The sequence below is a fragment of the Urocampus carinirostris genome, chromosome 5 (assembly GCF_059441175.1).
Source record: "Urocampus carinirostris isolate Australia breed hairy pipefish chromosome 5, RoL_Ucar_1.0, whole genome shotgun sequence".
In the NCBI taxonomy this organism is placed as follows: domain Eukaryota; kingdom Metazoa; phylum Chordata; class Actinopteri; order Syngnathiformes; family Syngnathidae; genus Urocampus; species Urocampus carinirostris.
In genome coordinates this window covers 4789153-4933331 of record NC_142353.1, presented here as the reverse complement: position 1 = coordinate 4933331, position 144179 = coordinate 4789153, and the positions used below count along the sequence as shown (strand labels likewise).

Here is a 144179-nt window from a genome sequence, read left to right as displayed (position 1 = left end):
TACAATAAAAGTCCTCTCTCCGATGTAAATTCAGCCATACCGAGAATGCCAGAGGTTTTGCAGTGCGCATCTTACATTCTAAGAACAGGAATGCCCACCTGAGCTCAGCAAGCAGTTTTTTTTATTGTCCCAAGCCTTCGGTTATTTGGAAGAACTTCCAACGGGCCTCGGAGATAAAACAGGTCAATGTTGAGATGAAGCCCGACACGTGCAAGTCACAAGTAGGTCACGAGTCGTAACTTACGAACTAGAAGTCGTTTTTCGTTAGAAGTCAAGTCACAGGTTATCGCAAGTAAACGCAAGCTCTCTGATAAATCAACACTTAAGTCAAACAACATCACTATTTTCTTGGCTAAAATCATAAAAAAAATGAAAAAAATCAGGTCAGTATGGTTTTTTTCTGCAAGTTCTACAGGAATCGTCCACATATGAATATCTGCACTGATACCAACCTGGGTTTAGGGCATCGTTATTCATAGCGGTTGTTGGAATCAGCTACCAAAATAGTACTGTTTAACATAATTGTAAACAGTTCTAGAATTCCAGCATAGTTTTTCGTTATTGTGGTCATGGACATATTACAAATAAAAAGTAATATTGGTGAATAATCAAAGATGAAATACAGTAGGCTACCGAGATATGACGTTAATCCGTGCTGAGGTGGGGATTACAAAGTAAGATTGTCCGGGGATTAAAACCTATGGTAATTAGCTAATGTGTTCAAAACCCTCAGGACTCCAGGTAAAAAGGTTAAAATTGTATATACATATTAAATATTGTAACAAAATATAATGTGTGTATGATTAAACATTATAAATAACTGTACATGTAAAGTAATCGCTTGTTTCTTGCGGGGATTAAGTTCCAAAAATTACCTGTGATAGGCGAAATCCGTGAAGTACAAAACTGATTTTTAATTTAAATGATTCTACAATTAAAAAATCTGGTATGGACTGAAACCAAAGAACAAATCCTTTTTATATGCTCAAACATATTTTTTAACAGATAAAAGAACCAATTTTATTTTTCTCCTAGAAAATACTGCACAAACACGGGCTCAAACATATGTTGAACAAGGAAAATGACTGTATAATTATTATATATTTTATTACTAATGGCCACTGTACCTTCAAAAGTGGAGATACTTTATATCCAATCAGAATGATGAACACAATGCATGATGCAAATTTGTTCATTAGCAAAACTGTAAAAAGTAAACCAGTTATAGCAAGGCATTACTGTGATGATAAAATGCAACTGTATTTACTTTTAGTGTGACATGACTTGAGCTGGTAGAGAGGAGTTAGTGGGTTGATGGAGAGGAGGGGGCAAGAAGCAGATTAAAACTGCCTCCTTATTCTGAATTTTTCCTCCACATTAAACAGATCGTACTGGTTTCAAATGTTACACCTCCGTTTATGGTAGCCGTTGTTGTCGGTGTAAAGCGCCCTCCCGCGTGTGTCAATAAGAGCAATCGGATTTTTTTTCGTTAATGGAATTTTAAAATGCCACACTGTTTATGTACGTACAAAATAGACTAACAGAATAGACAATGTTTTGCGTCCCATTGTTTGACATTACTTTGTCAAAAAGCACCATGTAGGTTTTTCTCCTCTGAGCTTTACCTAAGTTCTCGATGGAGAGTGGCTACACCAGGCCCTCCCTGCCTGCCCCCAGTTAGATAGAAAAACACCAAAAAAAAAACAGAGAAGAGGCCCATATTAAAACAACAAACATTCTAACTTGATACCATACTCAGCAGGGTCTGCTGTACATCTCCAAGCATCACTTTATTCTCCTGGGACATTGCAGCAACAGTGGAGGAACATCCTCAAAAATTCTCCAGCACTAAAAATAAATAAGATTTTTTGCATGATAGAAAGATGTTAGTAAAAAATGGGAAACATGAGAAGATACTGTTGTCCTGTGGAACCGAGTGGTAGTTTGGTCTCGGACCAGTTCCCCTCCTAGGCTCGCATTCTCAGGGTGAAGCCGTGTCCCGGGGCCAGTTGGGTAGCACCGTCTCATGTCTCAAGTCCTCACAGTTCACTGGGCCCTTTAAAGTGAGCGCACCCACTGGGCGCCCTTTGGACTACAAATACTACAAACACTGTGGTTCTGTTTGAGGCACACACTTGTGCATGGTCGCACGCACACCAACTGTTAAAGGCCCATTTATCTTCGCCACAATGGAAAGACAATAGCCAGAACAAAGACATCTTTTGCATCGCTTGTTCTAAAGCAGTGTCTAATTTTGCAATTACATTGAGTTCTACTGTAAATCTTCTTTTCAATGTCATATTTTTTTTTCAGAAGAAAAATGGATACGTCGTCAAATGGTTTGGGGATGGATCTGTCACAAGGCGGATCCGTTTTCAGACATGGCACACTCTGGTGAACACACTCACAAGATCAAAGCGGCCTCTTTGCCTACCGCGTTGCATCCCTAACAGATCTGACAAAGTGTCCCCATTGTGTGACCCTGAACAATTACTGATAATGGATTGCCTCCAGAACACCCGGCCCCACCTGCTCCCCGACCACTTCTGCACCCAGTGCGTCGACACGTTGATAAACATTTCAAGTAAAAATAAAATCACATCAAATTTCGATCTAAAACTGGATAAAGCAGACTTTTTCCATTATTTAAAGGCACGCTGTGTAACATTTCACCACTTTACGTTACTGTATTGTGTACTAAAACCGAATACAACACTACAGTATGTCACAAAAGCGAGTACACGCCTCACATTTCTACATAGATTTCCTTATAATGTTAAATAGAACATCACTGAAAAAACATTGCTTTGACTCAATGAAAAGAAGTATGTAAACCAAGGCCATGGGTTACTGGAAAGATATCCATTGGTCTAATGAGACAAACCATTCATTTATTTGGCTCCGATTGTATAAAGCATGTGTGAGGGCAACCAGGTGAGGAGTACACACATGTTTGTGACGTGCCTAAAGTCAAGCATGGTGTTGGAAATGTCATGGTTTGGGGCTGCATAAGTGTAACTGGAATTGGGGAGTTGCAATTAATTATGGGGAAAAAAACTCAAGCATGTCCTGTGCTGTGGAATACTGGAGCAAAGAATCATCCCGTCCCTCCAGAAACTGGGTCATGGGGCAATGTTCCAACTTGACAATGACTCCAAATGTAATTCTAAGAGGACCAAGGCTTTTGCCTAGGGGCTTAAGGGTAAAGGGGGCAAACTGGCTAAGCATGTATCCAGATCTATGACTATACTTTGAGTTGTTTGAGGGGTAAAAAAATGTACACTGCTATATAAGCTTTACACGGACTACTTTTTATTTTGTCAAAGTGATGTTTTTTTAGTGTTGTTCAAGAAACATTTTGATAAAATCTCTGCAGAAATACGAAGAGTGTACTCATTTTTGGGACACACTGTACAAAGCACAGGAAGGATTACAAAATGCCAAAACTCAAAGTGACCAAGCCACACTATTTTCTTCTCTTTTATTTTGCTAATACTAATTCGTGCATAATGATACATAATACATGATAGTATATAAGAAAAGTAACAACAACAAAATCTGAAGAGCTGTTTGGTAGCCGAAAGAGCTTAACATGCTGAGTAACCCCAATGATCTATTGGTTGATGGATTCTTGAATACATTTTAGTTTTGGTCCTTTTGACCCAACCTATTGTCCAATACGAGAGTGATTCACATTCTCACCAACACTTCTGTTTAATGTGTTGGTCTAACACCTTTTTTCCCTTAAAAATACCTACTGATTTGTTAAAAACAAATCTTAAAAAAAAAAAAAAACTAACAAAACATAATGTTGACTTGAGACTAGTATTTTAGTCTAATGGCTGATTTAGCTTGAAGCAATACTAAGTGTTTTTGGTGGAAGAAACGCTTATAGGATTGCATTACATTTTTATTTTGGTAAAGGCTTGCCACTAGATAATTACATGTTGTTTATTTTTTTATATAACTGGAGACATATTGTGTTTTGTGCATACAAACAGAGTGTGCAATAATATTTTAAGGTTTGGCTTGAACCTCAGCCTGTTTCTTTTATGCTAAATGCTCACTATACTGGAAAAAAGAACCTGGAGACTATATTCTCGTTTAACTATTCCCTGGATACCAGAAAGGTTGAAATACACAGTTTTTTCCCTTTTTTCAGCATGATGCAAAAGTCTATCTTATCTTAACAAGTGCCTAGTCTTATACTGTTTTAGCCACCCACCCACAAAGGGAGGGGGCGACTCAGTCTCACCACTGTGCCAATGTGACACCCAATGGTCTCAACTGGTTAAAACTGGATAACGTGTACAGGAGTGTTTTTAGATGATAAGACATCATGCAAGGACGGGTCACAGCAACGTATCAGGTCAGGAAGTCTTTTAATATTGAAGAGGCCTAATATAACTACATCTACTGCTTTTTATTGTCAAAAGATTAGCATGTATTGATGTAGTGTCATTGATATGGCGCTGAACTAAATTACCAATGAGGGACCTTGGCCACGGGCGATGTGTTAGTGAAGCTTTAATTCCCTTCTCTGGATGAAGAAAACTGCAACAGTACAATACAGAGCATTTAGACCATGTGCCAATACGTTTTCGAAAGTAAAACGCATTAACTTTTACATCCGTCTTAACTTTTACAAAATATAGTTGTTTATGAATTAAAGAAACACATGTAGAAAGTTAAAGAATCACCTAGTTAATCCTTCAACATGGATGGAGATGGATTGGACATACAACCGGCCTGTCAGCCATTGCGTGTGACCACTGTTCACAACCAAATCGCGGAACCAGAAGTGACGCGGAAAACTTAAAAGTATTATTTTGTAATGCCTTTCAATTGAAAGCCCAAATAAACACTAAATATGTATGTAGAACACTTGTTCATAAACTTGCATCCATTTTACGCTTTGTATTATATTTCAAACACAGTGGATTCTTATTTGAAGTAAAAACATTCACTTAAAGGGCAACACTAAGGCTTTAGTCAAAAATGACCTCAAGTTACGTAGGTTATATATAAGAAATGCAGTTGTGTAACCCCAAATCCGATTTAATTGGCGCCAATTAAATTAATAACCTTAGAATTGTACCCAGGTGCTTTCTAAAGTGGCCTGACATGTCTAATAGTTTACTTTTGAGATTTATGGGACTTTGATTCCTAGCTTAAAAAATAAGTGGCATCATATCATCCCAATTTGTCATTGGCGATCCCTCTCATTTTTATATACTATTAGTTGCTACAGTAGGTAAATGATTCATCAATTATCACCATAGAACAAGTGTTGTGTAACAGGTTCATTATAGGATAATCCCTAACATTACTTAACCATTCATTATATCTCAATCAGAGATAGTTTGTTGTTGCATTTAGGTGGGGCCTTTCTTTAAAGTCACACTACACTGACATAAGTGGCTTTAGGCATGTTCTCAGTTCCTCCCTTCTCATAATTACTTTAGTGATCAAGGTTAGCGCAGTTGTAAAGCGTTGTAACCTTTAACCTTATGTGAATTCCCACATTAGTGCACCTTGGAAGCCTATTCTCAATGTCGAGTGTTGTCGCCCGAGACAGGGCATCCAGTTAGTATCGGCACGAAAGTTGGAGACAGGCCCCTAGGGGCCGCCGATGCCTCGCCGTGACTCAGACGCCGCGTCGGAGACACAGCCATCCTGAGGGGGTCAAAAATGCAGCATTAGCTAGCGTTCTCGTCTTGACGGACCCCCGGCCGGGCTTACAGAAACACTACAGACTCCCGCAGCGCGTCCTGTCATCCCGCCAGCCCCGAGGGCTCCTACAGACAGCTCAGGAATTCGGGAGAGGGATCGGACCGGGGTCTACAGCTGGGAGGAGGATTTCTCCCATACTCCATTTCACGCTATCATTGTCTATCCCTCTGGTTCTCCACTGGTCTGATTTCAGGACCCACCATTTATTCTATTCTGATGGCAAGCTGCAAACCAAACAAGAAATCAATTCCACTTCTCAAATCTATCCAATGAAACGATTTTGGAGTTTAAAGCAGAAATAGTAAAAAATTTTCACCTTTTTAAAAAAACAAAAAACAAAAAGACCGGCATGACCAAAATGACTTCATGTACCGTATATGCTGGTTACAAGCCTACATCACATATACAGTTAGTGTCCTCCTTCAACTGCTTTAAAATAGCCACATACTTAAAGAATAATTAATTACGCGTGTACCTAAAAATTCTAACTATTCATGTGGTAAATTAAGTTTAATATACTGGTAAAAAGCTAATAATATAAAGCAAATAATAATACTTATTGTACCTTCAAGCACCGCTATAAAGGCAGACACTCAAACACTCTTTTTGTACTTTGCATCGTTTTCTTGCTCGACTCGATTGTTGTTCTCACTCTCTTCCACTTTTCCCTTCCCTGTTCACTAACTTTCTTGAAACCCATTCTATTTGGCAGAAAAGGAGAATAAAACAGACTAAATCCCAATAAAATAAGATGTGGTCCCTCTTAAACACGCCCATTGAGTGAACAGGAAGAAGAGATCGAGCAGGGCATTTTCGCCATCTACTCTCAAGGAGTGTAATCAACACTCTGTTTTTCTTCTTCTTTATTTTGCCAAGGTAAAGGCCCGCGACACACCATTTGATAAACACTGGTCCTGGCAACAGGTGTCAAACTCATGGTTCGTTTGCCACATCCGGCCTGTCAGGCTTTTTCATCTGGCCTGCAAACAACAGGGTAACAATATCATAAAAATACATATAATAGTATATAAAGTAATACTAATCTTGTTTTGGGTGCCAGCTTTGTCCCCATGGTCCCTTTGTGTATGTAGTACAAATGCTACTACAGAGATACTACAAATTTAGTAATACAGTGGTCGACAACCTTTACTGTACTACCGACAGGTTTACATTTTCTCTCATCATCACACTATCTGTATTTACGGTACCACATTGTAGCACCGCAGTAGTCTCGTGTTTAAGATTTGTCGTTCTCTTCGCCAAGATCCATGTTAAAATCCCGTTGTACACAAATCTGATAAAATTAAGTTAGCGATATTTGTCGACAGATCAAGCATGACTCAATATCAGTGATATATTACCATAAAACCTCGGGATGTTACGTGCCAAAATCTTGAATTTATTGGAAAAAATATAGTGCAAGCAAAATTTGAGGCCCGGTATTAGACGACCCTGTCACAATCACCCGGATCGGGAACACCTGTGTTCAGGATTTGGCGCCAACAGCCAGGATAGCTGCTTGGCGCACCCTGTATATTTAAATCCCCAGCTTCCGGTAACACTTTGTTGGATTGTACTCACGCTACCTGTTGCCTTCAGCTCAGTAAGCCCGTACCTCTGACTCTTTGCCTGCTCCCTGTTCTCTTCTGATTGATCTCCGTTGCCGACCCGTTTCTGTAAATCTGCCCTGCCCGTCTGACTCCTGAACTCTTTTCCGAACACTACGATTACGCCTGTCCGCGACCATTCCTGCCAAGCCTTCACCTGCCCGTCAAGTTCCGTCAATCCGCCAACCAACGGATCGAAGAATCCCACCTTGTCATTTCCTTCCTTTCAATTAAACCAAGAAACGAGCGCAAGTGATCTCAGTCTTCCTTTCGTCCTGTCTGACAGACCCATGGCCTGGTAACAGTCCGCAGCCTGTTGGTTGCCAACCACTGTTCCAATATATAAATATAAATTCTACTTTATTCCGACAAAAATAAAATCCTACACAGAACTAAAAAAAAATAATACAAAATACTACAGAAATACAACTACAGTAATATTACTACTACAGAAATACGAAAAACTACAACAACTACTAAAAACACTACTAAATAGATTAAACAAATCCTACAGAAATGCTATGACAGAAATATAAGCAAATACAACTGTAGTAATACTATTACAGAAATACCACAACAAATATTACTACAGTAATACTGTAATACTAAAATACTACTTCAGAAATAACATTACAGAAATACTACAGAAAAAAAATGAAATAATAAAAGTCCAAATATATTACTACAGCAACACTACTACAGAAATCTAATAAATCTCCCGCAGGAAACACTATATAAAAAAAAAACTACAGTATACTGCTGAAAATACTATCGAAGTATTACAAAAACACGACTATGGATTCAACCTGTCATTCGCTTGACCACGTCCTCCCTTTTTCCTTTCAGGTGATGTGTTCATTTTTTGATGTGATGTATGTTGCAAAAATCAAGAAAATAAAGTAATACTACACGAATAATACTCAATAAAACTCAAAATCAAACGTTATGTACTAAACCCTTGCAAAGAACTCCTTATTGTCTCTGTCAATTATTCACCCGTCATTGTTCTTCTTTCCGCACTAGATTCTTAAGAATACTTCTGCTGCTATTTATGGGTCAATTTTCCAACCGTCAAAATGACGGATTGCCTTAAAATTGTCCTGTCAACTCAAAAAAGGGATAGAAAATTGTTGATTAATGTAACCCCTGCCGACACCGAAATATATAGGATGTAAATGTTTATTCAAGGATCCCTTAACCATTTGGAACATTGGAGCACCACTTCCTGTGGTGTGTTGGGGAAGTGCAGGCTGGCGGCGCTCATCCAGTTAATACAGTCTTGTTTAAAGAGACAGTGTTTAATGTTTTGTGCCTCTTAGTGGTACAAAATACCTTTATTCAGTAAAAAACAACAACATTGATTTGAATACTTGTCAAAAATATGTGAACCGTCATACCAATTTTATTTTTATTAAAAAAAAAATCATAGATTGAGAAATCTGTATCTGTTTTCCATAAGTGGAATCCCTAATTAAATTGCCGCCATGTGTGTTTGCCATGTTGTTGCATGCTTTGGCACAGGATTTCACTCGCTTTAGAAAACAGTGCCGTCTAGTGGTCAAATATTTCACATTAGGGCACGTGATTCAGACAGGCGGCCCGCGGGCCGGATCAGGCCCGCTAAGGGATTGAATTTGGCCCGCAAGACAACGCTGAGGGAAGTGCAAGAGAAAAAATGAAATATGTCCACTTGATGTTGCCAAAGCCAGGTGCCTCTCACAAAGACGCTGTAGTTGTAGTTATTTCTCTCTCTCTCCCTCTTTTCCTCCCTTTTTTCTCTTTCTTTGTCCCTATTTCTCTCTTTCTCTCTCTATGTCTTTTCACCTTCTTTTGCTCTCTCTTCCTATTTTCCTTTTCTCTCTCTTTTCTCTCTTTCTCTCCCTCTTGCTTCCCCCTTCTCTCTCTCTCCCCTTCTCTCTTTCTCTTCTTCTGTTTTCCCTCCTTCTCTCTCTCTCTTTCTTTCTCTTTCTATTTCTCTTTGGATTTCTTTCTTTCCCTCTCTCACTATTTCTATTTTATCTCTCACATTCTCTCTCTCTCTCCCTTCCTGTCCTTTTCTCTCTTTTCTCTCTCTCTCTTCCCCCTTTCTCTCTTTATCCCACCTTCTCTCTTTCTCTCTCCCTCTCTTTCTGTCATTTTTTTCTCTCTCTTTTTCTTTCTCTCTAATCTACTAGTTAGGCCCCCAAGGGAATGTTTTTTTCTATCGTGTGGCCCCCGAGTTAAAATGAGTGTGACATCCATGCACTAGGGCTTCAACTTGGACTTCGTCACAAAAGACAGGCTTTTTATGGTCATAAATCACCCTTCCTCCCACCAAGTCCTTACAATAAAATATGACATTTTGGGTTTGCTTTAGGCTCAGTCCTGCAAATCAAGTCAACTGCTCAAGCTCGAGCTGAGTCGGGCTTTGATACCGGCGGGCCTGGGTCGGGTCAGGCTGAATTATTTAGGCCCCATCTTAACCTTACTTCACTGTCTGGCTCCCCTCGTCTTCCCGGCTCAATATTTTGATATTGTTTTCGCTGAAGGCCAAAGGTTACATGGGTTGTGACATATGAGTTGGACGGGAAATGAATTGCAAACAGCGATCGTAATAGAGGTGAGAATTTGGCTCAGGAGTGACTCGGGCAGATAAATATTGAGCTAAATATTGCCTTCCGTTATGAGCAAAATTGCTAATCATATTGCTTTGCCCCCACAGTGATGAGCAATAATCATTATATTGAATAAGTAGCTGATTAGTTCTCTGGCTGTAAATGATAGCGGGCAAATGCACCAAAGAGTTTTTTAAACATTTTTTCATGTTACTACTAGCCAGTGCGAGTCCTCAATGGAGAAATTGGTCTGCTAAATGATTGGTCCTGGGGACTGTTGCTTTTTACACGCTGATGCTGTTTGTGGAGTGCAGTTCTGCAGTTATTTTCTGGGGGGCAGTGTTGAATTGGGGGAAACATTCAGGCCTAATTGAGAAGCCTTTTGCCAGAACGGATCACTAACGGATGAGTATAAAAATCATTTCAAATACATTTTACAACACAGGTATTACTAATCAATATTAGTGGTTTGTTGGCAGATATTTTCATTGCTTTTATAATCATATTCCCATTTTACTGGAAAACCAGCATAAAAGTAACAAAATTAGAAAAAGATTACCTCAAATTTCTAAGATATAAACAGCAAGGTTCATACACCTTTTTAATGCCGAATTCAAGCACTGTAAGGACTTTTAAAGCTAATTTTCTTATTTTTGGAGTACCATTAAAATAGAAAATCCGGTCTGAATCATGTACTTTGCAGAGCCACAAATATATTTCTGATTTATATTTGTGTTTTTTTAATCTTGGATATGCATTTTTATATTTTGAGTAAATCAAGAAAATATTTATTTTGGAGACAAACCTCTCTTCATATAGGTTTTGGTTTAAAAAAACAATACGTAGCTTACATTTTCAATTGCAGGAAGTGTTTCCCATTACAAAATACCTCTGGGAAACACATTTCACCTGTCCTCTTGGCAGAACTGCGACATACAAACTAATCAATGCCATCTCCTGTATATTATCAGGGAACAAGAAATGCATTGACAAAGAGAAGCCACTTGAGAGCAGTATCGTTTTCAAGCAGACTTGTTGAGAAACATCGCAACAATTTCAAGCATTTGCAAGCACTTGACCCAAAATTCAAGAACTTTTCAATACTTGAAAACAGCATTATAATGCAGGTATTTTCAAGGATTTCAAGAACCCGTACAAACCCTGAAAAAGGAGCAGTTACCTGATCTTCATTTATTATATTTCTAAGCATTTTACAGTCAAATTAAACATACTGTACATGAATGACAAAAATGGCAAGTATGTTTCCCCATTTTTAAACATTCCCTTTTTTAATCGAATATAGACCGAAAAAATATTTATAAAGGACAGACATTTACATATTTTTTTTCATTATATATCTTGAATACGAAACATTAATATTCCATCATAAATATATAATTAGATACAGTGTATTATCTGTCATTTTGAGACCGGGTGGTTTGTTGGCCTGGAGAGGGATGGGAATCTTGAGAATGTACTTGCCCAAGACACACCACAGGAAATGGTGCCCCTATGACCCAGTGGTTAAGGGAGACCAATCTCTCATAATAATGTGGTTTACTTTTCACAGTTTTGCTGCTTCCATGTTTTGCGTCATGTTTTGTGTTCTGCATTCTGATTGGCTAAATAGTCGTCAGGCTTATTATTGTTTGAAGGTAATGTCTCATCTCATCTCATCAGCCGTACCGCTTATCCTCATTAGGGTCGCGGGGTGAAGGTAATGTAGTTATTTGAAAAAAAAAAAAAAATCAAAATAATGAAATTAGAAAATAACACCTCAACATGAAAAAAGAGAAAATGAGCAATTCAACTAAGCTTATTTAGTAATATTTTAAGTATTTTATATTCAAATTAAATCAAATTTAAATGACCATAATTATGTGGTATTGCAGATAGCAAGTAGCTTTGCTCTTTTAAAAATTTGTTTTGGTCTTGATTTTTCAAAATGGAAACAAAAATAATAAAAATACTTTTTTTCAGTACATTTTGCTTTTTTAACCATTACAAAATCTTAAAAAATAATACTTATACTATAAGATACGGGGTTTTATCTTTCCTTTTTGCTGTTTCGATACGGAATTTGCAATGTGCATTGTGTTCTTCAAACAGTCTCATTCAATGATACACTAGTTATTAGCAAAAAATAAAATTTATATACACTACTTTTATTTGTTAAAGAAATGCTTGAACCTGCAAATTTTTTTGTTTGTTGTTTTCAGTGTGTTTAGTTGGATAAAAATTGTAAAAAAATAAAATAAAGGTTTCGTCTTTACGGGTTATTTTTGGAATGTAAACCCGCCATGCTTTTTTAATGTAAAATATAATAAACATTGCAAATCATAAAATAATTAAGATTATTTTTGAAATGAACAAATTATTTCACAGTTTGTCCTATTTTACAAAGTAAAGCCCTGAAAATGAATTGTAAAACTAAAATAAACAATTGAAATGAACAAAACTATTGTCCTGCTTAGTATTTTCTTTCACTAAGAAACGCATTACTTATTTTGCTTTAGTTTACGAAAATTTTCTAACTGGACTTTTTGCAATGGTCTGCTTTTTATTGAAACATGTTTTGTTTGTGCAATTCAAGCTCAGTGATCATATTACATGGCATGTTTACATAAGCAGCACAATAGATGAAATAAAGACAACAAAAGTCTTTGTAGGTTAATGTATGGTCGTCTCCTTTGAAAAATAGATTAAATCTAATAATCATTAATATAAAACATTCCCCTTTTTCTAAGAGTCTGGATTTTAACACTACCACACAAAAAGGAAAAATATATGCTGTATTTCCCGTACAACAAAGTGCGCCCGTTATAAAGCTCATCCCCAAAATGTAGTGATATTTTTTCTTATGTAAGGCACACCGGACTACAGGGGACATAGATTCAAAACTCCAGCAAGGGCTACGGTTGCACTAAAAATAAATAAGTACTATATTTGTGCACTGATCAGTCAAAATAGATGACAGACTACTCGACCCACAGATGACACCTGAAAAGGAATTATGTTATGTGTCATCATCACACTATATTTGGTCACAGTATCACGTTGTTGATGTTATAACATTTTGATGTTTATAATTGGGCCAGGCCAACATTAAACAGACATTAAACCGGTCCATGGCACAGAAAAGGTTGGGAATCACTGAAACATGAAATTGTATCTTTGTGAAGCAACGAGATTCAGAGCTGAATGAAGGGAAAGCAAATGCGGGAAATATTTTGTCATCCTGAAAAATCTAAATAAACGCATGGCTCCACATATTCAACAAAGTTTGCCACTTTAGAACACTTCGTTTGGGCTAAGAAAAAAGGGAAACAAAATTTTATAACATTTGCATTTGGTAATGAGATAATGAAATAAGCCATATTGCCTTTTCATACATCAATTATGGCCCAGTAGCTTGGTGATTAGGATTCAGCATGTTTACCATTACCATACAGGTCCAATTCCATTGTGATGCAATTGTGGTTAGCGATGAAAATTGTCTGATTAGTAATTGCATGATTATCAGGGCAGCGCGGTGGTTGCGTGCGCAGTGGTTGGGTGTGCGTTGGTTGGGTGCTTACAGATCAGCCCCAAGGTTTTGATGTCCAGGGTTCAATTTGGGCTACCGCTGCTTTCCCATGCGGAGTTTGCATGTTCTCCCTGTGCCTGCGTGGGTTTCCTTTCGAGCACTCTGGTTTCCTCCCACATTCCCAAAACATGCACGTCAGGATAATGGGCCAGTCCAACTGTCCAAATTGTCCCTAGTTGCGAATAAGCGAGTGAGTGGTGTCTTGGTGTGCCTTGCGACTGGCAAGCAACCAGTTGGATTGGGCTCCAGTAGTCCCAAAACCCTAGCGAGGAATAGTGGTAAAGAAAATGATGAAATGGATAATACACAATTATCTATTTCAAATTTTTTTCCATGTAATATCGTTTTTTCCATAAAGTGCAATAGATTATTAAGCAAAATTCAAAATAGTGGCAATTTTATGGGTTTTGGGTGCGACATTTTGTCCAGAATACAAGTTATATAATAAAAACTCTTCCCAAATTTTATTTTGCTATAAAATAGTTGCTCAACTGGTGGTTTGGGACCCTAAAGTCGGTTTTCAAAGGGACGTGGCCCTTTTTCTTCACCCAAGTAATTCTAAGAAGAAAAAAACAAAAGGGTCGATTGCAATTTTTCACAGTAGATGGCGATAATGCCCTGCTCGATCTTTTCTATTTGTTCAGTTAATCGACGCAGTTGAAAGTGACCACATATTGTGATTTTGTTGTACTCATTTATTTTGCCCATAATAATGTGTCCTAAGAATATTAGTGATAAGGGGAAGGAAAGTGGTAAACAGTGACAACAACGATGAAGTTGAAGAAGGAAACTAGTGTATTGCGAAATAAGAAAAGTTTCTGCCATTGAAGCACTCCTGAAAGGTACAGTGAATGGTTTAAAACGTAATATATATATATATATATATATATATATATATATATATATATATATATATATATATATATATATATATATATATATATATATATATATATATATATATATATATATATATATATATATATATATATATATATATAAATATATATATATACATATATATATATATATATATATATATATATATATATATATATATATATATATATATATATATATTACGTTTATATATATATATATATATATATATATATATATATATATATATATATATATATATATATATATATATATATATATATATATATATATATATATATATATATATATATATATATATATATTTTTTTTTTTTTTTTTAATCAGTATATTGATCCTTATTAACTACATAATTAACCAATTATTGATGTTTAGGTACAAGCTTCATTAAAATTATGAATTTATTTTAGGATGTGGCTATTTGATAGCAGTTTTAGGGGGTGGCCTATACATCATGTAGGCTATATATATGCGGGTATATACGGTATTTGAAGTTGTTTTGGTAAGCCCTTTGAGACTCTTCGTGATTTAGGGCTATACAAATAAAAATGACTTGACTTGACTTGACTTTTGCTAGTCTTTTTTAAATTGTTTTTAATAAAGGTGAATATGTTTGATTATCTCTACTTAAGTGCCCAATCATTTTTTGAAAACATTTGAGAAGTGTTATTTTTTCTTGTTTGCCTCACAGCTTGTCATTAAGGTGGAATGGCAATTCCTAAAGTCAGACCAGTTGAGAACCAATGTTTTCAAATATACAGGGTTCAAAAGAAAACAAAAACAAATATTGAATACATGTAAATCTCATCACCTAATCAGAGAAATCAGCCTGGCAACAGCCCAGACAAAGTGGTAGCAGTGTTCACAGCTGTTACTATTTTGGGCCGAAGTGATGGGCAGATGAGATGGACGGATATTAGCAGTGGGACTAAAATGCGACTGGGATGCAGATGAGTGTTGTCAGGGCCAGAAAAAGAGAAGCAGAGTTGGGGGTGTCATGTTGGGAGTGAGATGGGGGTGACTGGGGTGTTCATAACCGGGGAAACTGGGCGAGCAGCAGTATGCAGGTGGTGGCTGGCTGGTGTTCCTCAGCTGGGCCTGCCGCCAGCTTGGCCCCTGGGTGCCCTGCATTCATTCAGCCTTTTGTGCTGCACCCCTCAGGGAGCTCAGACAAATTCACGTCTCATCATACACTCAGATTGCAACGATACAAGCTAATGACTCAGCTGCAATTTAGTCTCTGCAGCTACACAACTTATATCCTGTCGCCAGATCAGAAAATATACACAAATGTAGATATTGCCATAAACATTATTAGATTAGTTACACATATATTGACTGTGATCGTTTTTTGTGATTAGATTTAATTTCTTAGGAAATTAAATTAATCTCACTGCGAGTCCAGATGGGAAGGTCACCCTGATTTAGTTCTTTATGAACGCTATTGCTAATGTTCTCATGAGGGAATTGCTTGCTCTCGTAAAGAGCTGCTCAATATGTGAAGTGCCATAAAATGACTTTTGTTTTAGCTCTGTACAAATAACATGTATGTATTTAAATAACATCAACATTTTAATTGGACACCCATCCTTTCACTCCATGTTTAATTATTTACTAGAACATATTGGTCATAATATGGTGGATTTGTGTAATGTGTCTTTGTTTCTTGACATGACATAGGACAACTGTAAAATGTAGGCCTTAATTAATTTTATGTTCCTTTTATAATGGCAAGAAATGAACAAACACTACTGCTCCTTATACTTGCCAGTTGCTTTGAAAAAATAATACTGCTTTGAAAAAATTGTTCTCATATTTTATCGACTTTTAGGGGGACTTTCAAGCTGTGAAATGTTCTTACACTACTTTTCATTTCATTACTGTTTACAATACAATATTTTTTTATTAGACTGTTATTACAACTTATGCCAGTCTCCAAGTATTACCTTTTTTGCACGTTTTTCCTGATATTCTTTTATCTTATTTTTCACTTTTAAGTCTTTACTACATGTTTATCCTGAGGTGCCATGTCTAATTTCCTTAAGAACAATGTTCACTACATTGTTGTCAATGACAATGAAGACAATTGCATTCAACATTACTACTGCTACTACTACTACTAGTACTACTACTAGTAATAGTACTACTACTACTACTACTGAATGTAAATAGTCTGCATTTATACAGCGCTTTTAAAGTCAATGAAGACCTCCCGAAGCGCTTTACAATGTGCTTCACACGAGTTTAGATGATACCTTAACGTAAAAATCCCAATCCAAGACTTTTGAAGCTGTTCTTGAACCGTTTGGAAAATATGGACAATTTTGATCTTTTTTGAAAGGTAACACAGTGACGTTTATTCACGAACTAATAAAACACAAATATACAAAATAATCATTAAAGTGGCCCTTGCATTCATTACTTTTCTTCTTTTATAGCCATCAGAAGAAAAAAAAAGTTTGTGCCATTCATGCACCCAAAATTGTTAACTATAATTGGTGTACTTTTCTCTATATGGACGAATACAAATGTCTTTACAACTGTCTTTACAACACTTAGTTTGGGCTAAGAAAAAAGGGTCTTTACAACAACTGTTTTGGTTTCCGAACATAAAACATGTAAACATCTCTGTCTGTTATGGTGTTAGAAAACCAAAACCAAAACAGCCCAATTGGTTCATTATTTTGTTTAAAATAAAACTATATTCAATGAAATTATGTGAATTGAATAGAATATACCTCGCCTACAGAAATGTCACAATATCATTACAAAGTGGAAATTAGTTTAGCATTTCTATAAATAACCATTACAGTAACCCCTCGCTATAACACGGTTTACCTTTGGAGGTCTGTGTCATGATTACTCATTACTCTCACCTGTGCCTGCTCGTTTGGTGCCAGCTGCCGCAGCTTACCTGTTTGGTTCCCCCTCCGATTTAAGCACAGTCCTTTCACTCGCCTGTTGTCAGTCCGTCTGCAAACCTCTGTTTTCACAAGGCAAGCATTTTTGACTCTGACTCCCGTCTGCCCCGTTTTGTCACCCGTTTTCCACTCGTCTGCTCCTGATTTCTCCGTTTGTCTAATGCTGCGACCCGTTTTTTGACCCGGACCAAGTTTTGATCTCCCGTCTCGGCTTACAACCTGTTTTTTGACTCCAACCACGTTCTGATCTCCCGTCCCGGTAACGACCTGTTTTTCAGTCTAACTATGCGTGGATCTCCTGCTCCAGAAGATCCACTTCCGCATTCAGAACATGCTCCGATCCCGTGAGCAGCAAGCACCGGATTGCTGGCGCTGACTTTCCTCTTTATTTCAATAAACTTGTGAGTAACGTTACGCATCTGGGTCCTCCTTCTGTTCTGGTCTTGACAGTCTGGCTGCTTTGTGTTGTGCATTTTGCTTGGCTAAACTATGTCTAAAGGAGTAGGTATTGGTAAAAAAAAAAAATAGATACATGTTTATTGGTATATTATACCATACTTTAAAAGTGTGCTCTTTAAATTAAATGTATAATAGAGTATACATTGTATAATAACTGTAAAAAAAGGAAAGCTTTATACTCCATGGATTTAGCCTATCACGGGTTTTGGAACGTAACTCCCATGATAAAAGAGGGTTCAGTGAACGGTATTTGAAATATTCTGTTTCTAGTCTGTTTCTATCACAGCAAATATTGTTAATTATGGAATGAATTGCACTAGTTGAAAATAAAATCTATTCGATTCTGATATTTTGGTACGCATTTGACTTTTTGCCACACAATAATACCACAGATTGGATTGAGTACTCCTTAATAATAATAATAATAATCATCATCATCATCATCATAAGCATAAGCATAATCATAGCCATAATCATAATCATATACAGTGGAACCTCGGTTCTCGATCAAAATCCGTTCCAGAACCCTGTTCGAAAAGCGATTTGTTCGAACACCGAAATCATTTTTCCCATTACAATTAATTTAAATCGTTTTAATCCGTTCCAACACCCTGAATGTTTACCTTTGTTTTACCTTTAAGACACAAACAACATAAACGTACGTTCGCGTTATCGTAATCTTCCATACGAAAGATAACGCTAACATGAACGTGTAAAAATAAAAAAAGAGGATAAAGAAAATAATTAGTAATATGATTTTTTTACCTTTGTGGTGGTCAGCAGAAGGCGCAGGTGGACGGTGGAGAGGGATGGAGGAGGAAGGAAAATTATTGTTTGGAAGGAGAGTCCCCTTCAATAAAAACTTCGGGGAGCTCTTCTGTCTGAGGGGTGTTCACACGTTCAAATCTCTTTGCTACGGATGACTCGGCTACAGGATGTACTTTTCTCTTAAAATATCTATCCAATGACACTTGCTTCGGCCTTCTTTTTAGCACTTTTCGGAAGTGGTTCATGACAGTGTTGTTAAAGTCATTGATGACTCTGGTGGCTGCAGCTTCATCGGGGTGGTGGAGTTTGACAAAATTCTGTAACTCGGCCCATTTGCTACACATTTGTTTAATCTAGGACGCCCCCTAGTGTAGTGGAGGTGAAATTGCACCTGAGAAAATTAAAAGGAGTAAAAAAAAATGTGATGTGAAACATCCACCCCTAGACGGTACCTCTGCACTATAGTTAGCCATAGCTGTACCGCGGAATACTTAACGTGGTTTTGCGACTTCACGTGTTTTCATCACCCGTACGCCGCTCAGCATCCCACCCTCGCGTACGCCCTCACGCGTCGTACCGGCGTTCGAACTCCGATTTTTGTTCGAACTACGAAGCAAGAATTTCTCGAATTTTTTGTTCGGACTACGATTTGTTCGAACTGTGAGTCGTTCGAAAACCGTATTATTATTTTATCTTGTAAAATGTGTTTGCACCGTCAGGTTGGCGCTTTTTAACTTTTTTGTGCATTTCCCTTGTTACACTGACAATAAATTCTATAATTCTATTCTATAATTCTATTCTATTCTATTCTAAAACATATTAATAATAATAATATTCATCGTCATTATTTATTTTCTTCCTCATCGTCCTCATCATCATAACCATAAAAAATAATCATAAATATATAGTGCCAATTACTGTTACGATGCAATGGCAATGGAATGTAGGTGAGGGCTCGTTGGGTGCTAAGCTCATTGGTGCAAGTGGGTGCAAGAGTAGACAAGCTCTAATGAGAAGCAGCAGCAGCGATGTGGCTGAAGGGAAGGGTCACATGGGTTAACTATCAAAGATGAGTGCAAACCTATCCCTGTGGAAAAAGAGTCTGAAGAAAACATCACCTAGCACATGCTAAGCTTTCTAAACTGGGAGTTCCTTGGCTTAATTAATCCAAGACACGGACCCACGGCTAGATAAATTTGGTTTGGTTCACTCCTCAGTCACAGGAGAAGCAAGAGTTAACACTTATATTCAGATTCAGATTCAGATTCAGATCTACTTTATTGTCATTCTAGTACACGTGTATACAGAACGAAATGTCGATACATCTGACCCGCACAGTTTCCTTGAATGTACAGATATAAATATAAATAAAATGTTGTATTGAGTTGGAGTATTGAGTACTAATAATATACTAGATAATTATGGCTATGTATAGTATTTTACAGTAGTGCAAAGAGTGCAAGAGGAGCAGCTAACCAGATGTGCAAAATGGGCAGTCAGGTAAACAAGTCAGGTAAACAGTAACAATAACACTGTAGTACAATAGTGCAAAGGAGAACAGATGTGCAAGGGGTGGCTAGCTATAAAGAACTGCCAGTAGTGCAAAAAAGTCTGGATTTCAGAAGGAATGGCAGGAATCGGGCACCAATATAATGGTACTCATGTCTATGTTCTTGCACATGTCGACTGCACTACGTTTACTGCTCACCTTGCACAATGTCTGACCATTTCCTTTCTCTGCACTATGATGTCTATGTTTGCACCAATGCATATGCTGACTATTTTTTTGCACTATGATGACTTTGCACCAAATGCAATATTGCACAACCCTTACGATACCAACGGTATCACGATAACACTGTATGTAACATCCCACATGCCGACATTTTCAGATTCAGATTCAGATCTACTTTATTGTCATTCTAGTACACGTGTATACAGAACGAAATGTCGATACATCTGACCCGCACAGTTTCCTTGAATGTACAGATATAAATAAAATGTTGTATTGAGTTGGAGTATTGAGTACTAATAATATACTAAATAATTATGGCTATGTATAGTATTTTACAGTAGTGCAAATAGTGCAAGAGGAGCAGCTAACCAGATGTGCAAAATGGGCAGTCAGGTAAACAAGTCAGGTAAACAGGAACAATAACACTGTAACAATAACACTGTAAGTACAATAGTGCAGAGAAACAGATGTGCAAGGAGTGGCTAGCTATAAAGAACTGCCAGTAGTGCAAAAAGTCAAACAAAACCAACAGATGTACAGATTAGCAGCAGTTTAGATTTACTATGTGTTTGACTGACCATTTAACAGTCTAATGGCCAGGGGGACAAGACTATTGTGGAACCTGGTGGTCCTGCACCGCACACTGCAGTACCTCTTCCCAGAGGCTAGCAGAGTGAACAGTCCATGATGGGGGTGAGAGGGGCCCCTGATAATGTTGATATAGGGTCCTATCTCAAGGTTTTTTAATTTTCCTCATGTTTAGGTGTTTGAGCTTTTCCTTGTCCTCATGTAGGTTTTAGATCAGATGGTGTAATGATAGTCCGTAGTTTGCAATAGTCTGTGTTCTGTGCAGCCTTTTGAGACTCCTTGTGATTAAGGGCTACAAAATCAAGCATGACTTGACTTATCTTTTTTTGAGTTGTTGACTCCCTGTGAATCATGCAAATAGAATGGAAGCTTTGTTATTTCAAAATAACTTACATCATTATGGTTAACTGCAGAAAAAAATATGGGCAAACATAAAATTGATCATCGCTGTTGTGTGAAAAAACTACTTTCAAAAAATCTTCATTAAGAATGGACCCATAAAACAACAACCCCTTAATATTAATAAATCACTCTATAAACCTTTAAATAAACAATGGAGGTACAAATTAATATTCTCCTGATGGAAATAAAACTAAAAATGTAGGTTTAAGATTAGGCCATGGTGTAATTGTAATCCTGTGCAGTCCTTTGAGACATTTTTTTGTAATTAAGGGCTATACAAATACATGTGACTTGACTTGACCTGACTTAAAAAACTACAATTTCAATTCTTGATTTCACATAGACAAGCAACACAAAACCTTTGGCAAAGTTTTGTGAGACATTACGTATTTTCTCGTATCTTACATGACGTTTTGCTAAACATACAATACCCTCCCATTAAAAAATAAATACAGTTTTTTTCAATAATGCAATTTTTGCATACTGTGCGAATGTCCTTGCTTTTAAATATGTTGTGCCTTTAAAGGACAACTTGATGACGTCACAGCTGTTTCTTTAGAGAGGCACAATTTCTTGATGTGTTCAATTTTTCAGAAGTTGTGACATGGGTACCACAGCATGTCTCAGAAGCTCCCCTAAAGGGGACCATGTGTATTATGTAGCGCCGTCTGATGGTGAAAAAACAATATTGATTAAATCAGAGACAAAAATACATAAACTGTCACATAACATGCATTTTTAAAATAATATCTTTTATTTAGCATAGCAGGAGCCTCACCTTAAGGGAGCTGACAAAATTGTCCACCATTGTGCGGCTACGGGTACTTAAAACCTCTAAAAGGCTGGGCAAAATATGAGACGTAAAATTGTGTGTTTTGGTTGCTTTGAGTCTCTCTTAGTGACATCAGGTGGTCAGACAATATACACTGTTTCTTCAACTCTTGTTGTGCGTTATTGTCTCTGTAAGTACTGTAGTTCTTCATATCATAGTTGTGAGTGAATTACTTTCTTAGAAATAAAGGAATGTCTGCCTTTGGATATGTTAGTATTTACTGTGCTCTCAAAGACATTCTGTGTAAAAGGTCCGGTTTAATTTGTGGTACGGTAGTTGACTTAAAGGTTAGATCTTTATTTTCCCATTCATTTAAATATCCCCTCATTCAAAAAATTGTTTGAGTAAAAACAACATTTTTAGCTGGACCATTTCACATTTTAGCCACTCAGAGTTGACAGGTATGTAGCAGGTCATTACTGCTGGATTTTTTTTGCATACAGTGCTAACTCTTAATACGGGGCTGATTTAAATAAGAGTGACAGAGATTGCATACCTGTCAATTTATACGTGTTCCCCATTTTTTATAGGTTTTTTGATCATGTACGCTGCATAACAATTTTTATATGGGAAACAATAGAATAAAAAAGACAGATCTTGTCTTGCTCATTTAGGCCATTTAGACTTTCATTCAGATGATCTCAGTCACTTGTAGTAGACGACAACTGCATCGTAGATTGCTAACATTGTCAGTGAATTGTAAAATGTCTTCCTCGCTGTGAGTAATTAGGTGAAGTGTTTTTGGGGTGTGTTATGATTTAATTAAGGAGTATTTGCAATCATTGATTCATCATCAATTAGTGGAGGTAGACAGGTATGCAATTGAAAGACTGCTGATGATATGTAAGTGCCTAATGTACACCTAAAATTAAAGTTACTGTTACTGTAATTCAGTGCCTCTCAATAATTTTCCGTCAAGCCTGCCATCGGAAGAAAACATTATTTCACCTCAATCGCAAACCAGTGTGGATGAGCCTCTCTCAGGTCCCCTTCCTCACATGGTTAGTCTGTGCCTTGGCGAAATTGTGTTTGTTTTATTAACCATTGTGTGTATGAATTAATTCGGTGTCTCGTGGTTGGGTGGGAAAAAGGAAGGGATTTTATTTACTTATTGTACACTGAATGTTGTTATACAGCATTTTGAGTGGCCAATCATTGCCTGAAAAGTGCTTTACAAATACATTTTGATTGATATTAATGAATGAGCACCTTTTGCAATACAAAACATTTTTAAGACGAACCAAGCAACTCTCCGATCATGCTCAATTATATGATACCAACAACACTTGTCGCTTTACTGACGTAGTCAAGTCAAGTCATTTTTATTTGTATAGCCCTTAATCACAAAGAGTCTCAAAGGGCTTCACGGGTTATTACACATACTATATTACACAGACTATATTACACAGACTATTTTTCAGACTATCATTACACCATCCCCTGCTCTGGAACCAACATGAGCGCAAGGAAAAACTCAAAAAACCTCAACATGAGGAAAATGAAGGGGACCGCCCATGTGGTATCCCCCTTCCAGGATTACCAGACAGCAAAGGATGTTGCAATCCCAAATAATACAGAGATATTTTCCACGAAAAGTATAGGTTATTCATATGCTATAGAGTAGAAGTGAGTTTTAAGCTTAGATTTAAACATTTCCACTGAAGTTGCAGATCGGATCTCAGGGGGAAGAGCATTCCACAGCACCGGTGCCCGGATGGAGAATGCTCTCGAACCAGCGGAACACTTCTTGGCTCTTGGGATCACCAGAAGACCGGCGCTCTCAGAACGAAGGCTTCGGACCGGAACATAGGGGGAAATCAGATCTGAAAGATATGAGGGAGCAAGTCCATGTATGATTTTGTATAATACTAAGAGAACCTTGAAATCACATCTTAGGCTAAGAGGGAGCCAATGCAGGTTAGCCAAAATCGGGGTGATGTGATCGGACTTTTTTGTCCTGGTTAAAAGCCTCGCTGTGGCATTTTGTACCAGCTGAAGACTCTTGATTCTGGTCTTCGGGAGACCGGAGAGTAGTGCATTACAGTAATCGAGACGGGAGGTAACAAACGCGTGAATTATAATCTCCGCATCCGACTTAGACAACATAGGACGAATTTTAGCAACGTTACGAAGATGGACGAAAGCGGTTCTAGTAATTTTCTTCACATGTGTTTGAAAGGACAGATCGGGGTCAAATATGACACCTAAATTCTATACTGAGTCACTCTGTGTGATGTGACATTTGTCAATGTTTACAGCAGTTTTTGAGAATAAGTCGCGGCATTTAGATGGACCAATAACTAACATTTCGGTCTTTTCAGAGTTAAGACGCAAGAAATTGAGTGACATCCAAATAGACATAGGAATTCCAAAGCTGTATGACATCTGGCAACTTTCTGTAACAATAACGTAAGTTTGGCGTTAGCCATTATTGAATTACAAATCATACGTTTCACGTGACATAGGGGAAAGGCACTGCCAATACAGCGCGTCAAATATTCAGGAGAGGACTTGAATTAACCTTTTCTACGCTGTAGTGATCTATCGTTTTTTTTTTTACGTGGTCACATAATATTGATAGGGGCACAACATCGATTGCTCAATACTGGTGGTAACACGTCAGCTACGTCTATGGCAAATGTAGACCCTTTGTCGGCAGGCTGAAAAATCCTCAAGCATTTTATCAGCATGATTGGGGTGTCTATAAGTGGCAGCTTAATTTATTCGTCTTCATGCTGCCCGCTGCCAACATTTTTAACGTGGCAAACATGTCGGCATTTGCTCATCTCCCACCGTGTAGCCACTGTGGTTGTAGTGAAACTATGAGCTTCGTCAAACTTCTTGTCTGAACCTCCGTGAGGAGACTTTTTTGTATATTTAGCCTGTGTCTCTTTGCCTGTCTCCTCATCTGTGTATTTTTTTTTCCTATGGAGTCACTTAAGGGTCTGCTCTACTTTATGTCCACCCTTTGAACTGGGTGGAGGCTGACTGTAAACAAAAGAAATGAGTGTAGAGGAGGTGCAATTGCACTTTATTCTGGGAAAGTTGACAAAAAAAGTTCCCTGAGATCAAATGCACCCGCGCCTACCTTAAATGAACCTCTAGCCCCACTATTTGAGAACTGCTGCTTTAAATGAATGTACACACGTTATACGAACATTTGCACGCGTACACTGGATGAGCTCTCAATGGCAATGCTGCAAGTGAACAGAATTTTCCTCCATATAGCGAGTACAATTTTGCTACAAATAAACTGGTATACCAAAAAAAAAGTACCAATGTATTTGGAATGTGAACAATTGTTACTGATCACATCACCAAAGCAGGTGCCAGCCGTCGCTTTCTATTGTCGTCCTGCATACGTCTGCAATCAAGGTTTTCAACTGAACCTAATTCTCTTTTCCCCTGGAAGTGCGTGACTGACAAATACTTGTCATGCCAACACATTAGTTTTCCCCACTTGTCAGTACAAAGCTTTTATTAGTAACCGCCCTGTAGCCAACAGGTCATTTGGCATGGCTACATTACATTCAAGTCACTTTTGACTAATGATTGGTTCATATGCAACACAGTCTTGATTAAAGAGGACAACTGATGAACAGTAAAAAGCAGGGCAACAAGCAGGACTGTTAGCTTTCACTTATTCGAACATGAAATGCAATCACATTTGCTTCAGAGGAAACAAAGCAGTCTGTTGAGACTTGTAGGTGCTTTTTTTTTCTTTTCATTTTCAATAAAGCAGAACACACAGGGCGATAATCCGCTAATTTGCTTTGTATATATATATATATATATATATATATATATATATATATATATATATATATATATATATATATATATGTTTCCTCAATGCATAAAAGACTGTTAAACACAATGGGGGGGATATACCGAGGCCAAATAACCGTTTGAAATATTTTTACCACGTGCTGGCATTATGAATGCTTTACTCTAACACAAACTTGCAGAAATAATATTAATGGGATGGCAAACATGAAAGATGGTTGGTTCCTGTCCCTGCCGGTATCCAAAAGAAGCAGCAGCATCCTGGACTACTTTGCATAGTAATATCTTAACCTAATTGCAATCCACATGCTCTATTCATAATGTTCTCTGCAATTGCTAAAGGGTCACAAATAATGTACAATTGCAGATCATTCATCCCAAAACCTGTGTCATCTCATCTCATCTCATCTCATCTCATTAGCTGCACCGCTTATCCTCAGTAGGGTCGCGGGGGTGCTGGAGCCCATCCCAGCAATCATCGGGCAGTGGGCAGGGGACACCCTGAACTGGTTGCCAGCCAGTCGCAGGGCACACAGGGACAGACAACTCGCTCCTCATTCACACCTAGGGACAATTTGGACCGGCCAATCCACCTGAAATGCATGTCTTTGGAATGTGGGAGGAAACCGGAGTGCCCAGAGGAAACCCACGCAAGCACGGTGAGAACATACAAACTCCGCACAGGAAGTCCGATAGCTGGATTTGAACCCACACAGGAGGTTCCCAGGACCTTAGAACTGTGCCGCACACGCGCTAACCACTGCGCCGCCGTGCTAAATTGTACTGAGAAAGGCCCCTGTTTTAACAATAAAAAGAGGAGAATTGTTTTGGTATACCCCCTATATTTTGATTTGATAATATTCATATACAAATATAACAAGTAATAATGCACTTATTGAAACGCATGGATTTTATTACTGCAAGCATGGTTTCACATTACTATTTAGAAAAAAAAAATCATAATTCATTTCATATTTACCTGTGACAATTGTTACAAGTTTGTGTCACGACCCAGAATGGAATCTCGGACTCAATTGCGTTCGTTTTAAAGGCATCTTTATTGGATTGAGCTGACAGAGCTGGCTTGGGAAGCCGCTGGTTGTCGGTCGCTAGCAGCGTTGGATGGAACGGCACTTCTGTGACAGGTAGGCAGAATCAATACGTCTTAGCGGGCAGGTCGATGGCCAGGGCAGGAGAGTAGATCGTAACGCGGGCAGAAACAGGTCGGAACCGAAGGCAGGAATCAAAACAGGAGAGTAGTCTTTGGTTCTTGGTAATCTGGCGAAACACACAGGAACACAGAAGTACGGTCTGACGTCGTTGTCTGGACGCTGACCGCTTAAGAAGAGATCTTTAGCCAATCAGAGAGCGCGCTCCAGCGCGCAAAACGATTCACTTCGGCAATCATGACAGTTTGAGGTTTGCAGTTTTGTTTTTCTATATGTCAATGTTTTCATGGGTAATGTAATAGATTCAAACTACTTAGACAAAACATTATTAAATAATAAATGATTAGTTTTTACGTAATTTCATTTTTCAGTGAATTTTGTTCACGATTTTTACAATGCGCTTTTTTAAAATGAACAACTTCTCTTTTTTTAGACATTACAGTGGTAAACTTGCTCATTTGTTCATTTATTTGTGACAAATTATTTTTAAAATACCGTTACATTTTGTTCTTTTAACATCGGAGCACATTGTAGCATTTTTATTCAACATTATAAATGTCACATTTGCATACAATAGTTTTTTTTTTACATAGAGCTTTTATTGATAAATGTAAATATATATAGCGCTTTTTCAAGTTAATGAAGACCTCCCAAAGCGCTTTACAATGTGCTTCACACTTTCCCTTTTACACACTAAATAACCGATAGCAGTGTCAGCAATGCAGGCAACGACCTGCTATCGGGGGCATTATGGATTCAGAGTCTTGCCCAAAGACAATTCGACATATAACCTGCGACCTCTTGATCCCAAGACGAGCACTCTACCTCCTGAGCTAATGCCGTCCTGGTTGTGTTTGTTGCTTTAATCCCTAGGTTACCAATTATTATGTAACATTATGAACTGAATGATTTAAAGAGGGGAAAAAAAATAAAAGAAACAAAAGAAAAAAATACAATAACAAAGATTAAAGATGAAAAAAATAATAAACCGTACATTTTTATTTTATCCATCTATTTCCTAAGCTTATATTCTTATACATGATAAATAAAATGGTTTTATTGATAATTTTCACATTTTTATATTAATTTTTTTATCTTTTAAATCACAATTTTGAAGTTATAATTTACAATAATTGATATATTTTTACATGATCAAGTTCCCATTTTTACATGACAAATGTTAATTATAAATGGACAGTTTGAATCCTTTAACGCAGGAGTAGTAGTTTTACTAGTCGTGAAAGAAACTTTCATTTTGAAAAAAACATTAATTTAAATAATGAAGCAAAAACATGTACTTTTAAACGTACTTATATAAATTAGCATTTGTTTTAGATAACATGAGCCTCTACTGACATGATCGTCCACCATGTTGCTGCCATGAGTACCCAAAAATCTCAAAAATGGTGCCGTGACTTTGAGTCGCTGTAGTTTATATTCTTCTTTGAGATTTTAAGCACTCATTTTTGTTGCACGACTCTAATCAGCGACATCTAGAAGTCAAACAACATGCACTGTCCCTTTAAAATAACAAGTTTTATGGTATTTTATGCTTTTCATTTCATAAATATAATTGTTACGTGTTACATTTGTACACAGTCTCTTTTCATCCCCGGGCGAATACTACCCTAAACAAACTAAACAAGCACGCACAACTGTGAATATATTTAGCTTGCAACTTATTTGGGATTTTTATTTGTTGCAGGCTAAATGTTATTGCACTACTTTTCATTGCACTACTGGTATGATTCTTTAATTGCAATATTATTATAACATAAGCCAGTGTCTAACAACTACTTTGTAATTAGTTTTGCATGTTTATCCTTGTTTATTACATGTTCACCTTGGAGTGCCATGTCTAATCTTATTGCATACTGTTATTTACAACTTTGATATAAATTACGATAAAGGCAATTCTATTTTATTGTATTCTATTGTATTATATTGTATTGTATTCTATTCTATTCTGAATTACATAATTAACTTCACATTTTAGAATGATCCCTTTGCATGTTAAATGTTGTTTTGTTTTATTCTGGTCAATTTACATACTCACAAGCTGCGTGGCTTTCCTGAGGTAGCAAGGTTATATTGAAAAGAATATAAATGGGCAATGTAGCCAAACATCATATAGCACAGTTTCAAAACTTACAGTAAGTATATAATTATGACCAAAAGATTATGACACAAGCAATGCGATTTGTCAGAAAGGAACAACCCAGACATCAGACCTGCTGGAACTGCAAAAACATTCCACAAATGTCTTGAAAAAGAACATACTCTCGTGTGAATCAGCACAAGTTAGAGTCACTGCATTCTTGTCGTTCATTTTAAAGTCATCATGTCAAGTCAGTATGTGGAGCATCCAGCCGATACGCTTGTAGATTTGTTTCTATTTTTTTTTTCTGTATTTCGTCTTTTCTGTAATTCTGTATTTCAGTTACTTTATTTATGATGAGCTCGAAGTTTTGAGGCAAAAAGTCAGGAAGAGACATGTACCGTAAGTGTTCAGTTCAAGCGTTATGCAAAGCGTTCTTGCCTGCTTTTCACTGTGTGTAGCGAAACGCTTCTGTCATGGCTTGCTTTTTAACATCTACCTTAAAATACTTGAAAAGACAGTCAGGTAATTTTGTCACATCGGTGACTGCTTAGGCACGGTCGGATTAACAAATAATTGAACCCACTGTACATCTATTTATAATTGGCCGAGCAAAAAAGCTAAACAAAAACTTAAGATCAGAGAAAAAAAAAACTTTTATTGTCTTTCCATAATTTTTAAATGAAGTTTATTATCTGCTCCTTTTGAATAAAATCATCAATTAAGTTCATGCAACAACAAAAACATAATTGGATTGCTTGACTTGCTGTTAGCTTGCTAGTGATTCCACTAATTCGATTTTCGGTGCTGAATCAGAATCATTGGCTGCACTTTTGCCAACAGATGAACATGATACCCTAGGGGTGCTTGTAGCGAAGTGGATGACGTCACGCCAGTCCAAAAATTCGACATCCCTGCGGCAGATGGAAAACTTTTCTTTGTGAAAATCCAGGGATACACCACCTCGTGTTAGCAAGTCCGCCTCCTCTCCGATTCCCCCCGGCTTTCGTGTCTCTGTTTAGCGGCGTTGAAGCCGGATTGCTCCGGGTAGCTCCGGGTGGCTACACGTTAGCGTCCGGAATGCTAAACGTGAGCCACGTTTCCGCGAAACACATCAACTGCGCTCCCTGTGCGCTTAGATGTTTTCCACCAGCACTCGATGATCTTATTTGGTCGTGAGTTCGCATTTACCATTATTACGGATGGTACCAAAGACTTACAACGCCGCTAGCCGCTTCGCTAGCTCCGGCTCTTCCTCCACGATAGGCCCCTTCATCACGCCGGCACGAGAAATCTTCAGGGCAAGGAGTTGAAATTCCTTGAATACACGCATTTCTTGTGCGTTAAAACCCATGTCCATAGGATAGAAGTAATCCATAGTGTAGTTGTCAAAACGGGAAGAAAAAACACCGAAGATAGGAGCAGACAATAAAACAATAGGGCAGCTGCTGGAAAAGGCAGCCGCTCGTGGCAGCGCCGCTTTGATTGATGCTCTTTATATAACGTTAATACGTGTGTATATTTAGTTTAACACACGTAAAACCTATATTTTGACAGCAGTACTGTCAACTTTTTGGCCTTTCCTGCCATTTATTATTTGTTGCCTTTTAATATTTATTTAGAAATATTTGTGTGCTATTTTGTCCTGTTTGTTCAAATGTAACTGTATTTCTTTAATAGCCTCTGAATCTGTAACGTGTTAGTAGTGACATAATGTCTCCCTGTTTTTATATGAAAATCATATCATATTATTTTAAAAAAGCTGTTCTATCCAATACACTTTAAAATGTCCAGCAAAATAAAAAAAAAAACTCCCAACAGTTGTCAAAATCTGATCATTTCCTTATAAAAGCAAAATGTTAAAACTACCTTGTGCTGCATTGTGTGACAGACTTTCCCCTATTCAAGCGCCACGCGGCATCGTGTCTGACTTGTCAGCAGGGGAAGTCAACAAGAAGACCTAAAAGGAGGAAGGCGTGATGACATCTAGCAAGGCGGGGGCGCTCAATGTGTGAACTCAGATACCATGATACTGTCCTGGGATTCGAACCCGGGAAAGGGGGTTCATGAGTATACCTTGACTTTGAGATCCAGGAGCTATATTCAGACTCACCGCCGCGAAGGTCCGACCTCAGGGTAACTTGAACCTAACGCAGAGCCGCCCGTGCTGATTTGCGCAGTAGAAAAAAACAAGTCTGCTGGGGCGAAGGAAGAGCCTAGGCAGGGATTAGGCTTCTTATTAGGCCCTCGGAAAACATCACAGTGCATGTCTGTGTTCTCCTGTGGTGGCTCCGCCTAACTGTCTGAATGTCGTTTGGTCAATATTTACTCATACGGCCACCATGAGGGGTCGTGACCCCCAGTATTTGTTGACTGCTTATAATGTGGGTTTAAAGCTCAGGCGTTCACTAATAATGCGAGAACGGTCGTTCAAAACAAACTGCTGATCAGGTATCGTGTAAAATTTGTTAACGAGGGAGTCAACCTTCAAATTTTCCCACCCCTGCTTCTTGGAAATATGCCATTAGCAGGGACAGTAATCTTTTTAATTTACTCTGAACCGGTGTTGGGCACGCTACTTTAAAAAAGTAATTAGTTATCAATACTCTATACTCCTTGCAAAAGTAAGTATATTAGTAACTGAATTACACAAGAGTAAAAGTAACTAGTTACTAGGGAAAGTAACTATTTCTGTTATTTTAAAAATAAGTGGTTGTATTCGAGTCAGTTGAATAGAGAAAAACATACAGGTAGTTGTGTTATAGAACCTTGTAATTTTTATTGCATCTCACCAGCAACCAATTGATTCTGCTCTTGAAGTGTAACAATAACAAACAGTAACCAAGATAATTAAATAACAATCAGCATGTACATAAACATGCACAGAAATGTACGTAAGCATGCACATAATGTACGTAAACATGCTCAAAAATGTACTTAAACACCCACAAAACATTCGTGAGCACCAATAAAAACATATGTAAACACACACAAAAACAAACGTGAACACATAAAACATACCTAAACGCATGCACGAAAACGTATGTAACGGACCGCTTTTGACCGCCAGTTATGGTAACGGCATTGTAACAGCAGAAACTATTAGTTAGATTACTCCTTTACGGCAGGAGGCCCGGAGGGTGACCCCGGACACGCTGGAGAGACTATGTCTCTCGGCTGGCTTGGGAACGCCTCGGGATTCCGTCGGATGAGCTGGAGGAGGTGGCTGGGGATAGGGACGTCTGGGCTTCCCTTTTAAGGCTCCTGCGCCCGCGACCCGACCTCGGATAAGCGGAAGATAATGGATGGATGGATGGATGGATGGACGGATGGATGGGTGATGATATGATATATTGAAAATGATCAAGAAATTACAGAGATTGAGAAATATCCACTTGCATTCATGCCAGCTTAGCCTAAGCAGCTAAAATCTATTTTAAGCAAGCCAGTTGCAAAATAGTCCCTCGCGGTGTTCGATCAAAACAGGTACATTTTGCTACAGTAATATTCCGAATCCTAGGCTTAGGGTAGTGGGGGCACCTACAGTATAATACTGTTAGGACAAATCTTTAGATTGATTTCCCTTTTAAACATGTTTTCCACAGGCAATACTCAAAAGGTCGTGTCGTCTTTAAAAACTATTTCATCTTTAAACACATCTTCATTAAATACAGAAGCGGGACAATGGCCTTTGTTAGCACCGCCAACACTTAACCTCAAAAGGAACTGCAATATTGTAAAAGAGCAAATCTTGTGCTGCCAAATTGCCCCAGTGTTAATAATTAAGCCATGACATTTAGGCCAGACACGAAAAATCCATATGGTGAAATTTACTAACCTTTTGGAGAGCTCACCAGCGGAGGCCGTTCATGTGCCGTTTATTCGAGCTGCTCTAGTCTTCATAATAAAACTGTCAAAAACACACTAAAAGGCCAGGCTGTGCACAAAGACTGATTGTGGGCTGTTAACTGGAGGAGAGCGCCAGGCTAATCAATGGTCTCCAAATCAAAGCGTCATTTTAGGGGTTTCGTCTCTCGGGGAAGCGGACACAGTGTCGCCGGCTGATGAATGCTATTCATATGTGACATTATGGATTATTAATTGCTCTGATGAACTGCTGATGAGGTCGGCTCTCGCTAAAATCAAAAAGGTCAATCGAGGCTGAGCGGCGCTGACCCCCGCCTGCGAAAAAATATCATTATCATGTTAGGGCGGGTCATGCAGAAGGTCAAATGTTACACAACGGTCATTAGAAGATCACTGAACATTTGGTCGGCTTTAAGTACGCCATCAAAGGTCGACTTATAAGATTTACAGTTTGCAGGGGTCTGTATGAAATTCTTGAGATTGTATTTAATTTATATTAAAAAAGAAAATGCAACGTGAGAAGACTTAATAACATACCGGTCTAACTCAGTCAATCGCACCCTTTATTAATGATTGCAATTCCGCCTATTAAGTGATAATAAACCTTTCATACACAAAATGGCACCTATTTACTCACAGCGAGAGAGACATTGTAGAATAAAAACAAAAATAGTGTGTGTAAACAAGTTTATTTTGTTTACTGAAGAAATTGATCAGGTGTACTGTACCGCAACAATTTTATTGAATTTAATTTAACTAAATATTCTTTATTGTCATGGATATTAACATTGTGAAACATTGTATGCAAAGAGATTAGACCTGGCACTCCAGGGTAAACATGTAATAAACACATTAAATAGAAAAAATATGCGAAAGATTCTCAGGATAAACAGTGGAACAATATTTACAAAATTGTGCCTAGAGATTGGCCGAGGTTATAATACTGTAAAAGTTCAATGAAAGAATAGTACGTCGTAACTGTAGTGCAATGAAAATAAGTGCAATGAGCAGCAAAAAAAATATTTCCCAAATAGGAGATATATTTTGACAGGTTTGCGTGCATGTTTAAGGCGGTGACGGCCCTACGATGACATTGTTGTCTGAGACAATCCAGATTAGAGTCGTAAGGCGCAAGACAAGAAGCTTTTTTAAAATGTTGTTTTCATTTTTTCCAGTACAAAAAATGTTATAAAATATATACAAGTTAACATAATAAAAATATGTATAAAAGTACTCGTTGACAGATATGTCATAAGAAGAGGTTAAGGACCCTTTTTACACAGAAATATGTTTGATAAATGAGTGATTGTTTCCTTATCAAGGGTGCGTTGTCAACACAGAAAATCTGCCCGAAATTGTTACAAATTCAGAATTCTCCACTCTCCACTGACTCTCAGATTTGGAATCTAAGCTGTTTGTGTATACCGACGTCGATTTATCAGGTCACAGGTGACGTTAAACTGGGGGGTGATAGGCACAGCTGAGGACTCACCGTGTTCTTTTCAACAGATCATTTTTCCTGGAGTTGTGTAAACCGTGTTGTTAAAAGGCAGTTAGAAATAGATAACTAAAGGCATGATTGAAGCATTAAATAAAATATAAAAATGTAAAAGTAAGTACACTGTACTACACATTTTTTCAAATAATTAAATAATATATTTTAATCAGTGAACAAATATTTGTAATTTCCTGTTTTAATAAAGTTTTGTGAAAAAAGTCTATAATAGCAAGTGCCGTTAGAACGTCATTGCTCACTGCGGGCAGAACATGCGCGGCAGCCTAGACGGCAGACAGAACCTGTGAATATCATAGCGATCGTTAGCATGACATTGCTTGAAAAAAAAAAAAAAAATACTTTTCAAAAAAACTTTCATTTTGACTCCACCTGGTGACAAGGGATCCACAAAGAACACAAACAGAATGAGTTTTGCTAAGTTTATTTCCTTTTCTCTTTGTAGTTTTAAAAGTTTATTTGATGTGTAAATAAAATGTTGTTGTGGGAGTGTATTACAACATTCAAAATGAATTTGAAATTTTGTTTTGCTATTTCATGTCTCTGTCAATTGTATTTTTGTATTGTTACTTGAGTGGACCATTAACTACAATAATAAACTAGTTAGACTAACATCAAAAGTATTCTTATTCTCTGTCCTGTGTTGAGGGGCCCTCTCCCCCTGAAAGGTATGAGAATTCTCCCACTGTGGTCCACTGTGTGTCGTAAGAGGCGACTAAAGTGGAGGGAGTGAGGGGGCTGGGGATCCTCTCCTCTCTATCTCTACTCCATAAGAGACAGCAAGGCAAAGAAAGGGGGGCGGTAGACCGAAAGGTCCCGCAAACCCTAGTTACAGGGTCACTAAATGTGAGCGGATGTGGAAGTAAAGCGACTGAGTGGAAGAAAGAGGAGATTGGAAGGATGATGACTAGAAGGAAGGTTGATGTGTTAGCCTTGAGTGAAACAAAGATGAAAGTAAAAGGTGAATTTCAGCTTGGAGGTATGTATGGTGGACAGTCTGGAGATATGGGTGGACATACTAGAGAAGGAGTGGCTGTGCTTTTGAGTGAGAAAGCAAAGGAAAAACTGGTGGAGTGGAAAGATATATCTTCCAGATTAATGTGGGATAGGCTAAAGTGGGGTATAGAAGTATGGATGTTTATAAGTGCATATGGACCTGGTTCAGAAAGAAGTGCTGAGGAGAGAGAGGAGTTCTAGAAGGATTTGTCCGAATGTGTGGCAAGTGCGAAAGAGGGGTAAAAAGTGGGAATACTAGGTGACCTGAATGCTAGAGTGGGTGATAAAATGGTTAAAAATGTGGTTGGTAGATATGGAGTACCATGAAGAAATGAGAGTGGGAAGAAATTGATTGAGTTATGTGTGGAAAATGAGTTGGTGATTGCCAAAACATTGTTTAAAAAGAGGGACGTGAATAAGTATACCTTTGTCAGGGTGGATGGTGGTGAGATGGTGGGAAGAGCACTTATGGATTGTGCAGTGGTTAGAAAAGGGATCTTAGGGGCCGGTCACACAGACAGTCACACAGTTTTTTTTTTTTGCCCGTGGTTGCCCGCGATGGAAAATGCGCAAAATTGGCCAACCCGCTGTTCATCGGCGACTGTTCCGCTTCCTCATCGCGTCATTTCTGCGTCATTTTCTCGTGTGGACCACGGGTATAAAAGCTCCCGAGCCGGTGTTGTGCCCAAATCCGAATCCTACGCAACACATCCACATCCCCCCCCCCCCCCCCTCGCGTGAACGCGCATTCTGCTGCGATCGCTTTTGTGGGAAGCGTGCATTGACGTTGGTGACTTTTTCATCCGCGTTAACAAACGCATTTTGTAGAATACGATCGCACTTTATTGTTTAAATAAACGCGTTATATAGACTAGGATCTCCCAATCGTTATAATTAGCTCGCTTTATTGTTTTATAAGCCTTTTATATAGAATATGATCGCTTTTGTTGGAAGCACAGCAGAATGCGCGTTCACGCGAGGGGGGGGGATTTACGGTTCGATTACGTTCACAACAAAAACAAAGACGGAATGGTTTAAGTTGTATTACATTCCCAACAAATGCAAGACAAAGTGGTTTTGGTTATATGTTCGCCATTACATTCCCTAAAAGTGAGATAAAACGAGGTAAAAGTGGGGATGCGAATCTCGACAGGGATGCATTTCTCGGATAACACCGGGCTGTAGAAATCATAACCGCTCAAGACACAGTCCAGTGAAGATCAAGATTTCAAGCTATGGCATCATTTTTATTTTATTATCTTGAAAAGAAATGTCAAGAAATCAAAATGGATTAAGACGAGGTCACTACGGTGACGGGGATCCATGTTCACCCCCTTGACGCAAATCGCGCTGTATATACGCGGAGAAAGGCGTTTGACTGTCACACACGTAACACGCTAATTTCACGTAATAACACCGCGATACAGGTGCAGAACATGCTATTACCATGCTCCACCCACGATTACCCGCTGAAATTTCCCGTCCTACCCATGTGTAACCACGCCCTGGCCGCGGCCAGAGCACGTCGTTCTGCGTCATTTCCGCGTCATTACCTCGTGTTGACCACGTGTGCGGCACGCGGTTTAACACGTGCTCAAACTTTTGAGCAGCTCAAAAGTTTTGCGCGCGGCCAACCACGTGTGAATTTCCGACCGCGAGTAAAGCACTGCTGTATCTCGTCTATATGGCGGTCTCAAAACGTCCAACAGCGCCCAACAGCATCTGGCCGTGGTTCAACCTTGATACGCTCGTGAAAGGCTGTGTACCCGCGCTCTGAAGAATTGAGCAGCGCAAAACTTTTTCGCGCTGCCACCCGTGCGCAAATTTCCGACCTCGTGTTAAGCACTGCTGTATCTCGTCTGAATGGCGATCTCAAAGCGTCCAATAGCGTCCGCCTCAAAGGCAGAAATTTCTGGCCGTGATTCAGCCGCAAATGTCTGTGTGACCGGCCCCTTAAGTAGATTGTTGAGTGTGCATGTTTACATAGGTGAATGAGTGGTATGTCTGATTATGTGTCCCGTTTCATCTGGAGGGACTAACGCATGACCAACTTGGGTGCCGAGGTGCTTAACCTGTTTGGGTGTTTCGGAATTTGGTTTGGCCATGGTCCAAACATTTTGTGTGTGTGTTTTTCTACTTTTTCCTTTTTTAAAATTTTCTTTGTTTTTGTATGTATTTGTCTTGCTGTCGGTCAATCCTCTTGAGGGATATGACCAGGGTAGATAGATGGATAGATTCTTTAGCTTTTTATTCCTCACTGCCTTTAAATTGGGGTTACAGTTGCAACTTTGCTCTGAAGTCTTACATGGGCAGAACAGTGTTTGTCTGGTCCTTATCCAGACACAAAAAAGAGTTAGTCTTTTCCTGTTTTAAAAGTAAGTTTAAAAGTCTGTCTTTATATATACAAGCATTTTACAAGAGCAGGAACACATTAAAGTGGACACTTAGTGACTTGATCAGTACAAAATTGTCAGAGTAACCTGAACTCGCTATCAACACTTTTCCAATCTTTGTGGCCAGGATGGCTAGCTTTATTTTGTTCACTGATAGCTTTAAAACGACTGCATCTTTTAACCGATGCGTAAAAAGTAACCGGAAACCAATATTAGTACAATTTGACAACCGTCAATGGCAGCGCCAGTAGGTGATTCAAAATGTTGAACCTTTAGATGTGATTTATCCCGTGGAGTTTTAAGAGCCTTAAATCTAGTCTTAGATCAAACGTCCTGCCAGTATTGTTTTTAAAGTATCTTTACTTGAGTATTTTCTTTATTTAGGGAACATTTTACTTTTACAAACTACATTCAAAACTCAAATTAATATATTTTAACTTACATTTTGAAATGAGTTCTCTACTTATAAGGTGTGTGATGGCATTAATCATAAAATTAAATCACCCTATATTTACGATTAAGTTGTAAAAGAAACGTGCGTTGCCCCGTGATACAGTAAAATATTAAATTGTTTTAAAGTGACAATTGAATTAACGATGAACTGTAAATCACAACCAACCAAAAATTAAATTGCAGACTACCTCTTCCTCCCTTACCTAAAACCGAAAGTATGTAACAACTGGGAAGGTTTCAAGTTAGTATTTTGTTAGGCGACCTTTTAAATGTTGAACCAAACTTCAGATAAAGTTGGATGCAAAACTGAAATTTCAACAAAAAGCGTTTGATCAAATGTACACACCTCAGGTCTAAACAAACAGAGACTTTTCTAGAGGTGATGCTATATACCTGACGGAGTGGTTCATTCAAATTCTATAATTAATTAGCATCTCCTTAATCTACTAGAATCTTTTAAATAACAAATATTCACACATGAATGCTGATTTATTTCAATAAAACCCATCACAATTTGATCATGTTCTTATGGTTTTCTTGATTAGTTTTTGGTATTAAGGAAAAGTGAAAATTTATGATTGATTGAATTATTAATTTTGTTACATTAAAAGATTTCTTTCCTTTTTCTAATTTACTTCAGTGTATTTTGAAGTTGACAGTTTAATACCTTAGTTCTTTAAGATTTGTACACATTTTTTTACCTTTAAAAACACCTTATTGATTTGAATATTGAGAAAAATACATGAACTTTTGTCCTGCAACTGGCTGGCAACCAGTTGAGGGTGTCTCCAGCCCACTGCCGAAAGATAGCTGGCACGGGCTCCAGCACCTCCGCAATCCTAGTGAGGATAAGTGGCTCGGAAAATGGATGAATTGACGGACATGAACTGTCATATACTTGCATGTCAAGCAATGTAGGAATTGATCCTACATGAGGCTCCCCCAGAGGGAGCACACGTGATTGTCCGCCATCTTGCCGCAAGGGTACCCCCAAAACCAAAATAATTGTAAAAGGCAGGGGAAAAATAATGTTAAGAAAATAAGTTCTGCTTGGTCACTTTGAGTCTCCATAGTCTCTATTCCTCCTTGTGCTTAGTAACATTTCAGTTTGACAAAACAATACAGTGACATCTGGTGGTCAAATATTACACAGTATCCCTTTAAGTATTCTACAGTAATATTTATGCAGTAATGCTTCTGCTCCCTCAGTATATTTAAATATAATTGCTCCCTTTAAAAATCAAATTTTATAGAAGCAGTGTTTGATGTTTTATATTTTGATTCATGCTATTTCAAAAGGAATAGTTTCATTGAGGAACAACTTTGGTTCGAGTTGGTTCTCAGACTAGCAAAATTGCAGAAATAATACCCCTGGGATTGTTGGATAGGCCAGTGGGCGGGTCTTGGATTTCAACATCAAGACATACTCCTAGAGGTTAGAAACGCTGGCTTGTGTTAGACCTTAAGGTCACCATTCCTTCAACTCATGCCCCTGGCATCACCTTCCTCTTTCACTTCAAACACCCGGCTACATTCCTGGACCATGTACCAATAAGTGCTAATAATGCAGAAAAATGAAAGCCAAAACAGATGGGCTTCAATAGTGAGGGGGATTACGGAGCCACTATCCAGGGCTCTATCTGCACCCTGGGCAATTTAAGAGGTGAATCCCACACCAGTTTTTCTCAGGACAGGGAAGAGGTGAGGCTAAAACATGGCAGCATATCGAAAAACTGCATGCAAAGAATTTAAGATTAGTTTTTTAGGTTCTCACCAGGAATGGATACATTAAAGAATGTGCTTCAATTTCTTTCTGTTAAGATTGTTTTTCAACATGGGTTTGTGTTTTGGGTCAGCCTGTGTCTCATCCGGAGGCAGAAATGTTTCAATCTTCAACACAGCATTGCCAATGGACAGTTGGCAAATAGTCGCAGTCCTGGTTCAAGAAAACGATAGCGCTTAAGGCCTCAAGACATTAAAAATACATTCCGGGGGCTCGTTATAGCTCTCAATTCAACACTTAACACACAGCATCAAAAATGTCACACCAAAACACTCAAAATCCCCCTTTACTCCCGCTTGGGACTCTGTGAACCTAAAGACTGTTTGCAGTTCTGTTTTCTCTGTTTATTGCGGTTGATGGGGACCAGAACACTGTTCGATAGGCAAAAGTCCGCCAAGTAGCCCTTGCCAATTTTTAACATGTGCTCTTTAAACCCACGCTTGCAACAGTTGTCGACCAGGATAATGTATCTCAGTCGAACTGGTGCTCTGGAATTTCTAAGCAAAAAAAAAAAAAAAAAAAAAAAAAAAAAAAGAGCCACTTTGCATGCCACAACATTTTCCTTCGTTCCCTGCTCTAAGCTATTGTCGACTGGAGATACTGGATCGCAGCAAAAACACTGCAGTTCATATTAGTCCGGGCACAATGGCACACTTCAGCAGTGTTCTCGTTTGCCCGCGTCCCTGCGTCCTAAACGCAACATTTTTGCTGGGGACGCATTGTGTCAAATCAATGTGCGTCCCCAGGGCGCAACTTTTTCGACACTAAATTGTCATTATTACTCGATTACTTTTTTTTAACAAAGATTTACCGCACTCCAAACTTTTCGCCAGGCAGATCCGCCACAAACGAGATCTCGTTGTTTCGAGATGACGTCATTGTTTTGGTGGTTGTCGAGTGAAAGAGAAGTATGCCTCCCTAAAAACAGTTGGTATTAGGTGCAAATCACAAAAAGATGGTAATTTCTTCAGTGTTGGTAATAAGTAGAAACATAATACAGAAAGTGGTAACAACCACAATAATTCCGGCACGAAATAACGACGGAGAAATTCTTCAGAAGACCACAAAGGCAAGGAAAACACGTGTTTTGAAGCGAACGATTTGACGAAAGATAAACAAAAGAATACTCCCAGCAAGAAAAGGACTTTTCTGCCAAAATTGACCCAATTATATTCCTGGTTACGCTATGAGGAGGATGATAATGGAGGCTACATGTTCTGTGATGCGTGCACCAAGCGTGACAAAAAAACTGGATTGCATAAATCATTTGGCAATACGAACTTTCAGAAAAGCACATTGGATCGGCACAATGAAAATTCCGTTGCTGCAATTGGACCTTGAGAAGGCATTAAAACTGTGGCGGGACAGCAAACCACGAAGAATATATGAACTGAAAAATCTGAAGTGGTTAAAACTGCATGAATATATAGACTAATATTTCAGCAATATTATTTTGTACAATGTACAATATTTTTGTCAAATGAAAAATCTGAAGTGATAACTGCTTTGTATTACCAATTGAGTGCGATGATTAAAACTGAATGACTATATAGATTTATATATTTGTTGCCGGTTTACAATTTCAACCTCGATAACACTACATTTTGGGGACCCATAGATCTCTGTTGGAACCCATAGATTTTTGAGCATGCGAGTGCCCGGGACCCATCACTTTTCAGAGGTAAAATGAATGCTGGCTTCAGTGGCCTGTCCTGCCCCAACGGTTGCTCTGCAGGCCCCTGCTCTTAACAATAGTGTCCAGGGAGAGTGGATCGCATACACAGCTGTGCATTTCATTTTGCTGAGCATTGTCGTTCTGGTCCGCCTCACGAGTAAAGTGCCTTTTGCAGGTCCCCAGCAAAACGTTTTTTTATTAAAATTGCCACCATTCATGACACAAATTTCCTTTGTTGTCCATGCTCTTAGAAATAGTTAATGGGGGATAATGGATCGAGGCCAAACAGTGCAGTTCACTCTTCAAGCAGCCTGAAAAACTTCTACTCAATAGCTTATGATTGATGTCCACCTCCTACTTTTCTTTTTCTGTCCTTTTCCGACTGCCTGGTTGGTGGTGATATGAGGGAGAAGGACGATTCGAGCCAAGTAAGTGGACCAGCCTCTGGAATCAGAGCACGCCAACCTCTGTATCGACCAGCCAGCAGAGATGGGAAGCTGCGTCGTTGCTCTTAGGGACTTCGGACTATTATACAGGCTCATGGCGTTGTTGATGTCATGCACTTTCTGGACAAATTTCAACATATTACCTATGTTTTCTTTTATTGATTTTCACTATGTTTTGTGTACTGTTACCCAATCTATTGCACCCTGGTCATCCCGGAAGGGGGATTACCACTTGTGAGGTCCCTTCTCGAGGTTTCTTGTTTTCCTCGTGCTGAGGTTTTAAGTTTTCTTTTGCCTGCATGTTGGTTTAAGATCAGAGGATGGTGTAATTGTAACCTGTGCAGTCCGTTGAGACATTTAGTATTATAGTAAGGTTAATGTCTAAAATGTACTGTACAAACGCAAAGAAAATCTGCCCTTTTATCAGATAAATGTATTCTTTTGAACTACTGAGGTAAATTTACTTACAAATGTCTCATTGCATACAATGTTTCAAAACGTTGATATCAATTACAATAAAGACTATTCTATTCTATTCTATTCTATTCTATTCTATTCTATTCTATTCCATTCCAATTTTCTTTCAACAGTGCTGGTGTTGGTAGGCAGTGTTTAACCACAAATACATTTACAATACAATAAAGATTTCAGGTCACAGTTTTTCTGTAAACCTAGAAAACTAATCTTATAACTGCTGCAAATGGACCACAAACCTCCAGTTGTGTTTGGGGTCGAATTTGATTATCTAGTGAAAATATTGTCTCTAGACTAATTTCCCATGTGGTTCATGGAAAGCAGAAGAGTAAACGTGCGAAGAGTTTAGTGAAGGGCAACTCTCAACCTCATTGAGTTTGTGTGCGTGTTAGGCTGTCGCTCAGGTTTCAGCTGCTCTGTTTTTATATTGAGACCACACTTACCTCAGCCTCTGAGAGACTCTTTTGCCTGATTTTCACCCAGTGAACTAGCAATGACGTTGATTATATTCATTCATTGGCTCTATTGTTGCTCAGAATGAAAGCACAGGGAACACGAGGTGAGGAAAAACATCTTTACTAGAATAGCATGTGGCGGTATGAAGGGGCAATTGAAAACACTTTTATTACAATTTTCATTTTGTTTTTTTGTAATTCAAAGTTAGCTGTGTTTTCCTTCAATTAGAGGATATATTAGTCACATTTTGTTATGGGGACAGTATGTGTCACGAGATGGAGACCGGACCAGAACGGAGGCAGGAGGCAGGAAGGGAGAACTCAATTGCGGTGACGATCAAAACTTTTATTTAACAAAATAAAAGTTGTCCAAAACTCCGGGACAAAACAGAACAAAAACATTCTTACACTCAGAATGGTCAAGTACAGGTTTCCTCCGACTCAAACTAAACAGGACAGGGCATAACAGAACGGAAAAGGTGTAATGAGCCAACACCCGCAATACCCACAACCCAACCTTAAGTAGCACACAAGCAATTAGCTGATCTGCTTCAGCTGGTGCCCAGGGGGCGGGACAGACCGGTCATGCTGGCCATGACAGTATGTATTTCATAGCGCCTCCCAGTGGTTGAAAAGTAAGTAATTCGAGAAACTAATATTGATATAATTAAAAGGAAAAAATACATGAACTAGTTTACAATCAAATAGTACAATTTGAAAAAATAGTCGAGGAATTCAATTGTTTTTTTATAACATGGCTCTAACTTAAAAGGAAACAACACACTTGCAGGCCATCTAGCTGCTAAAGGTACCTAAAAAAACAAAAACTTTGTGAAAAACTTGGCCAAAAAATGAGAAGGAACATGTTCAGGTTTGTTTAATTTGAGTCTCCTATAGTTTGAATTCTTCCTTTATATTTTTTAGCACACATTTTCAGTTGCATGACAGAATACAGCAACATCCAATGGTCAACAATACTCACTGTTCCTTTAAAAATAGTGACCAAGATCACAATAAGCATAATGGTGCGCCTACACTCTCGTGGGTAAGGGATCCTACCACCCACCTTCCCCATTTTGCAGTTAATTGTTGTTCAAAATCCAAATGATTACTGTATTCATGTGTTCTTAATGTGAACTAAAACAGTGCATATCTTGTCCTCCATGTGAAAGTGAAAGTTTTATTTTTGCTTAAAAATTATACTACGTAGTTAAAACTTGACCATTTTTGTATGACTACCTCACCTAGGTGTCTTTCAGTTATTTTTTTGAGGTTACATTGTTCATTTATCTTAATCAGATTCATCAAATTCATCTTCAACAAATTTTAGTAATTCTATTTACCTTACGTTTATTCTGTCCCTTAATAGAATATTCCCTATTGGAGTGATCCAAAAGTAATTGAAAGTGATTAGGTTATATTACTGCAATAATATGGAATCAGAATACGTTACTGATTATATTCTTTAACAGGTAACTAGAAACTAAATCGGATTACATTTTTTAAAGTGACGCTCTCAACCCTGTACATACATATATATTCAATCCCTCAATTGTTTCTATGCTGGGATGATGACACAGGATGATTATTTAGGGACCACAAGTAAAATTGAACCGTCACAGATTTACCGAGATTACCATGGCCCATTATTATCTCTGAGACAGATGCACTCATAAAAAGAGCCATATTTGGCTCGCAAGCCATGGGACTCAAACATCCATCCTTTCTTTGATTATCTGCATCACTTATCCTCATAGGGTTGCAGGGGTGCTGGAACCCATCTCAGGTATCTTCGGGCAGTGGGCAGGGGACACCCTGAACTGGTTGCCAGCCAGTCGCAGGGCACACAGGCACAGACAAGTCACACCGAGGGACAATTCGGACCGGCCAATTAACCTTACACACATGTTTTTGGAATGTGGGAGGGAACCGGAGTTCCTTGAGGAAGGCTGGTAGCTGGATTTGATCCCATGACCTCAGACCAAAGCATATCCAAACATAAAATGCAAATTATAATAAGTGTTTTTATTTTATCCATTAACTCTAAGTTTCCTTGTTTCATTGTTTTATTTTAAAAGTGCTCTACTATAAGTTTTCTAAAATTCACATATAGGACAGGAACATACATGCTTTAACAATATTTCCCACCACTGAAAAACGTTGCTCCTCCTGTCACAGAACTCTGCCTGTGGGGATCCTCACCTTGCGGTGTTACACATGAAGCCATCTTCTAGCCCAGCTGTCAGTGCGATAGCAAAGATTTAGTGCTGGAATGCTTCAAAGCTCCGATGACATCACATTCTCTTTTTGCTCTTTTGACAGTAGAACCTGGCGTGTTGCGAAACCGCACAGATTTTTGCTGGAGAGATTTCAGAATCTGTGTGATCGTGTGACTTCACAGACTGTGGAAGCTAGCAAGAATGCTATGACGAGCTGTCAGGTAGATGCAGGATGAAAGCAAGCAGGTGGCACTTTCAAATAGCCGCCCGCCAGACAAAGCCTGAGGACCTGGGCGAGGTCACAGACACTCCTTGCATTTTTACGGCAAAGATCATATTTTGGGCTTGTATATTTGTGAATATATATGTATGTATGCCATCTTCTGGAACCTTCTGCGAAAGTCTAGATATTGGAGCAGGAAGCTGTCAACTGGACATTATTTTTACCAATATTCAAAGTGTATAATGTGTGTATTGTTGATGCCCCTGCAACATCGATTGCAGTCTGCTCATCCTGGAAGGGTGATTACTTCATGTGCGGCCCCATTTTCCTCATCCTGATGTTTTGTGTTTTTCTCTGCACACATGGAGGTTTCAGATCAAGGGATGTTGTTATGGTGGTTCGTGCAGCCCTATGAGATATCTTGTGACCTTAATAGTTTTATATTCACTTGATGAAATAGAACAAGAAGACAAAGTGATTTCTGTGTTAGTAACTCATCATCTTGAGACTGGTCAATGAAGTTGCTGCCTTCCTGAATTCAGCAACCTGGAACAGGATATTCAACTGGCAAGTATGTATGGTCGAATTTCTATGGTACTATCTTAAAAAATCTTTGCCAGTAAATTGACTAAAAATTGAGTGAATTTTTAAATACCAAAATAGTTGTCATACATGCTCATAACAATAGTGGGCATGCTTTGAGTAGGACAATAAAACGACTACCATTATTATGACAGTTTTAAGTCTACTTCTAGAAAATTAGCAATAATGGTTTCTGGTTCTCACAGCAGCTGTGTGGGTAGAGCATCCACGGAACAGTTCCGAGGTCAGGGGTAATATCCAGTTACCAGCCTTACTGTGTGGAGTTTGCGTGTTCTCGACCTGCTTGCTTGGGTTTCCTCCAGGCACTCCGGTTTTCTTCCCACATTGCAAAGACATGCATGTCAGGTTAATTGGCCAGTTCAAATTGTCCCTAGGTCCAAATGTGCGTGTCAGTTTTCTGTCTTTGTGTGCCCTGCGACTGGCTGGCATCCCCTGCCCACTGCCCAAAGACAGCTGGGATGGGCTCCAGCGCCTCTGCGACTCTAATAAGGATAAGCGGTGCAGATAATGGAGGGATTGTTTCTGGTGCTGTTTATAGTGTCGACACTATATCAATAAAGGAAGAAAACATGATGTTCTCGTCTGGCTTGAGTTGAGTGATTTATGTTTTTGAAATCTGAGAATGCTCATGCTGTATTAATGGATATCGACATCACTAAAGTCATAGCATAATTTGACAGAAATGAAAAAATCTCTGAAGAGTCATAATATCATAAGAAAGATAAAAAATGTATGTGTGATGTTATTGTCCTCTTTCTTTCATTGCACTATTTCATTATGCACGCATCTGATCGTGTCAGAAAATTTGAATAATTAAACAAAGTTCTGCATTCTCTGTAAGCCTATGAAAACATGTAATGCATCGCGCATTTGTTGCAAATCAAATTAAATATTTCGGGACTTTTTTTAATATTGCTAAAAATGGCAAAAAAAATCAAATATGCCATCTCTTTATACCCGAATGTCATAAAAAAGTATTAGGCTATACGCCAGAATAATATTCTTAATCAAAATTTTTATTAACTTGGCATTTTTTATTTAATTTCTCAAGGGACATTGTGTATTATTTATAATAATTTAGATAATAATTCGAATACCGTAGAATATTTTTTGGGTCGTTTACATTGGCAAGCATGCATACAATCTCATACAAATACCGTTGTCATATAAAAAAGAAACATGTTTTATTAAAACTCTTTAGAAAACTATTTATATCAAGTGACTTCTCCTTTATCGCGGGAGTCATGCTCCAAAATTTACCTGTGATAACCATAAACCATAAGTAGGCATTTATTTTCTACCACCAGGCCAACTATTTCCGAAATTAAGAATCCATGAAAAGAAAAAAAAAGTCTCCCCATTGAATTAGGATCTGGCATCAGTATTGTCGCACGCATGACAAGGTGTGGGCAAATTCCACTGCAAAGTCCAGCTTATCTCTGAAGACCAAAAGGTGCTTTACGCCGACAACAACAGTGACCAGGTGATGAAGGTGCTGTGTCTGTGTAAGATAAGTGGGCTTCTCCAGCTAGCAAACCCTCACCAAAGTTGGAGAGGGATGGGCGCCACCAGGCTGTACTTGCCCAAGGCACACCACAGTGGAGAGGTGGTGCCCCAACAACCCAGGTGGTTAAGGGATCAGTGAACTGTGACCGTTATTAACGTTTTCAATGTGATATTTTGAATAAGGACACTTCTTCAATGATATCAGGAGAAATACATTATTTATTCATCAAACCAGTCAACTTTGGTCAATTAGCAACTTGAACATTTTGATAATGCACATATGACAATGACAACAAAGAGTTTGTGGTCCGTTACGAAATAAATAGCATGTTGCTCATATACAGTTTGGCTGGGAAAAAAAGGTTAATCTTCATATTAAAATGGCACAGATAAGTTGTGAAACATGATAACTCACTAAATTCTCGACAAAAAAAAAATCTCCTTTTTTAAATAAAGCTTTTAATGTTTACTACATACCTTCAAGAGCCTGTTATAGTTAAATAAATAGAACACTTTCCATTTTTAACATGCACATTTGCCTCGGAAAAGTATTTACACTTCACTGATCTGACTGCCCCACCATATTCTCCGTTTTTTGAACTATATTTTCGTCCTCTAAACACTTCTTTCTTACCACAAACTCTCGAACATACACAAATGTACAGTCACACTTGCAGACATGCTGCACCTATTTACTATGAACACAATATCTAGTACCTATCCATAGTGAGCTAGCGGTAAACATGGTCAAGCATGTGGCATTAAGAAGAAATAAATCATAAGACTGCATCTTAACCAATGGGGGATTAGAAAAGTTTTGTTCATGCACTGTATACATCAACGCTGTTATTTGGTTTGAGAGCGTGGCAGCGGCTTCCAATAACTACTTGTGAACAAAGAAAAGAGTAACACATCCTGGTAGGGATAATCCACCCTACTGAATCATTTTTAACAATGAACAAGCGTCGCAGGAGTCCTCACAGTCCAACAAGAGTTTTTCAGAGAAAGCCGACATGGATGCTCATGTTCACACTCCTTGGACTTTTGTTGTGTGCCGCTTTAGTTTATTTTCATGAGGCAAAGTAGGAGTTTTGCATGGAGTACAGGCGGTCAATTGGGTTTCCCACACGGGCCTGCATGGAGTTGATTTCCGAAGACGCCATGAAGCAGTCACTGAGGCTGGTAAGAGACGTGTCGCTGTCGATGTCGTGAAAGGCCGAGTCGTTACCTGCGTGGAAAGAAATATTTTAAAAAACTCAGTTTTTCTGAGGGGCAGACGGGTGTAATGCAAAATTGACGCTCACCGATGAACAGTAAGGTGGGCTGATCGATCCTAACATCGATATATATATATATATATATATATATATATATATATATATATATATATATATAGGGCAGCACGGCGGCGCAGTGGTTAGCGCTTGTGCGGCACAGTTCATGTCATGGGAACCTGTCGTGGGTTCAAATCCAGCTCCAGACTTTCTGTGCGGAGTTTGTATGTTCTCCCCGTGCTTGCGTGGGTTTCCTCCGGGCACTCCGGTTTCCTCCCACATTCCAAAGACATGCATTTCAGGTGAATTGGCCGGTCCAAATTGTCCCTAGGTGTGAATGAGCGAATGAGTTGTCTGTCCCAGTGTGCCCTGCGATTGGCTGGCAACCAGTTCAGGGTGTCCCCTGCCCACTGCCCGATGATTGCTGGGAAGGGCTCCAGCCCCCCCGCGACCCTACTGAGGATAAGCGGTACGGCTAATGAGATGAGATGAGATATATATATATATATATATATATATATATATATATATATATATATACTTTTTTTTTTTTTTGAACAAGTACTTGCATCCGGTGAATACTATTGCTATAAAAATTATGTTAGCGTGTTGTAAAACACCTGATTATAAGACGCACCTTCAGAAACACAACCTTGTTTTCAAATGTATAAGGTACATCGAAGGCAGATGCGATTAAAAACATAAAATATAAAAAAACATATTTTGTCAAACACAAATACTAGGGAATATGATTTCACAACTAAATTGAATGGATTAATTGGTTACGGCATGTATGAACATTTTGTTGTAGTTATGCATTTCCGTGTGTATTCACTGTACATCCGGCTCTATAATGCGCACTTTCAAATTCTTGTAAAATCTTCAGTGAAGAATATACTGTATTTTAGTTGTTTTGTGTACACTGTTATGCTGCATTTACATTTTTGTTATATTGCTGCTTTTTAGGTTAGTTATTTAGTAAATAATGGACTGTTTTAGGCTGTTTCTATCCTAATCATAAAGTAACTCAAGGTAGAAGTGTTCAATTATTTAATAATGATGACCTTTCTAAGTAAAGAAAATCAGTATTGGATCAGTATCGATTTAAACTACCATGTAATAACTTGAATCAAATCCATACTCAAATTCATGGGTTCAGCTTATATACCGTACACATAGATTTGGTTGTGTGTCACCAGTAGTGAATAGTAAGCAGCACGTGGGGGAAGAGGTGTGGCTTTTACAGGAAAATCAAACCAAAGGGAAATCAATGCGGCAAATGTAAACTAACAATTTGCGGTAAGCGTAGGATGAATTGACAACATTTTATGTATAAAAAACATGTTTGCAATTCACCATGTCCGGAGAAAAAACAGACTTGGACGTTACCCATAAATAGAGAAGATCTTCGAGTGGTTTGAAGCCCAGAGACAAAATTATATGGAGTGTCTCAGCCAAGCTTTCCTTTGCAAACTTTTAAGATTGCACAAACCAAGAGATATGAAGGGTTTACTGCTTGCACACATTGATGCACAGGTTTTCTCTTATTTCTTATTTGGCCATTTTAAAGCAGTTTTAGGGGCCAGTGTCCATACATGTTTATACGGTAATTTGTAACTAGATACTTTCAGAGTAACACACTACTTTTGGGCTTCATTGTTTACATCCGTTTTCAAACCGTGAGTTGTAATAGGTGTGTATTTCACAAAAAGGATGTAACGTCATTGCCACAAAGTTTGTTTTTTGACGAAAAGCCACATTATTGTACGAAGTGATACTCCATATTTTAGAACAAAATAGTTTTTCCCCAGTGAAGGATCTAGTATCTGAAATGTCACACGCCACTGCCTGTTAATGCTTAAATCCAGCTCATCTCTGAAGAGCAGGATGGCGCCTTATAATGAAATAATAACGGCAACCAGATGATGAAGGTGCTGTAGATCAGAAGGCTTCTCCTGCTACTGGTAACCACAGAAAGCAGTACTATCTGTTTCATGTGGGGGAGACAACCCCAAAGAGACCTGGGCACCGCCAGGCTGTACTTACCCAAAACACACCACCGGGAGTGGTGCCCCGAACAACCCTGGTGGTTAAGGGATTCGTGAACATGAATCAAGTTACTTCTTGGATAAGGTAACTAGTAATTGTAACTCATTACAACAGTATTATTCAGTAACGGCCCCAACAATGCCGGCGACTGATTTTAGCATTGGGAAATTATAATTCCAAATCATCGCGATGAAGAATTGTGTTCTGTTGTCACCGCATTTATGAAAACTGTTTACTCAGATATCGTCAAGCTCACTGTTTTTTGCGGCCCTCGCTGGGGCAATAGTGCTCTGTGAGGGCGCATGTAAACAAGGGGCGTCCTCCGAAAAGATCTGGCTAATAGCAACTGTTTACGCCTTTCATAAAACCTCAACATGTTATTTCTCCAAAGGGAATAGTTAACTTTATTACACTCTGGATCTTAATGATAGTGCACAAAATGGGGACAGTGTTTTGAGAGGAATCTTTTAATGCCTTGCCAATATTGTTCTTTTCCCCAAACCAAAAGAGAGTGATGAGACCGGGGATTAAGTTTCTTACGATCTGGAAAAACTAAATGGAGGAAAATTATGGCAAAGTTATGAACTTCGCGTAATGGTCCCGCCGGGGTTTGTTGAGGACATCACTTAGAAAAGTGTTATTTCAATAACATCCCGTGGATTAAAACTTGATTGACTGATATTTCCCTCCTCCTCTCGTTTGCAATTTAATGCCTTTGCAGAAATTGTACTCATGTCCCGATACGACCCCTCATAGCCTTGAAGGGTTCCATACCGACAGAACACATTTTCTTAACCAGCAAACAGTGTTTGCCGCATTAGCAAATGTAGGCAATTAGTTACAGTTACTAGTTACTTCAAATAAAAAGACCAGAATTCAGCACCCTTACTGAAAATTCTCTGCTCACGTTTCCCATTTGATTTAGTTGTTCCTGTATAAGTAACACCCCCTTCTCACTTACTGCCTACCATTCGCTACTCGTGACACACAACAAAATGTGTGCATATAAATTGCTCTCCAGATTTGAGTATTTCATTTTATAGTAGTAAATATGGCTTGAATGCAATTATATACAGCAGGGAAAATATCAGAACATCATTAGGGAGAAATTATGCGTCCCATGCTTGTGACAGTACCACCGTAACTGTATTTATTTTTGTTACTGGTGGATTGAGGATCGTATGAGACTTCATGGGCGAAGGAGGAACTGTTAAATAACTGAAGAGATTGAGTTGGTCCCTTTTTTTTGGGCTGGCCAGAAGTAACTCATATTTAACCCAAAGTAAATAAAGGACTGTCTCAGAAAATTAGAATATTGTGATAAAGTTCTTTATTTTCTGTAATGCAATTAAAAAAACAAAAATGTCATACATTCTGGATTCATTACACATCAACTGAACTATTTCAAGCCTTTTATTATTTGAATATTGCTGATTTTGGCTTACAGCTGAAAAAAACTCAAAAATCCTATCTCAAAATATTAGAATACTTCCTCAGACCAAGTAAAAAAATAATTTTATAACAGCAAAACTAAATCAAACATTTGAAAATGTCCATTGATGCACTCAGTACTTGGTTGGGAATCCTTTTGCACGGATTACTGCATCAATCCGGCGTGGCATGGAGGCAATCAGCCTGTGGCATTGCTGAGGTGTTATTGATGCCCAGGATGCTTCGATAGCGGCCTTCAGCTCATTTGCATTTGTAGGTCTGGTGTCTTTCATCTTCTTCTTAACTATACCCCACAAATTCTCGATGGGGTTCAGGTCAGGGGAATTAGCAGGCCAATCAAGGACAGTGATGCCATGGTCAGTGCACCAGTTACTGGTGGTTTTGGCACTGTAGGCAGGTGCCAGATCATGCTGGAAAATGAAATCCTCATCTCCATAGAGCTTTTCAGCAGATGGAAGCATGTAGTGCTCTAAAATCTCTTGGTACACAGTTGCATTTACTCTGGACTTGATGAAACACAGTGGACCAACACAGCAGCTGACATGGCTCCCCAAACCATTGCTGACTGTGAGAACTTCACACTGGACTTCAAGCAACTTGGATTTTGCTCCTCTCCAGCCTTTCTCCAGACTCTGGCGCCTTGACTTCCAAATGAAATGCAAAACTTGCTTTCGTCTGAAAAGAGGACTTTGGACCACTCTGCAACTGTCCAGTGCTTCTTCTCCATAGCCCAAGTCAGACGCTTCTTCCGTTGTCTTGAGTTCAGAAGTGGCTTGACCATGGGAATACGGCTATTGTAGCCCATTTCCCGGACACGTCTGTGAACTGTGGCTTTTGATACCTGGAATCCAGCTTCAGCCCACTGTCTTTGAAGCTCCCCCAAATTCTGGAAGCGGCTCTTCTTCACAATTTTGTTAAGGCTGCGGTCAACTCTCTTGGTTGTGCAGCGTTTCCGGCCACATTTTTCCCTTCCAACAGACTTTTTGTGGATATGCTTTGAAACTGCACTCTGTGAACAGCCTGCTCTTTGAGAAATTTCTTTTTGTGTCTTACCCTCCTGATGGAGGGTATCAATGATGGTCCTCTGGACAGCAGTCAGATCAGCAGTCTTCCCCATACTTGTGATTTAGTTTACTGAACCAAGCTGAGTGTTTTTAAGGCTCAGGAAACCCTCGCAAGGTGTTTCGAGTTAATTAGATGATTCAGGTGATTAGTTGAATAGCCTACTTGTATACTTTTTCATGATATTCTAATATTTTGAGATAGGATTTTTGAGTTTTCTTAAGCTGTAAGCCAAATTCAGCAATATTAAAATAATAAAAGGCTTGAAATAGTTCAGTTGATGTGTAATGAATCCAGAATGTATGACGTTTTTGTTTTTTTAATTGCATTACAGAAAATAAAGAACTTTATCACAATATTCTAATTTTCTGAGACAGTCCTGTATATACAGTATATAGCCAATTCACTCTGTTTTACATTCCATGTTAGCATTAGCATCATATATGTGGAGGTTTCATTTTAAATTGGGGACAGGGTCGCATAATTTATTTATTTATTTATTTTAATCTGAATACATCCAAGGCATTATGTGTTATGTTAGCTTTAGGCCAGCTGATTATTTAATTATTTTGGGTAATTTACATTTATGTATGGCGTTGTGAATTTTAGTTAGTATTAAGGTAACATATGCCTATTTTTGTTTTTAAATACTTATTGAACTAGAACATTTTTACCATATAAATCCTTTAATCTGTCACAAAAGTAGAGGATGTAATTCCATTGCCACAAAGTTTGTGTTTCCACAAAGATATGAAAGCCGCAAGAGATTCTTGCATATTGTACGATGCGATACTCAAGATTTCGGAGCAAAATAATTATCCCCAGTGATTAAGGATCTAGTATCAATATTCTCCCATGCTGCTGCCCGTCAATTCAAGTTTCGGCTTATCTCTGAGGAGCGCTTTACACTGAAGAACAGTTTACATTGAAAACAATGGAGACCAGAAGATGAAAGTGCTCCATCTAAGTGAGATCAAGAGAATTATCCTGCTAACCAGGAAACCATCTGCTTTAGGTGGGGGTGCAAACCACTACCCCCAAAAACTGGCGCTGAAAGGATGGGTTCCTCAAGGTTGTACTTACCCAAGACACACAAGTTAAGGGATCTGTGAACTGAATCCATGTTCTGCTTTTAACAAGGCGTGGAATAATGCACCAAGTTGTAACAACAATTGAGTCCCTAAATTGTATCAATAACTGGTACCGTACTTGTTATCGAAATAGGTAATAGCGTCCTGGGAATGTGTTTCTTTGTAACGTGTTACTGACAACACTGACGACAGAGCACATTATGAGCAACGGGTTGCCTCCAAACTCTGAAATCTTGAAACCACATGATCCCCCTAAAAGCACGGACCCGCATGCTTTATCTAATGTAGGAGGAGAAGCTGTCGTCACTTAAATCAGGTTGCTGTGGCTTGAAAATGTGCTCCACGCTGGGAAGACATCAGATTGATGACAGGGGTGTGGCAGACACATGTAAGCGGGGGTTACCCAGTTACTGGATGCTCACCATATGGGTTCATGTGGTCCCCTGGCATCTGTGGGGGGGTGAGCCCCTGTTGGAAAGGGTCCGTGCTGTAGCCGTTCTGATCCATGGCGACCAGCTGCTGCTGTGGCGGTGGCAAAGGCGTGAAAGAGCTCATCATCCCCTCCATCCGGTTTGACATTACTTCTGCAAAAAAGTCAACATGAATGATAGCCAGTTTGCACAAAATCACATATAAATAGAGATGGCCTTGAACAGGAATATTTCATGTATTCATTTAATATTGTGAATTTACAGTTTCTCGGGTCCAGCATATTTTGTCCCGTAGTCAATAGTTTGATGAATTACTGTATTTTCCCCATGAAAAGGCAAACTGGACTATAAGGTGCATGGAATTAAAACTATAGTAAGAATTACGTTTTTTTTTTTCGCATATAAAATGCTACACTTACAATCTTAGTGCAATGATTCATCAGTCCAAAAATGTTGCTGATCAAAATCACAAAATACTGTATGCGACGGGAATCAAACACAGTTAAAACGTCAAAAACTAATCACAAGACTACTAGTGATAAAAACGACATATGAAGTGGCATTAGATTCAATCTCATAATCATACTATTTTTATTCACAATACCAGGAACGAAAGTTAGGGAATGTAGAAACAGTCATTCTAAAAGAAAAATAAATAAGCACGACAAGGGAAACAACTCATAAACAACAAACAACTTGGTGCGATAATAAATCAATCATAAATTTCTGGCATCGTGTTTTTTGATCAATAACACAGTAGTATACCGTAAAACTTTGCATATAACGCACCATTGTATTTTCTGGTATGTAAGGTGCGCTGGGTTTTAAAGCACTTTCATATTTTCTGGCCAATTTGGGGTTTTCAGGCGCTATCTATAGTCCTGAAAAAATGGTAGGTGTTAAATGGTAAGAAATGCTTACAATTTCACATACTCTACAGTCTACACCAAGTAAAAATGTTAAAATAATAATGACAACATGAATAACAGACTAAAAAGAAAAGAAAAAGGTAAGGATTTACTGCCATTTTTGTCTCCATTGTCATTAATATTTAAATAACTGCCTACTATTTTCTTTATGTGTCATTTTTATCATGTATTTATTTTATCTTTTTGGTTGGTTTATTTGTTGGTTGGTTGGATACCTTAAACACGAGGGGCACCATTTCCTGTGGTGTGTCTTAGGCAAATACAGCCTGGTGACGGCCGTCCCTTACCAGGCAAACATGTTTTTGTCCAGGCTCGAACTGGGGACCTTTCGCATGTTAGGTGAATGTGCTATCAAGATAATTATTAGATTTAATGGAAGAAACAACAACTTCTGAATTAGTTTTACAATACATACAGAATGGTGTGCTTTAAAAAGGGACATATTGTCCCTTGCCCACTGCCCGATGATTGCTGGGATGGGCTCCAGCACCCCCGCGTCCCTACTGAGGATAAGCGGTGCAGCTAATGAGATGAGATGAGATGAGATATTTTATTACTTTGTTTCAAAACCAAGTTGATTAAATTATTCATTTATGGACAAAAACATATATAACATGTACTTTTAAATGTCTGCATGTTTGTTTATTCATAAATTCATATTGCTGATGTTGTTTTACAAAAGACGCATTTTCGTTTTTGAGGAAAAGCGTATAATAAAACTGTATATTTTAAAAGTGCCCAAAAATAGAGATAGGACTACATGATCTTTTGCCCTCATGTTAAGATGAAATCAATATATCTTTTTCATTTCCGCCCTTTTCCAAACATTTTAACTCAATGATTTAAAAGGTTTGCTCACCCCCGCTGTACACACTATTACAATACCCTTGTTTTTATTATTTTTTTGCTTTATGTTCCAATATTTACACAACAAAACCCCTTTAATCCTGAATATATTCATCAATGGTTACATAACGTTTTCTTCTTCAAGCTTAACAGCGGTTGGCATCCGTTATTTTGGTGCATTAAAGCACCCTATCATAACACATATTTTGACTCTGCTTCACTCAAACAAACTAATACCCCCTATTCTACTAACTCACTCCATTAACTCTTCCTCCTAAACCTGACTTCTCAAATCCTATTAAATTGCTCCGAACTCCTTAAAAGTTTTAAAAGAATCCTTTATTGAGACCTGTTACTCATGTCTAACAGTCCCTGAGTTATATTTCTTTTACTCCTGCTTCTACTGGCCCCTTCCTTATCTTCTCCCTCTGTATTTCACTCTACTGATTCTTAGTTTTGACATTCTTCACACAATCAAGTGTTATGTTTCCCTACTGAGTTTAAACATTTCATTTAAAATGCAGTATCTTATCCTTATTCTTGTCACTCCAATCTCATCTCTTCTGTTTTATGTTTGACCCTTGTTGTTATAACATTGTGTTGAATTTTTATAAAGGAATCTTCCTCTCTTCTTTTTGTCCCAATTTATTTTTTTTCCCTTAATTAGAGATCTAGTCTCGGTCTTACTAACGCTTACTTACATGTCAACCCCTTTACCTCTCAGTGCCTTTATTGCTTATTTGTCTGCACTCTTATTTCCTTGCACAGCTACTGCACATGTGCTGGTGTAGTACCTTTCCCCCAGAAACAAGTGCTTGTAAAGGTTCCAAGACCATATTTAAAATATTTGTGCCATATCTTTAACACAAGTAATGTGATGCCAATTCTCCTTTCCAATCTAAAATGGCCTGTGTTTCTGTTTGGATGGGCGTGTTAACCGTTCTAAGTTTTGTATTTTTTTTTTTTTTTGTATTTTTCTCTTCTTTTTTTTCTCTTTACATTCATGTTGTCACAAACATCACAACACAGAATGAACTGGAATGTTACAAAATGGGAAAGTCAAGTCAAGTCAAATTCATTTGTATAACTCTTAATCACAAAATGTCTCAGAGGACTGCACAGGTTACAATTACACCATCCCCTAACTGTAAAACACATTACAGAAGGACATGCTACTAAATTTCCATTGCACCATTGTTACGATGCACTATTATAACAACTTTGCCCAGTATCTAAGCAATACGTTATAAATATTTTTGAATATCTATCTTGACAATCTTTTATCTTATTACCCCTTCAAAGTCTTTATAATGTGTTTAACCTGGACTGCCATGGCAATATTTCACTACATTATTATCAATGACCATAAAAATAACAAAATTTCATTTGACTAATGCTAATAATTCTGTATGTAGTGTTTTACTCAACCATTTGGCTGTTGTCACGGTAACAAAAAAAAAAGAAAGAAAATAAATAACGTTTGAGTTCCTGTGAGTTTGCGACAAACTCCAAATTCCTAATCAGCTTGAAGCCTTTGTTAGTATCGCCTTGGAAACGTCCTGAAATGCACTCGGCTACAATCCGATCGCCAGTTGCTTTTACAAACACTTTACTTGGCAAAGTGAGTGATAAGGATGCGGCTCTGTAGACTTCTTCCTACTTGAGGCCAATCATTGGCACTCAATCATGAAATGCCATCAATTCCTTACATTCCACATCCTGAACTTTTGATATCTCCATCATTATGTCAACTTTTATATTACTTTAATTTTTCATTTACTTTTAATTGAAGACATCAAATACTTATTGAGGAAATGTATTGTTTTTTTTATCTGATTCAATAAAACCTAAATGTGAACAATAAAGAAATGTAAGAGGATAATTTTAGATTCAGTGACTCGAAGATGTTTAAGTGCCACTTTAATGTGTTTCTTTTATAGGATCATCATAACTTGATGTTCTCATAAAGTATATCCTGCATGCAATATCACTGTCATAAGGATATGATTAAAGTGTAAAATTTCAATAGACCTCATCGTTGATGTATATATTTTTCTTCATTCGAAGGAGTGTCACTTTTAGTGTCTCATGTACTGTTTAGTAAAGAGACTAGACAATATAATTTGAAAAAAAAGTAATGTTGGTAAATACAGAGAGTCATTGATTTATGAGGTACCGTATTTTTCATACTATAAGTCGCAGGTTTTTTTTGTAGTTTGGCCTGGGGTGCGATTATACACCGGTGATAATTTCATGCCAAATTATTAACACATTATATCATTGAGTTTTAGATTTTTATTAGTGGTTCTTAAAATAATTTCACGAGTTGTTTTCAAGCTTAACCTCAAGAGGGCGCGCTAGGCCTCTGCTGATGATTTCAACCTTTAACGCGACGTAGAAACAGAAAAGGGAAGTGGCTTTCCGTCAACCTATCGAGTTGGGGGAGTAGTTTACCCGTAAAACTGACACCTAGGATAAATATTTAATTGGATTTAGTGATTTCTGAGTGAAGCTTATAATTAAGTATGTTCTTAATGCTAGAGTTGTATGAAGAACTCCTAAGATCTTACGTCATTACTGATGCATGTAATTTTGTTCCAAGAAACATATTTTTTCCTGCACCATTTGTTACAGCGGCATTACTTCTACTCAGTCACTAGTTTATCAAACTTAGTTTTTTTGTGTGTCAATTTTCAGATAAGATAAGATAAAGTGTTTTATTTTCCACAATATAATTCATTTATGTACCGTTTTTATGCCAAGCTCTAGTACAGTAGCTCAATATCTATCCTGGTTAGATGTATGGATGGTTTTTAAACTGAAAAAGGCGCATCATGTCTTCAAAAAACAACATATTTTCCATTGCCTGTGTTATTCAACGTTCTCATTTGAGCTTCGACTGTGCAAAAAAAAATATTTATTTGTTTTAGTTTTTACGCCAATAAATTCTGTATTTTTCTGCATCAAAAATAAGTATCATATTCTACAACAAAAAAATAACACTGTCACCTTTTGTGCTAAATAATAGCTTCATTTTTTTATAATTTCGCTGCATTTTTACAGAAGACGAAAAATGCAATTTGAATTATAGTGTGATGTATATATGTCTTTGTTTTCTACCTACATTATGCTTTGTATTTTGACACAACATTTTAACATTTGACTTTTGAAATTAAGCTTTCGTTACCGATGTAGGAACTGATAGTTCTATATTTCTCTGTTTTCTCTCTTTCTTGTCTCTCTCGCTTGCTCTTATCTTATTTGTTCACTAATTTCCAGGTTATATTTTACTCCTCACAGCTGATATGACTTGTTTTGATTTCCCTGCATTCTCCCGTCCTATCACGACTTTTCCTCTTCCTTTCTCCAGTACTCTTCTTGCTACCTCAATGTCTTTTTCATCACTCTTCAAGCAGCCGTGTCACATTCTTTTGTTTATTCAGAGTAACGGCCTCCCGGATTATGAGAACAGCCCTATGAAATACAACTTCGCTGCTTGGAATAACTGGACTACCAAACCTTTTGCCTGTCTGTTGGATTATGTTTTTTCCCTGGTGTTCTGGATAATGTTTGTTCGCTGCCTGCCTTCCGTGTACCGAACCCCATCACCAGTTAATGAAACATATATGTGCTTCTGCATTGTGATTTCGCACAATCCTGAATGAGTTCATAACAGACTCCCTATCATATAATTATTGAAGATAATAGGAAACAATTATATAGTCGTTAAATCCAAACTTTCAGAAATGTTCGTTGTCCTCTCGAAATGTAGACAATAAAAAAACAGTTCTTGAGAGTGTTTACCTTGCCCAAGTCTCTGGGAATTTTGTTGTTCTTGTTGCTGTTGCTGTCTTCGGGCCAACTTCTTCATCTAGACATAAGAGTCAAAGTTGTGAGGAACTCCTAAAATAAACATGCACTCTTTCATCTGCATAAGCCGCTTCACGCTCTTCACCTTGGGGTGAACCTCACGAAATCAGCATCAGAGTGCATTTCATTGTCAAGTATCAAAGGATTCTGCCAGATAGTCATCGGCCCGAGGGAGGGCGTAGACATTTAGTGCATCTGCGCACGAGATTTGCAACATGCAGTTGTATTTCTTTTTCCTTTGTGCAGTCATTAAAGGAATGCAGTGATAACTTTAACACACATAGTTTGGGTGATTTATTGTCTCTGTAAATTCAAGATGGAAACGGGCTGTTTGGTACAGACACAAATTGCGGAGTATCTCCCACCTTAGCTCTCTGGTTCTGGAACCACACCTGGACCACCCGGACACTGAGTCCTGTCTCGGCAGCTAATGTCTCCCTCACCTGTGGACAGTGATTTTTAGAATTTTATAGTAGGTCCTAGATCAGGGTTGTTATATTGATGGTCTGTGCAGCCTTTTTAAAACTTTTTTTTGATTAAGGGCTATAAAAATACACGTAACTTGACCTTAGATATAGCTCTATCACAGATTTGTTTTTCTGATCTCTTAGCCTGATGTGTACCTTTCTGCAAGGTTTTGACGAAACCTCAAAAGAGGCCTTGAAGGCTCGTCTCTGCTGAGTGGTCAAAATGGTCCGTGGTCTTTTGGGTCTTCTTGGATCCTTGCTGTCGTCCCCTTTCCCCTGGCCTCCTATGCCTCCTTTCTCAGGCTTGATGTCCAGTTCCTCATCATCACTTTTTTCTGCAAAAAAGGTTGGATGATTGCTTTCCGTTTGAAGTAACTACACACCCTTTTTGTCAGTGACAGTCCATTGAAAAATATAGTTTGGCTCTCTGCTTTTGTGGAGGATTCACACACCAAAAACGTATAACCAAAGGGGGGAACATGTGTTTTTGATATGGCTATCGATTAGTTTCAAAAGAAAACTGCCGCACACGTGATTGCGTACCGAGAAGTGGACACCGTGCGCCGGTGAAGTATGTACATTTGTCACTGGACTGGACACTGTGTCATGTGTAACAGATTGCCCACAGTTTCGGCTGATTTTCACTAAATCAATCTCAGATAAGAAACCCATGTTAGGTGTAAGGAAACAGGTAATCAATTTACTACAATGAGGCTAAAAGAAGGTTGGATGCAATTTTATGCCAGGGTTGTACGATACCACCTAAATCTTGTGTAATAATTAATATCCTGTACCTTATACCGATAGCTGGAGCGTGTAAGAAAATCCCTAAACATTTTGTTAAGAAATCCCTTGAAAGCCAACATAGTAATTTATCAAATAATGTATTTACAGGGTTAGGGTTGCGTTGTTTTAACATGACTTTTAGGTTCTGAAACGGCTGAACTGACATATGTGAAAATGTACACAGTTGTACTTAAGGCCTCCACAAGTGTCTTTACCTATGTTTCGTGCCAATGAACCCCCACTCAATACCAATGGATAAAATATGTTTCTGTGGGTTCTGCTATTGGGCACTACAAAACCTTGATTAGTGCAATTGTTTCTTACACGCAAATTTTAATAATCCATGGCTGCTTGGTGAGGTTAACCTCTTTTCATGTCAACATTTTTCCACTCTTAAATTTTGAGACACATACAAAAGCCTGCCTGACAACCCTGGACACGAGCAACCCAGGATGAAAAAATGCAAATAGTCCCACAAGTTGACAAAAGTTGACACAAGCGTAGACATATTTGACAAATTCCGTGCTTTTGTGCATGTTTAAATGTGAGCCAGATGGAACTAAACAATGAGTCTTGGTGACAAAAAGGCCGGCAATGCTATAGCTGATAAAAGCAGAGACTTGGGCATTGTGCATGAAGGTCCCAAATCTCGCTGTCACTCACCATGATACAGTGATTTAATTATTTCCAGCACCCCGGCCGTCCCATGCGGGGATCAGAACAGAACAGCTTGGCTGAGACCTGGGTCCGGTTCCTACTGTATCATAAAATTGTGCTCACTCCTAAAATTTGAAAGCTATTAAAACAACAGTCGAGTCATTTTGGACACGATGTCTGCTAAACTGCAGCTGATTGAAGTCAAAACATGGTCAGAGGCCAAATAATAAGGGGCACCTCTGAAACTAATTGTGTTTTATCAATAATTTTTATTTTTTTTTCTGAAAAATCCTCCGTGTGTTGACAGTGATGACAAAGTTTGTTATCATGGAATTTTTGCTGTTTCACTATTACAAGATTAATTGAGGAAAGTTTGACTTTTCAGAACAGCGATATTCACACATTAAAAAACAAAACAGAACAAAAAAACAAGTATATTCTATGTACCAGAAAGAAGGGGCAAAAAGCAGCACTGACAAAAAATAAATTTCACATTGGAAATGTGCAATACGCAAAAAGTCGAGCAAGGTAATCTGAACCAGCTCAAATCATTCTTAAATTGTATTATGTTGTAATTATACTTATTAACATATTGAAATGTACATGACTGGCCAACAAAGGTCAAAGGTAAGAAAATGTCAAAATCTACAAAATTAAACTCTTTTTTTTAATTTAATTTGTTATTTGAACGCTTAGTAATTGTCTTTTTGGTGCATTGATCGAAGTTGGTTTGTTGAACTGAAGAATATATTTTTTTCAAGTTTGAGAAGCATTATTTGAACGTTAAACCTGCAGATTTGAGGCAAGGTTGACATTAGGATGCAATTTCAATAGTTGCTGGGCAAACCTGAGAAGTTGAAATAACAACACAGGTCTTCGATATAAAAAAAAACACATACTATTTAATTTATGACTGGGTTTTTGAGTTGATAATGAAGTTTGAATTTAAATGTTTGGACAATTGCGATAAGAATTCATTGTCTTTGTTTTATTTATCTATTTAGTTTACAGCATCTCAGTGAATTTGTGTTAATTGAAGTTCACTAGAAGCTACCAGATTATCTCAAACCTTTCATACTTTGGTCTATTGAACAGAACTGACAAGAGAGTACAGAACAAGGCTGTATGGTTTCACCAATGCACAGTCAAAATGGTCGACAATCCTGTTAATTCTAGAGGAGCAGGGTTAGTAAAGCATATGGCTACATACAACAAGCTAGTAATTTAGCTGCTATAGTTTTCAGGTGACGTCACCTGGATACCCGTATATAGACAGTCTGCCATACTGGATAGGTCCAACATATGTGGTTCCATGTTATCATGGCTCTACACTGTTGGGCAATTGGCTCTTAAATGAAAGTGAAATGTGGAAGTCGTTGGTTTTGACAAGGAGACGAGCATGCTTTTCGAGGCTTATCTGAGCAGACCTAACACCCAAAATGTATCCGTATGTGATTGTCTGTTCTGAACAGTTCATGAGTTTAAATCTAAGCTTAAAACACACTTCTATTCTATAGCATATGAATAACGTATATTTTATGTTGACAATATAAGGGGATGGTGTCATAATAGTCTTTAGTTTGCAATAGTTTTTGATCTGTGCAGCCCTTTGAGACTCTTTGTGATTAAGGGCTATACAAATAAACATGACTTGAGCAGTAGGTGATCAGGAACCCAAAGGCGTTTTAGAATGAATAATAGGAAAACTGTGTTCTATTTCTGTTGACTTTCTTTTTGGTAAACAGTTCACTTAACGTAACTTTTCAGGCCAAACATTTGTTTTTCCTGTTAAGTGCTAGCCGTACATTGACAACACTTGTTTTCTTCCTGAGGCTAGCTACCAACTATCTTTACTTTTCTCCCACTTTTCTCTTTGTTCAAACATATCTTTCATATATTGAAAAGCATAATTCCACAGAAATACAAAGACACATAAAAGTACAAAAACTACAGAACATGAAAATTTGTGAACATTTATCATCGTAACATACCCAGGAAAGTGCGTCTAATGACAGAACATTGTCCACATACTGTTCTGAAATTCATTCATACCCAATGAGATGTCCTACCAATGCCCAGTTCGCATGCACACCCATGATGATAGTGATTTCCCGGTAAATGTGCAAGTTTCTGTCCTACCTATCATTTGTGCCTTTGAAAGCGATGATGCATTCAGTTGAAGGCGGTGAGTACACATGATTTCCTTTTTTTAGTCTTATTCAACTTTTTCACTGCTTCCAATTTTTTTTCTGACATAGCTTTTAAGCCAGGCGTGTTTTTCTATGGTAGCTTTTTAGCATGGTGTATGTTGACTACGGTAATTACGCAGTGTATATATGCATGCTGACTCATGTTTTATATCATCAGTAAAAAACAAAAATGGTGTAAGATCAGTCTACGGCAGGACGTTTCGAGAGAGTTTGACGTTTCAGCAGAAACACACATACTCAGGTTGCCCGGATGTAGATCACGTGATGAGGAACGATCTATTGCTTTGTGGCTGATTGAATAATATCTATACATATACATACTCTCTCCTTGGGTTTAAAAATTCAAACAAACACTATCATACTTTGAAAGGTAACAGGTCTCTTAAGGAGTGTGTCTTATTTCCCAGCTACCTTATGTCTTAAGGATGAGGGTTTCCTTCACTTTGAAAACGTGTCCATATGTCACATCTTCACTCTGTAATGTTTTGTGTGTGTGAACACCACTTGACTCCAGCTGGGACCTGCAAACTGACTATCACCTCAATGTTAGCGCACGCGAGAAACCCAACGCCTCGGTGCCATGTGATGGTCACACTACAGTGTGGTTGTCACCAGGTTGCGAGAGGTCTTGGGGAGGAGGGGCTGGGGGAAATGACTTTGGCGGAGGCTCACCTGAGTCTGAGTCATCCGGGCTGACCGAGCTGAGTAAATCTTTCTCCCTTTCGTAGTCCACCTTGCAAAGCAGCTGACCCTCCTTCAGGACAAACTCGTCTCCTTTCCGAAGCTGGCGGTCGCACACGCAGCAGCAGAAGCAGTTTAGGTGGTAAACGCACTCCAGGGCTCGCATCACAAACTCTGTCTGGGCAATCTTCTCCATGCAACCGCTGCATTTTGTGGCAAACAATCTATGGGTGAAAAAAGAAGGGTTTTTTTTCAAACAAAATGTCTGTTTAAAAAAAACATTATTTTAGGACTGATGTAATATATGGGGTGCCATATATTTCAAAACGTTTGAATTCAGTCTGAATAAATGGAATTAAAATATGATTGTTCACACACACATAACATTACAGAGGGAATATGTGACATATGGACACGTTTTCAATGCAGAACACAGGTGTCATACTTGATATACCAGCTCGGTAGCCTAGTTGGTAGGGCGCCAGCTCCGAGACTGGGAGGTCGCTCGTTTGGGCCTCATTCCTAAGACTTACAACATTGGTACTTATTCCTCCCTGCTTGGCGCTCGGCATTAAGGGTTGGAAGGTTTGGTCACCTAATGACTAAAATGGCTGCGCCCTGTTTGGCTTCGGCTGCATCGGCTCGCTACAGTTTAACTGTACGGGTCAGGTGTATCGACATTTCGTCCTGTGTGCATGGTTACGAAGAATGACAATAAAAGTAAATTCTATTCTATTCTATTCTATTTAATGGGGTACGACTCCTTTCGCAGGTGACTAATGCAGTTCTTTTTTTTTGCTGAAATAATAAATCAAATTAAGTAATATTATCAGTACTATAAATGAGCACTTAATTTCTTAAGTACGTCTCTGAAATAAAAAAACGATCTGACACATATCCTGATACAAATCAGGTCAAAAGATTCGATTCGGTTCGATTCCGTATACCCGCAAGTTAAAATAACAAAAAACAAACAAACAACCCTCAAACCAAATATTTTCCCGATTCAATACAATTATGTTATACCACTTGAGAAGCAAGTAAGACACCTGTGTTCTGCATTTGTTATATATTTTTTAATGTTTTGATTTCATTCTGCACATAGTCACCACTTATAAATGTAGCAATTAATATTAGTGGCTGTAGGCTACCAGATTTCAAAATAATAATATTTTAAAATGTGTTTTTGTTTATCTATTATACTAAAGGTTAATTTTGATTCAACCAGTACTTTTAATTTTGTATGCCTTAAGTCTGATGAGCCATATATATGAAAAGATATCTCACAAAATATTGTTTTGGATGGAGAGCCTTTTATCCGGTGTGTATTTATGTATTTATTATTTTGCAAAAACTCTTTTTCTCATGTTTTCAAATAACCAAGTAAATAAACATGCTAAAACTGACCAAGTCTTTTCATTATGTAATGTTTATGATATAGTACCTCATATCCTCAGAAAATGTGTTCCAATGGGGTAGTGATTGAATTTAGTTGCAAATGGCCTTGGAGGAGGTCTATGCTCTCAACTGGTAAAAACGAAAAAAAGTGCTCCAGCACAAAGGATAGCATTTTGCATCAATTAATCTTGGATCCAAATATCCTGGTAAATGTTGAAAAGGGACCAAAGAAGAAGGACCCTCAACCTTGAGGGACTGTGATCAAGATTTGGGCTATGAGATAGCACACAATGACATGTTTGTTTCATTCCAACAACATTGTGTATGCATCAGATAGCATATCAAAGTCCATGATTCATTGCTGTCTGCTGGCTGTCTCATCTTATCCATTTCTCTGACATACGGCCTCCTTCGCCCAACACCTCCATCATCTCTTGCTGTCATTCAGCCAAATGTTTGCATTGTTTTATTAGTGACGACCATTGCCTTTAATTAATCCAGGTGAAACTACCTAAAATGAAGCTAGAAGGCAGCACACTACTTTGATGCTGTCAGGCTCGGAAGCTGGATTTATTAGCGGGTTCTTTTGTTTGTCCTGGTCAGGAAGACAGCTGGCAGTCGCCTATCTATTTGTGGTGAGTGTCCATTTCATTGTGCGGCGCAGGCAGGCAACGAGAGGACTGTTTAACATCATCGACTGTTTCGGGGAGAGGGATGAGCGATGGTGATGAATATAATGTGTAAATATGAGAAGAGCGTTTTGTCATGGTAATTTTCTTCATGGTGCTGATAGAGTGATGATAGGGTGTGTGTGTTTGTCTGTGTTAACACGTGTGCAAGCAGCACGGGGCAGCTGCATGCATGCTGGAAAGTGTGGTTTCTATTGTTTTCTGTATGCAGTTCTTTAGAAATGACTGGAAAACTGCGATCTATGACATCATGATAGGTATCGTAAGAATTGGTTGCTGCACTTGTTGGGTCACGTATATTTGGATAATCAGTGGAGTAATCTGTGTTGAAGGGAATGTGTGCAAAATTCGACCACTAGATGAGGCTGTATTGTGTAATGCTTCTGAAATTGAGTGCTAAAAGTTAAAATAGTAATATAAACTATGGAGACTCAAACTGACCTAATCACATCCTTTTGCTTCTATTTTCTTTGTCCAGCCTTTTAGTAGGTTTTTGGTTTATAAGGCTACCCTGAGCAGCAAGATGGCAGACAATCATGCCAGCTCCCCAGGTGAAACTCATTTTATGTGAAATAAACACAAATTTCTTGACCTGTGAGTATTTGGTTATATAATTACTATGATAGTTCATGTATTTTTTCTTATTATTCAAATGAATATTGTTTTTTAAATGAATCCGATAATTTTTTTATTTAATTTTATTTTTTAGCACAATTAGGTGCTATATATTGCATTAGTTCCCCCTAATGTCAACAATCAACCAAAGCGTAATCTCCACCTGATAAAATAGAATATTCCTGGATTAGTGCATTACATGCTTGGATCAGTTGAAAATAAGTGATGAATTTCTGAAGACGAGATCCCAGCGCTCATGTTTAGTTAATGATTGACGGCTTAGGCTAAGAAAGAGAGCAAAAAGTCGAGGAAATGACTTGTTAGCGCGATTTTGATACACGCGGGATTTCACATTCACCTACAGCCGCCGGCTCAAATCTTCTCATCCAGATAAAAACATTCTCATTCAGCCCCTGTTCCTTTCTTCTCTTCCGTGCACCGGGTCTAATCTTGTAAGCCATTATTTTTCTATTTCCCCTCTCTGTCACTTTGCATTATTTTTGCTGCTGTAATTCCTATTCGTCCCTTCTGGAATCTTCCTGTCCTGCTTTGTCCAGGCTTCTAATCCGGACTTTCTGCCTGTTTTCAGACCCTGCTCCCCATTCTCTGTGGGGTTCAGATGAAATAGCCATGCATGACGCCCCTTCTATGGCAACCGCACCTCCACAGGAAGGCAACGGCGACTTTTCGGATGGGCAGAGAGGGCCTTTGAGAATCTGGCAGCAGAAGTAAATCCTTCTCTAAGGAACAAGGAGAATTAGCAGGGAGCAGTGGACTAGGGATTTAACCCTACCCCTCTCCTTTGAAAGGCACAGTCAGGCCCACTCCTGCGGCTTGCCACAATCAAACAGGAGAGGAGCGGGGAGGTGGCAGCGGGGAAAGCTGAACACAAACTCCCTGAATGACACAAGCAGTGGATTGTGGAGGAGCCTAATCCCACTTTAATGCCTTTCCAAGTTCAGCTGCTAAAGAATGCTCTTTAAAACAACACCGCTGTGTGAGCAGTGAAGGTTGACCAGGGGGAGGCACGCCATTCAACCTCCCCGACATTACCTGATTAGTGGTTTGAGGTCCCGGGCCGCTGCGCCGGCGGGAAGCGGCCCAGAGGATGTAAAAAAAAATATTTAGTGTGGACAAGAAGCAAATCTTTCGCAACAATACGAGAGATAAACTCATGACGGGATGTCCCACTTTAAAAAAGTTTAGACCGAAACAAACATTTCACAAGTGGCGCTACAATTTTTATTATTTGATTGTCTGCTGTAGTTGTTTATTATTCTATCATCTGCAATTACCTTAAGTTCAACATCAAATCAATTCAAAATGTGTTTTCAGGCAATGAATTGCAACTCAAAGTGCTGTGTAGAAACATTCAAAAGACAGATTAACCAATAGATTTCTAAATAAATTGATATATGGCTAAATGGTGTATGGATGGATTGATGGATATCAAAATGAATGTTCTCCTTTTTCCACCACGCATCAACCCAGAACACCAAATACTCAGAGATCCACAATGGTTATTATAAAATTATATGAAATAAAGTATACTAAAAATAACAATAAGCGAAACAGTAGTAAAACTGGGTATAGATAGATAGATAGATAGATAGATAGATAGATAGATAGATAGATAGATAGATAGATAGATAGATAGGTAGATAGATAGATAGATAGATAGGTAGATAGATAGATAGATAGATAGATAGATAGATAGATAGATAGATAGATAGATAGATAGATAGATAGATAGATAGATAGATAGATAGATAGATAGATAGATAGATAGATAGATGGATAGACTCATTTCTAAAGAGGAGAAGTACGCTTTACACAGAAAAATATGGCGAGCAGAATATGGAGGTATATTATCTGAGTTTCCCCTGCTACTGGTATCCATGGAAACTAGTACTAAAACTGGCCTATAGATGGATGCTCTCCTGTAAGTCTTTACTTGCCCAAGACACGTCACGGGAAAGTGGTGCACCGACGACCCATGTGATGAAGAGATCCACAATAAACTTCGACTATATTAGTTTTCAAGCGCTTCAATTCAAGTGTCAGAAATGCAAGCACTAGTGGCAATCCCTGGTGAGTTTTTTTTTGTCTGAGGTTGTGTCATATCCAACCTCTCGGTGAACCGGCGGCCGCCCGCGTAACATGATTCCGACTGTCGCGGCGAGGACCACCAGCATCAACAATTCCCACCCGGCCTTTTGCTCTCCACCTCCCGCACCTGAGCGCACGGATCAAGGGATGAGCGCCTCCTCGGCGGATCAATGGTTGCATCTCAAGCTGAGAGCTGTCAATATTTACCCGGGCCTTCCCGACGGCCTCATAAATGAAAGAAAAAGGGCCCATGTCAGCACATATCTCGCTCCCCAAGGACTCATCACGTCCTTCTTTTTAATCCTTTGTCCACATACCTGTAATCCCTTGTCTGTTCTTTCTCAATTTATCTGTGATTGGGTCCATCGACTGTGGGAGATTATCACACCGGCGGTAAGGCAGCAGTTTGAGTAAATATAAAAAGACACAACCGAAAATAAAGAAGCCTTTTATAGAAGATAAGGCCAACAGGGAGCAGCACATATTTTGTCTGATGGACACTTCAGGCTGGCCAAGTGCAGCTGAGAGACTTCAGCATCGTCTTCTTTCCCCCTTTTTACAGGCACTCTTGAGAACTATGCGCTCTCCCCTTTGCAGAGATTACAGGCAACTTAAAGTGTGACAACATCTTAAGCGCTCGCCGCATGCTGCCAATGAGTTTTCTTCCACTTTTAATGCTTCTGCCGCAGAGATAAGGATCAGGAGGACTGGGAGGATGAAAGAAAGTGAGAAGCAGAAAGAAAGGAATAAGGGGTCGGCGCTGAGATGATCAAGCTGCATTTAGCAACACACGCAAAAAAAGAGAAACAGATTTTGCTGAACAGTACTCCCAGGAAGAACAGAACAATTTCGGGAACAATACACCCCGGCCTCTTATGTCAGCGAATCTCATCCAGGCCTGAGGGGATCAGGATTATCCCGGCAGCAGCTGTAAACTATTACTTTTAAGATTGTTTTGGCTAGGCAACCCGTGGCCACGCCAATCACGCGAGGGTGCGACGTGAGGACTGTGTCATTGGTCACAAAAGGGTCTCGGGATAAGACTGGTGGCACGGCATCAGTAGTCCATTAGCATCTTTTTCTCCATTTTTTTCCAACTCTGTAAACCAAATTGAGAAACATTGTATGAATTGTTTTTAATAATCAGACATTTCTTTGCGTGTGGTGTCCAATTGGAGGGGCATCGGGAGCAGTTAAAACAAGTGCTAAAAGGCACAAGGAATAATCTAAACTACAGACTCTCAAAGTTACCTAACTGCACCGGGTTTCATGATAAAAAAAATTGCCAAGCGTTTTGCGAGGTGTTTGGTTTAGCCAATAAATGGCTGACAATTATTTTAACTCTAGGTGAAGCTCATGTTAAGAGCATTTTTTTTAAAAAATGCACGTTTATAATGAACCTTTTGTTTTTAATTCAAATCAATACTGTTTTTTTTTATGGATTACGTTTCTTTTTAACACTGAGAGTAAACAATATACACTTTAAGTCACATTTACGTTTTATTTTTTGTTTTTTTACTTGGCTTTTTCCTTGCAAAAAGGCAGAAATAAGTAATAATCCAGTCATACATTGAAAACTAAATTGATAAATAAATATATAAATACATATATGAATAAATAAATAAATAAATGTTACTACATTTCAGATCGTTACGGAAAAAAAAAATATTGCTTTTCACGCATCATTTACTCAGTTTTTATGATAGTAAAATTAAGGTATCCTGAAAAAAAGCTAAAATATCTAATTTGACTTGTAATATTTATAATTATTATTACTATACATATATATATATATATATATATATATATATGTATATAAATATATATATATATATATATATATATATATATATATATATATATATATATATATATATATATATATATATATATATATATATATATATATATATATATATATATATATATATATATACTCCCCGTGCTTGTGTGGGTTTCCTCCGGGCACTCCGGTTTCCTCCCACGTTCCAAAAAACATGCATTTCAAGTGAATTGGCCGGTCCAAATTGTCCATAGGTGTGAATGAGCAAATGAGTTGTCTGTCCCTGTGTGCCCTGCGATTGGCTGGCAACCAGTTCAGGGTGTCCCCTGCCCACTGCCCGGAGATGGCTGGGATGGGCTCCAGCCCCCCCGCGACCCTAATGAGGATAAGCGGTACGGCTAATGAGATGAGATATATATATATATATATATATATATATATATATATATATATATATATATATATATATATATATATATATATATATATATATATATATATATATATATATATATAATTCACAATTTATTTATTTATTTATTTATATATGTATTTATATATATATATATAATTTTTTCAATATATTTGTGTGTATAATTCAATGTGTGCTGTCATCTACATAAGAAGAAAGAAAGAAAGAAAGAAAGACAGTAAGAAAGACAGTAAGAAAAAAAGAATAAAAGAAAGAGAAGAGGCAGAAAATGGAGAAAGACAAAGAATAGAGTAATCCCCCACCCAAAAGGGTGATAAGCTAATGTTGTCGGAATGAAATATCTCAATGGCTGAGCTTGTTTTATATTATCAGCATTTCTCTTTGGACTACAAATTCATGGAGAGTAATGAAGCCAAATAAAAAGTGCCATGGCTCTGCTCCCAAGGGCAAGCTCCAGTCAGTTCTAAAAGCTGCTTAATCACCATCCCATGCTTACAACATTAGCATAATAATGGCCTTTAAATTGAGGCTCTTTGTTTTTTAATTAAACTCCCAGCAGGTAAAAGTAAAACACATTAAGTAGAGATGTGTACACCGATAATGGCCCAACGGTGTCTTCTTCATCACTCGGCTGGGGCCGCAAGAGTTCTGCACGTTTTCCTCCCCGGTTCTCTTTCCCCCAAGAGACTGTGGATGTGTACTCAAGGTAGGATCTTAATGCAAATTCCAAGTCCAAGCCAAACCAGGATTCTGGTCGAGCTTAAAATTTCAAAAACTATTTTAATAATTGACTAGTCACAGACTATTGAAAAGATTTAAATATTATTATAATATGATGCTGATTTAATTATGTGGAAAAGAATAATAAACACAAAATATAGGCAAAATAAAAAAGACTTTTATTGGACATACTGTAGATTCGTACAAAAATAAAATACCAATATAACCCATCAGGCAGAGTGTTTGGTCAGTAAAGACAAAAAAACATGAATAAACCTCTATTTGCTTATAGGACAGGCACATAAATAATACATTAAAATTCAAGTAAATGTTTATTTCATCCCTGTGAACCAATGTTTCTCAATTCCTTTCTGTCATGCCCCCCTTGGCAAAAGAAATCTTCTTGCGCCCTGTCAAGATCAATCTTTTTTTAAGTGCTCAAATAATATTTTTCTGGGGACAAAAAATTGCTTGATAGTGACGGTAGCACATCACCTCTGTCCATGCCATGTCTTCGCCTCTCAAACCATTTTCGCTACAGAGAAACTCATGTGTCTTTTTAGCGTAATTGGGTTATAATGGCGTTAAGAGACATCTTAATGGCTTTGTGATGTTGGCAGCCAACATAGATTTTAAAGAGCAAGCAGACCAATCTTTGCTCTCCTACGTCCAAGGTCGCAGTGAAATGCTACCGGCGTAGGCTTTTGTTTGTCTTTTTACCTTATCTCTCTTCGCCTTTCTCTGCAGCCATGTTAAATATATTTTCGTGTCTTCACTTCATACTCGATGCTTAATGCACTGCGTGGAGGCTAGGTTTAAACAAAACACTCTGCCACTGAGAACTCAACTGCCCCATAGTGCAATGGAGGTCCAACTGCACTTTATTCTAGGGAAGTTAAAAGAAAAAGTTCCCCGCCTGCCCCAATATTTGAGAACCACTTCTGTAAACCAAGAAGAGGCTCATTAGCATCAGTAGAAGAGTGAATAAAACAAAGATTTGCATTTTGTGAAGTGCATTCAGTACGTTCAACTGCAACGTCAGTAACAAACAAACCATCCTCAAACAGTTTGAAATGAAACGGTTTTAACAACTGACGTTTCTCGTTTTTAACATTTCAACAACTGACGTTTGTTCTTTGGACTGCATGCATTTAACTTCAACAATTTATTTAACAAATAAGTTTGTCAGGCACGGTCTGGCAGTCGACCTCTCTTTTATGGCGAATATACGTACAAAAATGTACAATGGATGTCATCAAAACCGTATTGACTTGAACGTTCCTTGAATCTTGCTGTAAGAGTTTCGTTTAACCGTCTAACGAGCTATTAAAAAGTTTGCAAATCACCAAGTAAATGCCATACGCAAGGTCTACTTTGCAAACTTCGCAGATAATCTTTTTATACAGCGTATCCAGGCCAAAATAATCCTAAACTTTATGAATGTTGGTACATATACTTAATATTGATACCGCCATTCATGCATGTTTTTTTACTGCTTGAGATAGAGATGCTTCCGCGCATGAGCGACTCTCAGCAGATATTGTATCCATGTGGAGATGCCTCACTCTGTTGGAAAAACATGTTGGCGACAAGGAATTCCATTGTGAACTATTTGTATTATCAATTTTTGTCAACAGCGTCAACTAATAGTTGAATGAATGAATGAATGAAAACTTTTATTTCGAACATAAAAATAAAAACAGGACAAAAACAATGAGTCAACAACCGAATAATGTCACATAACATGTTCGAAAAGGGGTAGTCAGAAGCAGATGCTTATTTTTCCTACCCCTTTATCTTCCCTATTAAATACATTTTATGGATAGCTCCTCTTGTGTCCAATACAACAAAATCTCATGGATATACTTATATCAATCATTAATTATAATAGTTACAATAATCACATATTTTATACACTAATCTTCGCAATACCATCCCTCAACGTCATAATGTGCATAATGTCACTGCGGCACCAGTGATAATAACAATAAAAATAAACACAATACTTATAAAAACAGTTCTGATATAATAATAGCAACAATAACAACAAGTTAACCATCGTTTGAAATGCAGTATTTCCAATCTCCCTCATATCCCATTTTCTTCATCCCTGTATTTCGCCAGTAATGCTTTTTTTGTATTTAAATTTGAACACATGGATAGTTGGACATTGTTTGATCTCATTTTGCAAATTATTCCAAAGTCTGACTCCACACACAGACACACACATACTTTTCCTGGTGGTTCTCACCTTTGGGATTTTGAATTCACCACAGCCCCTCAAGTTATAATTTCTTGCAGCCATAATGTCAATCATTTTGTTCGGGTTGGGCTGGGTTTCTCTCTTGCTGGGTTTTTTTTCTAGGAATACCTTATATTTATGAAAATGTATTCTAAAACGACATGTGGATACTTAATTAAAATGCTAAACGAAACAGCTATAAGCTAATTGTGATATTGATATGCTACAGGTTGTTATGCTAAAGTCACAGTGTGCTCAGGCGATCAAGGCCATGAGTAGTTTTGCCGACAGGCAGTTGTGTTTAAAAAAAAACATCAATACGTACAGTCCAAAACTCTTGCAATCTTGAATCAAAAAACTCCTTCCCATCCTTTTCTATCATAAGCCTGTCATTTTTCTTCTTTATCACTCCACCTCTTTCTCTCTTAACTTGCCACTCTGGATCCTTAAGGATGCACTGCTGCTGTGGCTTATATTCCAATGTTCAACCTGTCAAAATGACGGACGCCCTTAAAATTTTCTATTCAACTCTTAAAAAAATGTTAATGATGGCAAATTGTTCCCTCATGTAACCTCTGCAGACAAAAACATATAAACTATGGAAATTTGTATCCCGTCACGTTACAGAATATTGGCTTCAATTAGTTGTCATAAATCACATCTTCTCTTCCCGAGTCCTCACAAATAAAATATGGAATTTTGGGTTTGCTTCGGGCTCGGTCAAACAAATCAAGTTAATTGGCTGGGCTCGAGCAGGGTCGGGGTTCAATACCCCCGGGCCTTGGTCGCGTCGGGCTGGATTTCTAAGGCTCTATCTTAACTCCAACGTGCACACACCTGCCTTGCATCCGGGAAAAACGGATCTTACCCAAATCTGGCAAAACACCCAGCTCACAGTTAGTTTGGAGCTAAGTGTTTTGCCGGATCATCTATCCCACAAGTCTGCTGGTGTGAAAATAAATATGGCCGCTGTAATTCGATGGCGGCCTGAGATCTCCCGACAAGGAATGCGCCGCTCCCCGAGACTCGTCTGGGTCCACATGGACATATCGGTCTGATATCTGCGCGTGGAGACTGCACAGCTGCACAAAGAAACCCTAAACCTGAACTCCAATGATGTCACGTTGGTGAGATTACAGCCCTACCGAAAACATGCAAATTGCTGGTGTGTTCCAGGGTTACACATGGTAAGATAAACGTGCATAGTATGGAATTAGAATAGTTCTAAAATAAAACAACTTACCTAAACACCCCAAATTGGCCAGAAATTTAAAAGTGCGTCTCGTAATCCGGTGCGCTTTATATGCCAGGAGGAAACAGTGGATACAACTGAATGTGCATAGTTACAATTAAATTTTACAGCGAACGGTAGCTGTTCGGTCTTTGCGAAAGATATAGAGTAGTCTTCAAGTGCCCTCTTGTGGTTAACATGGTAATTGTTTGTTGCTAAAAGGAAACAAAAGTGAAGCCCACGCTAGTTTTTAGTCGACCTTATAGGGGCAATACTTGAGGCCATTGTCTTAAACAACAACTAAAAAAAAAGTCTGGTTATATAATGGACGTCGTTTACTCGCTGTCTAGCTAGCCAAAAAAGGGGATACTTCGGGGTGAGGACGGCACAGTGACCTTTTATTAGTTAACTTTAGGATTGAAACTGGATATACCAAAGTTAATTTATGTTCTATTGAATAAACAGTTTTAATTAAAATTGATGTATTAATTTTCTATGCAACCCGAGCTCTTACTATGGTTGCAATTCCATGCTTTTAATGTTCCAGTGAGGCTTATACATGAAAAATATATCACAAAATAATGTTTATTTTTCTTTTATTTTTTCTCTCTCTCTCTCTCTCTCTCTCTCTCTCTCTCTCTCTCTCTCTCTCTCTCTCTCTCTCTCTCTCTCTCTCTATATATATATATATATATATATATATATATATATATATATATATATATATATATATATATATATATATATATATATATATATATATATATATAATTTATTTATTTTTTTACAAACCGGCGTGCCTTTCATTGTGGACAATCTATTAAAAATAATAATAAAAAGGGTCTGCTAAATAACAAGCAATTATGAAACATGTTCATTATTCTTTAAAATATATTATGTTATCATCATTATGTCTACATTTAAACAGACCAGGAAACTCCTACGTGGACAGCTCAGGTGCCCCCAGACTTGTTCTCAAAATAACTCACCAGTACCAAGTCGTTGTGATTTTCTCATGAAATTATTTTTTTTTAGGTGTTGACTGATTCTAGTTAACTGTAGTTCTAATCATGAACCTTGTAATACCAGTAACAACATAGTGTTAACATGTCAAGTCAAGTCAAGTCAAGTAACCTACTCTTCTTGTCGGCTGAAAAATAGTCTGTGTAACATAGTGTACTAATCTGTGAAGCCCTTAGAGACTTATTGTGATTAAGGGCTATACAAATAAAAATGACTTGACTTGACATAGTGTTAACATGATAAGTATTTTTTTTCAAATGCATGTCAAACTGGGTGCCCTTTACGCTAATTAGTATAAAAAAGTAGCTCTCAGCTTAAAAAAGCCTGGAGACCCCTGAAATAGATAGTGTAAAATATTTGACCACTAAAAGTCACTGTGTTGTGTAATATTTGGGCCAACAACCTTTTTGAAGCTGAGGGTTACTTTTTGTTACTGCATAACATCTTTGTTGTACCTATGTTATTACCGGATTGTAATTATTAAGTAAAATAGGCCAAGTTGACCACTAAAACATCATGCCAGTTACAAATAAAACAATGACCCATCACAGGTGAGCTTTTTTCAGAACCTGTCGGCGGGCCACTGAGGTGTTCTTAAGGGGGGCTAAGGTGCTCTTGGTCACCATGTTGGAGACCCCTAGTGTACTGCAGCATTTTTCTTCTCAATTTATTTGCCCAGCCTTTAATAAGGTTTTGTTTTTTTGGGGGAGGGCCTTGGCAGCAAGATGGTGGACACTCTTTTAATCAATATATTTGAAAGCTAAGCAAGCAAATATTTTATTATAACGTCACTCGATTTAAGAATACAGCCATGAAGTACAATTGCCTGTTGTTTACCAAAATGTTTTTTTTTTTTGTTTTTTTTTAAGCCACATAATATCTTATTTATGGCATTTTGGCATTCCATAGAATATGCTAATGTTACACAAGTCAAAATGTCTCTTGGCATCAAGCGAGCGGCCGCTTCTCATTCAAATACGTCTGCTAATGAGTCGGAGGGGAAAACACGATCTCTCTCTTCTATTTTTCTCTCTCTCCCTCTCTGAGGGTGAACATAATCCCCTTTCTACCCCTCCCCTGTAGCCACACAGGTAGAACAAAGCTGGCAGAGTGAAAGGGACAGTGTAGTGGGCAGCCGAGAAGGCTAAGTACACATCTAAATACAAGAGTAAGCAGACAGGCACATAGGATGCTGTTTGGACAGCTGGCTTTACTCGCTTGCTTCAATGTGTTCTACATCACATTTAAAATCATTTTTTTCACTATTTTAAATTACATTGCATGAAACTACTACATTAAAATGTCAAAATAACATTACATGTTGATTACACTTTACTCTCATCAGTAGTAGTAGCAGATGCCATAAAAAAGGATCATCATCCTTATCATCATCAGGGAGCATCAGGGAGCTTATTAGGTACTCTTCCTTGGTATTTGTACAAAATGATCGAGTCTTACGTATTTTGTCATTTTACAATCAAGTACTCAAGAATAGAAGAAGAGAACATGGCATGCAATTTTAAGGAGTGTTTTGTTTTTGGACCAATAGGTGTTTCCTACAAATAATGACTATTTGTCCATATTTTAAACATATTTAAAGCAGTAATGGATAGTGGTGTGAGTAATTGGTATCTATATGAGTGCCTAGTGCTCAGAAAATTATCAGCCTAAAAAGTCACAAAGGGAATCCCCAAAAATAATAGTAATACTACTACTACTACTAATAATAATAATTAAATGTTGCTATGACAGTGCACTTAAAATGATTTCATATTACCTATTTTGTCTTTTTACAATAAAGTACTTATGCTCAGAAGAAGACGGCATTGTTATTTTCCCATTCACTTTAAAGGGGTTTTGTGGTTTTGGGGTCACGATCTTTTTTACATATTCAAGATAACAGTAGCTAGTGGTGTCAGTAATTAGTATCTGATGTTCACAAATGTATTAGTCTAAAATGTCATAAAGAGAATTCCCAATGATATTAATTAATACAATAATAATAAAATGGTGCTATGAAGTTTCTTCAAAAAATCGGAGTTCGAACGCCAGTATGCTAGGGTGCGATGCTGAGCAGCGTACGGGTGTTTTAGCCCCTAATTATGCCTCCGAAGAAGGTCGGTGCAAGCAGGACAGGTGAAAAAAGTCAAGTTGCCTTTAAGAAAGACATAATAGCTAAATATGAAAGAGGTGTACGAATTTCTGATCTTGCTCGTGAATACAGCATGGCTAAATCTACTATCAGTACGATAGTAAAGAATGAGGAGGCTGTGAAATCGAGTGATGCGGCTAAAGAAGTTAGCGCTGTAAGCAAGCAACTGCCGCAAGTTTTGGAAGAGGTTGAAAAACTTTTGATGATTATTCTCTCCCCACTGTCCACCACAAAGGTAAGAAATCCTATTCATAATCCTTTTTTTTTTATTTTTACACGTTTATGTTAGCGTAATCGTTTGTACGGAAGATTACGCTAACCCGAACGTACGATTAGCCTGGGTTAGCTTCATGTTTACGTTCATGGTAAACATTCAGGGTGTTGAAACAGATTAAAACAATTTTACATTACTTTTAATGGGAAAAATGATTTCGGTGATTGAACAAATCGGTTTTGGAACAGTGTTCTGGAACGGATTATGGTCAAGAACCGAGGTTCCACCATATTCAATAAACATAAATATAGATAAAATAACAAACTGATGAAGTTTATATGCATCAGCTGAAATCTTGAACTTTTTTAAACACTCACTTGTTTGTATGTGGCTGTTTTTAGCCTTTTTTACTCTTTTTTTTCACTTGATTTTTTCTAAATTCATCGATAATACACATGTTTTTGGTATTCAGTCGTCGTATCAGTTACCATTTAAAAGTTGTATACTCACTTGAATACTGCTAATGATTTTGGATACAGGGGAACTTTCTTTAAAATGACCTAGCACCCTCTAGTAGTGAAAAAAAATAATGAATTAAAATATATTTATTAATTTGACTAATACCCAAAAACAAATGGTTATGTTTTAAATACTCGTCTGTCGATAAATGTGTATCTAATTTACATAACACAAGCCTCACCTACAGGGAGCTGGCAAAACTGTTGGCCATCTTGCTGCTACAAGAATCCCAAAAAACATAAACCTCGTGAACGACTAGGCAGTAAAATATAAGAAAACAAATACTGTTCTTTTAGTTTCTGTAGTTTGTAATCTTTGTTTTGACTTGTAATCAGTTTTTTTTTATCACAATACAGTGACATCTACAAGACAAATAGTACACATTCTCCCTTTAAAACTGTGTCTCCCATTTGGGCGGCGCAGTATATACATTAACATTTTAATGGTATCAGTACTTGATATTTCTGACTAATTCAATTGTTGAGTATAGCTATCAATCTGAAAATGAGTGGTGTTAAACATGATTCAAATTGATATCTATTAAAATGTATAAAATGAAATGGAAAATAAAATGGCTTCAAATAGCAATACAGTAAGTATAAATACATGTTTTTCCTCATTATTTTTCCGTTTTGTCCTCCTCATCCAAACCTATACGCAACAGCTAACAATTGAGGGCTTGGCCTGCTTGACGAGCCACTGGGAGCAATTGCAGCTTCTGAAAGAGCTTGGGGAGCGCAGAGAGTGATGGCTACAATAAGGCTAATGGCTAGCACATGTTATAGAGCACCGACTGACTATAACTGTGCACAGAAACATGGTTCCCCTTTGTGCAACTTTCTACAAATTCAACCTTTACAACACAAGCGAGGCCTTGATTTACCGTCAAGTTTGTTTTGATCTTAGAGCTTGCAGTACTCTCGAAATGGACCGCCTTATATGAGAAGTGTTTAATATTTTGGCCACACCAGGACCTTTAAATAAATGTCCAGAAGCAGTTACAGAAATCACAGATATGAGGGATGATTAATATCTGGCAGACTTCGAGCAAAGGGGCAAAATTGATGAGAAACTTTTTAGCACCGTTAAGTGTCTAGATGTTTTTTTTATTAACATTTAATTGTTTGATAATTCATCTATTCAGATATAAAATGCTAAATCAAATTTAGCTGACTAGCTGGCTACATGGTAGAAAGCTTGCTGAAAAAAAGACAAAAAACATCCTGATTCAATGCTGGGAAGAAAAAAAACATTTGGATTGGACAGCTTTATAATTACTATTGACCCAGAGGTTCTGTGTATAAGAAATAAAACAAACAGTAATATGAGGTGTTCTAAAGCACAAGTCAGCAAATATGCAAAGACAGGGTCTGGTGGAGAGCATCACGCTTTGGCTTCTTTTCTTCACTCCTAATCTGGGGGTCTACACAATATTAAGACGGCTTTGGAGCCACTTGTGACCCAGCTGTGCACTAATGAAAAATTCCACAGTGCTGCGCAGGGGCCAACCGAGCTTGACCCCTTTTTCACCAAGAACCAAGCGATGTCCATCTTGAGGAGTTTACCCGCGCTAGAAGATAACGGATTAATAGGTATCAAAGAAGAATGGCAGACGATTCGGGAAAGGCTGTGAAAAGCCCCGTTGCGTACCTCTTCTTTTCTTCTTGTGTTCTTCTGCCGTCTTGGCGGAAAGTAAAGTGTTTGAGCGGCTTTTAATGGGCTAAGATGATCTGGAGATCATTGTGCAGGGGGCAGTCTTGTTTGCTTAACAGAGATTCTGTCTAAGACCAAAATTAGTTTGAAGAGAGAGAATGTGAGGGAAGCAGGAATTAGTTGTTGTTCACAAGATTGGGTGTTTGCATGCACATGAGGGTGTTGCTATGAGAGGCCATTTAAAAATTAAATCATACTTGTTCTCACAGCTGCACAACTATATTAAGCAATCCTAACCATGCACAAACATTACTACACTCTCTTATACGTACTACTTTACTACTTTACACCCTGACATATATTACTCTGCTCTCACACTTGCATAACTATACTTTTATACGGACACAGTCATACCCATTCACAAACAAAATTATTATCTCTCATATACTACTATACTCTAAAACACATGGCTATACTTTCTCACACGTACAACTAAACCCTCATACACAGACTACCATACTTTCTCACACATACCACTATACTCTTATTCACTCACGACTATACGTCTTCACACATATTACCATTATCTCATACACTTCTACACTCTCACACATATCAATATACTCTCATACACACACTACTATACTTTCACATACACACTATTATACTCTTTATATGTGAAAAGTATAGTAGTTTGTGTATGTATACTATCTCTCTCTCTCTTTCTCTCTCTCTCTCTCACTCTCTTTTCTCTCTCTCTCTCTCTCTCTCTCTCTCTCTCTCTATATATATATATATATATATATATATGTATATATATATATATATATATATATATATATATATATATATATATATATATATATATATATATATATATATATATATATATATATATATATATATATATATATATATATATATATATATATATTTGTATATAGTAATGTGAATGAGAGAATATAATAGTGTTTGTGCATTGGTATTACTATGTCTGCATAAGACAATAGTTGTGCATCTGTGAGATTATGATGTTAGATGCGAGAGCAAGAATGATTTTCTTCTCAAACAGCCTCTCATCCTAAGAGTTGAGGTGATCATTACGCTAGGTATGAAAAACCTTGTAGTAATAGCAATTTTGATGGTGTGAGAGATATAATAATACTGTGTTAGAGTCTATAATAGTGTGTGTGAGAATATTTAATTATGTAAAAGAGAGTATGGTAGAATTTGTCTGAAAGCGTCGTAATGTGTGTATGAGAGTATATTAGTACTGGATGTGTGCAAGAGTTAGTTGTGTGTATGAGAGAGTATAGGAGTGTTTCTGCATGGGTATGACTATGTATGAGGGTATAGTTGTCCATGTGCGAGACTTTGATGTTATGCTGAATGTGATAGTAAGTATGATTTACCTCTCACAGAGTATGTTGCCCTTAATCCTATGCATATTGAAGAGAAGTGTTTACTGCTGCATGGATGCACGGTAATCAACCAATTAAGAATTAACTCCATGTTTATATTTGTCAATGTTACAACTATTTCGAAAGTTGGGAAGCATGCATGAGGCAAATCATATTTTTTTGTCTTTTATTGTATTCCGTTAGTTTAAATATGGTGTAAAATTGGAATTTTCCTTTTTTTTGTGTAAAGTGAAATCACCCTTTTGGAAAATCATTTTTCGGGCCTAGATAATGACCAATCATTATTCATCTTCAGAGAACTGGTTATTCCCGTTAAGTCATTTTCTTAGCCTTAAGCAACATCAATGCAATTATCAATGGATAGATAGCAAGAGGAAAAAATTAATAAACGGGGCAAAAAAAGTTGAATTTTGCTTTCTAAGTCATATTTCAAGTGGACTGTTTTGACCATATTCTTATGTGAAGGTAATTAGCCCGTTTTAAAATGATTTTCATAGAGAATTTTGATTTTGCGTCAAACCTGCTAAAACATTACACAGGATAGCAAGGTCAAAAAAAGACACGCCCCAAAAAAATAGACGATGTGCACTTTTTTGATTATGTAAAAATACATTTTCATTTCCTTCTTTGTTTAGTTTTCCCTTACTAAACAAATGAAACACTTCCCTGCTTGAATTTTTTTCTATTTAATTACTTGTGAATTAATATAAACCAGTGTCTGGTTAAAGTAAAGAATGCCATTTTAAGTTAAAAAACAAAAAAAGCTGTCTATTTCTAGTTCTCTTTAATGAATAAAATACAGTATTCTAATGAATAGATGTTTTAAATACCACAATAGAATTCTAATTCTAGTAGATGAAATGATTAAACTATCATGGTCATCATTCACCATTCACCATTCACAATTAACGGTATTCTGACCAAGTCCTGAGCAAATAGCATTTATATTAAGGGTTGAAAGCTGGAAGGATTGGTCATAGAAAATGAAAAAGGGGATCACAAATGAAAAATAAACAGTTGTGAAAAGACAGGATGCTTTAAGACCCGGGGGCTGGGGATTAACATTCAGATTAGCATTCAATTAATGTATTTGAATTTCTGATCAGCGATTCTCTTCAAAGCACAAAATCCCAAGATTAGCCGGTGTCATGCAAAAAAAAGCTTCTTTTTTTGTCGGAACGTAGCTACACTAGCCAAACAAATATGTCTGGAGAGCTGACGTGGATGTATGGCTGTAACCATGGCGACCGAATGGTAGTTTGGAGCCCTGGAGAAGGGTGCACTGTTGGAATGTGTCAAACAGACAGAGGAGCGCATACACGCACACACACAAAAACCTAAAACCTGCTGTTTCACCGAAGAGTATCAGCTGCAATATTGAGACCACCTACAAGGTCCAGGGTTCAATGGGTTGAAAAATTGAAAGGTTGTCCTCTGAGTAATACATTTTTTTAATATAAGCACTATTTAATGTTTCCAACATGCAATCACATGCAACATATGATGTATATAAATGTTATTCATAGGCAAAAAAGTACAATAAAATAAAACCAAAATGTTTATTGGTAATGCTTTGACCTTTGTTGCCGGAGATGCTCTTTCTTTCTTATTTTCTCCTGATTAACGGCAGCTCACATGAATTAATATGGTATTGTCCTATGAATTGTCATTGCCCCCTATTCATAGGTTATTGACATTTTAGAGCAGCGGTCCACAACCCTTTTTTGTACACCGGACTCGTGTAATAATCTAATAATCTAATATCCCCACGACCTGGTCCGATACTAACATCAGTAAAAAATTATAGTAATTAGTAACATGAGGAATAAAAACAACAATAACAACAACAACAACAACAACAACAACAACAACAACAACAACAACAACAACAACAACAACAACAACAACAACAACAACAACAACAACAACAACAACAACAACAATAATAATAATAATAATAATAATAATAATAATAACAACAATAATAATAATAATAATAATAATAATATCAGGTCTAAATCCACTGTGAATTCATTAGATCTGGATGACATAGGAAAATGCATCAGATTGTATCTTCTTATCACATTATTTTTACCCAGGGTACCACGTTGTAAAATGTTGTTTTGGCTGAACTCTTTTCCATAAAGCTTCATTACAACGCTGTACACTGTGAGGAAAAATAGTATGATGATGATATAAAATCCAATACCTTTTTTTGGTCATCCACAACCCTTATGGTCTAGTGGTTAGGATTAGGTGCCACGCCACCTAATTTAAGATCAATTTCAACAAAACTCCAAACTTGCTCTCCAAACCCAAGTAAATTCTTCGACACAATTTAATTTTACTCTGATATTTGCTGATTTGCTAAAATCTATGAATGAACAATAATGCCAGAGCCTGTGTCCCTCATCAACATATAAAATTTGTCTCTGTCCCGCAGATGCCAGGGATTGTTGAGGCTCATTTTTGTCCTAAATAATGGTTTTAAAACAAGGTGCAAGTACAGTTGTTTTGTAAACATGTCACAAGATACTGCAAACGACGTATTTACCTTTGGTGCAGAAAGCACTAGATGAAGAAGAAGTGTGTTTAGCTCTGCTTTTTCCTACCGCTCACACAATCAAATGGCTCTGGGTGCTTTGCTAGAGTTTTCGGGTATTTACAGCTTGTTCTGTGGTTGTTAGTTATAACGAGTCTCAACATTAAACATAAATTGTTTAATAGGCTTCCGTATAAAGGATTCTTTAGCAATGTACAACCAAACGGGGTCTGTTGGTGTGACACCTTGACTGTAAACTGTAGTTTAGACTGTGAACCATATATACTAGACCGAACCTCACAAGAACTAAGTGTAACAATGCAGTATATAATTGCTCATGTTCCATTTTGTCTCTGAGTTAGATGTACTTATGAAAAGAGCCATATAGGGCTCACATGCCAAAGGTTCCTGACCCCTGCTCGAGATAAACAAGCAATAGGTTAGAAACATTTGCTGAAACTGGCTTTTTTGTTTTCACATTTTTCTGTAGAAGGTAATCAAAAGGAGGCATTGTTTTTTTTTTTTTTTTTTTTTTTTTTTTTTCAAGAAAGCACTCAAGCATGCATTTAGCCTGAAGCAAGAAGAAGTTGTCTGCTGCCCTCCCTGCAATTTCTCTTGACTTTCTAACACAAACCTTACCCTGACCGCCCTATACCCCCTCTCACAATCACGCACATGCACACAAAAACCAAAGTGAGAGCAGCTCCCTGTCATGTGTTTGGCGGCGTGTAAAATCTCATCCCTCCAGCTGGGTGCGAACAGGTTTCTCCAAATTCTCTATCTTCCGCCTCAGAGGCAAAAGAAAGGAACGGCAGGAGCATGGCACGGCACGTCTGCTCTCTTCGAAAACCAACTGACAATGTTCCTGTAAGGCCCCACGGCGCTTACTTGGAGCTGCTTCACTTTTCAAACTGCGTTTATGACCCCAACACAGAACCATTTTTTTTCATTTGAGTAATTTGTCTTTAGTGCTTTTTTATGTTTGCAAGTCTAAATAACACATAGTTAAAACACATTTAATAGAAACACTGACATTAACAATGATGAAGGAGTAAATGCCCTGGCTACATATTTTTCATTTGGCCTGCCAATCGAAAAAATTAAAAACGTAATTACAATATGTATAAAATGGTAAGAAAGTTCTTCTAAAGAAAATGTGTTGATTTGGTGCCACAATTGTCCCAGGTGTCCCGAACATTCAACTACCTGGCTAGTTTTGTTATTTTTTTTGCTAAATTTATCATGTATTCATTTAATTTGTCAAGATATTCATCAAATTCAATCCCCAAAAAATACTGGGCTAGCCATAATGCACTTTGAGTTTTTCAACGCATATAATCAAATTAAGTGCTTTTAAAAGGGTCTTCGTTTTTTTTTTTTGTTTTATTTCTGAATGTTTCAAAACTAATTTGAGTACATGTTTTTAATCATAGACGAATACATTAATAATATAACATGAATATGTACTGTCTGAATAGAATGTGCAAAAAATGCAAAATAAAATGTAAAGAGGTGCAAAAAAAGAGACACCTTTTTGAAATGGCAGCGACAAGATGAGAAAAAATGTAGAGTACCAAACATCGTGCAGTTTGGTCACTTAATCACGTAGTTTGTTTTTTTCCCTGTGGTTTTTAGGACTTATTTTCGACTGCACAACACAATACTGTATAGCTACATCTCGTTGTCAAATAATACACACTGTCCCTATGACTCATTTTAATTTGTGTTATTTTGACCTGGTTTTATACAATACATACAACCTACAATGGTTGCCTCTAAATGATAAATAAGAATAAGTTAAGCTTATTAATTGGTAATCCATAATTAAAATGAACCTGCACATTCTCAGTGTTTTCAAAATGTAGGACATTTGGTAAGTTTAAAATAAAAATACTTAAATATCTAAATATATACTTATCCAAATATGCAAATGCAACCTTTGGAATAATAAAACGTAAAATAAGAAAGCTGGATTATCTTTTAAAAAAAAATAAATAAAAAAAAATAAAAACAAAAAACAAACACAAAAAAACAACACACATTTGTTGCGATTCATGCATGAAAGGTGAAAAAAAAAGAACACTGACCCTCTTATTATTTTTTCAAGTGGTCAGAAGACAATGAAGGACTGATACATGCAATGATAGAAAATGGAAAATAAAGAGAAACAAAGCGAAACAATTGACCCTTTGAATTAAAAAAAAAATGCTGATGATTGTAAAATAGCAACTCAAAGAGACTGTATCCATCGTTCAAATTTTTGATCCAATAAGTGTGTAAAATTATTCATTAAGAAGTAAAATAATACAATGTTTTTCATTCAATCAAAATATTCCAAAATAATTCAAATTACCAGGAAGGAGGATTGGAACTAAGAGATCTCTGACCTCAATATAACAAAATGCCTTCAAAATTATATGAAACTTCACAAAATAATTTAGCTATCAATACTACCACAAACTTCCTTTCTATTAGTAATTTTGCAAAGACCGTGCCATGTAATAATTTGATCGATGTTTTGAATATGAGACATCTTAATGACCCGATATGAATTCTAAAGAAACAGCAGCAGCTGTAGTTATGCATATTTAACATCAAAAAAGGACAATGCCCATCTCCCTGCAACTCATTGTTCAAAGTATCGGTCTGATATGGAGCCTTTTTTGTCTTCAGACCCGATGACAAAATCTCCTGCCGGGGGACACCCCAGCTTGGCCTTCTCAGCAAGGAAAAAGCTTTTCATTCAGGCCCAGATTTTACACCCTCTTTGGAGCCACGCGTGTCTTTGTGCGCTGGAGAGCGACCCATTCTCTATGGCTGTCTGAAAAAAGCAGCTGTTTCTATAATGCTATGGCAGCACTTTAGCTCGCGGCATGATAAATGAAGGCGAAGGAGGAGCGCTGCAGCTGAAACGCACCTAAACAATAGCGAGGGAGTGGCTATGCATGGTAAGGATTCACCGATTCTCTGCACATAAAACAAGACAGTGGTGAAGCCACAGGTTTCATAAAAGGTCATTAGTTACTTTTTTTCATTACTTGTTGTAAAATAAAACTACAGAATACTTACTAGATACTAGATTTTGAGCTTTATCCTGGTTTAACACATATGTATGGGTAAGCCTTAGTATATGTGGAAATGTATTTTTAGAATTGATATTTAGGAATTTAGTTTTCAAAATACAATATTTGAAAAACATGTTGCCATAATAGTGATTGAAATTTTAAAAAGTCTTAGGGAATTCACTTATTGCACAAAACATCTTTGCCATGCCATAAATAGATTTGAAAATAAGATATGATGTTTCAATTAAAGCCCCACTGTGTAATATTTGATCACTAGATGGCACTGTATTGTCTAATGCTACCGAAAACCAGTGCCAAATGGCACAGCGTAGCAGCAATTTGCCAAACAAACATAGCGGTGACCATAGGTTGGGCTTGCACTATGTAAAAGAAATACAAATTTCTTGATCTATGATTTTTTTATAGAAATTAATTTTGCTATGATAGTTCAGGTGTTTTTGCCTACTATTCAATATTCTTTTTTTCTGAAGGAAATGTGTTGGTGCCTCTAGGAGAAGGCACTAAATATTATACACTGTTCTTTTAAATAAAAAATGCATACAAAGAAATTAATTAACCTTTAACCAGCATTGTTTTAATTGTAAAAGACTCAATAAGAATATACCAAAATGTATTACGATTATTAAAGGATCATTTATTCCAGCTTAGGGGGATTTTTTCAATTTATTTATGGTTGTAGTGTTATTGAAGGATAGTGTACAGATAACAGAAAGTGCATAATTATACACTTTAAAACGTTTGTTTTAAGGCACACAAACTACTTGCTTTGGTTCTGACCACCATCACTGCTCATGGGAAAGTCAGTATTCAATACGTTAAAACAATTTCAATGTCACAATGTCTTTCTCTGTGTAAATACTAGTGTTTTTCTTTATCCTCTGTTGTTGAACATGTAGTGTTTTGTTATTGTTTTAAAACTAGGATGCATGACATACTAGTAAATACACTCTTCCATGAGTGGATTCGAAAATTAGTGGGGGAAAAAATACAAATACTAATGGCATCATGTTTTATGATGAATACCTAGAACGTGACAGTATTACAATTTTCTTGTATTTTTTAATTTTTTTATTTGTTGAAGTTTTTGAAATGTTTGACCTCACTTTAGCATATATGGGTTAATATTGATATTGATGCTCATTGTCAATTTGTGTCAAGTCACATTTATTTTTATCGCCCTTTAAAACAAGGTGCAAGTACAGTTGTTTTGTAAACATGTCACAAGATACTGCAAACGACGTATTTACCTTTGGTGCAGAAAGCACTAGATGAAGAAGAAGTGTGATTAGCTCTGCTTATTCCTACCACTCACACAATCAAATGGCTCTGGGTGCTTTGCTAGAGTTTTGGGGTGTTTAGAGAACCATAGAGAATCTTAAACCCCCACTCTTGACTAGTCATCAATACGGCTACCACAAGTTTGCCAACCCCCCAGATAATGTTTTGTTAAAAGAAAATACATTTAAAACACCAACATTCACTAAGATTATGGGTAATTTATTCTTCCTTGAATTTCTACTTTCTAGTTATGAGTTATACCTTAAAATAAGGATAGAATGAAAGCTTTTTTTTTAGGATTATAGTATTATTTTGGGGCAGCAAAGGGGCGCAGTGGTTAGCGCGTGTGCGGCACAGTTCTGAGGTCGTGGGAACCTCCTGCGTGGGTTCAAATCCAGCTCCCGGCCTTACTGTGCGGAGTTTGTATGTTCTCGCTGTGTTTGCGTGGGTTTCCTCCGGGCACTCCGGTTTCCTCCCACATTCCAAAGACATGCATTTCAGGTGAATTGGCTGGTCCAAATTTTCCCTAGGTGTGACTGAGCGAGTGAGTTGTCTGTCCCTGTGTGCCCTGCGATTGGCTGGCAACCAGTTCAGGGTGTCCCCTGCCTACTGCCCGATGATTGCTGGGATGGGCTCCAGCACCCCCGCGACCCTACTGAGGATAAGCGGTGCAGCTGATGAGAGAGAGAGAATATTATTTTGTGTCTCCGTAATTTGTATTCTTTTAATTTTTTTATTCAGTCCAGTAGGACGACACAATGCGGCGTCATGTTGTGGTCAAATATTACACCCTTTACCAGGTAGCCCCCGCAGAGCACCCGAGTAGCTTGCCTTACTTGCCAGTGATGGGTCGCACTGATTTTGTGGCAAATTTTACTTTTAACCTGCATGATAAATCATTGAAATAACCAGTGTCAAACACTGTTTTAGTGATTAACTGTGCTTATTTGAAACCTGGTTCTGATAATTACAATCGAGTAAAACTATAATAATGACTTTGTAGAATGTAAAAACATTAAAAATCAGTGTAAAACTGGGAGCCCTTCATTCTGATCAATAACAAAATAAGTAGCTTTCAGGTTCAAATATGTTGGTGACCCCTGATATAAAGTATATTTTAGACAACTTACTACAATTATACAAAGATATTAGACAGCTCTTAAAAGTCTAGATCATCCTTAAACAATGTGTTACTGTCATCAGTGGTTTCCACAGGTCGACCCCCTCAATTAAAGATTTTGAATGTGTGCTCATGTAATGGCGTGTGTTGTGTGTGGTGGCGTTAACGGATGAACACAGGCCACCAGCCCGGGCGCAAACCCAGGGGAGCGAGAGGTTGATGCGGCCGTCCCACAGGGACCCGTCACTCTTCTGTCCTCGGGCCAGTCATTTTCTTTCCCAACACCGACCTAATGGCGGAGCCCCGAGGCTGAGTCACCCCCACAACCTGCCGCCAATCGCCTCTTGTCGTACCCAGGTGCCAGTCAGAGGGGTGTCCGTCCTGCAACCGGTGCTGCAGTCCACATAAAGGCAGACACCCTCCTCTTTTCCCCTCCAATGGCCTCAGGCTGCGCCTTTCATTTGGAAGCGGCGCGGCCCATCCGCCTGCAGCCTCCTCTATTGTTTTGCCACAGAGAAAGACTATTATTTCAACTCAATTTACTGTGAGTAAACACTGAATGATAAGGCGGGCTGTCCGATCCCTGGCGCACACACTCGCACACGCCGTCCCTGCCATGCCGTGGGCTGCAATATACACGGTCAACAAATCACCGCTCACAGCCCGTCGCCATCAACAGCTCAAGAATGGCGTTCACTAATTCTTTTTGCAACATTGAGCATTAGACAGGCCTCATGTGTTGGAGAATATGGTGCCACCAGCGAGTGGCATTTAAGGGTCTTGTGGCCCGATGGTGGACAGTCGTAAATTGTAAGATCACACATCTTGAACACATGCCAACGGTCATGGTAATATGCAAATGATCTCAACATGATTCAATTTATTTTCCAGACTATAACGTACAACTAAAACCCCAAATTGGCCAAGGACTTTGAAATGCACTGTATAACCCACTGCGCCTTATACAAGGATAAAACTGGAGAACCTGCAGTATCTATTTGTGTGAGATACTAAACGAGGGTTTATGGTATACTACTCTATTTGTGCTATGATTGATCCATTGAAAGCATTGCTGGCAGAAACTGCAAAACATTGTATGCAAAAGGAAAAGCGAACACTGTTGTCAGGAGTAAGAGCGCTAAAACCTAACCACTAGACTACTAATCGGACAAAAGAACACAATAATGCATTTGATTTTAAGTCATTATCACAGTATTTTTACGGTTCCAGAAATAAATGTTGGAGAATGTAGAAAACAAAAAGTCGCACTGAAAGTTATAAATAAATGAAAGTCTGATACATCACCAGATTCACCATAGAGTTGTTTCCTTCTTCGTGCTTTATTGAAAATATTTGTATCGTGAAGGACGTTTTTCTGTGTTCTCCATACTCCAAAGATATTGTAATGATGATCAGAATCTAATGACTTTTTGTCACTATATTTTTACTCACGATGCCAGAAACAAATGTTAGAGGTAGGTGAAAAAAAATTGTCCTGAAAGATATGCATTAAAAAAATGCAGTGTGATGAATGATCAGAGAGTAGTTTCTGTTGCTGTTGCATTTAATTGTATTTTTCAGAGCATCTTTCTGTTTTCTACATTCTCCAACATTCGTTTCTGGCACCTTAAAAAAAAGTGTGTTCATGAACAAAATCTAATGGCTTTCCCTATGTCATATGTATCACGGTTTGTCCCATGGTTAGGATTTGGCCCTCTTACCCCAGTCACAACGGTTCGATTCCCGTAGCATGCAATGTTGTAATTCTAATCAGCAAAACATTTTCACTAATCAATCATAGCACTAGTTTATCACATGATATGTTCTACACGACTTAATATAGAAGCTATTGCTGAAGTTTTTCATTACATGTGCAGTTCAGTGCCATTTGACAAAAGACTGTTTTGGGGAAGCGACTTAAAATCTAGTGCACCCTATGGTTGTTCTGACAAGTTGTCGCCAGAAGTAAAAAAAAACAAAGACTAAGGGGCCGGTCACAGAGACATTTGCGGCTGAATCACGGCCAGATATTTGTGCCTGTGAGGCGGACGCTATTGGACGCTTTGAGATCGCCATACAGACGGGATACAGCGGTGCTTAACACGCAGTCGGAAATTCGCGCGCGGGTGGCAGCGCGAAAAAGTTTTGCGCTGCTCAATTCTTCAGAGCGCGGGTACACAGGCTTTCACGAGCGTATCGAGGCTGAACCACGGCCAGAAATTTCTGGCCGTGAAGCAGACACTGTTGGGCGCTGTTGGACGTTTTGAGACCGCCATATAGACGAGATACAGCAGTGCTTTACTCGCGGTCGGAAATTCACACGCGGCCGCGCGAAAAAGTTTTGAGCTGCTTAAAAGTTTGAGCATGTGTTAAACCGCGTGCCGCACACGTGGTCAACACGAGGTAATGACGCGGAAATGACGCGGAACGACGTGCTCTGGCCGCGGCCAGGGCGTGGTTACACATGGGTAGGACGGGAAATTTCAGTGGGTAATCGTGGGTGGAGCATGGTAATAGCATGTTCTGCGCCTGTATCGCGGTGTTATTACGTGAAATTAGCGTGTTACGCGTGTGACAGTCAAACGCCTTTCTCCGCGTATATGCAGCGCGATTTGCCGAGCACACGTCATTTGTGCTCGAGACGTCAAGGGAGTGAACATGGATCCCCGTCAGCGTAGTGACCTCGTCTTAATCCATTTTTATTTCTTGACATTTCTTTTCAAGATAATAAAATAAAAATGATGCCATAGCTTGAAATCTTGATCTTCACGGGACTGTGTCTTGAGTGGTTATGATTTCTAGAGCCCGGTGTTATCCGAGAAATGCATCCCTGCCGAGATTTGCATCCCCTCGCTACTACAACCACTTTTACCTCGTTTTATCTCACTTTTAGGGAATGTAATGGCGAACATATAACCAAAACCACTTTGTCTTGCATTTGTTGGGAATGTAATACAACCTAAACCATTCCGTCTTTGTTTTTGTTGTGAACGTAATCAAACGGTAAATCCTCCCCCCCTCGCGTAAACGCGCATTCTGCTGCGCTTCCAACATAAGCGATCGTATTCTATATAAAACGCTTATTAAAACAATAAAGCGAGCTAATTAAAACAATTGGGAGATCCTAGTCTATATAACGCGTTTATTTAAACAATAAAGTGCGATCGTATTCTACAAAATGCATTTGTTAACGCGGATGAAAAAGTCAAAAGCGATCGCAGCAGAATGCGCGTTCACGCGAGGGCGTGGGGGCGTTGCGTAGGAGTCGGATTTGGGCACAACACCGGCTCGGCAGCTTTTATACCCGTGGTCCACACGAGAAAATGACGCAGAAATGACGCGATGAGGAAGCGGAACAGTCGCCGGCGTGTTTTGCGGGCATACCACCGATGAACAGCAGGTTGGCCAATTTTGCGCATTTTCCATCGCGGGCAACCACGGGCAAAAAAAAAAACGCAAAATTTTAGCCGTGATTCAGCCGCAAACGGCTGTGTGACCGGCCCCTAAGGTAAGATTTGTGCTATTGTTTCAAAAGCAAAGCTCTACACTTTGCTCCTGTTTTTGCCCTCTTATACCTTTATCTGTGAGACGATGTACTACGTGATAATGATTGTGAATTATCAGCCCTCTTTAAATAGCTGTCTTTTGCACGGTGGCCGCATTATTAGATAATGCAATTATTTGCAGTCTACTTCATCTTACGTAGAAAGAGGCTGACACAGTAGCACACGCTAATGTGATAAAAGCTTTGCATATGGAAGCTTGATTCGGGGATTCTAAAGGTGAGTGTTTATGACAAAGTAATAACGCCTCGTACAAAACGCTGGGCCACAAATTGGTTAGTTAGGAGATGATGGATGAGGGTGAGGCTAACCTTATTTCCAATAAAGTCTCTTCATTTTTGCAGCTCAGAATAATGAATTTGACGTAATTAGGCCATCACTCATCTAATTAACAATAAGAGAAACCTGAACCTTTGTGCAGACTTAAGTGGCCAATACTGAAATGTCTGCAGTTCTTGAGCAAAGGTATACAAACACAACTATAGTTTTTTTCTGATAAGATATTCTATATTAATAAGTTAGAAAATAATAAAGATGATAATTTTTCAAATTGAAACTATTTGTTCATAATTCCTGATCATTTCGCATGATTTACACATTTATGTTAAGTTTTTTTTCAAGGGAGATGATGCACTGGTAAATGCTCAATAATGTTTCTTATCAGGAGCATGTATTTTTTTCCATTATCTGCACCGCTTATCCTCAGTAGGATCGCGGGGGTGCTGGAACCCATCCCAGCTGTCTTCAGGCAATGGGCAGGGGACACCCTGGACTGGTTGCCAGCCAGTCGCAGGGCACACAGGGACAGACAACTCACTCGGTCATTCACAACTAGGGACCATTTGCATCGGCCAATTAACCTGACATGTATGTTTTTGGAATGTGGGAGGAAACCGAAGTGCCCGGAGGAAACCCACGAAAGCACGGGGAGAACATGCAAACTCCACACAGGAAGGTTCGATTTCATGACCTCAGAACTGTGCCGCTGACGCGCTAAGCACTGAGCCGCCCTGCCGCCCTGGATTACGTAGTATGTTTTTATTTAGAAATGTATTTCAAAGATGTTTTTTTCGGGAGATAACGTTGCTTAATCAGATATATTTGCTCCTTTTGATGATTTAATTTGAGAATATATACAATATATTTAAAGAAAAGGTAAAATAATAATTAAGATGATCTGCCATCTCTTGTAACATTTTCCTGAGTTATTTTTATTATTTAGTAAATAGATTGAGTAGCACATTTGTTTTACTTTACACTTATTTTTACTATATTACTTTGGCTAAAAAAATATGTTTGCCCATTTTACTTAGTTGATGATTGCATTTAGGAGATGTTTTTTATTGACATTAGGAAAAAAAGGTCATATTGGAAAATGTTGCTGATTTCATTCTTACTTTTTCTTATTTCGCAGAACTTAAGAGATTTAACATTAACAAAAAATAAATGAATTGTTTAAGTAATATTGTTTTTAATCTAAAAGTCATAGTAAAAATACTTTCTAAATGTATTACCATAATTACAGGATGAATTAGTCTGGCTAAGTTTTGGAAAATATTTTATCTTTAATAAATTGAGAAAAAAATAATACTATATTACATGGACGAAATCATTCCCCAAATCAGGATCTGCATTTTAACTCTTCATATTTAGTAGAATATATCTATCTATCTATCTATCTATCTATCTATCTATCTATCTATCTATCTATCTATCTATCTATCTATCTATCTATCTATCTGTCTATCTATCTATATATATATATATATATATATATATATATATATATATATATATATATATATATATATATATATATATATATATATATATATATATATATATATATATATATATATATATATATATATATATATATATATATATATATATATATATATATATATAAATATATATATACTTATATTTTGCACTTGAAATTACCATTTTCTTGCATTACTTAAAAAAAAAGCAAAATAATGATGAAAAATTAAGGAACTTAATCTGTTAATAGAACAATTATATTTTACTTCATCCTCAGCAATTGTATTTGCAAACATTTCAACAACCCATCTTTCATATCATAAGCAGCGACAGCCTTAACAATGAATTTCATTAAAAAAACAACCATATTAAAATATAGTTTAACATATACAACCAAGTGCACAGCTATAAAGATCCAATTAACTGTGATTCATCATCAGATTAGTAATGCAGTTCATAGAACTTTTCTATACTGATAACGGGCTACTTCCTCCGACTGAACCTGCTCCTTGCAGAGAAAGGATAATCTATTTAAAAGCCGAGGAGATTCAGGGAAACAAACCCCCACAAGGCACCCACTATCCCTCCCCTTACAGGGATGACACCTCTCATTATAACTCCAACTTTTCAACCTCAGAGGAAAACTCCCTAAACATGATCAGCGTGGCAGCCTCGGGTTTTGTATTTGTCATCCTCCGACTAACAGGACACACTTGCAAGCCCATGTAGAATATTTCTTCTTTACTGATCGTGTCCACCTCAGGCTTTGTTAACAAATGGGAATGGCTAAAATATGTCCATTATTACTGCAAAGACAATACTTACCGGTAGTATTGCCAGTACATACAGATGCCACCTATGAAATCGAATCACTAGACCAGAGTTTCTTAACAGATAAGCCGGGACCCCAAAAATGCATCGCGGGCCTTCACCTTTGCAAAGTAATGCTAATAAAGTAGATCCATTTATACTCCAGAGCAATAGATAAAAATAACAATTCCCTGCAATTTAGACTCAACACCCGTCATTTCACACCACAGAAAAAGACTGATGAGGTTTGTTTACACGTGTTGGGTATGGCCAAAAGCAGATACAGCGGAGACTATATGAGCTATATATTTTAGTCACTGAAGTAAAGCATTTTGTGTTTCATTAAATGAGCATTAATTGAGCATTATTACTTCAGGTCGTTTTGGTTTTTCAGGGTTTTTTTCATGAGATCATATTTATTTAACTACGGTTTTAACAACACAATCCATTTAGTACATTTGGGTCCTAAGGTCAGTCCAGTTGAGAACCACTATACTAAACTACTAGTGGGACGGATAACATACAATAAGGCATTAGAGGCAGAAACGAATGGTAGAAAATTGAGAAAACAGAAAGTAGTCCTGAAGATACATATAAACGGGGAGTGCAATTTATCATAAGATACACCAACGACTTTTTTCCCACTCCATTCTTTTTGGCGTTATATATTAAATTTATATATTCCAGGACTACCTTCTGTTTTCTCAAATTATCCAACTGTGGAGTGTAAAAATAATGTGATAATGAGATAAAATTGAAAGCCTTTTCCTTTGTCATCTGTATCACTGGGTGATCAGTGGTTAGGTTTCGGCCCTCTCACCACCTGAGTTCTATTCCTGTTGTCTTTTCGACTAATCAATCATTTCTCAATCATATAAAATGCAGTTATACACGGATAAATATGGCCTGTGTATAATATTTATTTTTTACAGATTGGTCCACCTCAAGCTTTGTTAACAAATGTGGGTGGCTAAAATGTGTCAAATAGGCCATTATTGCGGCACAAACTTGCAGGACTCACAATACTTATCATTGCCAGTTCATTCTATTATGGTCCTTGCAACCTTGCAATGCACAACTCGAAATGCTTAGGTAGCATACACACCACGTATCCAATTACCTGTAATACACGGTTGAGTTTATCTCACTCCCAGTCATTATCTAAATTGCCGACATATAAAGCACCTGCTGGAGACGAGTGTATCTTTTTCCCTTTTAATAGAGCCCAAAGGGAGTGTTGTTTTGGATGCAAGCCTCAGAAGAGTGCAAAGGAACGGGCTTCACAAACGTTTTCTGAAAGAGCGCCAGGGTGCATAACACTGCACCATTATGCACTGAATAAAAACTGATCCGTCACCAAACAGGTACAATCGGGAGATTAATTATGTGATTGCAGGAAAGGAAAAAAAAGAGCTCAGGCCTCAGTCAGAGTGCCGCTTTATTGCATTACCTCGGCCTCTGGAGAAGGCCAATTGACTTTGAGGCACATATAGCTCGTCCGCAAAGAGCCATCCCAAACGCAATGTCCTCGCTGATTGAGAGGAGTGATGACAATTACTGTTCCTGCCGCATCACATTTAAACTGTTCAGGTTAAATGTGTCATTTGGCTGCAACGTGGGAGTCAATTAATGTTTTGGACAGTATTTATTTAACCTAGTGCAAACGGAGAAAGAGCAAATAATGGAGCAATTTAAAAAAAACACATGTTAGTAGGCCCAAAAAAACACTCTCTAAATATACTTTCTAGATCTATATTCTGTCACGGCCTGCGATCCGGTGCTCGCTGGATGCGGTGGGCAAGCCGCTCACGCTATTGGATCGTGATCCGAATACGGAAGTTGACATGGTGCTAGCGGGGATACTCTCACTATTCGTTCTTTGAGCTTCCCAGTCTTCCGGAGCAGGAAATGGCGGTGTCAAGGACGGAAAAACAGGTCGATAGCCAGGACAGGAGCGCAAAAACGTGGTCGCGATCAAAAACGGGTCGTAAGCCGTGACGGAAGAGCAAACGTGCCCAGGATCAAAAACAGGTCGGAGCCGGAGACTAACGGGGAGATCAAGAAGGAACGGGTGCAAAAACGGGTGCAAAAACAGGACCGGCGGGAGTCAGGGTCAAAATGCTTGCCTTGTAACAACAGAGGTTCGCTGACGGACTGACAACCGGAGAGTGAGAGGACTGGGCTTAAAAAAGGACAGGGAACCAATCAGGTAGCCCGCAGCGGCTGGCACCAAATGAGTGGGCACAGGTGATACTAATCGGTAATCATGACATATTATTGAAAAACATAACGATTTTTGTGTCATGTTTGTCCTACTACAGAAACCAATTATTTTTCCATTATCAAACATTTTTGAAAAAGAGCCACTGAGCCACTTGGGAGCACCGTGAGCCGCATGCGGCTCCAGACCCACTCATTGCTGACTCCAGGCCTAGTGAGACAATAAGTAGCTTTTACTGAGGAAGGTATAAAATAACTATGTGTAAAAAACCTCAATAGGTACTCAACTTTAAATTACACCAATCTGTAAGGCAATGTAAATGTAGGTAAGTCAAGGTAATGTAAGTCATGCCACCAAGAGAAAAAAAACACGCTTACATTCCAAGGACTTTGTCTTCAAGATTGGACTAAAACCAATGAAAACTGATAGACTAAATGCTCATGGCAGATGACTCAACAACTATTCCTAAAGCCTGTTTATCACCATATTGAGTGACAAAAAGGAAAAGCAGAATCAGGCTGAAGTGCACTCAAAAGATACATTTAATAAATAATACACACAATCTCATTTTAAAAAGAACAACGGTCCATCAATGATGAACTGTAACCCACCTGAGTCTTCTCTTTATATATATATATATATATATATATATATATATATATATATATATATATATATATATATATTATAATTTAACAGATGAAAAATAATCTTTAATAACCTCATACTTATCTACTTTGGCAGATGATTTTCACAATTGAACCAATTTATTTTCTAATTAACTAAAAAAAAACTTTTCTTGTAATAAGCAACATTTTTAGATTTATTTGTCAAAAATGGAACTGTCTATATTGACAATAATCAAAACATATTAAACATTGTTTGCAAAGAGATTACACATGCTACTCCGAGTAAACATGTAAAAAACACTTCGAAGAGAAAATAAGATGAAGAAATGTCAGGATAAAAGGACAAAATATTTACAGAGCGGTGCGTTGAGACTTCCCCAAGTTGTTATAGCAGTGCAACGAAAAATACTGCAAAAAAGACTTAAAATTCATCTTTCGCTTTCACTCTTCTGCTTGGTAACCAAAATGTTCTCATCAGCAAAGCACCAGAAGCACCAGTGAAGTCTGATGGCACCTCGGATCATTCAAATCAATCCCAAGCATGTGAGACGAGCTCACGACACCGGTCACTCCTTGGAGAGTCATACATGCAATTGCACCATGGCTGAAAGGCTGCAAATGCCTCATCCATAGGGACTCCCACCAGCAATAACACAATATGAGAGACAGACAGCTAGATTGAATAGAGCGACAGCTAGACAGGCAGAGATCAAGTCCAATCCTACTCCCGTCATGAGGCTGGATGTTCGGCGGTCAGGCCTGGCTAATCTAATTCCTGTGCTTTCCGTCTTCCAAAAAAGCCAAGTGCCACTCAGGAGAAGTGTCGGGGAGAGGAGAGAGGGGCCTGTAAGCTTGAATAATTATGAATCAGGGAGCTTAACCTTCAGGGGAGTTAATTTGAGGAGCGCTGGGGATAGGGGAGTGGGACTCTTTATTTCCCTGGGGTGCCCCTAATGCCATTGTGAGGGAATGGAGAGATCAGGACACGCAGCAATATTGTGTCTGTTAGCCACCATATGACGAGCTGACCCCCAAGCAGCGCTCACAATTCCACCCGCCGTCATCACGGCTAATTTGCTAAACCGCATGCTGCCGGCCTTTTTCTCGCCCATTGATTCTGCCCTATGTGCCATGAAGATGGCCCTACTCATCAAATCCTTTTGTTTGACAAATAGATCCTAACCAAAATGAAGTGTAATGTCACATGACACTTGTTCAATAATTTACAGTGAAACCTTTTCATGCGAGCTTCATTCAGTCCAGAATCGTGCTCGTAGCTTAAACTACTCGTTCAATGCAGTGTTTCACATAAGTAGGAAGATGCGGGCCACCAGGGTTTAATTCAAGTCAAGTCAAGTCAAATTTATTTATATAGCCCTTAATCACAAAAATGTCTCAAAGGACTGCACACGATTTCAATGTCACAATTACCTGATCTTAAACCAACATGCGGGCAATTAACAACTCAAAACCTCAGCGTGAGGAAAAAGAGAAACCTTGAGAAGGGACCTCACAAGTGGTGTCCCCCTTTCAGGATGACCAGGGTGAATTATATTTAGCATTACAGTACACAAACATAGTAAACACTAGGTAACATGTTGAAATTATGTCTGGAAAGTGCATGACAGCAGCAATTGGTTGGACAGAGTCTCATAAACCTGTATGAGTAAAAAATATATTAATGAATAAATTAATATTAATAAATGATCGCATGGTGTGTATGTGTGCTGCGTATCTCTCTCAATCAGAGGCAATATTGTCACTCAGTCTCTGCCATCATAACGACTTTCGCTTGTTGTGGCATTTGTTCCGCCCCGCCTGTTCTGTGATTAAACAGCTGGGTAAAATTTGACATTGACAAGCGTTTTCCCCAAGTTGAACATTGTTCAACTCTTGGGGACCAGAAAAAAAGGTTTACCGCTGAGAGTTGCACGCAGATAACGTGCCCAGCGCTACAAATTGCAAGCAATTGAAAATGTGGACACATGCCCTAACGGCATCTGATAAGGTGCATGTTAAAAAAACCTCCTGTTAACCATCAAAAAAGAACCGGCATCCTGTCATAGCAGCAATCACAAAAGCAGCGGTACTGATATGTTTTACTGTTATCAACCAAACCACCAGTATGAATATTACATCAAATTAAAAACTCAGTACAAGTATTACATCAAATTAAAAGCTCATATCGGTTATTAGGTCTGTTTACTTGCAGATACGATGCCTTACAAAAGTACAGCATTATTTCTTAGTCTAATGAGATGACAATCAAATTTTTAAAAAATAAACTCCCGCCTTGTTTACCGTGCGTGAGGTAGGTGTTACATAGGGGGAAATTAATATAATGGTCCACAGTGTAAAAAGCAGCACTAAGGTCCAGCAGCAGCAAGAGTGATGAAGTGCCGGAGTCCATTGCCAGTAGAAGATCATTGGCTACCTTAATCAGGGCTGTCTCAGTAGAGTGGTTAGCCCTGAATAGATATAAAACACATCTTCTTGATCACTAAAATACATTAAACCACTTGGGCCATAGGGCACCATTTCCTGTTGAGTGTCTCGGGCAAATACAGCCTGCTGGCACCCATATATCTCCAGGCCAACAAATGCACTGGATCAAAATTGACTGATCTCATGTTGCACCATTGGATGACGACAACGTCCTCATAGGTGGCTAATGAAGATGAAGTTAATGAAATCCTGCACTGCTACATAGAATACACAACACTACATTTTCTGCAAGTGGGGAAAGAACAAAAAATGATCTATAAAGCATTGTTTGTTTATATTTCTAAATAAACAAAACTTGTAAACACAAATGATCTATATTTTGGTTTAACAAGGAAGATTTGCAATCATCAATGAGGGAGCTATTGACAGAGGTTGACATGTATGCGATCGTGAGACTATTGATGATAGGTAAACACCTATTGCGTACTAAAATTAAAGTTACTCTAACTTTAAATGAGCGGATAGACAAAGAAAATTTACAGCACACGTTTTTTTTTTACTGTGATAGTTTGCATGCGCATACTGGCCCGCTGAAGCTAGCAGTGAGCGCTCAGATGCTGTGAGCTGTCACGAGCAGTGAGCAGCCTCGAGCAGTCTCTCGTGGTAGCCTCTGGAGCTGCCTGTGACCTGGATTTTGCGTCGTATGCGGAGCAAGATTTTTGTTCCACATAAAACTCGTATATAACATTCGAGTGTTTAGAGGTATTAGTACAAAGAGATACAGTCAATCGTTGACACCTCCACCTAGAGGCTGAAAAAAAGTGCACGAGAAAAAAAGCCTGGGCTTGATAAATCACGTTCTAGAGACTCAACGTGAAAAGAAATTCTTTGTTTTGACAAAGGAGGGTTCTTGTGGTATTTCTAGTGAGAGAGCCTGGCAGAGTGGTAGGGTACGCCACTGACATCTGGATCTGGTTTGCCGACATGCCTGACTCCGCCAACTGGGAATCTCAGCCCTTTGATTCCCACTCCCGTGGTCTGCCCTAATTGTCATCCCTCATTATTCAGTCAAAGGTGGATGGATGAATCATAAACTATTACATTGCGGGGACATTTCCCGATCCTCCCTGAGCTCGTCCCCGCTGATAAGAGCGATGAATCTCTCCAGCCCTAGGAGGAGGGCCCTAAGCCTTGCTCAAGAGAGGGAGGGGCTTTGACTTGCAGCGCAACTGATGACAGCGTTCAATTAGAGGAGGGCCATTTGCTGTCTGAAATGTCTGGAGATGAAAGTCTGTGTTCAAATTGGGCCTTAACAGCAGCAATTGCGGGGATTACAGCAAATAAAAGCAGCATGTTTTCGGGAGTGGAGCAAGAAAAACAGCCCCCCGGGGAGCGGCTCAAATACTGTTTCGTGAGGGAATACTCAGGGATCTTAATCTACTTGGAACAAATTTTATTCCAGAATCTAATTAAGGGACTTTAGTGGATTTGAACACTCATTCCACAACAATAGAGAGGTTGTGAATGTCTAAGCCACGTAAAAGCTGAAGCAAAAACCTTTTAACTATACAAAAAACCATAATAATTGGAATAATCAAAGTTACATGAGAAAAATAAAAATCTGTTTTTAGTATTGTGAGCTGTGCTAGTACTGCAGATGTGCAAAGGATGCAAATTCATGTAATTAAGCAATGATAGGCTATATACATGCATTGCTTCTGCATGTACAACTGGTGAGCATGCTAATTTCTCGTCGTGATTCTAAAGCATTACCATCCCATCAAAGCATTCAAAATAGATATATCAAAGTCAAGGCCTGCGAGCCACATTCATCCCCCAAGTATGTGTTAACAATGCCCAACTAAGTTCAAAGCACTCTAATGCTTTATTTTCCACTGCATCAATCTGCTTTTCTATTGCATTTGGCAAAGCTCTTTGGGGCAGAACACATTAGGTAGAAGGAATATGGGTGGTGGGAGTGCTGTAGTGTGACATCATGTTTGTCACCATATTTTTATTTAATTTCTATTTGTTAGTGTAGCATGTAAATTATGGAAGTAAGAAGAGGCCTTCTTCAAGAACTGTCCAAACCCCAAGAAATGAAAAGGGATAAGTTCATTTGAGCACATCTTAGAAATGCACGTACTCAAACGAGGATTATAAACGAGTTGACCAAGGCTGCAATGATGACAAAAGCCTAGGGGATACTCATAACAATTAAAAAAATTCCAAGTTTCCTACTACTGTGTTGAGAAAATATTGGCAGACGGATTATAAAAACACTGCATTTGATTAAGATTCATAACCTAAAGAGAATGTTTGTATTTTGACATTTTAGTAACTGTTATTATTTTTAATGTAAATCATTTACCAGTCTATTGAGTAGAAATGCAAACAATGTCATTGCCATTTCAGTCCGACGTCATATATACATTCATTATATTCATCCATCCATTCATTATCAGCACCGCTTATCCTCGGTAGGGTCGCCGGGGTGCTGGTGCCCATCCTAGCCGTCCTCGGGCAGTGGGCAAGGGAAACCTTGAACTGGTTGCCAGCCAGTCGCAGGGCACACAGGGACAGACAATTTGCTCGCTAATTCACACCTAGGGACAATTTGGACCGGCCAATCAACCTAACATGCATGTTTTTGGATTGTGGGAGGAAACCCACGCAAGCACAGGGAGAACATGCATACTCCACACAGGAGGTTTGATCTCATGACCTCAGAACTGTGCCAAACAGGTGCTAACCACTGTTCCACCATGCTGCCTCATGATATGTATTTCTTGCACAATGCAATAGAATCTAATTAGACTGCACTTGTCTCACCATTACAACAATAACAATAGGGCTCAATGTGTGTCATCGTGTTATCCTAGAATATTGAAGATTACAATTTAAACATTCAACAAAGTAATTCACCCTTCAACAGCTTGCATCACCTAATCATAATGCTTGAAATGATATCTTTGTTTATGCATGCAGCACTCACCAAGTGAGAACACGTTTTGCAGATGTAAAGTTGATCAACGACACGCTGCCACGTTTGTTTTGGACGCTGTTCAGCAAGAGTATGTGTCAAGCCGTTTCCTTACGTGTGTTTGACTGTGTGCCATGGCCTCTTCTTTACCTTTAAAGTCATGCGCACATAATATCCGTATGTCAACTTTTTATTTGACAGTTACAAACTTGGAGCTGATGTGACGCATTGAGAAATAATGGTAAATGGTAAATGGTCTGGCTATATATAGCGCTTTCCAAGTCACTGAAGACCTCCCAAACAAAGCTCATTACAATGTGCTTTACACTCACCCATTCACACACTTACTCACACACCGATTTACATTTGATTCAGTATGCCGGAAGAGCTCCGAGGTCGGAACCTTTTTGGCTCTAAGACCCATAAAAGCAAAATATATAGTTGTTGAAAGAGCTACACTATATATTTTAAGACAAAATTCAACAAATACACCAAACCCGCTCTCCAGACCAAACCCAATTCTTCACTGTATATTGTTTTACTGTGTGAAGTCTGTACTTTAGTCGTAGCCCAATACAGAATGTAAATGATAACTGAGAGGACACACCAAAAATTGATACATAAATAATAATGATAATACTACTAATAATAATAATGAGAGGCAGTGGTTAGCACCCGGGTTCAAATCAAGCTGCAACAGCCTCCCTATGTGGAGTTTACATGTTTTTCCAATGCCTGCGTTGGTATCTCTTCCAGACTCTCCGGTTTCCTCCCACATTCCAAAAACATCCATGTCACTTTGGCTGGTCCAAATTGTTCCTAGCTGTGAATGGTTGAATGTCTTCTTGTGCCCTGTAATATACTGTAAACCTGGCAACCGGTTTAGGGTGTCCCCTGCCCACTGCCCAATGATTCCTGGGATGGGCTCCAGCACCCCCGCGACCCTACTGAGTATAAGCGGTGCAGTTAATGTGATGAGACGAGATGAGGATTGAAACTGGATATACCAAAGATAATTTATGTTCTATCGATGGATTGTTTTAATTAAAATGTATTTATTCATTTTCTATGCAACCTTAGCTCTTACTATGGTTGTAATTCCATGCTTTTTATGTTCCAGTGAGGCTTATACATGAAAAAGATATCACAAAATAATGTTTATTTTTCTTTTATTTTTTTGTATTTTTATATAAAAAAAAATATTTTTTATAATCCGGTGTGCCTTTTGTTGTGGAAAATACATTAAAAATGATAATAAAAAGGGTCTGCTAAATAACAAGCAATTATAAAACATATTCATTACTAAAATAAATTATGTTATCATCATTAAATATACCTTTATGTCTACATTTAAATAGACCAGGAATCTCCAACGTGGACAGCTCAGGTGCCCCCAGACGTGTTCTTAAAATAACTCACCAGTACCAGGTGGTTGTGATTTTCTCGTGATATTAGACGGCAGGGATGGACTCCAGCATCCCAGCTACCCTTGTAAGGATAAGCGGTGCAAAAAAATGGATGGATGGATAATATTAATAAACATTATTCAACAAACAACATAATACACAACTTATACAAAGTCGCAGTGTATAAGTGAAATGTACTGTATGAGACAGATGAAAGGGACAGTGTATATTATTTGACCACAAGATGTTGTTGTATTGTGTAGTGAAACCAAAAGTACCTGTAATCTCATGGCCCGCCACATAAATGGATGGAGCCCAAAAGACAATGTAGAGGGAAGCACAAGAGAAAAATAAGCTGCATCGAGTTAAACAATGCCCTGCAGTTTCAAATGTCCACCTGAGGTCACCAAAACCAGGCACCACTCGCAAAGCACCTACTGTAGCTGTATTTGATGACTATTATTAATCAACCTGAGAAAATTGAGGAAACCCACCCAGTCAGCATGGGTTTCCTTGAGTTTATTAAAATGTAGTGGAAATTATATATTTTTTTTGTTTTTTTGCTACGAAAGCACAGTTGGTAAACAATACAAGAAAAAAAAAGGAAAAAAAAATAAATAGTTGTTTTATAATGAAGTATTACATTCCTGAAACACGATTTAATTGTGAACATCTGAAAGCACTCCAACTGAGTTACAGTTTTTGTGCCATTAATCTACCACTCCGGCCCCTGAGTAATGTTTTTCTACTGTGTGGCGCCCGATCTATAACGAGTCTGACACTCCTTCACAAAAGTTTGGATAGTGGTCTTTAGATTACCCATGAACTTTAGGTTCGACACACTGCTCTGGAGCATGTTAACATCACCTAAACTGGAGTTTAAAAATTATACTGTACATTAACCTTATTATACAATGCAATGTTTTAATAACAACTCAGCACAAACATATCCCTCACCTTGTTTTTACTCTTCATTTTTTAGTGCCCACCCTACACTTGTTATAAAATGAAAGAGCCCTTTTTTTCTATCGAAGGCCGAGCCCAGCAGGAGATTGAGCTGGCTCTGATTTCCGTGCTAATTGCCGGCAGTCTGCAGAACGAGGATGCTTGCAGGCCCGAGCAGCACGACACTCATCCATCACAGCCTAACCGATTGCATCCCTTGGTAGGCTCAACGTGCAAACACCATTAGCTCGACTGCCGGGCATCTAACTAGCGCATCACTCATGCGGCTACATGCTAACAGCATTACAGCTAATGCTGCCCCTCTAACTAACACATCCGTCAAACGGCCGCAAATCCTACAGCGCCGCTGTGTTCTCTTACTGCTGTTATTTGTGTCCCTCTGTTGTTAATATCCCTTATCTGCTGATATAATCCTACATCTGTGATTGTGCGGTTGAATAAGCGTCCGCGTGCAGGCAGAATTATTCACATCTGATTACGATTGGTGATTTCACAACGGATTATTTTTAATGAGAAGAGGAATCAGGCAAATAATGGTGCAGGCGACTGTAAAAAGTAGGGAGCGTCCATCCATGGGATGATTCTCTTGCTTTATTTAAGATCAGTGCCAACGTGCTAACAGCATTAATGAAGTTATAAAGAATTATGAGAGCAAATCAGTTTTGTCCCGCCACTTGAGCGCCACTAAAATGCCAAACAATAAACTAGCAGATTGCAAATTAGATCAGTAAAAATATCAAACACATTGCAGTGCAGGAAAATCCATAATTGCATTTAGAGCCTTGCCACTCCTGAGGGAGGAGACACTAAAGATCATCAGCAGGCTACATGGGGGCCGCTATTGACAGAGTGGTAAAAATCGACAAGCTAACTAAATAAACACTGCAGGCTCCATTAAATATTCAAGTGCTGAGATTTGACAGTCGAGTGTGCCTGCCTCTCCCCATTGCCTCTGTCGGTTTCCCCCTGCAGCACATCTTCCCCCTCTCCTACACACAAAACTCCCATCCTCAGCCCCCCTCACCCTTTCCCTCCTATGTGGCTCCTGACAGCAATAAATGATGCAGTGCCTGAGGGTGCTGTACCAGTGGGAAACCTGAAAGGATAGAGCAGGAGAGCAAAAGAAATAAAGGGGAGACAGCCTATGACCAATGGCCATTAACCAAAGACGGAGACAGGGCCCAATGACATCCAATGATATCACCCCCTCCCCATCTCTTCCAATACAGGCACTTCTCTTAGGGAGGAGCAAAAGCACACATAGAGTGAACCAACAAACAATCTGACATATGCTCGAAAAATACATTATTTATTGTAAACATGCAAAAGTCAATATATGGAAAGGGTTTCGTATTGATTATGATAGTTTTTTGGAAGGATTGGAGAGTACTGATAATGTTAGCAGATACTGATATCAGCTGTCTTTTAGTCTGAATTTGACAACAAAACCTAAATTTAAAAAATGGTACATTGCCATTGATTTCATGTGATATTAATTAAATACGATGCAAAAAATATCTCAGAAATTGTATTCGCTTGTTAACTACATCGACCCCCAATGGTTTAGCCTACAGATATTTAAAAAGTACTCCTTTCCGAAATCAAAATAAAGACAATCAAGGCTTTATTAAAGAGTTATTTAAAGCGACATTGTTCATTATTTGAACCTCCTACTGTGAGAAGGAAATTTAATTCATCAAATGGAAATCACAATTGATTTTAATCAAAAATACTCATTGGTTGAGATAGTTGTTTTTATTTTATATAGCATGAACTTCACCTTCGGAAAGCTCACATAACTGTACGCCATCTTGCTGCCATTCATATCCCAAATAAACAGAAACCTTGTGAAAGGCTGAGGTATGGCCACTTTGAGTCTCCTATTTGCAATATTGCTTGTGCTATGTAACAATCAACAATTTTTGGTTGCCCCATACAATACAGAAACATTTAGAGGTCAGATATCACTGTTTCTCTTTGAAAACTAATTATTTCCTAAATCAAAATGTATTTTTAGTCTTTCAGGAAAAATTATTTCTTTTTTAGTATTTTTCACATAGCAGCGACAAAACACTATGCAAAAATCTAAAGAAACAGTGTGTATTGTTTTACCACCAGATGTCACTGCATTGTGCAGTGAAACTGAAAACAAGGGAAAACTATTCACGATAGGGCGCGGGTGCCCTCTGCTTGCATGAAATGTTTCCACTAGCGCATACAAAGTGCAAATAGTCCATGGTTTATTGTTCTATTACGATACCCCAAAAATTAGATACGAAGACGTTTTAGTAACGTTTGCGCCGCAGGTAGGGACATTTTCATGCAAAGGGTGGGGTTGGGTCATATTTCGGCACAATACAGACAAGCATACAAGTTTAGGTAGTTAAATATATGGTGGTAGCAAAACTGGGTTTGGTTGTGGTTTATTTGAGTATTAATCACTAAGTAAAATTGATAAAAAAAACTTGTCGGAGTTCATTTTTCAGCTTACTCTAACTAGCGAACCTTCAATTCATTAATCTTCAATTCTCTCGCGGCAGATGCTAGGTTTCCATGTTATTTCGTGTAGCGTAGAAATCAACAAACCAAGGCGGGCGAAAACAGGGAAAGCGTTCAATGGAAGGAATGTAAGGTTTTAGATCAATTTCATATTTGAGGGGACAACTCTCTTCAGCCTCTGGTAGCAGAATAACTTTTACATTGCTAGATACGTACAGCGTTTGCATCTATGAGCACTTTCGCTAACAATGCATTGCGTATGTCACACCAGAGTGGGAAATAACGGCAATCAAACAAGAGCATAAATGTCACCGGAGATATTTAGAAGTTGCATTTAGTTGGAAACGTGTATGATCAGGGCGAAAGTGGGCCACTTTTTCACCCCGAGAGTTGTATACCCAGCCCACTCAGCTATGGAGAAGAAATTTGAATGAATGGAACAGCAGCAAGTGATTTGGGAAGAAATTCAGGTATATGCCAGCCCAATGACATGGTAAGCATCTCTGATGAGGTTATAGTTTGAGCACATGTTTATTTATTTTTTTTTCATTTTTATTTTTTATTTTTTCCATTTTCTTACTTTGTTTCTTTTTTCCCAAGCTTTCTTCTTCTTTTTATCCAACATTGTTCTTCTTTTTCTAATTGTTTTCCTTCTTTATACTAATTTCTTTTTACTTCTTCTTTTCTCTCTCACTTTTTGCATTTTTTTTTTGTCTGTTGTTTCTTTTTCGGCTAAGGCTTGAACTTGTGACCTCCCAGTCTCAGGAGCGGGGCACCGAGCTGGTCTAAGTCCACCACTCTGTATGAGAGGGCACATTGCCCAACAGAGCGAGTCCTACAATCTGAAGAAAATCTGACACTTATCTGGCTCTTATGGTCGTAAAAATACATGAATCAATATATTTTAATAAAACGTGGTGGCGTTGAACAACACCCACTGTCCCTTTGATATTTATTTTTTCGACCTTCAAATTTTTTTTGACCACATGTGTCAAACTTATGGCCAGATCATTTTATGGAGAGCTTAAAATGTCCGAGGTTCTAGTAAAACGGGTCATATAAGAGCTTTGACCAAAAACGACATTTCCCACAATGCATCTCAGCTACGAAACCTACAAAGAGACTGCTCAGCGTTACAATAAAATGCCAATGAGTTTAATTGAGGAAAAAGTATGCCAAAAATATCTAAGAAGAAATAATATTTAGTTTTTAGCATATCATATTCGTGTAGCGACCCATTTTTTTTTCAATAAAACCGTATTGTTTGTGACTTGTATAATAAATAAATTATTCATTAATTCTATTTACATAGAATTCAATTACATTGAGTTACATTTATAGGTTACATTAGGTCCTTTGAGGACGCTGACGTGGCCCTCTGTGAAAATAGGTTCAACACTCCTGTTTTAGACCAGTGACATTAGCATGTGATATCAGTACCAGTACAAAAAATATGTGGGATTGAGCACGTCCACTTTTTTGTTCACATAAACATATAAGTCAGTCATTTTGTTTTGCAGTTGTTGTTATTACCATTTCCGATACTGCAAAGACCGTCAAGCGAGTTTACGCAGAGCAGTCCTGGAGTCGTCAATGTTTCTAATTTGAACATTTGACTTTGTGTGTTTAAAACAAATGTCACACCTCAATGTGGTTAGCCCCTCCCTAAAAGAATATAAAAAAATATATCACAAACGTGCTACCTACTCGTGTAGCCCTTGGACAAGATCTAATGCATTCATCAGTTGCCGCGCGGCGAGTGACTTCATGCAAATGAGAGATGACAGTGTTATTGCACATGGAATATCAATGGAGTAATTACTGTTCCGTGTCGAGCTGTTTGGCTCCAGCCGCTGAGCTTCATTTCTCAGCTTCTCTCTCGGGGGAGAGATGAGCGGCGGGCTCCCGAGAGCTGAGCTAATAATGGCAGCTCGGATACAGGCACGGCTTAGACGAGCCCCGGGGTCCTGTGCTGCAGACTGCTAAACGTTGCCGGGGTCTCAAGAGAGCCCCCCAGCCAGGATAAAATGATTAAAAAAACGTCCGGCCTGACTGACAAGCTGACCGGCAACCTATAACTCCTGTGCCCTATGATCATAACAGTAGGGTGACCTTTCTGGAGGTTTACAGTAGAACTAAAGTTGGATATAATTAAAACAAATAACACTTTCGTCTAAAGAGGGAGTTATCTATAATCATTTTTTTCCAAATCACTGAGCAATAGGTACTGTACAATATTCCATTAAATATGCTGTGAATAAATAGCCGTCAGATATCTCACTCTTTTCAAATTATTTTTTTTAGGTATGCGTCACCACTTATTTACACTTATAGTGCAGTCACAACATCTTAAAAAAGACCAATTTCATAGCAAACCTTACTCTGGCTATAGCATATAGATATCATTCCGAAGTATGTTCTTAGTTGATAAGTTGCTTCCATATTTTAGACAATTTTGACAATTTCAAATTGTGTACGATAGTCTAGCAATTTTTGCACAGAAAATATCACACTTTTAAAAAAATATTATTTTTGTTAGAAGAATCATTTTACCCATCTCAGCTGTAATCCGGGTCGTCTTGGTCACTGGTGACAGATGACAACGCCATTGTAGATTGCTAATATTGTTGCGGTACACTAGAAAATGTTTACCTCAATCAAGCACCGTTCACCAGTGTTGTTTGCACAAATTCTCTTTTTTTTAATTCAACATCGTCTGTTTTGCTTTGAGTAACCATTGACCATTGTGTTTGTAAGGTTTATGATCTTTTAAAAAGAGGAATTGCAAACATTAATCCGGAGAACGATTGGCCGAGTTTGACGAGTATGTTACAGAGTTTAACAATAACTGGTCCCTTCACCAACAACGGTCTTCTTCATCTCAAACCTAAATATAAAATGTGAATTCTAAAATAATAAATTATTTATTTTATACAGAGCTTGTTGCCAGTATATTAAATGTTAATGGGGTGAGCGCCTTAATTCAACTGGCATCCAAAAAATTGTCCACTAACATCCGTGATTTAGTCACTAACTCTTTTTGAAGAATAGAGCCCAAGAAAAATGTCATATATATTTTTTAATTAATAAATAATAATAGTTATAATTCAAAAAATAAATCTGATTTTCGGAAGATATAGTGCACTAGTAGCAAGGGCTAATGTTACTGGCACGGATTTTGCTTTTACGGCTAATTCTAGCGTCAACTGAACCATTTTTGCTCAGCTCTTTAAGTAACAAGAGGCTGTATGAAACAGGTAACAACAGTCATCAAATAACCTAAAGTTGGTATCCTTTTTCCTCATGTATTGCTGAGGTATCAGATTCAAGATTGCGTCAGTAGATACAAAAAAATAACATATATTTCTTTTCCTCCCAACCCTTTTGCCTAATTTTTATCCCAATGTAGCCTGTGGCTCAAACTGTTTGCTGTCATTTGTGCCTCATACCAGGTGTAATGCTTGAAAGTTAACTGTTATTTGAATAAATAATGCTCTAAAATGAAAATATGCATATTATACAATATGTAATGAAATCATTAACTATATTGCAAGTGAAATTAGGTGGACAGTGTTCCATTGAGTGCTTAGTGCTGTGTTTAGGGTTAACTACCAAGATGAAGTAAGCATGCCATTGTCATAACAACTTGGCTGCAATCCACATGGCAAACTGTTTTAGCGAGTCGTGTGTCATCAAATGTGTTTGGAGGTTAACCAGGGCATTTTTTTTTATCATGGCCGATGCCAGCGAGCGCCTGTAACATGTCAGCTTCATAGTCTTTACATAGGAGGGAATGCATCGTAAATAAAAGCTACGCGGGGCTGAAAGTGCACCTGGTGTGAAAAAGGCATCGCGGGAGACAGACGCCAAAGAACAAAGGCGGAGAAAGGCCCTGGAGCTTAGTGAATGTGGGCTGAAGGAATGCTTCTCCCACACACCTTAAAGGAAGAAAGAAAAAAATACTAATACAGATTTAAGGTTTGTTTTTTTCAGTTCAAGGTTGAACTTCTCACATTTCCTGATATTTCCTTCACCACCCGAGACGACCCGGCTCGTAATTGACAAACCCCGCCAATGAAAAAAGGAGATCCCGGTGCTGCACTTGTACCTTCACACCATTTATTTCCAGGTCAGGTGTATCTGTCACACGGTCCAGACACCTCATACATCTTGGAGGAAAGAACCGGCTTATCTCCATACTTATCTCAGCGGCAATAACTCCTACTTAAAGCTCTAGCCGCTAGCGAATGGCTGAACATGATGGGAACCGCAGACTCGGGTGGTACACCACTCCCACTGGGTGGGAGACAACTTTAAATTGTGTCATGTGACCACTGCAGGGATCGAAAAGGAAAGAGTATGCCTTTTTAATTGCCTAATTCAAGCATTTTAAGGATTTTAAGGCCAATTTTCCAATTTCTCCAGTACCATTAAAAGAAGAAATCCATTTGGAATTATGTATTTTGCAGAACTAGATATAGATAGATATAGCTGTGATTTACCTATGCCATTTTTAATCTTATATGTGCTTTTATCAACACTTATATGATTTTTAGATCTTGAGTAAATTGCCAAAACAGCACTTCTACTTACGAATGTCTCTGCATACGAAGGTTTCAGGTTACAAAGTACCTGAACAAGAAAATATTGGCTGTGGATACAATGGCATTTCAGGATACAAAGTCAAAAAAACAGTACAGTACGCGCTGCTATTCACCACTTACAGAGTTTCCTGGACGTAGACAACTGGCTGTTTCTTAAAATCTGCCTGGCAACGCAATGGGCATACGTGTTCCCAGCATGCTCTTTGTTTCACCGTCACAGTTCAGAGTTCAGAGTTGAAGAGGAGAACGGGTTCTAGCAAAATAATCGAGAATAGAACACAGCCCTCATTCAGCCTAAATTAAAGACATTTTAGCAAAATTCCATTAGGTCCAGGAATTTTCGAAAAGGTATCACCCGATAAAAGTGTTGACGAGTCGGGCTATCGCTACATCTGCCTCGTGCATTGCTAACAGATTGTCAAAAGTCGGCAGAAGCAGACGTCATTGGAGCAGTTTTTAGTATTATTATGGTATTTTTATTTTTTCCTTTATTCCTTGTTATTTTACATTATGTGTGTTTATTCATTTATAGTGCAGTAATCTAATTTTAACATGCTTTTGTTTCATGTTCTGATGCTCTTTTATGAGATGTTAAAACAACTATCGATACTTTGCTGAGCTTAGAAACAAATAAGCGCATTTACAGTCAAAATACCTCTCTACCTACGAAGTTTTCAGGTGTAACAAAGCTACTCTCAGGAGAAATCAAATACGTAGGTAGAAATACCACTGTTTAATTGTGGATATGAACGATATGGGTGTGAATAGTTTTAAGAAAAAGGTGACGGTAATATGTAACTTATATTTTAATTGCAGGGAATTTTTCCCGTTACAATTTATCACTGGGAAATGCTGCCTATTTTTTTTGCATGGACCATAATAAATGTCCATAATTGAAATGTAATCCTTGCACTAATAAACATTTAATAGTGTTTTCATCTTTATAATGACCTGTAGGGGGCAATGACACTTCACAGAACAACGCCTCCAAACTAATGCCAGCTGCTGTTAATAACGAGGGGAGGCAAAATGCAATGGCAAAGCGAAGCCATCAGAGAGCAGGATCGGCGTCATGTTCAAGCAAATTTGTTGGGAAAAATAAAAACAATTTAAAGCATTTACTAGCACTTAAACCACAATCCTAGTATACACAATATTACAATAAAGGCATTCAAGGATTTCGAGCATCCGTACAAACCCTGAATAAAGCTGCAACTAGAAAAGAGTATTCTAAAGAATTTTTTGACAGCTCATTTTGTTTGAGTATTTATTGGACAAATTCCCCTCTCCAATTTTAGACCTTCGAAAAAAACTAATTGATTTGCTCAAAGACATTAAAACAGTCAATATTGTTAAATTACAACTATTCAGTTCAAATAAAATGCTGCTCAGAGGGTTTCTCGTGGAATAAATGTAATGGGCGACATATCTGTACATAATCGATATGAAAAACACCCTTCTCTCATTTGCAATATATGAATCTAGGTCTTTCTATGCAAATAAAGTGTTAAGCTTCAAGTCCCAGTTCAATTAAACTCTTGCTGATTTTAAATGCAACACTGTCAAGCATATGTTGCATCAGATGAAGACTCGAAAGTGACTCGATACATTTCTTCAAAAGCATATTTCATTTCTTTGATGCGGAAGAAAAAGTAAACACACGGTGCTTTTCTGCTGACTTTCCCATTTTTGGGACTAGCAAGCGAAATTTTACGCCACTGTTTCTGCATGTCCCACTGTACATCTGCGTTTGAGTAACTGGCTGCTTTGTTTTTAGTCTCTGCTCGATTTGCTTTGCATCCTTTCAACACAGCTTTGATCCTGCTAACCTTTTGTGTGTTCACCGTAAACACGTTCCTTCTGCAGACATTTTAATCACTGTCAAGGCTCGATGCCAGGTATGTGCATGAGCAACAGATGAACTCGACCAGGTACCAGCAAAGGCAATGAGAAGAATAGGCTCTCAGCCTGAAATGTATTGTTGTTTCGTGGCTTTTTAATTGTAAAAATAGTATTAATCGACAATTAAAAATGTAATTTATGGCCAGCACTAATAAATAAATGCCTGGACTGTAAAACCCCAAACTCCCAAAATGACCAAAGAATGTAATTGTCCCTTATAACCCTGTGTGCCTTTTATACTGCAAACACAGTATTTATACATATGCGTTACTACACAAGGTTTTACGGTATACTACCGTTTTTAAGCAATTGATTGATAAATATAAAACATCACTGACCATAATCGCAAAGCATTGTATGCAATGGGAGTAGAACTCGGGTCGCGACGTTGAGAGCGTCCACACTTTATCACAAGACCACAAGTGATAAAGATGTACGAAAAATAAATCTCATTATCATCCTATTTTTACAGTGCTGGAAACGAATGTTAGTGAAAGGAGAAAAAATATAAATAAACGCAAAGTCTAATTCATCATCAGTTACACCAATGAGTTGTTTTGCTCGTTTTTTTTAGCGTTTATTTCCTTCTATAAGAATGACCTTGATTTGATGACTCCCTTTCTACTTTCTCTAATATTTGTATTTGGCACCAATATGAAATTGAATACCCTTTCCTATGTTATCTGTATCACTAGTGGTCTAGTGGATATGTTTCCGCGTTTTCATCATCGTGACCTGGTTTTGATTTAAGCTGTGTACAGTGTTTTGCAAATTTGGTTAGTGACGTTTTTCAACTGATTAATTATTGCACTAATATAGACCATAAGTGATAAAGTAGTTCTTACCGTATATATATATATATATATATATATATATATATATAATATTATTTTGGAGGGTGTGCCTTATATTTACTTAAAGTAATAATACATAGCTCTTGTAAATAAAACAGATTGAGGACAAAGTAAGCATGGAATGTACTATTGCTGGGCAAAATGGGACTTTCCATGACCATTGCCAAAATACCATTAAATGTTATGGGCACATGAGGCATGTTGGTCAGCACAGTGGGAGAATGACATCTTACACTGTGCAGGGCCTCATTCTGGACCACGCAGACAGCTTAAAATACGAATGGAACCGTCAGGGAAACCTCGTTTGAAAAAAAACTACTCACTGTGAGATTGAGTCATATGTATTACATATAGTTATGCAATATCAACTACAAAAATCTGATTTTGTGGTCTTTCCTCATTGCCAGTGGTGGTTAACCACGAATGAGACAAAATTCTATATAACGAATGATGAAGAGCAGTGACACAGTGTCAACAATGATAGAGCTGTGCTTCCAATGTGGGACGGTTCAAAGCCACTCCAACACTTGTCAGCTCAGTTTATTACTTCCTTGAAATATCTCTAAAGGAGGAATCATTGAGCAAAAGAAAACCATTTAAAAGCTGGCGGTGTAAATCTTTTTTAATGTCGCTAAACCCGCTTTCAGAAAGCGCTCGCTATTTCTCCTTCCCCATGGTTCCCTCATTATACGCCATCCTGGAGAAATGGCTACCTTTTTGCTTCGCACACTCCGATATTGCAAACTGTAAGCACTTTCCAAAGTTGTAACTACCACCGTTGTGTCAGCCAACTTTCTGTCAATTGCAGTTAAGTCTTCCTCGGCTTTTGTTATTCCTGTGGCTGTTGTTGAAGGAGGCCTCGACACCAAGCCAAACGTGTGATACACAGAAGCATGCTGTTCGACTACAAACTTGATATGGATATTGGCGAAAACATGCCGCAGATTCTGCTGGCTACTGGCTGTCTCAGTCAACTTCACTCAAAGTATCACCGCTTCGATCAAGCTTTAGGTGTTTTTTTTTCAGGTAGGAAGGATTTAGACATGAGTCTTGAAGCCCTCCTCCGACTCACCCCCAGGATAGGTTAGTTCCTAGTGGGATGTTTTTGTGTGGAGAGGCCAACTCTCTTTCTTATCTTCCTGTCATCTCTGTGGGACAGCGGGGCATGACTCCTTCTCCGGCTCCAGAGCCACAGGCTCCCTGGACACCAAACCGCCATGCCTGGCTCCAAACTCTTTTTTTTTAAAAGGGTGGTTGTTTAGGGCATGTCAGAGCCTATTAGTGCCAGAATGTTTGAAAAAAGCAGAGCTGGCTGAAGCAGAATTTGCACAAAAAAAAAAAGGTTTTTATGGCTTATTTTGCTGGTCGAATGTGCCAACAGTGCCGACTTTACCCCATAAGGCATTGCAGACATGTCTAATATTTTGGACAGCCATGAAAGGGTGCGAAGGTCTGTTTATTCTGTTTGGGATTTGCAGCTTACCTAAGACCATTTGATTTATTTCGTCTTGGTACACCACATCCACAGATGTTTTAATCAGATGAAGTATAGGTCACCATAGAAAATTGAAACAACCATTTTTTGGCCAAGAAATGTCATCTGGGTTTCTGTATGTTTCGATTTTAGTTAATGTTTTGTAATAAAGAAAATAATTTCGAGGGTTTTATGTTTTCTAGAAAGCTAGTTAGCTAAATAATGTTTGCCGCTATTGCTTGAATTGCATTAGTTGGTTGTTTGCTGTATATACAAAATGCAATCGAAAACCTACATTTTTTTCTAGATCAGATGTTCTACAGTTTAGAGAATTTTAAGAATTTGTGGGAACACTTGAACATTGATAGCAACCTAATGAATACAATGTTTTACAATATTTCTGTAGTTTGTTCTCTCAACGATGTAGTTTGGCAAAATTCTACCTTCTGGATCATAGAAATTATAAAATGTGGAGCAGAACTAAATATGGACCGAAAAACATTCAGTCTTCACAAAATACGATAAAAGTAACTAGAATGGGTCTTACTCTACTTACTGTCTGTTCGATGTGCTTCTGCTCGAGCCACAATATCGTGACACTTGTTACCTGGCTCTTGGAAACACGGATTCTGGTTAGTGTAGGCAGCATGCAAATGAAAGTTCGCAGGTTGCCGTCATTTAATGTTGTGACAGAAAGACAAAGACCTAAATCAGATTATAGCTGAACATCCTGAAATAGGAAGACCCTTCTGTAGACATGTGCAAGGCAGATGTGATCAACTCTGTATGTACCTATGTGTATCTGAGAGATCTATTTGCTGGGTAAAAGAAAAAAAAACATACTGTAATATATTAATGACAGAGGTGAGATCACATTTTGCAAGTATGATAAAAGGTATGGGATTGTTGATGTGTGAGGTGTAATGAGTCATCTTAGCATACAATCAAAAAACGTTGCCACCATTCAAGAGGTCAATTTAAAATAAGTGGTGAAATCGTACATTGTTGAATATGTCAAGGTATTTAGAAACAAAATACCCGTTCTCTAAATAGCTTTATAAAAAACTTTTTTCATTAGCAAAGCTCTATGAGAAGGGCAATTTTTGAAGAGTCAATTCCAAGATGCGATTCAGTAACAGCGCCACGTCCCAGCAAGGCCAAGTGAATCTTTGTACCACTGAGGCAGCCGCCAATGAGGGGTTCTGAGAAAGTGGAAAGGGGAGCTGACAGACAGAGCTCGATAGTGCACTTCCACTCTGGTCAAGTCCCAAGTCAACCTAGGTTGCTGACAGCCAGGATATAGCACTCATCCGCAGGCCCCAGCCCAGGCTCTGAGGCCCAAGAAGGGAAATCAAGTCGAGGGTCATTTGGCTGATGATAGAGACAAGAGGCTTGCGGTGCGAGCAGGGGGCGGGGTACATGATAGCGGTTTGGTGGCACGCACGGCTCACGCCACCAAAACAACATGGCTAGGCGGATAATCCACAGACTATCTTGTATGCCAACAGCGTGTCCAATCATTGGCCAAATGACAGATCTACACCACAAACACGCAAGCAGCAGCGCTACTCACGCAGTTATTTGGTAATGCACACGCGAGCCATTTCACGCAGGAATGCAAAACACGTGATCAAATCCAGAGATAAATGCACTACTTTCAGTGCAAAGACTATATAAGTGGTATTTTTAATGATATTTTACGTTTTTTCAGTAGACTAAAGTTTGAGAGGGAAACTGCTAAACAAAGTTATAATAAATGGGTGCTTCACTGTAGTATTACTGGCAGTATGTCATTGCTGACAAGAAAATTCATTCAATACATTCATCTAGAAAAAAATCCGTTAACATTTTGGGCTGCTGAACTTCTCCAGCCAGAGGAGTCGATAAACATGACCTCATCAAAACTTCAGCCAAGTGGTATTTGTGGCAAAGCATATCCTTAGATGTGACTGCAACTCAATAAATAATGTTGTCTAAGTGTGTGCAGTGCAGAAGCACTATGGCGCGAGGGAGTTGAGAGGCCACTGGTGACCTCTGCTGCATGCTGCGAGAGGGCTCCACTCAGAGCCAGAGATGTCTCTCCAGCTGGGATCACAACACAACTTTGGAGGTCGGGTTTCATGCAACAGCTCAAAACAGGGTAGGGATGGTGCACCCCTCTGTGTTTGGGTCTACAGGGCTAACGTGAGGCAGACAGATTCTCGGCATGGTCAGTGTGCTTACTCAGCCCACCTACTCTCAGGAGGAGGTAGCGACATGTATTGAGACCAAAGACTGATTGGGGGCTCCGTGAGATGGCAATATTTCTTCCAATTTTTTTTCCAACTGAGAGCCAACTTCAGCTATTTCTGTAGAGGTATTGAACTTGCCCTAAGCGGATAGATTTCTGGAGCCAATCCTAGACTAACAAACAGATATATTAAGCAGTATGACAGTAGCAGTAAGAAGTAATGGGATGTGTTGTTCTTTCTTTGCAGCTCAGTACCAAGTGGCTTACAGCTCAGTACAGTTTTGCTGCGTGGTAGCAGAGGACCCCAGGTGAAAAAGAGAACTTTATATTGTTAATGACTATAAGTTTGCGCTAATCAACTCTTGATAAAAATGACTTGACTTGACTTGACTTGACAAAAGCAATTATTCATTTGTCTAAGTTCTGATTTTAGCTTTAAAAAACACTCTACCTTGAAACTGGGCCTCAAGATAATTTGATAAACAAAGAAACGAATAGCCCATAATGCACAATGATCACTTTGACCCGAAATACATATTTGTAAACAATAGACCACTTCTGACTACACAAGCTCTTTTACTCCTTTTTGACTAAAAAACAAGATTGTGCCACAATTGGAGATGTCCAAGTATGTTGTGGTAATGTTCACCCATGATGGCAAGATATGGGCTGGAAAGGGAGATCGACTTTGACATTGTCTATCGTAATGAGGATTTGGTCCATGTCATCTGTGGCAAACGAAAAGCTGAGCCAAAAGGCAATGTTCCTAATATAACGGTCAATCTACGTACTTACGCTCACCTTTCATCAAGATCAGCGAGTCGTGACCACACAAAAACAAATTAATTCTAATTGAAAATCTTTTGAAGAATGGCCGTGATCTTCTTCAGATATGACGAGAAGCTCAATCATTCTGGAAAAGCTAAGAGTGAAGTTGCTACTCCATCGCATAGCGAAAATTAGAATGAGGTCGGTCGGAATCATCTTGGACAACTCTCTTTGTCCAAAGGTTGAGGTCATGTCCCAATTTGGGATAGTGAGGACAAACTTGTATATGCTAAAACGATTATTTCTCTAGACTGGAGTCGAAGCGCCTTGGGATCTTGTCAGAAAGGTTTGACATAGTGACTGGGGACGGGGAAGTTCGAGCTTTCTTGAAAAGGTACTGTCGGATAGGACGGACGGTTAGGCGACAGGCCCCCACCCCGAAGTTTAAGATCACAAACACACCAGGAACACTTTGAAAATGCTTTATATTTTATCCCTTTATCCATTAGCTGCTCATAGGCCCAAGCCCAGTTTTCAGGAGGAATGGAATTCTCCTAGAAGATGTATTCAAAGCAGCTTTCGGAGAACAGAGAATAGAGGATGGGGTGTCTAAAGCAGGGAATGGGAGAGTGGAGGATAAGTATTATCTGTAAAATACAGATGAAAATCAATATCTAATACTTACTATCCATTTACGCGGCATTTTAAGGTGGCACTTTCCTGAATGAAGATAGATAAGGGACACTTCTTAATTCCCCCGTCACTAATGCTTTTAACGCAGACATTTCACATCTGCCTTGGCTTACATAAGCCCTTTACCAAGTCTCCATCATCTCAACTTCCCTCCCTCCCACTTCTCAACTCCCCCATCAGGATCATCCAAATATTTCTCCTGGCTGCTTTTTGAAGCTGCTATGGGTCACGGGACCTTATGCACAAATCATGCTGGCCAGCTGTAGGGGAGCTGGTTGCGGGCAACAAACTGAATCAGACTTAAAGAAACCCAATCGGCGCTTGTCCTATGTGGGAACTTGTCTTGCCGAGGCAGCCATCAAGACTCAGTAGAAGGGTGATAAGCAGCGTATTTTAAGAGCTGTCACTGTAGATGCCATCCTGGCAGCAGATTAAAGCCATATTCCCAAGCCACACCAAGCGGACAGACAGAGAGTAAATTCAGTGAGTCTGACAGCCTGCATTGGTTTAACATGGGGTTTAGCCCCAAATACATGCTCTGGGTTTATGTTGATGGATGGATAACCAAATCCCTCTCATTGTTGGCAAGAAGACCTCGCTGTCATTTTTTATACTGTGACACCAGGCAGATATGATGACTGCCTAAAAAAGGGGGTCTCGAGCAAATGCTGTCTTGACCAATGTATAAGGTCCTCATTTGGAAAATTTTAAAGTATTTTCAGTCTTTTCAAAATGTATAAAATCACAGGGAGTCCAAATTGTTCAGCCGACCTGCAGAAGATGGCTGGCAAGAATCTGCAGCGCCTGTTAAAGTAATCACATTGGTCTCGCTGCATCTGATCTGCAGTCTAAAAGACTACCAAACAGTTGTTGAATGAGTAAATAAAGTGCCTTGGGGACTCCCGCGGGAGACGGATTACCACAAGAGTGCGCACACAAAGATGCTGATGCCCCCTCAACCCGATGGAAGCTGACGACAAAAGCCAGCGCTGGACCTTGACCAGCGAACCGGCAAACTTTATTAATCTTGCCTCAACCGAGTTTTGAAAGTCAGAGGTGAGCCTGTCGTCTGTTTTGTGCCTGTACCCTCTTGCAAATGACATAATTGGGATTGGACACAAAAACAAAGATGACACTTTTGTGCAGGTGTTTTGTCACCGCCATCCGCTCAGTTGCAAAGACCACATATGATGCATCTTATGCTCACTTGGCTGTGCAGGCCAAGTCTCGAGGGGACCAAAGACTATGGTATTCTATGGCCAGGCCCCATTCCTCCCTCTTTTTGGGACTGCCACAAATAAAAGGATTAGGAGCCCCCGTTTCCGTCAGAGCCGTTGTTCAAGACAAAGCTCCGACCAGCTTAGTGTCACACTTAATGATAAAAGTGCAGATCTTTGTCAGTCGCTACGAAGCGGAAATACTGGTTTTGATTTGGGGGGGAGATCACAAATAATGAAGATTAGAAGTCAAAGGCAAAGGAAAACAAAGATGAGTTTTGTCTTATTTGTTCCTTTACCTAGATTGAGAACAAGAAGGCAGAGATGGAATGAAGGTGGCATGTGGAGCACATTTTCAAAATACTTTGATAGAAAATAACCTAAAATATGTCAAAAATGGACCGATATATTCCTAAGATCATTCATTTGGACAATGCTTTAGTTTTTCCTGACAAAAATATTTCGTTTTGGCGTTGTTTTTTTACAACATGTCCACCATTTCAGGTCTATTTTACAAAAGGCATGGTATTAGGGGGCCACTGAACAAATGTAAATCAAAATATTTGCTCCGTTTGTCAAAACAAAATATTAATTAAAAAAAAAACAATCTATATTTTCAATACCCTTTTGGGGATATTATATAATATAATGACTGTTTTTTAGTCTGTTTTTATTTTGGACACGTACAAAGGCTATTTCACAGGATGCAAGTTCATTGTTTTACTATCATTGCACACCGTTGTTTTTTTTTTAAACTATTAACTACATCATTGTTGCTCTTTTCTTTGATTATGACACCCTTTGGGGTAGATCCGATTTTGTAACATAGGAGATGTAATAAAAAGAAGGGTGCAGGAGAGGGCTTTAGAACAAGTTGGACTTTCACTTTGATGGCTTCTCTCCCGGTCCTCCCTGCAAGTTCAAAATCCATTGATGTCTTCTTTCCTTATTTTGGGTGTCCATTAAACTTTAAACTTAACATCTACAAAACAACTTAATTTGGGGGAGTAATCTAAACACATAGAACTATTTTTTATTGATTTTGGGCTGGGCCTTTTAAAATAAACCAAAGTAATGGATCAGTACCCAGTTGACCCAAATCAAATAATTTATTTTTTAATTGGAGGTTCTTAACTTGCAGACAAAGAGGGTCTGGTTGGGGAAAGGGATAGAGGAGTGTACACACAGTTCCCTACCCCCTCACCAAATGTGGGCTGCATATTGGCAAATGCAAAACCTTGCCCATTGCCATGTCGAGCTAGAATGTGTGACATGAGTGTGAGAGTAAGCCTTGAGCACACAAGAGTCTGAATGCAGCACTTGCCACTGTGATGCCAGTCCTCTCGAGTCTATCTGAGAAAAGCCTACGTGTTGGAAAAACATTCCAGCCTGGAATCACGAATACTTGGCTGGGGCCAACGTTGACACTGAAGCCAGCAACAGAGGCGGACTCTCAATTTCTCTTGAAGAAACAACCAGCAACTATTTCAAATAGTATCCCTTTTGAAGAGGGTAACGTGTGAAAAAAATATTTGAGTGTATGTAAAGGTGGCAAAAATTGGCATTAGATTGCAGGGGTTGGCAACCCAAAATGTTGAAAGAGCCATGTTGGACCAATAAAAACAAAACAGACATGTTTGGAGGGGCAAAAAATTAGAAGCTTTTTTCAAGTGGTATAAGGAGGGCAACACAGTCTGTATATTTTTTTACTTTACTGTACTATGGTAGTATTATACTTATTTATTCAGCTACATAATTATGTCCTAGTTCTTTGGATTTAGATGAAAATTTTGCAAAACTGACATTTGAAAACGATTGCTTATTGCACTATTGTCAAAGTCAAGGAACGCAGGCCAAATTTGGCGCCGGGAAGTTTTTATTCGGCCTCTTAGATGATTTTGATTTATTATTATATCATACACCACGAATCGTTGTGTTTTTTTTCCATTATACATTGCTTCTCATTGCATACTAAGTGATTTTAGTCTACTTTTGCTAAAATATAACTTATGGGAAATTTGTCTTTGTCCCTTGTAAAATTAAAGAGTACTGACGGGGCTATTGGAAAATATAGCATTTTTGTATCAATTTTTATTTGTTAGCTTCTCAATCTGTTCAAATAGGTTCACTTTTTTACCAACATTGGATCAGTCCAGCCCTTGTCTTGTAGCCTAAGTATTAATTTGGTGCTTTCATCATTTGACTTTGAAACCCCTGGCTTAGAGAGGAAATCAGTTGGGTAAATTGCTTAATTGGTATTTAGTAGCTATCCATGATGCTTTCAAAAGTTGTCATGCTTTGAAAAGAAACCCAAAAGCCTGAGGAGTTTGAACAAGTGATGAAAACAACTATGTTGGTGGGACTAGGACTTTCTCTCTCTTGTGTCACTGATCAGCTCAAACAGTTGACTGACATGTCCAATGGCTGCCTAATGTTTGGCTAGTTTTGGAAGAAGAGGTTGTGGCTACCACCGAATTGCACGCTTTCTTTCCTCTGCTATCATGCAGTGTAATGTGAGCACACCAAGCAAACCCCCTCTGCAGATCATTTCCCTCGATTGTACCACTGCACCTACCCATCCGTCACAGGCGCACACACACATAAAGCCACACGGCTCTCTTTTCCACATCCTTTGCCGCTAGTGTAATTTCTAAAGTGGTGATGCCAATACCATAGCTGAGCTTCTTTGGGTTGAAAAAACATACCAAAAACTGCTTTGTTTCTCAACTGTGGGGAGTGCACTACAAAGTACACACACCACCAAAAAATTTGTATGTTGGTATTTATGGCCTCTGGAAATGAAAAACACCTCACACCTACCCGGGTAGTGCCCTGCGAGAGCAATCTTGGGTTGTCGAAAATGCTTTGTTGCTTTTGCATTTAAATCTACAGTTTCCCTCTCACAAAGCAAAATATAAATATACTCTCGGAACTGGAAAGTAAAAATACCCAATATTGGTCAACAGGTTAAACGTTTGTTTATAAAAAAAAACAATTATTTCACATATTTTAAAAAAACAACAACAAAAAATGGTTTGTTTACCTAAAAAGGACACAGTTAACCCAACAAGTATCAAAAACATATGGATTTTCATTTTCCCATGTACCGTTCTAAAAACATTTGTCATTATTTTTACTTTAAGTTGCCAACCTATAACTGGGATCAATTAGACAAATCTTAGTCTTAATAAATATCCTTCTTTTTGTATTTAGATCTATAGTCTCCCTTTCAAACAAAATAAATAACGGATAACTCTCAAAACTTGAAGTCAATAAAGTACCAAGTATTGGTCAAAAAGTCAAACATTATTTGTTCATACAAAATAATCCAGTTATTTTATATATTAAAAAAAAACATCATAAAATGGGTTGCATACGAATAAAACAAAAATGATACATTTGACCCAACAAGTATCAGAATATATGGCTATTCATCATTTTATTATGTTTTATACTCTTAAAGCTCCAGTGTGTAATATTTGACCACATGAAGGCACTGTATTGTGTACTGCAAACAAAAACAGTCATAGAGCACAGCTTAGCAGCAAAACACCAGACAAGCGAATTCTAGGTAGGGGTTCCACTATGAAAAAAAAACACACGCATTTCTTGATCTATAATTTTTTTTCTGTAAAAAGTGACATTGGTATGCTAGTATATGTATTTTTGAAGATAATTCTTTTTGTTTTTGTTTTTTGTTAAGTGAATTGAAGTGTTTTGTACCACGAGAAGGCACTTATTTTTACACACTGCCCCTTTAAAAGGACCAACCCATAACTTGGGTCAATTAGACGCAAGTTTCTGAGTTATAAAGCATAAAATAATCAAATAAAATTACCTAATGTTCGAAATAAATAGGTCTTACTTGCTAATTGGGTCAGTTTGATACAACCTATTGAGTTATTATGTTTTCAATTACCCAAAATTGGATCATTATCAGACAAAAATGTGTTTTATGGCTTATATGTAGTTGGGTTGAATTGACTCTATTTTAATTGTTTTTCTACAAAATAACTTAAGGCTGTTTTTTTCTCGATTTTTAAATAGATACATACCTATTTATCGTAACTATATTTGTTTTTTATCGTGACTTGACAAATTTAAAAAACGGTCTCTAAAAATGCTTTCTTTGCTAAAATTGGAAATAATACATTTTCCAGGCAAATCATACTGTTGGGGACAGAAAGAGCAATTCTAGTGTGGAAGATTCATCCGAGTGTGCAGACCGGGTCATGTTGACATAGAACCCAATACTTCCTTACAGAGGAACAAGGTCAGTTGGATCTAGCTGCTCACTGAGCACTAAAAATCCCAGCAAGCTGAAGCAATATTATGCAGCTTAGCGTTTCTAACATTAGAGCCCTTTCATTTTTTTATTTACCCAAGAACAGTGGTAAAAGACACATTTCATCCTTTTTAGTGTACATTTAAAAAAACTGCCTGAGGGAAAAAAACAAAGATGAACTTTGAGAAATGTTAAGTTTGTTTTTGTTGCTGGACTAACCACAAAAGTAGCCTACTGGGTGGATAACGCAAAAAGCATCCATTTTTTTTATGTTTTGTTTTCTGGTCAACGGCAGGAAGGGGTATGCGCACAGGCCGCACGGGAGTGACCTGGACTGAGCAATGCACAAACTCGCAGCGGGCCAGCTAGCAAAGAAGGCTAGCCGTCAGCATCTATCTGCTGCAGCGTCACAAGCTCAACTAATTAAAAAAACAACAGGTTCACAGGAGGCTATTCCAAAGCCTTCTAAAAAGGCAACTCTCAGCACACTTGGGGATAGTCCGGCATGCATGGGAGGTGAGACCCATTGCCGGAATACCGCTTTTACGGCTTCATCACTTTCTGCTTTGAGCTAATCCTCAGACTATCGCAACCTGATTTGATTCAAAAGGATGCTGTTAATCTTGCATTTTGGTTTGTCCCATCAGCAGGATACAGTAATTTAAAATATCTTGTGGCAAACAATGGTACTTACGTTTGACAATAGTGACAATACAAATCAATTCAATTGAGCATGTACTTACTTTGCCCCCATGGTATATGCATACAGTATATATATTAGTGTTGAGATTAAATTAGATTAAATCTCAAACCAATTAACCAGCTCGGTAGCCTAGAATGTAGGGTGCCCGCTCCGAGATTGGGAAGTCGCTGTTTCAAGCCTCGGCCGAGTCATACCTAAGACATACAACATTGGTACTCATTGCCTCCCTGCTTGGCGCTGGGCATTTAAGGGTTGGATTTGGGGGGTTTTGTCACCTAATGACTCCCAACACAGCAGTTGGGTCTAAAAATCCAGCGCCGATCGAAGGCGACGCGTCACGTCGAGAGGTTTGCGTGTCAAATGATTTCCTGTATATATCATGTTTATGGTTTATACTGGCTGAATAAATAAATACAATACAATTCTGGTGTCAATTTTGATTAATCTACATAGAAATGTGTCATTTTAATTAATATATATATATATATGTATATATATATATATATATATATATATATATATATATATATATATATATATATATATATCTCATCTCATCTCATTAGCTGCACCGCTTATCCTCAGTAGGGTCGCGGGTATATATATATATATATATATATATATATATATATATATATATATATATATATATATATATATATATATATATATATATATATATATATAAATATATATATATACACAGACACACACAGACATACACAAAAAACACGAGTGTTATCTAATATATGGCAGGGGCTGCCCATGGCACTTTCTAACGAGGCAGTGTCTATTATAGGGGTGTTGCCCGACACCTCGGCCTGCTGATGGCCTCACTACACGGATGCTTGCTTAAAGGCAAAGTCCCTCTGGGGAAAAGATCTTCTTCCTAATGACGCATGATTGACCCCCCGAACACTGGGGCGCTAACACAAACTCTCTCAGCATGGCGCGATTCAAGCTTGCTTTTCTCACTGTCCCTAAAAACAATCTGTGCTTTCTTTATTTTCCCCTTTGTATTGAAAATGCCCCAAATTCTGTCATTGCATTTCTTTACGCCTGTTAAATATATATTTCCTGCATGTGCAATTCACATTTCTTCAAATTTAGGTCAAGACCTATACAATAAAGACAGGTCACCAACATGGTATTGATAAAAAACAAAACACATAAGAGAATAAAAGGATAATAAAATAAGGTCTTGTTACTATATAATTGCACTATATAAAGCAGCACAGTTTGAACTGCGTTGGTGGGAGTTTTAATAACACGGTACACAATTGTTTTCCCCGGTCTGCACTTAAAGCTGTAGCCAAGGTGTGAAAAAAAACTGCTTGCCAATTCGTTGATTTATTATAGTCGGCAAGAGCTGATTACCGAGCATGAATCAGTTTCTGTAGGAATGTAATTAGGCAGGAGAACCTCCAAAGCTAGGAGCTCTCCTCGCAGCCTCGAGCACTTTGTGGGCTGACAAATGCATCTTAAATGGCTGTCATAAAAGTCAAAAAGGTGCCAATTACATCCTTAAATATCCCATCACTGCAAAGTGGGATCAACAGAAAAAATGAACAATATCCATCCATGCGTATGTGACCTTGAGACACTCTTCTTAGCTTCCACCATAGACGTGAAGCAGTCGGGGCTTGTAAGTGTAACAGGAATTCAAAGATGTGTTTAATAGGAAGCAAAGGAGAATGGGACGGCGCCCAGCAGGTAGTTGATAGCCTACCGTAGGAAATAAACATATAATGAATATATATATGGGGAGGGAAAGAGAGAGAGAAAGAGAGAGAAAGAAAGAGAGACAGATTGACAGAAAGAGAAAATGAGAGAGAGCAACAGAGAGATTGAGGGAGAAAGAAAAATACACACTTTTTTGTATATTTATATGTACATGAAGGGAGAGAGAAAGAGGGGGGGGGGGGAGAGAGAGAGGAAAAGAGAGAGAGAGAGAGTAACAGAGAGATTGAGGGAGAAAGAAAAATACTCAGTTTTCGTACATTCAACCACCTCATAGCGTTAAACACATGAGACGACGGTATCCTATAATGTCTGCTGTATCATTTTTTTTCATTTACACCTATTGTTATCCTGCAACTACACAATCACAAAACTAATTAACTTGCAAACACCGCCTTAGATGCCCCTCTTTGTTTCTTCCAAGGTGTCTAGCAGGGAGCAACCGTGTCCTGATAATGGGGGGTGGGAGGGATTGTTCAAAAGGTTGCTGACAAAAAAAAAACGGAGAGAAAAATCGGAATGTTTGTGGAAAACTGACTAGAATGCAACAAAAAACAAGTTCCATGGGATCCTCTGGGCCATGAAAGCATGCTTGAATCTGCTACCCTTTGCTTCAATAATGTATCAATGATAAAAAAAAATGCATCATGTAACACAAGCTATATAATACATTCCTTTCTTTTGATAAAGATTTGATATCTAAAATAATACGAATTCAAACTGACTGATCCTTCATACGCTTGAGCTTTATTGTTATTATTATTTTATTATTATTATTATTATTATTATTATTAGTATTATTATTATTATTATTATTATTATTATTATTATGTTTCATGATTTTCATAAACTGTTTGTAGCTTTTTATTTTGACAAAGCACAAAAAAACAACATCACCCACTGATTGTTAAAACGAAACAACAAATAGTTGCTCGAATAACAGTTTTACGATGCTATAATACAGTAAATAAGTCCAGCAGTGATTAGTGATCAAGTCGTGCCAAACGTGTAAGGGAATGGCTCACGAGCACACTTTTAGAATTCAATTCATATTCATAAAAAAAAACAATTATCATATTTGACTGTGCATTACAATTAAATGATTTACGTGCATCTATCCACTGCAATTGCAGCAGAATAAGAGTGATAATTCAATATTTATTATGCATTTATATACAATGCAAATCCCGATTAGAAATCATTTATTATCGATTTAAAATTAGTGCACAGAATTAAGGGGTGAGTAAATTGTAATTTAATCTTTTTAACTTTTTTACGTACCCAATTTTAGATGAGAAAGTCCTACATATAGAATACCGTGTCAGGCCGTAATAATAATAATACTAATAACAACAATAATAATATTCAAATTAATTTCTATTTAAGTTGCATGTTTGATACATCTGAATTTTTAAAGAATTAATTACCTCAGAAAACAGAAGTAATTATGACACTTTTCTATATTTTACACGAGACCTGCAATTTTGAGGCCCCGCAAACAGGCCAAATCACCCCTGCAAAAAGCGCTCATGCAAAAAAAGACCACAGTGCATGCAAATTGAGCATGAAAAAAAACTTTTCTTACTGTTGGTAGTCGTGCTTGCAGTAAAGTTTCCTTTCTCTGAAGTAGCAGCTGGTGATGAGAGGCTGTTGACACACTGCACACTGCAAACACTCTTCATGCCACGAAGACTCGTTGACTCTCATCAGAAAACGGTCAGAAATGGGCCGATGGCAGCCTTCGCACACGGCCTGGCGCTGACAATCCGTCCCTGGGAAAATAAAATCAGGGTTGTGCATGTGTATTTAAAATTGAACATCAGGCCCATATTTTTAGTTCCTCATAATTGTAATACAGGAATTACCATGCTATTAACTAATAATATCGGAGCTCAATTATATGGAAACATAGCACAAATATTTTCGGGATACGTGTCAACTTTAGCCAATGACTCCCCTTGTTAATGATAGTGTTACCCTTATAAACGATAAAAACACAATGCAGAAGCTATTTACTCATAACAAGAAACTATTTAAAATACTGCAACAATATTTTTAATGGGAGGCTCAGGAAATAATATTTAATAAGGATTTTAATTGATCATTTTACCTAGTCTTATTAGTTTAACTTTGAACCTTTTTCTGTAACACTTTTAATTTTTTATTTCACATTTTTATGTTTTTTTTATATATTTTCTTACTGTTAGGGTGTGGTTCATTGACTGAAAATTATTTCCTAAGGGCAATTGCTGTCATTCTTATCAATGTGAATGTGTCTCTTTTAAGCCCCCTTTCCTCACATTGTCTGTGCCTTGTCATAATTATTTTTTATTTCCATTAATATTTATTTTGTTTTAATTTGATTGTAATCATTGTTTCTCCGTGTATTATATGTTCTGTGTTGTTGGATTAAAAAAAGGAGATTTTATGTTCTTATTTTACAACGAATGTTTTATACGGCATTTTATGTGGCAAGCCATTGGATGAAACTGCTTTGAAATATTGTTTGTTTTGATTTGAATATTAGTAATTTACGATAACGTTGTCATCTTCTACCTGCAGTGACAGAAACGAAACGGATTCGATTTAAAATTACAAGACCCCCCCACCGAAAAATAATAGAAAAAAATATAGCAACTAATAAAAGACAGGAAAAGGAAACTAATACCGTACAGAAATTGTTACATGGCGCACACCATTTGCAGTTTTGAAAGAGGCCCGTGTTTGGGGTTACCCATAATTAATAAATTACAAAAAGTGCATGGTGATTAACTAACCAATAATGGAGCTATATTATATGTAAACATAACACAAACATTTTCACTATTATTATATTTTCATGAGGAATTCATATCCATGTCAACCTCAGCCAAATTCTTTATCTTTCTCAACACGGATTGCAACCCCCCGTATTAAACGAATATTAACATTACAAACAAAACACAGCACCTATTTACTTACAGAAAGACAGACTATATAGAATTAAATAAAAAATAGTTCGTGGCAACAGGTTTATTTATCAAGTAAACTGCAAAAAGCCGAGCATCGGAAAAGACAGGTATATGAACTCACCAAGCATGACACCGAGCACTTGTCCCGATCGTAGCGGGTGCTCCTCTATTTTTATGCCGTCCAACATGGTGTACTTCTCGGATTGTCCTACCACGAAAAGTCACTCCAATGACACCGAACCTGTGCAAGATCCATAACACACAAGCTCACATACACGAGCGTGCACGGGCGCAATCAGATTAAAGAATAAACCTTGACAACACCAAAAAAAGAAAAAAAAAACAGTTGCGCCTCTTAAAATTAGGCATAGTTTTTTATGTGGATTACCCATGCACACAAGTATATACACACAAACGCCAGAATCCGAATCTCGCTGTCACCTGCAAAAATCGAAACCGAGGATTCGGAATGCCGCAGTATCGAATGCGCCGTAGCTGAAATGCGAGTCCAATCAGAGTTCGATGAAAATACAGCAGACAAGGAGCTCCAAAAGATAGCAAACGAGGAGATGTCCCAGAACCGGAGTCATGCAGGATTCTTGTTTCCTTGCTTCCTTGCGTTCTTGTCGCTTGCTCAAGTCTCACACCGTGATTGAAGCAAGAGTAGAACCTCCCACTCGTGCATGCAAAGCTGCACTTTTTTACTCTCTACTCACACACATTGGGATGCTATTGGGGCGCATGCACACAGACAATCATAATAACAATATCGAGAAAAAAGACGTGCAAAACACAACATAAATGAATGAATGAACTTGATTTGCCATTACACAAGTATAACGAAATCAAAGGGCTTCTCCTTTCAGTGCGAGTAACACAAAGGTGTAAAGCAAGTGCAAAAGGATAAGGCGTTAAAAGCGGTGGAAGGAAGAACATTAATATTGTTGCAATATTAAATAAAGCTATCATATAGAAAATCACATTCAACCACTCATGATTTATATCAATTACACAAAGTATCAGAAAATACAAAATTGTTTCTTATGCTATTTTGTAACATGTATTCCACTGAAAACTCTACTTTCAGAGATGATTAAACGAAAATCGGCTATTGTGATTCGACAAATTGCAACAAATAAACCTGGTTCGTAATGAGAATAACACAACAAGAATGTACAATAATAATGAAAATATATATCAAGATTCAATATTGTCTTTCTTCCAATTAACATAAGACACCAATGGCATTTTCGGAAACCCCGATGTACAATGATTATGCGAGAAGTTCAAAACAATGATGCCGTAAAATAAAGTAAAATATCTATATACAAAAAGAAAAAAAAACTACTTTCGTAAATTCTGTGTTTTATTTCTACATCAAGATGCAGCTGAGAGTAAAAGGGCGTTGTGCTGTGGCTCACAGCCTATAGTCTGTTGTCTCTTAACAGTAAAAAGAACAATAACAAGGAGGGAAGGAAAATACGAATAATAATACTCAGAATAAGAAAAATTGACACTTTTTAAAATATCGTATTTATCTCATTTCCTCTGTTATTCTTGTTTATATAAATTAAAACAGTGGCATTGTCGAAATGTATACTCATTATTAAAATATGGTTTGAAAACACATTTCAAGCACTCACATTATATAAGATTAAAGGTTATGTTAGTGGTTGTGATTTTCATTTTGAATATATGTATATATATATATATATATATATATATATATATATATATATATATATATATATATATATATATATATATATATATATATATATATATATATATATATATATATATATATATATATGTTTCTTATCCACAGTAGGGCCGCGGGGGTGCTGGAGCCCATCCTAGCAATCATTGGGCAGTGGGCAGGGGACACCCTGAACTGGTTGCCAGCCAATCGCAGGGCACAAAAGGACAGACAACTCGCTCGCTCATTCACACCCAGGGACAATTTGGACCGGCCAATCCACCTGAAATTCACGTCTTTGGAATGTGGAAGGAAACCGGAGTGCCCGGAGGAAACCCACGCAAGCACGGGGGGAACATACAAACTCCGCACAGTAAGTCCGGTAGCTGGATTTGAACCCTCACAGCACCTTAGAACTGTGCCGCACATGTGCTAACCATATATATATATATATATATATATATATATATATATATATATATATATATATATATATATATATATATATATATATATATATATATATATATATATATATATATATATATATATATATATATATATATATATATATATATAGAAAGAGAGGGATAGAGAGAGAGAGAGAGAGAGAGAGAGCGAGCGAGAAAGAGAGAAAGAGAGAGAGAGAGAGGTTTTTTTTTTAAATACTCAATGTCACTTGGATATTATGCTTCCAAATGGCACAGATTTCAACTATGTTGGCTAAAAATTAAAAAACATACGAATAAAATTAATAAAAGGAACAGCAAAAACAATGATAAAAGTAATACAGATAATATTTATAATAATGAAACAGGAGGCTTTTCTGAGTCGGGTTGAACGAGGCCTCTGTGGAGCATCCAAGTCGGTGACCCGCAGCCTAGTTTCACAGTCAGTGTAGTAGATTGCTGAGCTCGCTCTCTGCTGTTGGCCACAAGTATTGCAGAACTTGTCGTAGAAATACTGAGCTATTCTGCAATTCTTTAAAGAGACATTGTGCATTATTGGACCCCTGGACATCGCTGTTTGGTGTGGTGTAACTGAAAACAAGTGCTGGCTTATGATTGGCCTATATTTAATATAGACAATGTATATGCATTGTTTGTTAATGATACATCCATTGCAAGCTAGTCCTTTTAGAATTCTATTTTTATTTTATATTATTCTTAAATTGGGCGGCACAGCAGATAGGTGGTTAGCGCTCAGCCCCAAGGTGCAGAGGTTCAGGGTTCAAATACAGCCACTGCAGCACCCCCGTGTGGAGTTTGCATGTTCTCCCCGTGCTTGCATGGGTTTCTTCCGGACACACCGGTTTCCTCCCACATTCCAAAAACATGCATGTTAGGTTAATTGACCGGTCCAAATTGTCCCAAAGTTTGAATGAGCGAGTGATAGTTGTCTGTCTCTGTGTGCCCTGCAACTGGCTGTCAACCAGTTCAGGGTGTCCCTGCCCACTGCCTGAAGATTGCTGGGATGGGCTCCAATACCTCCAAGACACTACTGAGGATAAACAACTCAAATAATGGATGAATGGATGGATTATACTTTGATTATTTTATTTAATATTCTATTTTATTTTTATTGTTTGTTAATGCAACATCCCTTGCAGCCTGGTCATCCTGGAAGGGGGATTATTTCATGTGCGATCCCTTCTCAGGAATTCTTGATTTTCCTTGTGCTGACGTTTTTGAATCTTTCCTTGCCCTCGTGTAGGTTTTATATCAAGGGATGGTGTAATAAAAGTCCGTTGTTTGCAATAATTTGTGGTCTGTGAGACTCCTTATGATTAAGGGCTATACAAATAAACATTACTTGACTTGACATTTTCTTCTCATGACTTTGCTTGGTCTTACACAAGGTTAATGTTTTTTTAGGGGTACTTTTAGTATCAAAATGGCGGACAAGTATGTCAACTTCCTCTGGTAAGGCCCATTTTATGTGAAATCAATTCAAACTTCTCGAAGTTAAAGTAATTAAAATAATATGTGTTTATATAATAGTTGTTGATTTATTTATAATTATTATTTAAAATTGAATTTTTTTTTAATGCATTAAGTTCTTTTTTTACTACTACTGTGAGTTATTCAATACACAGTCCCCCTGGAATGTTGTCATACTCATGCAGGATAAATCTTGCACATAATTAAAGAAAAAATTCTGAACAAGTTTAATGCCATGTGCAATATAGCCAAAATCAAATGTCCTGCGCCTTGAGATTCAAACCCACAAAAAATACCATCCATATTTTTTAATGATTTATTTTAGTTTTTTTTTTAGTTTTTTTAATTTCGTTAATAAAGCGGTTCATTTAAAAATAAGTGTATTAGTTACTTTTAACTAAGGGTGGGTGATACTGGACATTTCTGTATCGGTCTGATACAGATCAATACAGGGTAGTATCAATTGACACCGATCTGATACCAACACTTTTTGCTTGGAAATTTTATGATCATTGATTTACCCTAAACACACCACAAAGGTTTAAAGCACTCAAATGTTTTAACTTGTATTAGATAACTGCATCGCAAACTTTTGCAGAGTCAAAAAATAAATGGTCATATTTAGATGCAGAACAGAAGTCAAGAGATTCAAACAAAAAGGCAACAATGTACTTAAAATACAAATATAACATTGTCATAATGACAACTATAATACCTGCCATTGCACAATAATTTGAAAATCAAATTAGAAAGTGCAACTTGTGTAAAAAAATCCAATCAAAAGAAAAACCTTTTACACTTAGAAAAAAAACCCACTGTTGAAAATAAACATTTTCATCCTGTCCTAAAGCCCCCCCTCTGAGCCTTCTCTTTTTATTAAAACGTCAAGGTTACGAAAACCAGATCGGGCCTAAGGGTATGTGGATTAAAGAACAGCAACATCGTCCTATAGCGACTATTATGTAATAGTCCTACTTTTAACCTATTAGAAAAACAATCGTGCAGTTTGGTTGCTTTGAGTCTCCGTAGTTTGTATTCTTCCTTATGTTTTTGTATCACTCGTTTTTGGTTGTACTTTAAAATACAGAGGCATCTAGTGGCCAAATAATACACATTCTCTCTGTAAATAGGACAGTGGCTCCATTGAAAGACACAGATGCTCCTCCAAAATTGGACCACCTGACAGTCATAAAACAGAATCCTTTCTTTACAACTGTTTTTTTAGAGGAAGTCGATTCCAACCTTCCTCTGTATTAGATTATAGCGACATTCACCGGCATTATAGCCTGAACGTTATCAATACTTTTAAATCAATATATTTGATAGGGGGAAACAAGGCAGCCCTCGTGTAGGCCTACTCTGCAGGCCAATTCTGAATGAGATCATTTATTCAATAAATCAATCGGGTTTTAATGAGTTTCTGCTTAACAAGCCCACGCTCACTTACAAAAGGTGGGGACAAAAATAAAAGAAGAAAATACACACACATGCACACATGAATGCAGCACCCGCAGGTGTAACTTAAAGTTTGCCTTCTAAGGTTGAACCAGCCACAACTACATCGCAGTTTATGTTGCAAGCAGAAGAAGGTAAGATACAAGCAAGTGACAGTGTACCATTGCATGAAATCAATTATTTCACATCGCGAAAGCACATCCGTGCTCGCAACATTTTTTCCCCAAATATAATCTTCTTTACTGTTATTTTTAAAGCGCTTTTCAGGTTCTATTCAAAATGCTGTCAAGAGCTTGAATGGAATATCAACTATACTCGAATAAAAACAAGTATACTGCAAACACTAGGCATGCATGCAAATTGTGTATAGTAACGTGACTTATCAAATGCATGATGCATGTTAACGAATACATAAATATATTAACAAAAAAAAAACCGAAAAATATACCGTAAAAAAGAAAGAAAAGGGTATAGCTCTGAACATGGTTTCATTGAGTGTAGTTTCCCATCATGACAGAAGTTGCAGAACCAAATTAAAATTAATCCACTTTTGCTTATTTTGTATTTTAATAACTTCAAGTAGATTGCGTCTATTGTTATCATATACAGATAGCTTTGTTCCGCCGATTTATTTATTCTGAAAATACAGTCACTTAAGTCTACCGCATTAAAAATAAACGAACGGAAAAGGGAAGAATTTCCCGCAGGTATTTTCTCAGTCATTCCTGTGGCTGACATTGATGTTATCTTGTTGCTTGCAAGGGGGCAATTTGTGATGAATCAGTGTAATTGGAGCAGCAAAAACGGCTTCTTTTTTGGACACTTTAAACAAAGAGGTTGTGCCAAACTGGATTGAGTGTATAGGCCTCGTGTTCCACTGGTTTCCTTCTTCTTCTGGACTCGGCAAAACATGTCGGCTTGACAAATTCAGTCGTTTAGGGTTCAAAAAAAATAGAAAAAAAAGAATCGTGGCAAAAAAAAAATTGTCAAATAAATTGAAAAAAAACTAAAACTGCTTGTGATAATTGTGTGACACGTGCAATTTCATTTTTGAAAAATTAATCCGATTATGCAAAATAACTTGGATGATTTTAATAGTTAACTGCTTGAGCAAATGCAGTGATACCAGTTTTTTTCTCAGATGTGCAGCAAAAACGCGTCTTGTGTCGTGTCTTTGACAAATTACATTTTGATAATTGTTAGCTAAAATGCCAGACGTGTATTTAGATTTAATATGGGGTTTCAAAGGAATATTAATCCTAAACATGTGAATCAGTCTCATTGTAACATTATTTATTTACAAAAAAATTGGTTATTATTAAGTTAAAACGCATATTATGCTAAGTTGTGAAATAACTCATAGATTGTAGAAAATACATGAAGCATTGAGTTTTTGAAAATAAAATATTATTATTATTATTAATATTCATAATAAAGAAAATAAATAAACTGACATATGGTAAAACTGTTTATGTATAGCTGATAGTACGGAGTCATCGCTTTCTTTGATTTGATTTGGCAACCCATTTGCAACTGGCACGTCTGAATAACAATATTGCCTCCTGCTGGACAACAGTGCAAAATGCACAAACGTCACACAGTGGAACGGGATAAAGAAAAAAGATAACTGTGCCTCAACTCCAAATAAGAAAAAAAAAATGTTTCATAAAGATATATATATATATATATATATATATATATATATATATATATATATATATATATATATATATATATATATATATATATATATATATATATATATATATATATATATACACCATGGGTGTTTTTGTAAAGCAATAATTTGCATGTAAACAATGAGTAAAAAGAGAACAAAAATAAACTTAATAAAATTTTTTTATGCTGCTTTGATTTTTTTTGTATGTATGTAAATACTGTAATGTTCATTTAAAAATAATATCAACTGATTGAATACAATTGCCGTCCGACCTCGTTTTCATTTGTTTGTTTATGTGTTTTTACCTATTTTGTATTCGTTACTGTTAATTTATTTTCATTATTTCCATACCACTCAAATGATACTTTCAGATACATAACTTGTTTGAGCATTATAAGATCCTGCAGCTGTGTCTAAAAATATGACACTATTACTCAGACAAAAATTGCAAAGAAAAAATCAGTAATTTTTAAAGTTATTATTTTGCAATGATTAAGACAAGGAACACATGCATGCCATTGAAGGGTGGGAATTATCCAGATGTTTTGCAGATGCTCGTATCTGGTGCTGAAGATAGAGACAGCATCCGTCAATGTCTCGGGCCATGTTTGATCTGTTCGGAACATTACGCAGAGAGTAGTAAAAAGCAATCGCCGGTTGAGAGTGTCGCTCAACTTGCCATGTGCTCATCACTGGCATTCAAAATGAAAGGAGCGAAATATCGAATTTTGCCAGGTTGTGCCGAATTTGAACCGAAAGTGTGGGTGATGGCTTTTAGAATGAAAAAAGGGACTAACTGAAGCTATGAGGGCAGAGTGCCTCAGGCAAGAGAACAGAGCTTTGAACTCGAGGTCTAGTGCAGCTTATTGAGGTCAAGATCTGGCAAAAGCTGAGGAGAATTAAAATCGCTAGAATGTGGACACATTTCAAGCCGAACACATTTTTTTATGAAAGCACTTCATAATTACTTGGTGTGAAAGAAATAATGCACAGTTTACATCTACTAAAGTGAATATACGTAAAAAATTGATAATATCTTCATCTCATCTCATCAGCCGTACCGCTTATCCTCATTAGGGTCGCGGGGGGGCTGGAGCCCATCCCAGCCATCTCCGGGCAGTGGGCAGGGGACACCCTGAACTGGTTGCCAGCCAATCGCAGGGCACACAGGGACAGACAACGCATTCGCTCATTCACACCTAGGGACAATTTGGACCGGCCAATTCACCTGAAATGCATGTTTTTGGAATGTGGGAGGAAACCGGAGTGCCCGGAGGAAACCCACGCAAGCACGGGGAGAACATACAAACTCCGCACAGGATGTCTGGAGCTGGATTTGAACCCACGACAGGTTCCCATGACATGAACTGTGCCGCACAAGCGCTAACCACTGCGCCGCCGTGCTGCTTGATAATATCTTGTTTATCAAAAATAAAATTGTCTTTATTTATTGTTGTCTTTGACAATTTTTGATCCACTGCCTCAATCTCATCTTCCTATTTTTCTTATTAGTCTATTACTAGCATAACAGTAAAGAAATAACTTGACATAAATTACATTTCTGAAGAAACGTTCAAGTATTTTACCTGAATGCATAAATAAATTGCTACATTTCAATAAATAAATGCAAAGTTAGAGATCAATGGATGGATATCGTTGTAATACTGGGAAATGTTGCTGCCCACATTTAATTAGTATTGTATTGTTGGGCGGCAGTAGCTCAGGAGGTAGAGCGATCGTTTTAGGATTAAGGGATCCCAGTTCGAATCCTGGCTTGTCCGTGTTACATGCCGAAGTGTCCTTGGGTAAGACACTGAAGCCCCAATACCCCCAATAAGCAGGTTAGCGCCTTACATGGCTGCACAGATCATGGCCGCTATTGGGAAATGTGAAGCACAATGTAAAGCGCTTTGGGAAGTCATTGACTTGAAAAGCGCTATATAAATGCAGATCATTTCAGATCATTTCATTTCATTGTATACTTTTTTCAAGTATAACTTCTACATTTATTAAGCTGTGTATACCTAACTTCAGTTGTGTTTTGTAGTCAACAAGGCCTTAAGTGCCATTATTAAGCCTATCACCTTTCTTGTTTGAGGGGAATACGCAATAAGAGAAAAGAAAGATTGATTTCAGCTAATGAGGACATGTTATAAGATCAAAAATGCCAGAGTGAAAGATCAAATGGAGTGAAGTCCAGCTTTTGTCCCTGGTAACTAAATTTAATTGATTTAGGTAAAGGTTGACCAGCTTGGGGAAGACTTAACACAAACGGGACAGGCTATCATCAGTTCGACAGTGCTCCATTCAACTGTGCATCCCTTTAAAGTTCAATGTGTAGCTTTGTAAAAGATTTACAATAATCTTATGGACTGCCTGTTACGTTTGCAGAGGTGAGCCCAAATGCAACAAAGCCGAAATAGAACGGGGTCACAACGGCCAGCACAGGAGTTTCTTGCCACTAGGAAGGGGACCAGAAGATGCAAAAGGAAGTCCCCGCCTGCCTCTGGGACCGGGTACAGAAGCGGCCGAAGGATCCTTCCTGTGCCGCGGGGACAGGGATGTGGATACTTACCATGGGGTCATTTGGTGTTCGTGTCATTGCCATGGTCATCCTGGTTATCATTTCTATGCCACTTTTAAACTGTCCTTCGTTGCCATGTCAGATTTGTCTTTTATTCAAGGTTTGGATACACTGCTTCTTGTTTTGGGACCTAATTTGTTTTTGTTGGTTGTTTCTGCTTTTTGTTTAAAAATACCATCTTTTTGTTGAGCACAACTGCCACAATTCCTGCTTACATTCACTTGGGTTTACCCGCAATAAGTAACTATGGTTTATCACCTCAGTCCATGCTTTTGTGAAATCCCAGCTATTGCCTG

The 144179-nt window shown here is 38.0% G+C and overlaps 1 protein-coding gene and 1 long non-coding RNA gene across 3 annotated transcripts; both read right to left on the bottom strand.

Annotated features, from left to right (window-relative positions):
- Positions 1-26975: 26975 nt before the first annotated feature.
- LOC148365039 (uncharacterized) lies at positions 26976-31466 on the bottom strand. 2 transcript variants are annotated; one of them, XR_015850408.1, is made up of 3 exons: positions 31255-31466; positions 31048-31138; positions 26976-27189 (listed from the first exon to the last, which is right to left on the bottom strand). It is a non-coding gene; the product is annotated as an uncharacterized LOC148365039 (long non-coding RNA). The 2 variants fall into 2 exon arrangements; XR_015850407.1 differs by having other exon boundaries at positions 31292-31466.
- Positions 31467-47985: 16519 nt separating this feature from the next.
- Positions 47986-135152, bottom strand: lmx1bb (LIM homeobox transcription factor 1, beta b). The gene is made up of 9 exons (XM_088335011.1): positions 134966-135152; positions 134646-134765; positions 133159-133345; positions 65581-65813; positions 61412-61590; positions 61154-61231; positions 60723-60789; positions 55135-55296; positions 47986-49012 (listed from the first exon to the last, which is right to left on the bottom strand). The coding sequence occupies exons 2-9, from the start codon at positions 134710-134712 to the stop codon at positions 48855-48857; spliced, it is 1131 nt and encodes a 376-aa protein (XP_088191137.1). The 5' UTR covers positions 134713-134765; positions 134966-135152; the 3' UTR covers positions 47986-48854.
- Positions 135153-144179: the final 9027 nt, after the last annotated feature.

Excerpts from the sequence above, each read along its gene's own strand:
- lmx1bb (XM_088335011.1), bottom strand. The coding sequence starts at position 134,712 with ATGTTGGACGGCATAAAAATAGAGGAGCACCCGCTACGATCGGGACAA. Across the intron at positions 133,346-134,645 it reads AGTGCTCGGTGTCATGCTTG|GGACGGATTGTCAGCGCCAG; the intron begins GTGAGTTCATAT and ends TTATTTTCCCAG. Across the intron at positions 61,591-65,580 it reads CCCGGATGACTCAGACTCAG|AAAAAAGTGATGATGAGGAA; the intron begins GTGAGCCTCCGC and ends CCTTTTTTGCAG.